This window comes from Eulemur rufifrons, chromosome 2 (assembly GCF_041146395.1).
Source record: "Eulemur rufifrons isolate Redbay chromosome 2, OSU_ERuf_1, whole genome shotgun sequence".
In the NCBI taxonomy this organism is placed as follows: domain Eukaryota; kingdom Metazoa; phylum Chordata; class Mammalia; order Primates; family Lemuridae; genus Eulemur; species Eulemur rufifrons.
The window spans coordinates 126100429-126233009 of NC_090984.1; the positions used below are offsets into that span (position 1 = coordinate 126100429).

The 132581-nt window shown below is 55.1% G+C and overlaps 1 protein-coding gene and 2 gene segments (V, D, J or C); all 3 read right to left on the bottom strand.

Moving 5' to 3' along the window:
- LOC138380927 (immunoglobulin heavy constant gamma 1-like) overlaps nucleotides 1–2058 on the bottom strand; it is a 10949-nt gene extending 8891 nt beyond the window's left edge. The window contains 3 exon segments of the C gene segment in view: nucleotides 290–344; nucleotides 1462–1623; nucleotides 1813–2058. Coding sequence covers nucleotides 290–344; nucleotides 1462–1623; nucleotides 1813–2058 — 463 coding nt within the window.
- Nucleotides 2059–33253: 31195 nt separating this feature from the next.
- Nucleotides 33254–120916, bottom strand: LOC138397063 (immunoglobulin heavy constant mu-like). The segment is given in 9 exon segments: nucleotides 33254–33285; nucleotides 33472–33587; nucleotides 36256–36588; nucleotides 36681–36998; nucleotides 37825–38166; nucleotides 38345–38650; nucleotides 46046–46097; nucleotides 120457–120767; nucleotides 120871–120916. Coding segments are annotated over 9 exon segments (1833 nt in total).
- Nucleotides 85153–87384, bottom strand: LOC138380928 (disintegrin and metalloproteinase domain-containing protein 21-like). The gene has a single exon (XM_069465357.1). It carries the CDS (start codon nucleotides 87382–87384, stop codon nucleotides 85153–85155), a length of 2232 nt encoding a protein of 743 aa, XP_069321458.1.
- Nucleotides 120917–132581: the final 11665 nt, after the last annotated feature.

Below are 132581 nucleotides of genomic sequence, written 5' to 3' on the forward strand. Positions count from 1 at the left end.
CCTCCTGCCTCCAACCTTCTCTGCTCACCTGCGGCCGCTCTGTCCTGGTCCCCTGAGCTCCCGGGAGCTGTCCCCTGCTCCTCCAGCCTCCAACCTGCTCTGCTCACCTGCCGCTGCTCTGCCCTGGTCCCCTGAGCTCCCGGGAGCTGTCCCCTGCTCCTCCTGCATCCCACCTGCTCTGCTCACCTGCCGCTGCTCTGTCCTGGTCCCCTGAGCTCCAGGGAGCTGTCCCCTGCTCCTCCAGCCTCCAACCTGCTCTGCTCACCTGCCGCTGCTCTGCCCTGGTCCCCTGAGCTCCAGGGAGCTGCCCCCTGCTCCTCCTGCCTCCAACCTGCTCTGCTCACCTGCGGCCGCTCTGTCCTGGTCCCCTGAGCTCCCGGGAGCTGTCCCCTGCTCCTCCAGCCTCCCACCCGCTCTGCTCACCTGCCGCTGCTCTGTCCTGGTCCCCTGAGCTCCCGGGAGCTGCCCCCTGCTCCTCCTGCCTCCCACCTGCTCTGCCCTGGTCCCCTGAGCTCCAGGGAGCTGCCCCCTGCTCCTCCTGCTTCCCACCTGCTGTGCTCACCTGCCGCTGCTCTGCCCTGGTCCGCTGAGCTGCAGCCCTGCCCCCAGTTCCTGCTGTCTTTCCCAGCGCCCCCTGTGAGGTTGGGCTCCACTCCTGGCTTCATTCCTGTCCTCTTTGGCTTGCTCCTGGACCCACAGGGCCCCACCCTCTCTGCAGAGAGCTCTCCACAGCAAAGCCCCCTGCCCCTGCCCTGGTTCCCTCCCCAGTGGGCTCCCGGACCCGGGGGCTTACCCCTCCTCCACTGCCCGGCTCTGGAAGCCTCTTCTGGACTCTTGCTCCTCCAATCCTGTGGCTCCTCTTGGTCAGCTGCCCCACAGCTGTCAGACCCTCACAGCCTCCGCTCAGCCCCCAGGCCTGGGCTCTCAGCCCCTCCTCTCTGCTGCTGGGCCCCCTTCTCCTGCCTGGCCCTGTCAGCCAGCTCAGAGCCCGGCGCTGGTGCCGCCCCGGCTCCCTGGTCCTGTGCCACTGCCTGCTCAGCCTGGGGCCTCTCCTGCTGCCTTTGGCCCCGGCTGCAGCTGAGGACCCCACGAACACCACCTGTGCCCCTACTTGGGCCGGCTCCTGTGGTTATCTGGTCCTGTCCTCCCCCTCCTCCTCCCCTGTGCTGCATCCTCAGCTCAGGCCTCGCTGCCCACCCCGGCAGCCCTGCACCTGCTCAGCCCCTGCGGCACACCTGGGGCCTGTCCTTCCAGCTTCCCCGGGGCCCGGCCCGGCGGTCCCTGCGGCCTCAGTCAGCCTCCGCGGGTGCGGGACAGCCCTCCTCCGCTGTGCTGGCTCTGCTGTCGGGGCCCGTGTGGGGGCTGCTCTCCCCTCCCTCCGGTGGCCTGTTTGGCAGCTCGGGTCTGGGAGCGCCCACCGCGGCCGGGATCCCAGCCCTCTGCGCCCTGAGACCCACTCACGGAGTCGGGGCTGGTCTTGGGGGCGCCCGAGCCCTTCCTGCTCTGGCCCCGGCCCATGTGGGTCCTCTTGGACCGGTGCTCTGGGGGCTGCTGCCTGGGCTCCCTGGAGATGGCAGCTCTGGTCCCCAGAGGTGTGAACTCCACCCCCACCCCCGCCGCAGACTAAGAACGGGATTGAAACTGGTGGCAGGGTCACTTCCCGAAGTTCCCTTTTCTTCTGTGGGTTTCTGTGTCAGAGGCCCCCTCGTGTGGGTGCCCCCGGTACCCAGGGGAGAAAGTGGGAAGCCCAGGCGCTCCGCCTGCCAGTCCCGGGGGCCGCTGGGCTCAGGCCTCCCAGACCTGGGTGCTCACCCGAGCCCTCCGCCGGCAGCGTGGGGGCTGCTGCTCCCCGGTCCCTCTCTCCGCCTGCTCCGCCTCCGCGCAGGGAGGAGAGTGTGAGCCGCCACCGAGCAGCTGGCCAAGGGCCGCCGGGTGGACAAGGGGGAGACTGGGGACCCAGGGGGCTCCCAGGCAGGGCCTGGCCCGCAGGGCACAGGTGCCGCCGTGGGCAGGACGGTCCTGGGGCTGGGGCCCCCGAGGGAAGAGGACAGGCTGCATTCTCGGGCCGGGGGCATCTGCTCTGCTCCTGGGGTGCGGGGAGGCGGGATGGGAGGGGAGCATGGCAACACAGAGTGGGGGGCACAGAGGGTCCCGCTCGGGGCCTGAGCAGGGGCTGCCAGAGCCTGAGGTGCAGGGAGGGAGGGGACCGCCTGGTGGGGGTCCTCAGCTTCCTGGGAGGCACCTGACCCGCACCGAGGGCCCAGGGCGGCTGGGCCAGCGGCAGAGAGAGAAAAGGGCCTCCCTGGGCCTGGGGTGCTGGCACCAGGTGGGGAGGGGACGGCGAGGGCAGGTGCGAGGCTCTACCTGTGCTGGGGGCGGGGCCTGTGCCGAGCTCAGCAGGGACCCCGCCAGGAGGGAGGCTGTGGAGAGAGGGCGCCCCTGGACAGGCGGCCGGCAAGGCCCTGCGAGGGTCAAGGACGGGGTGCAGGGTGGAGGTGGGAGGGGAGAGGAGCAGGCCAGAGGGTCTCCTAGACCCCGAGGCCCGAGAGCCGTGGTGCAGGAAGCGTCCAGGGTGGCGTCTTGGGGAGGGCGCCTGCGGGGGCCCCAGGAGGCCATTTCAGGTGCTGAAGGGGAGCCTGGCACTTGCTCTGGGCCACCCGTCATGAGGGTGTCCGGGGGCCTCTGGGTGCAAATCGTGTCCCTGCCACTAAATGTGCACTCCACGAGGACAGAGCCCGGCCCACGGCATCCCTGCAGGACGCCCTGGCCTGGAAGAGGGAGTGTCGGGAGGGCGCTGGAGCTGCCAGGCGGCCCTGGTGGAAATGCCCCTCCAGCCCTGGGCTCCCAGCGGGCTCCTCCTGGCTCCTCCAGCTCCACTCAGTTAAACGGAGCTTGTCAGGGGCTCAACCTCCCAGGCTGGGGGCCCTGGAGGAGGGTCCCCCCTCTCACTCAGCTGCCCTGGGCCCCCGGGTCCCCAGGAAAAGAGACTGAGAGCCGGGCCCAGCAGTGAGCCACCCATTCTGGGACCTGCCGTCCACGAGTGACAGCCCACAATGGCCAGGCCAGCTCTCAGGCTGGCCCCACACAGCAGGGCCCTGGGAACAGGCATCGGGGAGAGGAGGGTCCAGTCCCACCAGCTCCTCCAGGCTGCACACGAAGGGTCAGCCACGTGGCCCGTCCACGGGAATGGGACCCACACCCTCCCCCAGGGGCCCAGGGAAGCGCTTTCCTGCCCAGATGGGATGGCAGGGAGACTGGCGGTCCAGGGCCTGGCCAGAGGGCGCGGAAGCCACGGCAGGGAAGACCCCTCCCTCTCAGGGGCCCAGCGAGGGCTGCCCGGCGCTAACTGAGCCGCAGCCCCACAGTGTGAACACGAGGCCTCTGGCCCGTGGGGCGGAGGAGCAGCCCTGTGGATACGGCCTGGGACCCCTGCCCACAGACACGCCTGCCCTGGGCCCCCGGAGCCGCCAGCCTCTGGCCCCTGGGCCTGTCTTCCAGCATCGCCCAGGCTCCGGCGTGCTGCCCAGCACCTCGAGGTGAGACGCCCAGAGAACAGCCGTGGTCCCGCCCGCTTGGCAGCTGGGTCCTAGCCAGAGCTGGTGCGGGTGGCCGGGCTCTCGGGCGCAGGACCAGAGCAAAGGGCCTTCCCGGCCCGCGAGAGCGCAGGGCTGCACGCTAAGCGGGGCGCGGGCTGTCAGCAGGGGCAGAGCGGGTGAGCTGGACAGAAAGAGCGTGGCTCCCTGCCCCCACTCCAGGGTGGCTCTCAGGCTCAGATGAGGGGCCGGGACCCGCTGTGGCACGTCCCAGGCAGCCCCTGCCCAGACAGCTGGTCACGGTGCCCTCAGCTGGGCCTGAACCTGCTCCTGCTCTGCAGGTGCAGAAACGCAGAGGCCCTGGGCTCGGGTGGGCTGACCCGAGGCAGGATTGCCGGGGACCCGAGGGAGAGGCCGGTTCTTCTGATGAGATTGGGGGGCAGCTGCTGCCCGGCCCGGTGCATGGACTGGTGTCTCTTCAGCCTGTCCCCGGGGAGCAGAGCCTCCCAGCAGCAAAGCCAGCAGAGGACACTGGCACCTGCCCGGCGCCAGCCACACCGGCAGCCCCGTCCGCGGGTGGAGGCCCACACCTGGCAGCACTGCCGGAGACCACCGTGCGCTCTCTCTCTGACCGGCCTCTGCTCCAGCACCCGGACTCTCGCAGCAACATGGCTGTTCCACCACTGCACACAGGCCAGGCCTCCTCTCTGGGGCCTGGTGGTCTTCTAGATTTAACAGGGCCCTTCCTGGGGCCATGCCCGCGACTGCTGAGCTCAGGGGCTAAGCGCTCGGGCCAGGCCTGCACTGCCCCACCTGGGTGCCGGAACTGACCCGGACGCTGCCAGGGCCATGGCTCAGCAGAGCGTGAGCCGCCAGCACGTGCGGTCCAGGAGCTGTGCTGGGTGGCCCAGAAATGTCTGCACGGTTCCAGAGGGGTGGAGGAGGAGGAAGAGGAGGAGGAGCAGGAGGAGGAGGAAGAGGAGGGGGGGCAAGAGGAGGAGGAGGATGAAGGAAGGAGGAGGAGGTGGAGGAGGAAGAGGAGGATGAAGGAAGGAGGAGGAGGAGGACGAGGAGGAGGAGCAGGAGGAGGAGGAAGAGGAGGAGGAGCAGGAGGAGGAGGAAGAGGAGGAGGAGCAGGAGGAGGAGGAAGAGGAGGAGGAACAGGAGGAGGAGGAAGAGGAGGAGGAGCAGGAGGAGGAGGAAGAGGAGGAGGAGCAGGAGGAGGAGGAAGAGGAGGAGGAGCAGGAGGAGGAGGAAGAGGAGGAGGAGCAGGAGGAGGAGGAAGAGGAGGATGAAGGAAGGAGGAGGAGGTGGAGGAGGATGAAGGAAGGAGGAGGAGGAGGAGGAAGAGGAGGAGGAGGAGGAGGAAGAGGGCAGGAGAAGCAGCAGAAGGAGGAGGGGGAGCAGGAGGGCAGGAGGAGGAGGAAGAGGAGGATGAAGGAAGGAGGAGGAGGAAGAGGAGGATGAAGGCAGGAGGAGGAGGAAGAGGAGGAGGAGGAAGAGGAGGAGGAGCAGGAGTGAGAAGACCAGAAGAGGGAGGAGGAGGAGAAAGATCCGGGAAGCGGAGGAAGCGGAGTTCTACGCAATCTCTATGAAACCGTCAGCGACATCCTTCACAGAAATAGAAAAAGCATCCTAAGGTCAGATGGCGCCGCAGAGGATCCCAAATAGCCAAAGCAGTTTTGAGCCGAAAGAGCGAAGCACGAGGCCCTTGCGACGCGGCTGGAACAGGCGAGGCCGCTGGCGTCAGCACCGCGCCACAGCCACAGCCACACGGACCCAAGGAGCAGAGCGCGAGCCCAGAAATAAACGCACACGTCGGCCGTCAATCCAGTTTCGACAAGGGCACCAGGAACACACGCTGGGGAAAGGACAGCCGCCGGGAAAACTGGACAATCACGTGCAGAAGGTGACACTAGGCCCGGCTCTCGCCGTATACGGAAGTGAAGATGGAGCAGACCGGGATGCAAGGAATGAAAATGTCAAACTGCGGGGAGGGGACACGGGGAGCCGCGTGACGTCAGTGTGGGCGATGGTGTTTGCACACGACACCACCAGCTCCTGCAACGGGCACAAAACACACAAATGGGAGGGATTTCATCAAACTAAAAATCTCACAGCAATCAACAGAGCGAAGAGACAGCCTGTGGGTTAGAGGAAAATATCTGCAAACCTACATCTGAGAAGGACAATATAGAAGGAAGTTGAGTCAATAGCAAGAAAACAGACAACCCAGCGAAAAATGGGTACAGGGTCTGATCAGATTAACACATTGCTCAAGAGAAGACGTGAACGTGGCCAGCAGGCAGGAAACAGTGCTCGACATCACTGAGCTGCAGACAAATGCAGACGAAGGCCGCAGGAGGTGCCACCTGACTCTGAAAGAACGGTGGCATCACAAAGACAAAAGATGGCAAGTGTCGGTGGGGACGAGGAGGGCAGGCGGCCCGCACACCGTGGGGAGGTTGTCAGTAGCACAGCCACTGTGGGAACCGCGTGGCAGTCCCTCGGAAAGTTATAAATAGCACTGCCGCGCGGTCCCACCGCTGGGTGTGCCCACAGGGGGAGAAATGGCCATTTGGGAGGGGTGCCTGCAGTCCCAGGGTCCGCAGCACACGGCCACTAGCCAGGGTGCACAGCCAGCCTCCGTGCCCACCAGCAGACAGACGGACAAGGAAGTGTGGCACGGGTGCACAACGGAATACTACTCAGCCTTGAAAAAGAACAGAATCCTGTCATTTGCAAAAATATACACGAACCTGAAGGACATTTACGCTAAGTGAAATAGGCCAGTCACAGGCAGGGAAACACTGTGTGTTCTCACCTACAGGTCAGACTCCCGGGCAGGGAGCTGCGGGTCCAAGGGTGTGCAACCTCGGTTAGACAGCAGGGACGCGTGCAGGGAGCCACTGCGCTTCATGGTGGCCGCGGTTCACGACCGCGTGCTGTATTCTTGGGAGCTGCTGGATTAGGAAGTGTTCTCACGGCCTCGCAGCGGGGCACGAGCTCGCTGTAGCCATTCCGGAACGTGTGCATACTTCAAAACACCGTGCTGTACGTGATACATACATGCAATTTCTTGTCAATTAAAAAATTTTGAAAAGGAGAGCAGAAAAGAAGGAAGAGGAGGAGGATGAGGAGAAGGAAGAGGAGGAAGAGGAGGAGGAGGAGGAGCCAGAAACCCATGATTTTTGCTGACCCCTGGTCTGCCCCAAATCTATGGCCCAATGACTTAGTGGTGGTTCATACCTGAAACTATAGAGCTGATCATTGTGTGGAAGGTCCCGGAACACTCAGAAACTTGTGACTACTCAGGGGTCCCAAGAGGAGAGTCAGGGCCCCTCCAGACCAGAAGGTCTTGGGGGAGCATGGGACGGAGTCACTACAGGCTGGGGGCGGGGGCTGCGGGAGGGTCCCGGGCTGCAGGAGCGGTGGCAGCGTCTGTGCCCCCAGGACTGGCCACACCAGCCAAAGTCCAGTGGATGGGTCAGGCCCTCGGGGCAGCGGGAGGAGAAGGGGTAGGGGCGCTGGAGGCCCCCCGTAGCCAGAGCTCTGGACACTCTGGGGACAGCCATGCGGCCGGACAGAGGCCAAGCGCGGCACGACGGCCTTTGCTCATGGAGCCCGGGGCTCCGGAGGCACCGTCCGTCCCGCAGCCCAGCGAGGCCGCCCAGCCGCTGGCTGCTCCGCGGGTCCAGCCGTCCTGCTCTGGGCGCTCCCCCCTGCAGCGTCCGAGCCATGGCCCCTCCCGGTGTCCCCCTGCCGCCCCCACCCCAGGACCCTGTGTTCTACCCCAGCCTGGGAACGCCAAGTTCGGGACCCGGAGCATCCTGTGTCCCAGCCTCCCCCAGGGCACCCCTGCAGTGTGCTGTGTGGCCAGAGGCTGCCCTGACCTGCTCAAGCCAGGGGGAGCCTGGACCAGGGGTGAGTTCCACCTGGACGCAGGGCTGGGAGGAGGACACGCACCCTGGGAAGCCGCCTGTGGCTGTTCTGTCCCAGGTGGGGCCTGGGTGCTCTGCACCCCACTCTCTGTCTCCTGGGACCCCCAGCCCCATGGATGTAGCACTATACCCCACTTCTTATCTCCCGGGAATCCCTAGCCCCATGGATAGAGCCCTGCACCCCTGCTTCTGTCTCCCCTTCTTCTGCGCCCCTTGGGTGCCAGCCCCATCTGACCCAGGGGCTCCCTTGCAGGGGAAGCAGCGCCCAGAGAGCAGACACCCCGCGACCACAGGGAAGGGAAGCCGGGCCTCTGTGCCCCGTCCACGGCTGCCAGACAGCAGTAGGAGCCTCCCTGGGCTCCGCTCTCTGCAGGGAGGTGCTGCAGGCCCGGCTACCCCTGCCCACCACAGAGGCCAGCCTTCCAGAGCTGGACACCCACCACACCGCGGGCCACAGAGCACGCCTGCCCTGGCCCTGCCCTCTGCCTTCCTGTGCTTCCCCTAGAGCCAGCCCGTCCTGACTGCAGCCCACCAGCCCCCACACGTGCTTTTGTTCATTCCACCTTCCTCCTGTTGCTTTGTCCCGGTGGGCTGGATTCACCCCAGGTCAAAGGACACGGAGGCTGGGGGCAAACCGTGAGAGAGTTCACACACAGAAGGGCTGGGTGCCAGCAGTGACAGGAATGCAGCAGCCAGCTGTCACAGCGGGGAAAGCTGAACAGAGACTCTGCTCTGAAGTTACTGGGCTGAGAGACCTTCCTCCCACAACACACACACACATGCAATGCACACATGCACAGCTCACCCACAGGCATGCACGCACACACACGGTACACACATGCACAGCTCACACACAGGCATGCACACACACACACGGTACACACATGCACAGCTCACACACAGGCATGCACACACACACAATGCACACATGCACAGCTCACACACAGGCATGCACACACACACAATGCACACATGCACAGCTCACACACAGGCATGCACGCACACACAATGCACACATGCACAGCTCACCCACAGGCATGCACGCACACACACGGTACACACATGCACAGCTCACACACAGGCATGCACGCACACACGTGCAATGCACACATGCACAGCTCACACACAGGCATGCATGCACACACACAGTACACACATGCACAGCTCACCCACAGGCATGCACGCACACACACGGTACACACATGCACAGCTCACACACAGGCATGCACACACACACACGGTACACACATGCACAGCTCACACACAGGCATGCACACACACACAATGCACACATGCACAGCTCACACACAGGCATGCACACACACACCATGTACACATGCACAGCTCACACACAGGCATGCACACACACACCATGCACGCATGCACAGCTCACCCACACGCATGCGCACACACACACGCAATCCACACCATGCACAGCTCACACACAGGCATGCACACACACACACAGTACACACATGCACAGCTCACCCACAGGCATGCACGCATATACGTGCAATGCACACATGCATAGCTCACACACAGGCATGCACACACACACGCAATGCACACATGCACAGCTCATACACAGGCATGCACACACACAATGCACACATGCACAGCTCACACACAGGCATGCACACACACACACCATGCACATATGCACAGCTCACACACAGGCATGCACACACACACCATGCACACATGCACAGCTCACACACAGGCATGCATGCACACACACCATGCACACATGCACAGCTCACCCACACGCATGCACACACACACACACACACAATCCACACCATGCACAGCTCACACACAGGCATGCACACACACAGTGCACACATGCACAGCTCACACACAGGCATGCACACACACAGTGCACACATGCACAGCTCACACACAGGCATCCATGCACACACACAGTGCACACATGCACAGCTCACACACAAGCATGCATGCACACACACGCAATGCACACATGCACTGCTCACACACAGGCATGCACGCACACACACACAATGCAAACATGCAACTGCACACCCCCTCACAGTACACACATGTGTGCAAACAAGGACAGACCCACAGGCATGTACACATATGCACACAGGCATGCCTGTGCCAATCTGCAGACACACACATCTACATGCGCACAGAGAGACTTGCAAAGACACATACACTCATGTACCTACACATACAGACACACACATGCACACACAGGGACTTGCACCTGTGCACACAGGCAGACACAGAGCACACAAGGACACATATGCTCACGCACCTACACAAACACCCCCACATACTCACATGCACATACACCGTGAAAGGACGGCGTTAGGTGGTGGGAGTGGGAACAAGGCCCCACGTGGGCCCCTTCCGTGTGCGTCTCACTCCACCGCTCACTGTCTGCAAGACCCTGGGCAAGACCCTGAGCCCCCCATGCCTCTGCTTCCTCCATCAGAACAGGGGTGAAAACACACCCTCACGTGGAGTGGGGTGCCCAGTGAAGTCACCCCTGAAAGGGGCTCCGAGGACCCTGGTACTGGTCAGCACTCAGCGAATGTCAGCTGTGGGCCAGACATTTGTGTCCCCTCGAAATACATGCCTAGAAGTCCTCACCTCCAGGGCAGTGGCATCAGCAGATGGGGCCCTCGGGAGGTGATGGGGCCATGAGGGTGCCGTCCCCATGAATGGGGTGAGTGCCCTCATGAAAGGGGCCCCCTGGAGCCCCTCAGCCTTTTGCCACGAGAGGACACAGCGAGAAGGCACCAGCTGTGAACCAGGATGTCGGCCTCACCGGACGCCGAGTGTGCTGGAGCCCTGGACTCGTGGCCTCCAGAACCGCGAGACATAGATTTACGTGGCTCGTGAGCCCGTCTGTGGAATGTGAAAGTGCCAGAATCAAAATGCAGTCACGTGGGTTTACAAACGAAACAAAAGAACAGAACGCTGACAAACAGAGCCAGGGAAAGAGAAGAGAAGGGTTCTCACATTTAAATGCCTGATGACAAACACTGTCATAAAGGAGTCTGCAAAAGCCACAACCTTGCACAAAGGCCACCTCAGCCTCGTGCAGAAAGCACGTCTGTGTGCTCACCTGCCCAGCTGCTGCCTGTCAAGCCCAGGCTGAAGGACCCTTGTTGATCCTTGTGGCCAAAGAAGGTGATCTCAAAACAATGACATCACCCGCCCCATTTTGTCTTTAAAAACGTCCACCTTACTTCCCCGCCCTGGACACCTACGTGGTTTACTGTGGCATGTGCGTCCATTGCGGCACTCTAGTCCCACGTAAATGCGACCCGACCCTCTCTCTGCTTGTCACTGAGGTTGATGGCATTTTCGCAAAGCAGCCCAAAGACCAAGGGCCTGGATCTGCCCCCGGCCTGCCGGACACGCTCTTTGCTCGCTGCGCCACAGGAGGAAACAGGAGGGAGGTGGAGGGGCCTGGCAGACCCCTGCCTGGGGGCTGGTGCCAAGCAGGTCCTCGCTGCTCCTCCCGCCCCAGGGACCAGAGGCGGAGGAGGACGCCCAGGGCCAGCCTCCCCTGCCCTGCCCCTGCGCGCATTGGCTCCGCGGTGCCACCCTGGGGTCTCCTCGCCCGTCCAGCTCAGTGTCCTCCAGCAGCGTCCAGCGTCCTGCCCCAACGGCACCTGTGCAGACTTGGAGCCCCAGATGTGCACCTGTGCTCGCGAGTCCGCGCTGGAGGCCAAGGGCGCGGCCGGCACTCCAGACGCCCAAACCGGGAGTGCGGCTGCTGGGTCGGCCCCAAGGCGGCCTCGCCCTGGCCCCCAGCCTGTGACTCCGCCACCTCACCTGGCGAAAGTGACTTCCGCACTTGACAATGATCTTGAGAGGAGGTGACCTGGATGACGTGGGCGGGCCCTAATGTGCCCCCGTGTTATGAGACGGAGGCAGAGAAGAGGCCACGAGGCCGCGCTGCCAGTGTGAGGAGGGAGAAGGGCGGCAGGCTGGGAATGCGGGGAGACGCGGGGCACCGGGCAGGGCGGGGAAGGTGGGGCAGGCAGGGAAATGCGGGGAAGGTGCGCAAGGCCCGGGAATGAGGGGAAGGCAGGGAAGCGGGAAGGGCGGGGAAGGGAGGGGAATGCGGGGAAGGGCGTGGCAGGCAGGGAAGGGCGGGGAAGAGGGGAATGTGGGGCGGGGCGGGAAGGGAATGCGGGGAATGCTGGGCAGGTGGGGAAGGCGGGGAACAGTAGGGAAAAGCGGGAAATGCGGGGAAGGTGCGGAAGGCCCGGGAATGAGGGGAAGGCTGGGAATGCGGGGGAATGCTGGGAAGGGCGAGGAAGGGCGTGGCAGGCGTGGCAGGCGGGCAATGCGGGAAGGGTGCGGAATGCGGAGAGCAGGGAAGGGAGAGGCAGGAGGGGAATGCGGGGAAGGGCAGGGAATGCGGGGAAGTGCAAGGAAGGGAGGGGCAGGCGTGGAAAGAAGGGGAATGGAGGGGCGGGTGGGCAATGCGGGTAATGCAGGGCAGGTGGGGAAGGCGGGGAACAGAGGGGAAATGCGGGGCAGGCGGGCAGGGCTGTCGGGAAGGCGGGAAAGGATTCTCCCGGAGCCGCAGAGGGAGCCAGGCCCTTGGCCTCAAGGTCTTGGCCCAGGGAAGCCCCCTGCAGGCCCCCGACGCCGGCACTGAGAGAGATGGTCTGGGCAAGTCGTGGTCGTCCTCACGGCAGCCACAGAGACTCACACAGACCCCCCAAGCCTGAGGCGCCCTGTCTTTCCAGAGGCCAAGGCCCCGAGGAGCCCTGACCCCTCTGTCCCCACCCAGGTCGTCTGTCAGCGCACCCGCTGGCTCTGCCTTCACAGTGCACCCCGAAAGCCGCCACTTCCGCACTGCCTGGCCCGCCACCGGCCTGAGCCCCCAGACCGCGGGACAGCTTCCCCAGGGTCCCCCGCCCAGCTGCCCTCCGCAGCCTCCCAGCAGCGCCTGGGATCCGGACTGGGCTCGAACAGCCCAGAGGACCCCCTGGGCTCAGACCCAGGGCCTCGGCCGCCCAGCCCTGCCCACCCCCCGCAGTTCCACGCCCCACCCCTGCACATAGGACCTGGGGGGGTGTGGGGACCCGGTATGGCTGCGACCCTTCCCTGGCTAGTGCAGCCACTCCCTCGGCCCCCTCCAGCCTGTGCTCGAAGCCCACCCCACCTGCCCTAACTGAAAGGGCCACCAGCCCCTGTCTCTCCCCGCCCATGGCAGGTCCCTCCAGGCAGGTCCTGTGGCACAGTCGCAGGTGACATCAGGCGGCCAGTGCCTGTCTCCTGCCCTGCAAAGGGAGCTCCCGGGGCACGGGATTTCTTCTGTGTCCCCGTGGCCCCCGGCGCTGAGCTGTGCTGGACCAACCTCCAACGCACGCCCGTCACTGCCGCCTCCGCACGGAAGCCCCCGGGTCTGCCTCCGCGCGCTTTCACGCAGCCTGATTCGGACACCTCCAGTGTAGTTTCCCAGCGTGATTTCCCTCCTGCAGCCCACCCCGCCCAGCCTGCCCACCCGCCAGCGCCACCGCTCAAACCACCCCTGCGACCCCATCACACGGAGAGCAAAATCAAGACTCTTTCAGGCCTGACCCTGCTGACCCGCCCTGCCTGGAGCCTTGGACCCGCCGACCCCGCGGCGGCCCGGCGCCTGAGCCCGGTCCAGCCTCGCTTGCGGTGGCTGAGCAGGGAGGTGTGCGCGGGGCCTCTGACCTCAGCCGCACCTCCAGGTCGCCTCCGGGAGAAGCCCTCCCTCTGCAGGCCCCAGGGAGGCAGGAAGGGTGTCCGGCTCTGAAGCCGGGACCCAGGGTCTCCCTTGAGGATGGCGGGAGCTGTTTGGTCCAGAGGGTCTGCATTTGACCTTTTTTTCTGTCTGGGAAACGTATTTATTTATAAAATGCCCTAAAACACACGATCTGATGTCCCTTGTCCCCAAAAGACTCCTCACTGGGACCTCTTTCTAGTGCCCGGCCAGGCAGGCACAGCTGGTGTATTTGCCCAAAAGTCTGCAAGCCTGCCTGTGTCGGCCTTGCTGCCTGCGCCGGCCCGGCTGCCTGCGCCCGCCCTGCTGCCTGTGTCGGCCTTGCTGCCTGCGCCGGCCCTGCTGCCTGTGTCCGCCTTCCTGCCTGTGTCCGCCCTGCTGCCTGTGTCCGCCTTCCTGCCTGTGTCCGCCCTGCTGCCTGTGTCCGCCTTCCTGCCTGTGTCCGCCCTGCTGCCTGTGTCCGCCTTCCTGCCTGTGTCCGCCCGGCTGCCTGTGTCGGCCTTGCTGCCTGCGTCTCCCACCCATCCTCCCCCATTTCTTCAGCAGAAAAGTCCGGGGAGCTGCACTCTGGTGTGACTTCCCCTTTTCTGCTACACAAATGACAGTTAATTCCTCCCCCAGGGCACAACACACCGCTGCAGGCATGTGATGCCCCAGGGCCCAGGGCCCTTCACGTGACTGCGTGTTTGTGCCTCTCCCAGCACCCAGACACAGGCCGTAACTCAGCTCCCGTGACATGTGGCCAGGACCCTCTGCCTGCGCTCCGCAGCTCACCCGTGTCACTGCAGCCACAGCACCTCTGGGCAGAAACATCTGTTTCCAGCTGGCTACAAACAGGACACAGGCCGTCCCACACCTAAATCAGGAGCCTGACAAGCCTGGTGTGACCTTGTGGGATTCAGCACCAGCCCTGCCAGGGGCCCGAGGTCCCCTCTCGCTTGGGGTTTTTGCCCCAGACACGTGGACTGAAGCCTCCCAGGACCTGGACATGGGCAGGAGTCAGGCCAGTCTCCCACCCCGCAGGCTGTCCTGGGCGCGGCTGGGTCTGCACTTGCCAAGTTCACTCTGAAAGGCACATTGGTCGGGACAAGACCTCAAAGAGAACTGGGGGTGTGAAAAAGGAAAGGGACAGATTTCTGCTATCATTGTAAGGAACAAAAGCAAATTAAGGCCCAGCATTGATGCAACTAAATAACCAGACAAGAAGAAATTATGGGAAAATATTTACATTCTCTTGGGGTGAATAAGTGTTTTTCTGACAATGACGCCAAGGCCAGGAACATTAAAAAGTAGAATTGATAGATTTGCCCAAAGGGGAACAAAATGAAATTTCTCTAAGGACAAAACCAAAAAAAAAAAAAAAAAAAAAAAAAAAAAAAATTAACACCATAGGAAAGAGAACAACCAAAGAATCTAACACCAAAAAGAGTTTGTTTAGTCAGGGTTCTCCTGAGAAACAGAACCAATAGGATATACAGGAAGGCACAGATGTGAACGTAGATATAGACGTAGATACAGAGGTTCATGTAGATGCAGATACAGATGTAGATGCAGAGGTTCATGTAGATGCAGATACAGATGTAGATGCAGATGCGGATGTAGATGCAGAGGTGGATGTAGACGCAGATGCGGATGTAGATGCAGAGGCGGATGTAGACGCAGAGGCGGATGTAGACGTACATGTAGATACATATGCACATTACATGTCGAGGTTGATGCAGACAGAGAGGGTGATGTAGAGACAGGGATATGGATACGGACAGAAATAGAGATGAGAGAGAGTTTCAGGAGTTGGCTCACACAGTCACGGAGATGAAAATTCAAAGTCTGAAGAGCAAGCAGACAGGCTGGAGACCCAGATTAGAGCTGATGTTGCCACGCCAGTCCAAAGTTTATTCTCCTGGCAGAGTTTCCTCTTGCCTGGGGAACCACAGTCTGTTTTCTCTTAAGACCTTCAACTGATGGGACGAGGCCCACCCCCATGACGGAGGGGGATCTGCCCTACCCAAAGTCTACTGATTTGAAGGTCAAGCACCCCGCAAAATATCTTCACTGTGTATTCCAGTGTTTGGCCAAATATCTATGTACCATGACTTCTCCAAGTTAACACCTAAAATAAACCATCACAGAGTCCAAGCAAATGAACGTTGGAGAAACACCATGGACGAGAAAAACCTGACGTTGAAGGAGAAGGTTTCAGTGGAAGGTGGGGAAGAGTCGATCATTTCCAGTGAGCTGGGAACACAAATAACCAGTAAAAGCATGAAAATTGTTAAACGCCACAGATCATCATGAAAAGCAGCTTCCAAAGCTGACCATTCATGGCGGTGGCAAATACTCACCGAGCACCTCCCGTGTGCCGAGCAGGTGTGAAGGTGACACACGCAGTGCTGGGCAGAGTGCACTGTGTCCTGACGGGGAAGGGATGGGACAACTGAAAACAGACCAGTACTCTCTAGAGGACGGCAGAGGCAGACGAGGCGCGGGCCTCCGCGCCAGGCGTCAGGATGTTTCCGGAGGAGGTCATTTGTGGGGAAGGACGGGGTGCGCTCCAGGCCGAAGGAACGGGTGGTGGAAAGGTCCTGGGGCAGAAACGTGCTTCACAGCCCGAGGAGCAGCGGGAAGGCCAGGGGGCCATGTGAACAGGTGGGGGCGTGGGAAGGAGGAGGCTGGGGAGACAGGCCAGGGGCCACACCACATGGGGCCAGGCCAGCCCTGATTCCAGCTTCGGACTTTACTCTGAGGTGGGGGGCAGCCCCTCACGGTATCTGGGGAGAGGTCAGGGTTTTCCAGTCCTGCACTGGGTAGCAAAGAAGAGAGGGAACTGTGCTGGCGCAAGGGAGGAAGCCAAAGTGCCCACCAGTGTCCGTGCAGAAGTAGACCTTTTTGAGTTGTATCTATTTGGGGGTCTCTTAGCCTCCTGTATGTGGGTGACTGAATCTCTTGGTAGATGTGGGAAGTCTCCAACTATTGTTCTGTTCAATAGGTTTTCTTTGTCTTTGGTCTTCCCTCCCTCTTCTGGGGCACCCAGGATGAGTATTTGCTTGCTTTCTGGCGTCTCCATGGGTTGCACAGGCTTTGTTCATTCTTTTTTATTCTTTTTTGGTTTTGTCTGAGTGGGTTTTTTCAAAAGACATGTCTTCAAGTTCTGAAATTCTTTTTTCTGCTTAATCTAGTCTATTATTGAAGCTCTCGGTTGTGTTTTTTATTTAATTTATTGACTTATTCTATTCCAGGATTTCTGTTTGGTTCTTTTTTATGACAGCTATCACTTGATGAATTTCTCATTCATATCCTGAATAATATTTCCAATTTCTTTGTACTGTTTATCTGTGGTTCTCTTGCATCTTACTGTGCTACTTTAATATCATTATGTTGGATTCTTTTTCTAGCGTTTCATAAATTTCTTTTTCAGTGGCTCTGTTGCTGGAGAATTATTGCCTTTGGAAGTGTCCTATTTCCTTGTTTTTTCGTGTTTCTCGCGTCTTTACATTAATATCTGTGCATCTGGTGTAACAGCTGCTTCTTCCAATTTCTTGGATTGGCTTCCACTGGGGAAGATTTTTCCTGAAAACGCGTCTCTGGTGCTGGCGGGGGCAGGCAGTTTGGCTCCGGTGCTGGGCATGTGCAGTTAGTCTCCGTGTGGTTTCCCCAGCGTAAACAGCGCCAGCGTCGTCTGTGATTTCCTCAGTAGCTTCCGTTGTCTGTAGAGGCCGTGGTGAGGTTTTTCTGGGGACAGGGACCTCAGGTGGGCCAGTGCTCGGTGCCAGTGGTGGCAGCGGTGGGCTGCGCCTGTCTGTCCTCAGGCCCCACGCAGCCTGTGCAGGCCCGGGCGCCAGCGGGTCCCAGCGGGTCCCAGCGGGCTGATTCTTGGGCCTCCCGGCAGCTTGGTCAGCGGCCGGCGATGGCAGCAGTGCGCCAGGGGGCGGTGGGTCTTCGGGCCCCTGCGGAGCGCGCGTGGCATGGGTGACGGCAGCGGTGGTAGCAGGTCACACTCAGGCTGCCATGAGACACAAGCTGATGTCAGCGGTGGCTGGAAAGGTCCTCGGCCACGCGTGTGGCGCATGTGGGGCGCTTGCTGTGGTGCAGGCCGGGCAGGGTGGGAGCGGTGCCCATGCCAGCCACGGGAGATGGGCTGGGTGATCCCCAGCCTCCCAGGGGCTTGGGCACTGGGGGCAGTGCCAGGCCGGGCAGGCGTGTCCCCGTCCCTCGGCAGTGCGGCGTGGATGCCGTGGAGTGCGGGGAGAGCCCGTCCCCAGGGCGCACGGAGGGCGCTGCCGCCCCGCGGCTGGTGGGTGCGGCGGTGTCGGTAGCAGCAGCCCCAGGCAGGCAGGTTCGGGTCCTCGGGGCCACGTGCTTTGGCTTCCTTTGTCCCTTTGTCCGGGGGGCAGCCTCCCCAGTGTGTTGCACCGTGCGCTCCCCTGGGACCCCAGGGCCCCACCGGGTCCACCCAGAGTCATGCCAGGAGGACAGGGGCTTGTCCGTGGCTGCCGGGACGTGGAGATTAACTAGTTTTTCCACAAAAGAGAAGAAGGAGGCGGAGCGAGACTCGGCCGTGTGGGAGAGCCGCAGAGCGCCCCGGTTGCGCGGATGTCCTTCCGCGTCCCAGAGGCGAGCAGACCACACCCGCCACCCGCCTGGTCTCTGTGCGAGGTCCCCACGGTCCCGCCTGCGGTGGCCACACGCCAGTGTGGAGCTCGGGCAGGAAAAGAGACGGCCGGGAACTAAAGCTGTGCAGCTTCCCCGGCAAGGCGGGGAGCTCCCACGTCCGAGAAATGGCCGCATTCCCGAGGGACAGTCGGGGGCCACAACATGAGTGACACTGAGGCCCTTTCTCCCCCTGGTGTTTGGAGTGTCAATCCACGCAGTGCTTCGGCGGGAAGCTGACCCGGCAACCTCACTGCTGGGAATCGACCTGCAGACATTCTCGCGCGGGTCCGCCTGCGGCCGAGTGACAGACGGAAAGGAAAGACCCCCGCAGCTCATGGGAACAGCGGTGGGCCCCCCCCGCCCCCCCCCCCGGAACCGCCAGGCCACGTTTCAGAAGCACGAGATCACCGTGCAGGGGCTGGCCCGGAAAGACCCCGCATCACCACCGTGGGTCGGAAGGCAGGTCGCAGGACGATCTCTGCAGCCACTGTGTCCTGAGCGGACGGGGCCAGCCCAGGAGGCGGCTCCTCTGCGTGGAGCCCCCTGCCCGTCTCCCGCCCCCGACCCCGCGACGGGCGAGGCCAGACCTGCGTGGGCCCGCCCAGCCCGGCCACAGCGCACCGGAGCCGCCGCGCATCACGCGGGCAGTGCAGACTGCGTCAGGACCAAACCCCAAACTCCTCACCCACCGGGGGTGAGTCTGGCTCGGGGGTCGCCCCTGCAGGACCCTGAGCCGCCCTCCCACAGGCTTCCCCGCTGTGGCTGTGGGTCTGCACCTCCAGCCGCGTCCGAGGAGGACGTCGTGGAGGCCACTGGCTGGCACAGGCACCGGCTGGGGGAGACCCGGGACACGAGGCGTCCAGCGCTGACACCGCCGCGTGGGGCAGCTTTGGCAGGAGAATTACTTTGCGCTGAAGACGCTTAAACAGAAGCAGATGCAGGAAAACCTCTCTGCCCCCCCCACCCCCGCTTTCTCCCAGGAGGGCAGAGGGCTCTCCAGCCCAGAGACAGCTGGACGCCTTGCTGGCCCGGAGGCGGCACCAGAGGGCTGTGCACAACAAACTCGCGCGCTAGCCCTCACCTTCTAGTAGCTTCTCCCATCCTTACCTTCCCACGATCTGCCCCCTTGGGAGCTCAAAGTCCCTTGCCTAAGTCTCGTCACTTCCCGCGGAACAACAGTCTGTTTGCTGAGATGCTCTACAAGCTCCAGTACAAAGCACCCCTGAGAGTCACTCCTCTCTGACCCGCACCCTGACCCTCAGGTAGGCAGGATACAGGGGTCGCAAAGGTGTTTGTTTTGCCTTGTGGACCTGTCTTTTGTTGGTCTGACGTATAGGGCCCGGCCGATGAACCCGTGTGTAGAGGGGAGACGCTTCCCTCTGCAAGAGCCTCCCCCACACGGGACAAAGGGAGGGAGGAGTCCTGACACCTGCAGGGACAGAGGCTCCTCCAGGAGCCACGTGTTGAGGGAGGGCACAAGCCCGGGCAACCCCGTGGGGAGACAGCCAGGGTCGCTCCCTCAGCACCCGTCCCTCGGAGCCGCGGACCCACCTGGCGTCGGGCAGAGAGGCGGGTCAGAGCCTGCTCCAGGGCAGGGGCAGCAGGCGGGCAGGGAGCCGGCCAGGCCATTCACGGCACCCACGGCCCGAGAGGGACACCGAGGGCCGGGCCTGCCAGAGCCCACAAGGGAGCAGAGGTGGCAAAGGGCATGTGCGTAAGCCGTAGGGCTTCTCCTCGCTGCTGACAGCACGATGCCAGGGACAGACGGAGCACAGAGGACCCACACGCCGCAGGTGGGACGGCGCTCGGCCTGCCCGGTGTGCTCTGGAAACCGCACGGTGCGCCGGGACAGCTCCTCGCTGAGAGAGGAGATGCCCACTCGGGGGTCCGGCCAACCGCCCAGGAGGAGCCGGGAGTGGGATGAGGTTTCCCAGGAAACATCCGTGCAGGACTCTCCCGTGTGACGGCGTGGACCTGGCGACTTCCACGGCGGCGGGCGAGGCCTTTGAGAGGGGGCTCTGCGAGCACAGGCGTGTGCGGCTTAGGGGCAGGAGGGCGGTGGGCAGCAAGGAGCACGGCCTGTGAGGTCGGAGCCGCAGACGGGGAGGCTGTCGGGGCTGTGGCCACAGACCCGGGGACAAGCGCTCGGCCCAGGAGGTCATTCTGGAGCCCATGACTAGTGCAGCTTTCCCTGCTGGGTTTGGACTTGCTTGGGACCCACAACTCCTTTGGGAACGGGAACGTGTGTCCCTCGCCTGTCCCTCGCCTGTCCCGCTGCTGTGCGCTGGAGCAGACACCGTGTTGTCTGGTTTCCCAGGTCCACAGGTGGAGAGGAGTTTTCCAGAAGGAGTCATACCCCTAATCTCACCCATACCTGATTTAGGTGACGTTTAGATGAGATTTTGGACTTCGAGTTGGTGTGGAATGGGTTAGGGATCTTTGGGTTGTTGATTCGGGATGAAGGTATTTTGCATGTGGGGAGGACTTGAGTTTGGAAGGGCCACAGGGTGGACTGTTAGAGGTTGAATTGTGTCCCCTGCAAAGTCCGATGTTGAAGTCCTACCCCCCAGGACTTTGGTGTGTGACCTCATTGGAAATCCAGGCTTTGCAGACGAGATCACGTTCCGATGAGCCACACGGGAGCAGGGCGGGCCCTGGTCCAACGTCACCGGTGTCTTTATAAGAAGGGAAATTTGCACACGAACGTGGGGAGAAGCCGCGTGGGGAGGAAGGCACAGACCGGGTGCTGCGTCCACGAGCCAAGGGGCACAAAGATTGGCACAGACACCAAAGCTGGGCCAGGCCTGGTCAGGATCCCTGGCGACACGGAGGAGCCAGCCCGGCCGACACCTGCACTCCCAGCCAGGACCTGCCGTTTGAGCCCCAGGGTCTGTGCTGCTGAGTTACAGCGGCCGCAGGTGTCGCAGGTGTCCCAGGTGTCCCAGGTGCCGCAGGTGCCACAGGTGTCCCAGGTGTCCCAGGTGCCGCAGGTGCCGCAGGTGTCGCAGGTGCCGCAGGTGCCGCAGGTGTCCCAGGTGTCCCAGGTGCCGCAGGTGCCACAGGTGTCCCAGGTGTCCCAGGTGCCGCAGGTGCCGCAGGTGTCCCAGGTGTCCCAGGTGCCGCAGGTGCCGCAGGTGTCGCAGGTGCCGCAGGTGCCGCAGGTGTCCCAGGTGTCCCAGGTGTCCCAGGTGCCGCAGGTGTCGCAGGTGTCCCAGGTGCCGCAGGTGTCGCAGGTGCCGCAGGTGTCCCAGGTGTCCCAGGTGTCCCAGGTGCCGCAGGTGTCCCAGGTGCCGCAGGTGCCGCAGGTGTCCCAGGTGTCCCAGGTGTCCCAGGTGCCGCAGGTGCCGCAGGTGTCGCAGGTGTCCCAGGTGTCCCAGGTGCCGCAGGTGTCCCAGGTGTCCCAGGTGCCGCAGGTGTCCCAGGTGTCCCAGGTGTCCCAGGTGCCGCAGGTGCCGCAGGTGTCCCAGGTGTCCCAGGTGTCCCAGGTGTCGCAGGTGTCCCAGGTGTCCCAGGTGTCCCAGGTGTCGCAGGTGCCGCAGGTGTCGCAGGTGCAGCAGGTGTCCCAGGTGCCGCAGGTGTCCCAGGTGTCCCAGGTGTCCCAGGTGTCCCAGGTGTCGCAGGTGCCGCAGGTGTCCCAGGTGTCCCAGGTGTCCCAGGTGCCGCAGGTGCCGCAGGTGTCGCAGGTGTCCCAGGTGTCCCAGGTGCCGCAGGTGTCCCAGGTGTCCCAGGTGTCCCAGGTGTCCCAGGTGCCGCAGGTGCCGCAGGTGCCGCAGGTGTCCCAGGTGTCCCAGGTGTCCCAGGTGTCCCAGGTGTCGCAGGTGTCCCAGGTGTCGCAGGTGTCGCAGGTGTCCCAGGTGTCCCAGGTGTCCCAGGTGCTGCAGGTGTCGCAGGTGCAGCAGGTGTCCCAGGTGCCGCAGGTGTCCCAGGTGTCCCAGGTGTCGCAGGTGTCCCAGGTGTCCCAGGTGTCCCAGGTGTCGCAGGTGCTGCAGGTGTCCCAGGTGTCCCAGGTGTCCCAGGTGTCGCAGGTGTCGCAGGTGTCCCAGGTGTCCCAGGTGTCCCAGGTGCCGCAGGTGCAGCAGGTGTCCCAGGTGTCGCAGGAGTCCCAGGTGTCCCAGGTGTCCCAGGTGTCGCAGGTGTCCCAGGTGTCCCAGGTGTCGCAGGTGTCCCAGGTGTCCCAGGTGTCCCAGGTGCCGCAGGTGTCCCAGGTGTCCCAGGTGCCGCAGGTGTCCCAGGTGTCCCAGGTGTCCCAGGTGCCGCAGGTGCCGCAGGTGTCCCAGGTGTCCCAGGTGTCCCAGGTGCCGCAGGTGCCGCAGGTGTCCCAGGTGTCCCAGGTGTCGCAGGTGTCGCAGGTGTCCCAGGTGTCCCAGGTGTCGCAGGTGTCCCAGGTGTCCCAGGTGTCCCAGGTGTCGCAGGTGTCCCAGGTGTCCCAGGTGTCCCAGGTGTCGCAGGTGTCGCAGGTGTCCCAGGTGTCCCAGGTGCCGCAGGTGTCCCAGGTGTCCCAGGTGTCGCAGGTGTCCCAGGTGTCCCAGGTGTCCCAGGTGCCGCAGGTGTCCCAGGTGTCCCAGGTGTCCCAGGTGCCGCAGGTGCCGCAGGTGTCCCAGGTGTCCCAGGTGCCGCAGGTGCCGCAGGTGTCCCAGGTGTCCCAGGTGTCCCAGGTGTCGCAGGTGTCCCAGGTGTCCCAGGTGTCCCAGGTGTCGCAGGTGTCCCAGGTGCCGCAGGTGTCCCAGGTGCCGCAGGTGTCCCAGGTGTCCCAGGTGCCGCAGGTGTCCCAGGTGCCGCAGGTGTCGCAGGTGTCCCAGGTGTCCCAGGTGTCGCAGGTGTCCCAGGTGTCGCAGGTGTCCCAGGTGTCCCAGGTGTCGCAGGTGTCCCAGGTGCCGCAGGTGTCCCAGGTGCCGCAGGTGTCCCAGGTGTCCCAGGTGTCGCAGGTGTCCCAGGTGCCGCAGGTGTCCCAGGTGCCGCAGGTGTCGCAGGTGTCCCAGGTGTCCCAGGTGCCGCAGGTGTCCCAGGTGCCGCAGGTGTCCCAGGTGTCCCAGGTGTCCCAGGTGTCCCAGGTGCCACAGGTGTCCCAGGTGCCGCAGGTGTCCCAGGTGTCCCAGGTGTCCCAGGTGTCCCAGGTGCCGCAGGTGTCCCAGGTGTCCCAGGTGTCCCAGGTGCCGCAGGTGTCCCAGGGGCCGCAGGTGTCCCAGGTGTCCCAGGTGCCGCAGGTGTCCCAGGTGTCCCAGGTGTCGCAGGTGTCCCAGGTGTCCCAGGTGTCGCAGGTGTCCCAGGTGTCCCAGGTGTCCCAGGTGTCCCAGGTGCCGCAGGTGTCCCAGGTGTCCCAGGTGTCGCAGGTGTCCCAGGTGCCGCAGGTGTCCCAGGTGTCCCAGGTGTCCCAGGTGCCGCAGGTGTCCCAGGTGTCCCAGGTGTCCCAGGTGTCCCAGGTGCCGCAGGTGTCCCAGGTGTCCCAGGTGCCGCAGGTGTCCCAGGTGCCACAGGTGTCCCAGGTGCCGCAGGTGTCCCAGGTGTCCCAGGTGTCGCAGGTGTCCCAGGTGCCGCAGGTGTCCCAGGTGTCGCAGGTGTCCCAGGTGCCACAGGTGTCCCAGGTGTCCCAGGTGTCCCAGGTGCCGCAGGTGCCACAGGTGTCCCAGGTTGTAGGGACCGTCCCTGGGCAAGAATTGGCTTGAGCCCAGAGTCAGGGAAGCTGGACGTGCTTCTTGGGTCCAAAGGTCAATAGGTCCAGAACGCTCCTTGCGGCCAGAAGTCAATAGGTCTGGACACGGACACAGCCTGTTGACTGCTGAATGCTCCTTGGAGCTAAAGGTCAATGGTCTATTGAATAGACACACTGTTCCCTATGGCAAATAGCCAAGGGCCTTAGGTCTTGCACACAAGCCAAGGCGTGTCTCATTGTCCTGCACGGGTAATGAGGTCCAAAGGTTAAGATGCAAACGTCTGCCTTCCTTGAGCAATTTCCATAAGAAATGGAACATGTCGCCTCAGGGCTCTAAAGATAGTCACGTACCAGGAAGGAGCTGCTGGACAAAAGGAGTATAAAAATAAAGCGACTGGTGCTCTCGGGGCTGCAGTCTTGTACCGTCTTTGTGTGTCTGTGTGTGTCTTTGTGTGTCTGTGTGTGTCTTTGTGTGTCTGTGTGTTTCCTTATGTGTTCATCCCCCGTTCTGTAATCGGGCCGCAACAACTGGCGCAGCGAGCAGGGTCTGTGTCGTTCAGGGTGGAGGGACCGAAGAGTCACCCCTTTGGCCATAGGTAAGCAGCATCCAACAGGGGACTTTTGGGATAAGATGGGGAATTGCCCCTCAGCACCAGAGCGTAAATATCGAAAGCTAATTCAGGGACTTTTGCACTCTGTAGGAGTCAAAGTGAAGGAAAGTACAAATAAAACAATTATTTGCTCTGGCACAGAAACATTGTTATTGGTTTCAATGTCAGTCAGAAGTGCAGCTAAATCTTCAGAGTTGGCAGCAAGTAGTTAAGGCCTTTCGTGTCGCCCATCAGCAAGGTGAAACTATTGATTTAAAAGTTTAAGGCCGGGCGCGGTGGCTCACGCCTGTAATCCTAGCACTCTGGGAGGCCGAGGCGGGTGGATCGCTCAAGGTCAGGAGTTCTAGACCAGCCTGAGCAAGAGTGAGACCCCGTCTCTACTAAAAATAGAAAGAAATTATATGGACAGCTAAAATATATATAGAAAAAATTAGCCGGGCATGGTGGCGCGTGCCTGTAGTCCCAGCTACTCGGGAGGCTGAGGCAGGAGGATCGCTTGAGCCCAGGAGTTTGAGGTTGCTGTGAGCTAGGCTGACGCCACGGCACTCACTCTAGCCAGGGCAACAAAGCGACACTCTGTCTCAAAAAAAAAAAAAAAAGTTTGGACCGTCTGCAGCGCAATCACTTAGGCATTAACGCTTGCTGCAGACAGAATCAGAAAAAGCTTATGCGGGTGAAGAACCCGCAAAGGAGCCCTTGCCATCCCGGGACCCTTCCCCCGAAGAGTTCGGGGATGGGGAGGAGCCACCAGATAAGGATCCTCCCGATAAATTGCCCACTCGTGCAGATACACGAGAATTAATTTCTTTGCTTAAAAAGAATAAGGTGACTCCGGGCCCTTCACCTTCTTTTTCAGCTTATCCAGTTCTGCCTTCTGCCCCTTTAATGGGACGAAATTTTAGAATTCCTTTTACTCAAGGGCCAGATGATGATTTCCCCCTTCCCCCTGACTTTGATGATCATCCTCTGAAACCAGATCCTAACGTTATTATTCCCCGATCATTTGCATTTCCCATTATTCGTCAAGAGTTGCCTCCCGGCCAAGATCGTACTCTCCCTAATGGAGGATGGAATGTATGATATCAGGCTTTGCAATACAAATTTTTAAAGGAACTTAAACAGGCTGTTCAAACATATGGACCTCAGTCGCCTTTTGTTACTGGCGATTGATGCTTATTCTGCTGCTAATATTTTGTTGCCTATAGATTGGGAACAGCTGGGGACAACAGTTCTGGAAAGTCCACAGTGGCTACAATTACGTAGCTGGTGGACAGAAGGGGCCAGAGTACAGGCTCGCCTCAACGCGCAGCAGCAGCCTCCGGGGCCCACGGAGGAGCAGCTCGCTGGGACAGGACAGTGTGCTACCTCAGAAGCCCAGGCAGCCTTGGGTGATCCAGCCATAACTCAGATTAAATTGATTTTTTTTAAAGGCTTGGAGAAAAATTGAGACCTCTGGCTCTTTAGCCCCATCCTTTGCTAAAACTATGCAAGGACCCGCTGAACCTTATACTGATTTCTTGTCTCGGCTGAAAGATGCTGTTCAGCGCAGTGTCAGCTCCACCGAGGCAGCTTCTCTTATAATTCAGTCCTTGGCTGTAGAAATTGCCAATCCAGATTGTCAGAAAATTTTACTCCCTTTAAAGGCTAGTGGGGCTTCCTTAGACGAATGTGTCCGCGCTTGTGCCGGTGCTGGTGGCGCTGCTTGTCACGCGGCCTTGCTGGTGGGAGCTATTCAGAAAGGGAACAGTAAACCCACCTGCTTTAACTGTGGAAAGGTTGGGCATATAAAGAAAGAATGCAGGCAGGGAGGACATCATAATTCTGGTCCTCGCCCACGAGCCCCTTAAACCGCAGCCTTCACAGCTGTGTGGCAGATCTGGAAAAGGACATCACTGGACTAGTGAATGTCGCTCAAAATTTGATAAGGATGGCACTCTGCTCCCTCCCATTACTGGGACAAGCGGCGGCATGCAGTCGGGAAACTCCCCGAGGGGCCCCCGGCCTCAGGGCCCCAACAGCAACAATATGAGACCACAGTTCCAACAATACCCAGTGAGCGATGGGACCGCCCGTCAACTGAGCCATCTTTAAAAGGAACTCAGTTGTATGCTGCCACGCCTGGTAGTGCAGCTGCGGATCTTTCTGTTGCACAAACCTATACTCTAACCCCTGCTGGTGGCGTTCATAAGTTGTCTACACAAGTCTTCGGGCCTTTGCCTGAGGGAGAAGTTGGATTGGTCATTGGGCGGAGCAGCTGCACGGTAAAGGGACTATTTGTTCATTTAGGAGTCACTGATTCGGATTATACTGGCGAGATCCAGATCATGGTCTCTGTTTCCCATACTACTCAGGTTTTTGCTGGCACTCGTATAGCCCAACTTTTGCTGCTCCCAGATGTCTCCTTCCCTACTCGTGACATGGAGCGAAAAGGGGGTTTCGGCAGTACCAGAACTAAAGTTTTTTGAGGGACTCTTTTTTTTTTTTTTTGAGACAGAGTCTCACTCTGTTGCCCAGGCTAGAGTGAGTGCCGTGGCGTCAGCCCAGCTCACAGCAACCTCAAACTCCTGAGCTCAAGCAATCCTCCTGTCTCAGCCTCCCGAGTAGCTGGGACTACAGGCATGCACCACCATGCCCGGCTAATTTTTTCTATATATATTTAGCTGTCTATATAATTTGTTTCTATTTTTAGTAGAGATGGGGTCTCGCTCTTGCTCAGGCTGGTCTCGAACTTTTGGGGGACTCTTATTCAAGATTCTTGACCTGTTCTCTCTCTCACCATTGGTGGTCGTACTTTTGAGGGCTTAGTGGATACGGGCGCTGATGTTTCCATCATTTGTCTTGCTCAGTGGCCCCCTGACTGGCCCAAAGTTGCAGTTCCTACTGTGCTGTCTGGGTTGGGACAGGCTCCATGCGTGTTCCGCAGTTAATATGTTTGTGATTGTTTAGGACCTGAAGGCCAACAAGCTTCTTTGCAGTTTTATATTACTGATATTGCTGTGAATTTGTGGGGTCGAGATCTGTTACATCAGTTTGGAGCATTTGTGACTATCCCTCACTTATCACCTCATGTTAAAAATATGATGCTAAAGATGCGTTACAACCCCGTCCAACATCCTGATGCACAGGATTCTTTAAACTAATCGCCACTGCTCAAGAAATTCCTCAAGCCCTCCCCCTGCGGTGGAATACAGATAAGCCTGTGTGGGTTGAGCAGTGGCCTCTTACAAAAGAAAAGCTCGAGGCGCTAAAGTCTTCAGTAGCTGAGCCGCTTGCTGCCGGTCACCTCTCCTTGGAATTCTCCTGTTTTTGTTATCAAAAAGAAATCTGGAAAATGGTGATTTCTCACAGATCTTCGGGAAATTAACAAATGTATCCAACCTATGGGCCATTTACAGCCCGGTTTGCCTCTGCCCTCTATGATTCCCACTGGCTGGTCTTTGGTGGTCATTGATGTTAAGGATTGTTTTTTCACCATTCCTTTGCAATCTTCAGATTGTGAGCGCTTTGCTTTTACCATCCCAGAATATAACAATGGCCGCCCCACTGAGCGTTATCAGTGGAGGATGCTTCCTCAGGGGATGTTAAACAGTCCTATGCTATGTCAGGAATTTGTTGATCGTGCCGTTAATCCCGTTCGTGCGCGGCACCCACAAATTGTACTCTATCATTATATGGATGATGTTCTCCTTGCAGCACCCTCTCGAGAGATGCGGGATGCAGCCTTTGTAGATCTTAAGGAGAGTCTCAAACTCTATAGTTTAATAATCGCCCCTGAGAAGGTTCAGGATACTCCACCTTTCAATTACTTAGGATATTGTCTTTCAGAATCCCAAATACGGCCACAAAAGTTACAGAGAGAGAATTTAAAAACGCTAAATGACTTTCAAAAACTGTTAGGAGATATTAATTGGCTTCGGCCCTCACTTGGTATACCCACTTATGCTTTACAACATTTGTTTGCTATTTCAGAAGGCGATTCTGCTCTCGACAGCCCTCGTTGTCTCAATCCTCAGGCTGAAGCTGAGTTGCAGTTTGTGGAGCAACGCTTGAGCTCTGGTTTCCTTACATTTCTTAAACCTTCTCTTCCCATAACTCTTTTTCTTTTCCATACGTTTCACTCCCCTTCAGGTTGTTTCGGGCAGTCTCATGGAATTCTTGAGTGGATATTTCTCCCTAACCAACAAAACAAAAGACTTTTGCTTTATGTGGACAAACTAGCACAATTAATCACTCGAGGACGTCGGCACTGTCGTCAACTCTCAGGAATGGACCCCTGCCGAATTGTTACTAGTTTGAGTTCTGAAGATATTCAAACTAACTTTGAGTTTTCCACTGCGTGGCAGGTGGCCTGTGCAGATTACGTTGGGACTTTTGACAATCATTACCCCCCACATAAGTTGTATTGTTTTTTGCAAACTCACTCCGTTCTTCCTCTTTCTCCCATTGTTTCTAGCCCTCTACAAGGAACCACCTTTTTTACTGATGCTTCCAGTTCTCCTAAGGCCGGTTATTGGAGCATAATAGTGGCAGGTTGTTATCTCTCCTTTTCCGGCAGTGCAACAGAGTGAGCTGTATGCTATCTGCCTTGTTCTACAAGATTTTTCTGCTAAACCCATTAACATTGTTAGTGACTCACAGTTTGCTGTTTATGTTACTTCTCATCTTCCTACCGCCTCACTGCCTCCTAATCCCCAAACTACATTGCAGCATTTGTTTACCCACTTACAGGCACTCGTTCGTATGTGTTATCATCCTGTTTTTATTGTCCACAGTGGATCACATTCCGGACTCCCTGGGCCATTGTCCAAGGGCAACGACAACATTGACTCTTTACTCATAGCCTCTACTCAGCAGGCGTCACAAGAACATGACCTCCATCACACTAATGCAAAAGGACTTCAACACCGTTTTTCTCTTACGCGTAAACAAGCTCATGCTATTGTGCATTCTTGTGCTTCTTGTGCGCCCTTAACCCTCCCTTCTTTACCGCCAGGTTGTAATCCACGAGGCTTGAGAGGTAATCATATTTGGCAGATGGATGTTACTCATGTTACATTTTTTGGCCGTCTTCGTTATGTTCACCATACTGTTGATACTCATTCTCACTCTCAGTGGGCCACTGCTCAAAGCTCTGAAAAGGCTGATGCTGTTATCACTCACCTATATTCCTGTTTTGCAGTGATGGGCCTTCCGGCTGTACTCAAAACGGACAATGCCCCGCCTACACTTCTAATAAACTTGCTTCCTTCCTTCAGCTATATTCCATACGCCATATCACAGGCCTTCCCTTTAACAGTCAGGGTCAAGCCATCATTGAACGGGCCAATCGCACCCTAAAGCTTCAGTTCCAAAAACAAAAAGGCGAGTCCCTGAGTCTCCTCATCGTCACCTATTAAGAGCACTCTTTATCCTTAATTTTTTGAGTCATTGGCAGACTTTGAATTCCTCTGCAGCAGAACATATTTCACGGCCTCATCCTCTCCCCCACCTAACGTTTGTGATCCCGTGTACGTGTCACCGAATGGAGAATGGAAGGAGGAAGAGGTTCTACAATGGGGTCGGGGCTATGCTTATGTCTCCACAGGACAGGGCTGTGAGTGGGTCCCCACTCGTCGTGTTAAGTGGCAGTATGGCAAAGAGGATCAGGACCGAGGACTTCCTCAAGGAATTCGAGAATCTGACTGTGCAAGCCAGGAGACCGATGCCGGGAACGACACGCGCGGTTCCGCCGACTAATGTCTCGCGGCCTTTATTGGCTTGTGTGCCCTATCCTTATTTGCTACTGCTAGGTTCTGTTCAGCGGAATGAGTCCACAGGAAATATCTCCTGTCTTAATAACTGCTCTTTATATACCTGCCTTAACCGCACTTCATGGGCTGACTTCAGTGCTACTTCACAAAGTTTACATGTCTTAAGGGCTAGGAGAGAGCTTTGGATTCCAGTTAATTTATCCCAGCCTTGGAGTGAATCTGCCTTAATTACCACCTTTTTAAACAAAATAACTTCCTTGAGCCACCGAGTTAAGAGAGCTATCGGTCTTATAATCGCCGTTGTGGCAGGATTACTATCTATAGCTGCCACGCCCGCTGCAGCAGGAGTAGCGTTACAACAGTCTGTTCAAACCGCTGACCTCATCCGTCAGTGGCATGAAGACTCCCACCGACTGTGGCAACACCAACAGGAAATTGATAGCTGTTTAGGAGGAGAAATCTTGCACTTACAAAGTACTGTCCAATGGCTGGAAGATCAAATTCAAGTCCTAACCACTCTGTCATTTTTGCGTTGCGATTGGAATTCTTCCAGGTTTTGTGTTACGCCTATGCCTTTTAACAGCAGCAAACACTGGCGAGTTCTAGCCAACTGCTAGCTGGAGGGCGTAACCTGACGGCTGATTTACAAAGCCTAGAACAAGAAATAACCAGTACCTTCCAGGAGAATTTGCCAGAATTTAATGAACAAGATTTCTTTCAAGGTTTGGCAAATGGCCTGTCACAAGCTAATCCTTTAACAACTTTTAAATCTTTCCTTAATAACATAGGAACTAATGCCGGAATTTTAATTGTCTTTATTCTTTGCCTGTTTTCAGTCTACAGATGCTGACGCTACCGAAAAATAAAAATCAACCAACATAATCAAAATATCATGACGGTCTTTGAGCATATTCGATCTCAAACTTAAAAGAAGAGGGGGAGATGTAGGGATCCTCCCTGAGTAAGAATTGGCTTGAGCCCAGAGTCAGCGAAGCTGGACGTGCTTCTTGGGTCCAAAGGTCAATAGGTCCAGAACGCCCCTTGAGGCCAGAAGTCAATAGGTCTGGACACAGACACGGCCTGTTGACTGCTGAATGCTCCTTGGAGCTAAAGGTCAATGGTCTATTGAATAGACACACTGTTCCCTATGGCAAATAGCCAAGGGCCTTAGGTCTTGCACACAAGCCAAGGCGTGTCTCATTGTCCTGCACGGGTAATGAGGTCCAAAGGTTAAGATGCAAACGTCTGCCTTCCTTGAGCAATTTCCATAAGAAATGGAACATGTCGCCTCAGGGCTCTAAAGATAGTCACGTACCAGGAAGGAGCTGCTGGACAAAAGGAGTATAAAAATAAAGCGACTGGTGCTTTCGGGGCTGCAGTCTTGTACCGTCTTTGTGTGTCTGTGTGTGTCTTTGTGTGTCTGTGTGTGTCTTTGTGTGTCTGTGTGTTTCCTTATGTGTTCATCCCCCATTCTGTAATCGGGCTGCAACACCAGTGCCACAGGTATCCCAGGTGTCCCAGGTGCAGCAGGTGTCCCAGGTGCCGCAGGTGTCCCAGGTGTCCCAGGTGTCGCAGGTGTCCCAGGTGTCCCAGGTGCCGCAGGTGTCCCAGGTGTCCCAGGTGCCGCAGGTGTCCCAGGTGTCCCAGGTGCCGCAGGTGTCCCAGGTGCAGCAGGTGTCCCAGGTGCCGCAGGTGTCCCAGGTGTCCCAGGTGTCCCAGGTGTCCCAGGTGCCGCAGGTGTCCCAGGTGTGGCAGGTGTCACCCTGAGCCTGCAGCCCGCGGCCTGCCGAGGCCTCCCCACTGGCTGTCTCGTCAGCCCTCACCCTGCACCCTGGGCCGTGGAAATGCCCCCCCAGCCTGGGAGGTTGAGCCCCTGACGAGCTCCATTTAACCTGAGGAGCTGGAGGAGCCAGGAGGAGCCCGCTGGGAGCCCAGGGCTGGAGGGGCATTTCCACCAGGGCCGCCTGGCAGCTCCAGCTGCCACTCCCTCTTCCAGTCCAGGGCGTCCAGCAGGGATGCCGTGGGCCGGGCCCTGTCCTCGTGGAGTGCACATTTAGTGGCAGGGACACGATTTGCACCCAGAGGCCCCCAGACACCCTCATGACGGGTGGCCCAGAGCGAGCGCCAGGCTCCCCTTCAGCACCTGAAATGGCCTCCTGGGGCCCCCGCAGGCGCCCTCCCCAAGACGCCACCCTGGACGCTTCCTGCACCACGGCTCTCGGGCCTCGGGCTCTGGGAGACCCTCTGGCCTGCTCCTCTCCCCTCCCACCTCCACCCTGCACCCCGTCCTTGCAGCTCCAGCTGGCCGGGCCTTGCCCTTGGCCTGTGCGCCTCCTGCCCATCCACACCATGGCCAGCGAGCCCCCGACATGTGCCCCCGATGTCTTGTGCCTGCCTCGTGACCCAGCTCCCCCGATGGCAGCTGTGGACTGCGTGCTTGTGCCCCCAAAGTCACACGTGGGGGTCCTCACCCACGGATGGCGCTGGGTGCTGGCCCCTGGGAGGTGTTGGGGTCCGAGGAGGAGCCCTGGCGAGTGGAATTGGAGCTGTTATAAAAGGGGCCCCAGAGAGCGCGCTCACCCTCTGTCCTCACGGGAGGATGCAGCCAGGAGGCGCCGTGTCCCAACCAGGAAGGGGACCTTGCCGGGCACAGAATCCGCTGGCACCTTTATCTGAGACCTGCCCCCTGCAGAGCCTGAGAAGTAAATGCCTGTTGTTCAAGGCCCCGCCGCCCCCACCGGTCTACCGTGCTTTCCTGTAGATGCTGGAACTACTCAGACGCTGGCTGGCTCACCCGGAACTTCCGCTCCAACTTCCACTCTCCCATGCTTGGCCGCTGCGGCAGCCGCCTGGCCCCTGAGCTCCTGCAGAGCGCGACACCCCTCACGCTGCACACACGGGGCGCACGAGCTCCCTGGGGGGTCAGCCTGCACCTCCTGAGCCCTGGCAGCGTACGCCCACACCCGTGAAGACTTGGGCCTGTGGACGTGGCCCTTTCCCGAGAGCATCGTCCCACCGGCCTGTGCGGAGACAGCCCCTCTCCCATGGCTCCCTCTGCAGTTAGGGTCTCCTCGAGATGCCCAAGCAGCACGAACGGTTTGAAAAAGAAAGAAACAACCTCCACGAGAAAGCAGTTTCGCAAGATAAAATACACATTTATTGTAGGGCAACAAGCGCGCACGGCAAAGCAGTGCTTGGGCAGACCCCAGGCCGCAGCCCCGCACCCGTGGGCGTCCAGCTGGTTAGAGAGAAGCCTGCGTGTAGGGCTCACAGCTGCAGGCGGCGTGGCGGGAGTTCAGCACAAGCCAATGGGACACGCAGGCCGGGCGGCCCCGGCTCGGAGGCGGTGCCCCTCTGGTTCCGTGTCTTTGGTCTCCGACGTTCTTGCATTGTGGGGGTCATTTCACCTGCAGGCGACAGAGGCAGTGGATGGCTTTTCCCACTGTTGGGATGGGAGTTGGGGATGACCTGGCCAGGTTGGCGAGGTGGGATCCCTGGGCCCCCGGGACGGACGTCCAGCCCAGGCGGCGCTCCATGCCGCCATGTTCCCTGCAGGCGCCCTCCTCCAGCCCCGCGGCCCCGGGCTGCTCTACCTTGAACAAGGTGACAGTGGTGCTGTAGAAGAGGCTCAGGAGGAAGAGGACGATGAAGGTGGAGGCAGTGGTCCACAAGCTCTCGAAGCCCTCCTCCTCAGCACTCACCTCGCCCTCTGCAAGGGGACAGAGACAGAGGGAGAGGGTTAGGCTCCAGTGGGTGCCCATGGCCGGGCCTGTGGCAGTGACGGCCCCAGCAAAGCAGCCCCCCAGGGCCTGAGCAGGAGGAGTAACTGTTCTCGCTTGGCCTCTTAGCCGTGCGGCACTCAGAGTGGTGGGTTGCGGGCAGTGGAAGGGAGGGGCAGAAAAAGGGGATGATTAGAGCACTGCATGCACGGCGTGGGTGCTGTGTGCATGGTGTGGGTGCTGTGTGCACGGTGTGGGTGCTGTGTGCATGGCGTGGGTGCTGTGTGCACGGTGTGGGTGCTGTGTGCATGGCGTGGGTGCTGTGTGCTCAGTGCGGGCGCTATGTGCACGGTGTGGGCATCATGTGTGTGGTGTGGGTGCTGTGTGCATGGTGTGGGTGCTGTGTGCACGGCGTGGGTGCTGTGTGCACGGCGTGGGTGCTGTGTGCATGCTGTGGGTGCTGTGTGCATGGCGTGGGTGCTGTGTGCTCAGTGCGGGCGCTATGTGCACGGTGTGGGCATCATGTGTGTGGTGTGGGCATCGTGTGTGTGGTGTGGGTGCTGTGTGCATGGTGTGGGCATCGTGTGCATGGTGTGGGCCTCGTGTGCATGGTGGGGGTGCTGTGTGCATGGTGTGGGTGCTGTGTTCATGGTGTGGGCATCGTGTGTGTGGTGTGGGTGCTGTGTGCATGGTGTGGGCATCGTGTGTGTGGTGTGGGTGCTGTGTGCATGGTGTGGGCATCGTGTGTGTGGTGTGGGCCTCATGTGCATGGTGTGGGTGCTGTGTGCATGGTGTGGGCCTCCTGTGCATGGTGTGGGCCTCGTGTGCATGGTGTGGGTGCTGTGTGCTCGGTGTGGGCATCGTGTGTGTGGTGTGGGTGCTGTGTGCATGGTGTGGGCATCGTGTGCGTGGTGTGCGTGAGCTCCTGCTGCTGTCTGCCTTTGGGGCCAGGAGTTCCAGGGCTCGGTCTGTAAGAGTCTGGGGCCAGCATGGGCAGGGTCCCCAATAGCCTGGTGCAGGGCTGGGCTCGGGCCAAGGCTGAGCAGGGCTGTGACCCTGAAGTCTTGTCCCAGGAGCCCTGGGTGGCAGAGCAAGCGCGAGAGATGCAGCACACGGACACAGGGGGGAGGGGAGCAGGGTTGGGACCCAGAAGAGGCAGCCAGTGTGTCCTGGGCTCTCCTGGCGGAGGAGGCAGCACAGCCAGGGCTGCCTTGAGCTGAAGCAGGAAACGAGGCCGCCCACCCTGTGGCTTGGGGGGGGCAAGTGGGGTGCCTGGGCCTGAGAGGTGCCCTCTCCTCACTTCCTCCCCTCCCCTGGGGGCCGAGTCCAGTGGGGCTGTCTCAGGATGGCCCTCGGGACTGAGGCTGACCGACACCTGTGCTTCGCCGTGGGGTGAGGGCATTTGGGGGTCTGCAGTCCTGCACAGATGGGCTCGTGGGGGCACCTGGAGCTTAGGCCCCCACAGGGCCAAGAGCGTGGGGAGGGTCCCGGGGACAACCCAGCGGGGGTGAGTGCTGTCTGTTGGGTGTGGAGACCTTGCTTGGGCCCTGCCTTCCCTGCCCGGGGCGTGGCCTTCCCCAGCAGCTGCCCCTGCCCTGGGCTGGGAACAGGGGGGTTGCAGGGAAGCCTCACTCACCCTCCTCTCCTGGGGCCCCTGGTGACAGGAGCGGGGGGCCCACTGCCCGCTGGGGCTCATGCTCGGACACTACCTGCTCCGTGAGGACACGGCAGGGACCCTGGCTGTGTTCACAGGCAGTGCTGGGCGGCTGCTGCCTCCCGCAAGGGCCTGGACCAGGAGGCCACCCCACGCAGCACAGGCCTGGGCCTCCCTGGGCAGCTGCAGCCGGCCCGGCCCAGTGAGGCTCTCTGAGCCCTTGCCCTGGGCCTGGGCATGGAGGCCCTGGCCAGAGCCCAGGCGGGGCCCGCCGGTGGGAGCTTCTCCAGGCTGAGACAGGACAAGCAGAGCCTTGGGCACGAAGCCATGGAGACAGCGCGGAGCAGGGAGCAGGACACGGGAGCATGGAGCTGCGGGCAGAGGCCCTGCGTGACAGAGGGGTGTGAGGCTGGCCTGTGCGTGCGTGGCTGCCTGCATGTGTGCACACATGCACATGCGTGGTGCCTGTGTGCATGCGTTCATGTTTGCATGCATGCTCATGTCTGTGTCTGTGGCATGCACGTGTGTAGGTGCACGTGAGTCCATGTACGTATGTGTGTGCGTGTCCACCCGTGTGCAAGTGTGCTGTCTGTGCCCGTGTGGCCCTGCTGTCAGCTGTCCTTCTGGAAGCAGCAGGAGGAACGGCGTGCCTGGGCTCTGCCAGGCGTGCAGGGCTTCCCGAGGCTGCTCAGAGGCGCCAGGGGGCGAGGCAGGGTGGGGCTGTGGTGGAGGGTGGTGTGCGGGGGCGGGGGCCGGGGGGGCGCAGCGCAGCCCCAGCCCTGACAGGCGAGAGGGTCGTGCACTCAGGACCAGTGTCTTTTGAAAGGATCTTTTTATTGCTAATTTTTATAAGATGCACGCCTCACCCTGTTGACATGGCTAGTTTGCACACACAGAGCGACCGGCAGCCCAGAGCCGGGGCTGGCGGGCAGGCCAGTGTGGTCAGTAGCAGGTGCTGGCCGTGTCGGACAGGATCAAGGACACGTTGTACAGGGTGGGTTTACCGGTGGACTTGTCCACGGTCCTCTCGGTGACCCTGTTGGGCAGGGCCTCGTGGGCCACGACGCAGGTGAAGGCCTCCCCCGAGTTCCAGTCCTCCTCGGGCACGGTCAGGAAGCTGTGGGCGAAGTAGAGGCCCGGGGTGTGGGGCTCGGGCATCGAGGCGCTGGTCACGTACTTGTCCGAGGACACGGGCTGCCCCCTCTGCATCCACTGCACGTGCACGTCCGCGGGGGAGTAGCCCTTCACCAGGCAGGTGATGGTGGCCGACTCCCGCAGGTTCAGCTGCTCCCGGGCCGGCGGCAGCAGGTAGACGTCCGGCTTGTGCAGGGCCAGGCCTGTGAGCAGAGGCGGTGTGAGGGCGGGGGGCGGGGGCAGGTGCGGGGGAGGCGGAGGGGGAGGGGCGCGGTGGGGGCGGGCGGGGGCCTACCCTGGGGCTTGGAGATGCTCTGCTTTAGCGGTGAGGGCAGGTCCGTGTGGGTCACGGTGCAGGTGAACCTCTCCCCGGAGTCCCACTCGTCCTCGCAGATGCTGGCCTCGCCCAGGGCGCTGAAGGTGGCGTTGGGGTAGCTCTCAGAGATGTTGGTGTGGGTTTTCAGGACCTCACCGTTCTGGCGGGTCCAGGAGATGCTCAGGCTGTCGTAGGTGGCCAGGTCGGTGACCAGGCAGGACAGCTTGGTGGACTTGGTGAGGAAGATGCTGGCAAACGAGGGGGGGATGGTGAAGACGCGGATGCCCGTGGAGGGACCTGGGATGAGAGAGCGCTGGTCTCAGGGACTGGCGGGTGTGGGTCCAGGTGAGGGAGCAGCCGCCCCTGTCCCGGGGTCCCACTGCAGGCCCCGCCCGCCCTGCCCTGGGGAAGCAAAGGTCAGAGAGCAGATGGCGTGTCGGATGGCATCTGCCAGACCCGAGAGGACCCGAGTGTGCATGTGTGTGTGTGTGTGTGTGTGTATGAGTGCGTGCATGCCTGTGTGCATGTGTATGTGTGTGTGTGCATGCCTGTGTGTATGCGTGAGTGCGTGTATGTGTGCGTCCATGCATGTGTGCATGTATGTGTGTGCATGCATGTGTGTGTGCATGTGTGTGCATGTGTGCGTGCATGCCTGTGTGTATGCCTGTGTGTATGCGTGAGTACGTGCATGTCTGTGTGCATGCTTGTGTGCATGTGTATGTGTGTGTGCATGCCTGTGTGCATGTGTATGCCTGTGTGCATGCGTATGTGCATGTGTGCGTGCATGCCTGTGTGCATGTCTGTGTGCGTGCATGTGTGTATGCGTGAGTGTGTGCATGTCTGTGTGCATGCCTGTGTGTATGCATGAGTGTGTGCATGTCTGTGTGCATGCCTGTGTGTATGCGTGAGTACGTGCATGTCTGTGTGCATGCTTGTGTGCATGTGTATGCCTGTGTGCATGCGTATGTGCATGTATGTGCGTGCATGCCTGTGTGCATGCCTGTGTGTATGCGTCAGTGTGTGCATGTCTGTGTGCGTGCATGTGTGCGTGCATGTGTGCGCGTGTATGGGGGTGTGTCTGTGAAGCGAGGGGGGATGCTGCCCTGGGGGACAGGCCACTCACTGGCACCACACATGGAGGACACGTTCTTCAGGAAGGTCAGGCCCCTGTGATCCACGCGGCAGGTGAACACGCTCTGGCTAAGCCAGTCGTTCTCCCGGATGGTCAGCATGCTGGTGACCCTGAAGGTCGAGGGCCCAGACCCTTTGGCCTCAGCCTCCACCGGGCCCGTGGTGAAGCCGGACGCCAGCGGCTTCCCCTCGTGCAGCCAGGACACGGTGATCTGCCGGGGGCGGAAGTCTGCGGCCTGGCAGATGAGCTTGGCCGTGCGGGTGCTGGTGCCGGAGAAGGCGTCTCGGGGTGGCATGAACACGCTCACAGTGGGGGGCTGATCATCCAGCACTGCTGGGAGGGGACAAGGCAGTCAGCCCGGCGGGCCCCCACGCCGCTCCTCCCGCCCTGGCTGGCCCCCACGCCGCTCCTCCCGCCCTGGCTGGCCCCCACGCCGCTCCTCCCGCCCTGGCTGGCCCGGGGTCCGGCCACGCCCACCGGCCTCTGGGAGGGTGGGGCGACCCGCTCTCACCTGGCAGCGGCACGCTGAGGTCCTTGTTGCCGTTGCTGTGCCGCACCTTGCACACCACGTGGTCGTCTGAGCCCTGCAGGACGTCCTTGGAGGGCAGCAGCGCCTGCGAGGTGGCCATGTACCTGCCCTCCCTCAGGACGGACGGGAAGGTCCTGACGCTCCTGACAGCGGATGAGTTCTTGTAGTTCCAGGAGAAGGACACGGAGTCGGGCAGGAAGTCCCGGGCCAGGCAGCCCACCACCACCGTGTCCAGCACGGCATTGTCGCAGGACACCAGGGGGAACAGCGACGGGGGCGTCGAGCTCCCTGAGGACGCGGGGGGACAGAAGGGGACGGGTGAGGAGCTGTGCCCTCGGGCCCGGCCAGGCAGGGGTCTCTCTCTGCGCCCGCCCCCCCACGGCTGCCCCTCAGAGGCCCGGGTGACGGGGCAGACAGTGTCTGCGGCCCGGGGTCCTCGTACTCGGCTGCTGGGGGGCGGGGAGCCCCCACCTGCTGCAGAGCACAGCTCCGAGTGCCCGGGCAGGCCTGGGGGGTTGGGAGCAGGCGGACGGAGCCCGCCTGTCCCCACCGATCTGGCTGCCGTCCTGCTGGGCCCGCGCCGGCTCCGCCTTCCCTCCACGGCGGCGTTGGAGCCGCGGTGTTGGCACGCTCAGCCCCGAGCACATGGAGGGCCAGGCTCCGTGTCCTGACATGAAGCTGGGAGCCACACGAGGCGGCCAACGTGGAGGGGAGCCCTCCCCCAGCCAGGCTGCACCAGCCCAGTCTCACTGCAGCCCCCCGGAGTCCTCTGACCAGGCACCTCAGGCCCCTGTGAGGTCAGAGGGAGGCTGGGCGTGGTGGGGAGCCCTGTGCAGACGTAGCCAACCCGGGCAGCCCAGTCCAGCCAGATCACCAAGAACAGCACAGCATAGTGTCGGCCAAGACACTCCAGCACAGCTCCCTAAGCCCAGCCTAGTTCAGCCCAGTCCAGCTCAGCCCAGCCCAGCTCAGCCCATCTCAGCTAAGCCCAGCTCCCCTCAATTCAGCCCAATTTAGCCCATTTCAGCCCAGTTAAGCCCAGTCCAGTTCAGCTTAGCCCAATTCAGTCCAGGTAAGCCCAGCCCGGCCCAGCCCAGCTCAGCCCTGCCCGGACAAGCCCAGCTGAGCCCAGCCCAGCTTGGCCCAGCTCGGTTCAGCCCAGCCCAGCTCAGCCCAGCTCGGCTCAGCCCGGCTCAGCCCTGCCTAGCCCAGCCCGGCTTAGCCCAGCTCAGCCCTCCCCGGCTTAGCCCAGCTTAGCCCAGCTCAGTCCAGCCCAGCTCAGCCCTGCCCAGCCCAGCCTGGCCCAGCCCAGCTCAGCCCAGCCTGGCTCAGCCCTGCCCAGCCCAGCTCAGTCCAGCTCAGCCCAGCCTGGCTCAGCCCTGCCCGGCCCAGCTTAGCCCAGCTCAGCCCAGCCCGGCTCAGCCCTGCCCAGCTCAGCCCAGCTCAGTCCAGCTCGGCCCAGCCCGGCCCAGCCCAGCTCAGCCCAGCCCAGCTTAGCCCAGCTCAGCCCAGCCCAGCTCAGCCCAGCCCAGCTCAGCCCTGCCCAGCTCAGCCCAGCTCAGTCCAGCTCGGCCCAGCCCGGCCCAGCCCAGCTCAGCCCTGCCCAGCTTAGCCCAGCTCAGCCCAGCCCAGCTCAGCCCTGCCCGGCTGAGCCTGGCCCAGCCCAGCTCGGCCCAGCTCGGCCCAGCTCGGCCCAGCCCGGCCCAGCCAGCCCAGCCCGGCTCAGCTCAGCCCTGCCCAGCTGAGCCCTGCCCAGCTCGGCCCAGCTCGGCCCAGCTCAGCTCAGCTCAGCCCAACCCAGCCCTGCCTGGCTCAGCTCGGCCCAGCTCAGCTCAGCCCAGCCCAACCCAGCCCTGCCTGGCTCAGCCCGGCTCAGCCCAGCTCAGCTCAGCCCAGCCCAACCCAGCCCTGCCTGGCTCAGCCTGGCTCAGCCCAGCCCAGCTCAGCCCTGCCCGGCTTAGCCCAGCTTAGCCCAGCTCGGCCCAGCCCGGCCCAGCCCAGCTCAGCCCTGCCCGGCTTAGCCCAGCTTAGCCCAGCTCAGCCTGGCCCAGCCCAGCTCAGCCCAGCCTGGCTCAGCCCTGCGCAGTCCAGCTCAGTCCAGCTCAGCCCAGCCCGGCCCAGCCCTGCCCAGCTCAGCTCAGCTCAGCCCTGCCCAGCTCAGCCCTGCCCAGCTCAGCCCCGCTCAGCTCAGCCCAGCTCAGCTCAGCCCGGCCCGGCTCAGCCCAGCTCAGCTCAGCCCTGCCCTGCCCTGCCCTGCCCTGCCCGGCTCAGCCCTGCCCGGCCCAGCTCAGCCGAGCTCGGCCCAGCTCAGCCCAGCTCGGCCCAGCTCAGCTCAGCCCAGCCCAACCCAGCCCTGCCCGGCTCAGCCTGGCTCAGCCCAGCTCAGCTCAGCCCTGCCCTGCTCTGCTCGGCTCAGCCCAGCTCAGTCCGGCTCTGCCCGGCCCAGCCTGGCTCAGCCCTGCCCAGCCCAGCTCAGTCCAGCTCAGCCCAGCCCGGCTTAGCCAGGCCCAGCCCAGCTCAGCCCTGCCCAGCTCAGCCCCGCTCAGCTCGGCCCAGCTCAGCTCAGCCCGGCCCAGCCCGGCCCAGCCCGGCTCGGCCCAGCCCGTCTCAGCTCAGCCCTGCCCGGCCCAGCCCAGCTCAGCTCAGCTCAGCCGAGCTCAGCTCAGCCCTGCCCTGCCCGGCTCAGCCCGGCCCTGCTTTGCCCGGCTCAGCCCAGCTCAGTTCGGCTGTGCCCGGCCCAGCTCAGCCTAGTTCAGCTCAGGTCAGCTCAGCCTAGCCCAGCCCTGCCCTGCCCTGCCCGGCTCAGCTCTGCCCAGCCCAGCCCAGCTCAGCCCAGCTCAGCCCGGCTCAGCTTGGCCCAGCTCAGCCTGGCCCAGCTCAGCCTAGCTCAGCTCAGCCCAGCTCGGCTCAGCCCGGCTCAGCCCTGCCTGGCCCAGCTCGGCCCGGCTCAGCCCAGCTCAGCTCAGCCCTGCCCTTCTCTGCCCGGCCCAGCCCAGCTCAGCCCAGCTCAGCCTGCCGGCTCAGCTCGGCTCAGCTCGGCCCAGCTCGGCCCAGCTCGGCCCACCTCAGCCTGGCCCAGCTCAGCCTAGCTCAGCTCAGGTCAGCTCAGCCTAGCCCAGCCCTGCCCTGCCCGGCTCAGCCCAGCTCAGCCCAGCCCAGCTCAACCCGGCTCAGCCCAGCTCAGCCCGGATCAGCCTGGCCCAGCTTGGCCCAGCTCAGCCCAGCTCAGCCTGGCCCAGCTCAGCCTAGCTCAGCTCAGCCCAGCCCAGCTCAACCCGGCTCAGCCCGGCCCAGCTCAGCCCGGCTCAGCCCGGCTCAGCCCGGCTCAGCCCCGCTTGGCTCAGCCCTGCTCGGCTCAGCCCGGCCCAGTCCTGTTTCTTCCAGGTCTACTCAAGCCGGCTTTGCCCACCCTCGTCCTTTCCTGAAAGCAGGTAGAACGGTAGTGGCTGCAGAGCGGCGGCCCGGCAGGCCCCTCTGCCTGAGCTAAAGCCACCTGGTTGCCAGGTTCCTGCCAGGCCCGGCCAGCTGCCGTCCTTCCCGTCTCCCTGCGGTGGGCTCCCGCGTCCCAGGCCCACCCAGCCTGGGCTGCGGTGTCGGCCCCAGAGCAGTTCCCGTCCCTACCGCCCTCCCCTGCTTGGGTAGAATGTTTCCTGGCAACTTTAAAGTCATGAAGACATCTTGAGATTTAAGTTAAGAGTTTGGGAGCCTTTCTTATGATAGAAATGAAAGTTGCTCTTGCCTTAGGGTCGCCCTGCACTGAGACAGGAGAGCGTCGGGGACGTTCTCCCAGGAAGCTGCACCCCCTGTGGCAGGCCCCGGCCAGAACTACCCTCTTCTGAGTCTAAAATAAGCCCCTGGCTTCAAATGATCTCTAGGTAAAAATCAGCACTAGAAATGACCGGCAAAGGCATTTTATCTGAATGCGACAGGCAAAATCGTGCTTGGGAAGGCCGGGCTACCCCGGGGCACCGCGACCGCCTAAAAGCCAAAGCTCACTGCAGCTCAAATAAGGACCACGCGTGTGCCGCCTGCGTGTTTTCAGTCCCCACGAGCCACGCAGTCAGCAGTTCCCAGGCAACACGGCAGCTCCTGCCAAAGTGTCCTTGAAACGCTCGGTGGGAAAAGGGAACCGTGAGGGACCCAGGCCGTGGTCACTCGCAGGACTCACGGGAACAAGCCTCTTTCTCCTCCTCAAGCAGTAGAGACCAACCACTCACGCAGAAACAGAACCTCAAACACAGACTTTTCAGAAAAGCAAACTGGGCAGTGGCGGCTGCCGCTTTCTTACCGCGTCACCGGAGAGTCCTGTGGGGTCTCGGCGCGGAGGAAGCCCTCCTGGTCAGTGAGAAACAGCCGGTTCACGGACAGCCAGTCGGCCCGGTGGCCGGAGCCACCGCCGCAGGCTCCCAGCTCCGCGTGGGCCCCGGAGACCCGAGGCCGAGGCCAGGCCTGGTGGCAGCCTGCTCGGCCCCCGCAGGGGCAGGGCGCGCCGACCGCTCAGAGGCCCAGCATCGCAGGAGCCGCCCTCTAAGCTGCTCCCAAGCCCCTTTCTTTCCGCCATCTGCCCGAGTTGCTGTCACTCCACCAGCTGACGGGTCTAACTGAAACAGCGCCGGACAGCCACACACGGCTCGCCTGACGTTTATCCTACAGCGGTTACTTGAAAACTGGTCTTGAAAAAGACTGAAATGCAGGCAACTGTCTCAGAACGTCACCGTGTTTCTTCTAAATCACAGAGAGGAGGTTGATAAACCTAAAAACTGCGAACTCAGCCACTGTGAAAAGAATGCCTCAATGTGGGCAACTGCTGTGTGCCCATAATAACTAAAAAGAAAAATCAAAGTAAAAGAATGCTTTGGGGTATTCGAAAGAGGTCTGCGACTAATTGTTATGTGAAGGAATAACACAGTAATTTAAAAAGTTTTATGAATACATCAATAAATTTCCCCCAAGACTGTTTAATTTCTTAAACATCTCACTCTAAAAATGAACACAATTTAGAAGCTGAGAAGCTCAATCTGAACAAACTGGAAGTTGATAAGTTAAGATTAAAAAATTCAATTCAAGTAGTCAAAAAGGGAAGCTTTCCAGTTTCTGCCAGCCTTGCCTTATTTTAGAAATGCAAAGGAGCCAGGTGTTGTTTTGCCCAGAGGAACACTTTCAGATCTGTGGGCTGGGCAAAGCCTTCGCAAACCACTTCTTCAAAACCGTAAGCTATAAATTTACCAATTGTGTTTTCTTGCTTCCTAAAATAGACTCTCGGTGTGACCTGCTTCCTGCCACCTGCTGCAGGTGTCCCAGCCCGCAGGCGGCGTCCTGACTGTCATGCTCCATCTGTCCCCAGCCTCACTCAGTCCATCTAAAAAATGAACCTGACTTGTTATTGTCAAAACTCAGTCCCGCGCCGGGGACCACAGCACGGCGTTGCTGTTTCTCGGCTAAGCCCGCAGCAGCCTCGGCCAGAAAGACATGGATCACCCTTGTCAATTCAGTGATGATAAGAATTTTAAATACTTTGACATTTAACAAGAGTATTTATACTTGAAAAGTCACAATTTTCTCAGCCCTTTTCTCGGGAGCCCCTGCCAAGATCACAGGTCTCTAACATTCAGCGTGCGTGCCCCTGCGGGACAAGGCTTTCCTCTTGGAAGCCGTCCCCCAGCACTGAGCTCCGGGCCCCGAGTCCCCACCAGGTCTGCAGCCGCCCTCTCGGGGGCTCCTTGAGCGCCCCCCACTCTGGCTGAGACCAAGACCCTCCCCGCTGGGCTCACGCACTCAGACAGTCCTCCAAGCACTAAAGAATCTGAGATGCAACCAAGCAGCACTTTAAAGAAAATGTTCCGCCATGCATTCCACACGCCAGGTCTTGTGGCTGCAAACACCACTGTCGGGAGACGCTTCTCCACCGCCTCTCGCGCCAACAACTCAGCATCGCCGCCGTGGCCGGGCTGCCCGCCAGCCCGGAGTCCTGGCCTTGCTAGCACCTCCCGACATGTCACCCCCGTCCCCGGCCCCTCTTCCAGGGGCTCAGTCCCTCCGCCAGACATGCCCATGTGACTCCCACTTTCCAAAGGCCTCGGAAAATCCATGGAGGCTTCCGAAGTCCCCGGGTCCCCGTTCCTCCTGGCCGGCCCACCCAGGTCCCCTCGGGGACAGGTCCCAAGGACCAGCCCCAGATGCTCAGAAAACCCCCCAGGCAAGAGGAGAAAGTGAAAGCCGTGGAGTGGCCGTTCTTACCTGAGGAGACGGTGACCAGGGTCCCTTTGCCCCAGTAACCCATACTGTAGTAGTCACAATGGCGGAATCCCCATTGTCACCCCACAAAAACCTCTGGCGCCCTGCCTGGCATCTCCCCGGCTGCCCAGAGACCTGCAGGTCTCCTTTCCCAACCTCCAGAATGCCTTGGTGACTGACCCCACGACCCTGAACCCCGAGTGTCCCGAGGGCTCACCTGACGAGACAGTGACCGGGGTGCCCTGGCCCCAGAAGTCAAGCCAGGAGTCACATTGTGACGATTGTGCCAGGCACTTGGCAAAAACCAGTGCCGGCTGAGTCCTTGGGACCCCTTGGTGGGGCGTGGGGAAGGGCCGCAGAGACCCCTGGCTGCTGAGTCCAGGGGGAGGGTCTGGAGCCTCTGCCCTGTGCCCCGAGAGCCACCGGCCCCTCGGTGGCCCTTCCTGAGCCCCCAGACTGTCCCCAGTCCTTCTTGGCCCGAGACCAAGACACACTTATTTTCCCCCAAAATGCAGCAAAAACCCCTCAGAGTTGAGTGGGAGAGAAGGAAGGGAGGACTCACCTGAGGAGACGGTGACCAGGGTCCCTTTGCCCCAGTAGTCCATACCATAGTAGTCACAATGGCGGAATCCCCATTGTCACCCCACAAAAACCTCTGGCGCCCTGCCTGGCATCTCCCCGGCCGCCCAGAGACCTGCAGGTCTCCGGGCACCACACGGAAGCCAACTGCCCGAGTCACGGTCTCCTCGGCTGTTGCCCACGTCACTCCCTGCCTGGGCCAGAGGGTCCTGGGACCCCCTCCTGGGCCACCCTCGCAGCCGGGCCCCTGCCGGCCCGGGGAGTCTGACGCTGACACACGGGCCTGAGTGGCCCCGGGAGGCCGGTGCTTCACGGTGGGCAGCAGCCTTGCCGCCCTACCCCCGCAGAGCAGAGAGCGGTCACCCCGGACCACCCAAAGATACCTGGGCCGGACTTGGGGACAGAGAGGTTCCCTCTCCAGCCCCCGTTTGTGGGGGCCCCTGTCCTCAGCCCCCTTTCCCAACCTCCAGAATGCCTTGGTGACTGACCCCACGACCCTGAACCCCGAGTGTCCCGAGGGCTCACCTGACGAGACAGTGACCGGGGTGCCCTGGCCCCAGAAGTCAAGCCAGGAGTCACATTGTGACGATTGTGCCAGGCACTTGGCAAAAACCGGTGCCGGCTGAGTCCTTGGGACCCCTTGGTGGGGCGTGAGGAGGGGCCGCAGAGACCCCTGGCTGCCGAGTCCAGGGGGAGGGTCTGGAGCCTCTGCCCTGTGCCCCGAGAGCCACCGGCCCCTCGGTGGCCCTTCCTGAGCCCCTAGACTGTCCCCAGTCCTTCTTGGCCCGAGACCAAGACACACTTATTTTCCCCCAAAATGCGGCAAAAACCCCTCAGAGTTGAGTGGGAGAGAAGGAAGGGAGGACTCACCTGAGGAGACGGTGACCAGGGTCCCTTTGCCCCAGTACTCAAAGTAGTCACACTGCCAGGGGCCCCGCTAGGGGGTGTACAAAAACCCCACCCTCCTGCCCGCCAGCTGCAGGCCCTGTTCCTGAGGCCCCCGCGTCCCCAGACATGGGCAGGGCTCTGTCCACCCTCACCCTGCCGTGGAGACCCCCCCTGCAGAACACCCCACCCCGAACCCTGGCTCCACAGAACAAGGAACCCGTGGAAAAGCCTTTCCCAGCTCCAGGACAGAGGCGGCGGGAAGAAAGCCATCTCACCTGAGGACACGGTGACCAGGGTTCCTTTGCCCCAGAGATCCAAGGCATCGCACAGGGACCCAGCCCCCGTTCCCGCCCAGACATGAACCTGCACCTGTGTGGGCCGCTGCGCCAGCCGGGCCGAGTCCTGCACCCAGCACGGCCCCAGGGCTGGGGGGGCGGGCAGGTGACGGTGACTGGGGGCCGGGCTCCAGCTCTGCCCACAACTTCTCCTTCCTGCCAGGCCCTGTCCCTGCGGCTTCTCTCCCCGCTAGAGGCTGGGTCACCACTCAGGGCAGGGCCCTGATGGGGCAAACCCAGCCTGACCCCGGGGCTAAGGGCCCCAGGGATGGCGGAGACCCCAGGGGTGGTGGCTGTGGACCCTGGGGACTTGGCCTGCTGCCGGGCGGAGAGGCTGGCAGGGGCCGTAGGGCACTCACCCGAGGGACGGTGACCACGGTGCCCTGGCCCCACTGACCGAAGATCCAGTAGCACAGCCTCTGCCCTCCTGCTTCTTCTGCACAAAAACGCTTCCTCCCCTCCCTCCCTGACCTCCTGTCCCCAGCTGGCCTGGCTCAGCTCACCTGGCTGCCCACTGTGCGCTGAAGACCGGGTGCCCTGGTGCCAGCCCTCCAGGTGAGCGTAGGTGCAGCCAGCCCTGAGCTGGGGCGCAGAAACCTGCGCAGGGAGCCCAGGCCAAGCAGGGGTGGGTGAGGTGCTTTGTACACTTGTCAATCACCGTGGCCAAAACCCCAGCACAAAGGGAGCCTGTGGGCGGGGTTGAGCGCACAGCCAGGGCCCCAGGGTGGTGGGTGCGGGCCACCCTCGAGGGGCCGCCCCCTAAGGCAGGTGATTCCCCATGGTGCCCCTCCGGCCGAGTCTCTCTCTCTGCTCCTGTCTGCGGAGCCGGGCAGGCCTGATTGGATCCCACCTGTTCACTGTCCGACCCACAGGGTGGTCCTGGCGAGCAGGGGTCTCGCCCAGCACAGCAGCCCGGCCTGGCTCTCCACGCGCCCAGGAGCGCTGGGCCGCCTCCCGGGCCCTCAGAGCTTCTAGTCCTGGCCGGGGGTCTCAGCTGTGCCCTTGATGGGTGCAGGGGGAGGGGCAGGGTGGCCCCGAAACAGCCTCTCACACAAATCAGTAACGGTGCGCAGGGCGAGAGCTGTGGCACAGGCCTGGCTCGAAGTGACGGTGACACTTAGCCACGGTTTGCTTGTCTGTGACTGCCACTCTGTAGCCACACGGCTGGTGCCATGAAGCGTCTCACCTTTTGGAAACCCAGGGGTAGTTTCTGAGATTTCTTCCAGGCCCCGCCTGGGCCAGCGGCCCGCACCGAGGAACCCACTCAGCTGGAACTGCCACCCAGGGACCGAACAACGCAAGAAGGCTTCTACACCCCGAAAATTTTGCCCCAGTTAATGAACCTCATTGCCTAATCCCTCTCCTACCAAACTATCCCTAAAAAGCCCGTGTGCAGAACCTCAGGGAGGCCGAGCTGAGAGTCTCTCCCGTCTCCCCGTCTCCCCGCGCTGTGCAGAGAAGAGGCCTTTCTCCACGGCACCCAGCTGGCTCTGCACCGCGGCAGATGGTCCTGGCGGGGCAGCAGCAGTGGAAGGGGGAGGACCCCCACCTGCAGGCCGCCCTCCGCCCCAGCCGGCTCCCCTGTGGGGTGTCTGCACTCACCCCTCTGGGAATCCCCGGGCCTGGGCCTCCCCAGGAGGCTGGGGGCCTGGAGTCCTGCTGGGGGAGGGGCGCAAGACCTGTGGGGGGGGAGGTGCAGCTGCAGGCAGGGGAACAGCCCCAGGGGCTCCCGAGGGAGAACAGCAGGCAGGTCCATGTGGCTGCAGCCACATGTGGCCAAGTGCCCTCGGAGGCGCTGGAGGATGTGGGGGGCTTGTTTAGAGTTTCACTCTAGAAGGTTCCCTCTGGCACAACGTGAGCTGGGGCCGGGGAGTCTGGGGGAAGCCTGGCTGTGGAGAGAGGGTTAGGGACTCCCGAGGGGTGTGGCAAGACAGGGACACCCAAAGTGACAGGTGGGTGGGGGCAGGGAGGCTCTGCAGGCTTGGCCAGTCACCTGCAGGCGGGCGGTACCTGCCCCAGGTGAGAGGAGGTGGTGGGCGGGGCTGAGGACCCTGTGGCTGAGGCTCCCTGGGGAGGGGCTGAGAGAGGAGGGTGGTCTGGGTCTGACCTGTGTGGAGTGGGCGGGGGAGGCGGCTGGGCTTGGGGCCCTGGGGTGGGGAGGGGTCCACCACCCCCTCCTCCTGGGCTGGGGTCCTGCTGTCTGGGGGAGCACTGCTGTCCGCCGGCCCTCAGACTCGCCGGGGTGCACAGCTCAGGGGGCTCCTCGAGTCCAGCCCCTTTCCAAGGCTTTTCTTCCTACGGTCTCAGCCCTGGGGCCTCCCCTGTCCTTGCTCGGGGAAGGAGGTGGGGGACGCACAGACCCCAGGAAGCACCTGCTCCTGCCCCTGGTCCCCGACTGTGGGGGGCGGGCACCCGCCCTGCCTGCCTGGCCCCAGCCTCAGCCCGGCCTCTCCTCCCACTTCCGAGGACCAGCCGGGCTGCAGAGGGTCCTGCTCGGCTCTCGCCGGCCAGCGCGTCCTACCAGGCCCGCCTGGGACTGGACCTGGCCTTCGCAGAGCTGTCCCCGCCTTTCAGGGACAGCTGGCCTCTCAGTGTCGTCCTGCACCGCTGTGTGGGTGGCACGGACCAGGGTCCCCCATGTGTGGCCGGCTCTGCTGTGCCCCTGCTGGGCTCCCTCCGCGGCAGCCCCCGCCCACCCCAGGAGCAGACACCGGGAGCGCACACGGGTGTCACGGGCCCGCGGCTAGATGGGGGCCGCGGGGAGTCGGGGTTCGCTGGCACAGAAGGGCCTGTGCATGCCGTTTGCGTCTGTCGGTCTGCGTCGCCTTGCGCATTTGTGCCAGGGCTTTCCCGTTTCTGCCCTGAGGCTGCCCGCACCTGGCCGCTGAGCTTCTGCCCCCTCTGACTCCGCCCGCTGCTCCCATGGCTCCTTGGCCACAACTTTCCAGCGGATGGAGACGGGCAGGGAGCAGCGCAGACGGCCCGGGCCCCTGGCAGGCCCCTGAGGACCTTGAGCCCCAGAGGGCGCGTTCTCGGGGCGCAGCCTCAGGACGGGCCAGAACTGGGCGCACGGCTCCCTCAGGTCCCAGAGCAGGAAGAATCCCGCTGCAGAGACATGCGGGGTGCCGGCCCCCACGGGACACGCGCTGCCCACGAGGGCAGCGGCTTTGCCGTGGGCAGCGCTGAGCCCGCTCTGCCGCGCCAGCTCCCTGGGGCACCCGCAGCAGGCGGGCCTGGTCTGCTCCCCTTGGAGTCGCGGGAAGGCCGGGGCTCTGGGGTCTGCAGAACCGCGGCCAAGCCCAGCTCCCCTTCTACTGCAGTGACCTCGGAAAGGGTACTCACGTGCTCTGAGCCTCCAGTCCCCGCGACTGCAAATGACAGACAACAGCACCTTCCCTCAGAGAGTCTCCTAGAATCCAGAGAGACAGCGGACAAGGGGCGACCCCGAAACGCTCCTGGGGAACGCTGACAGCCTTCCCTCCCCCCCTCGGCCCCTCCTAAGAGGACTGGGACAGTGGGGAGGGGATCCCGGAGAACCGTCTGTCCCCGGCCCGGAGCCTGAATGTCATCACAGAGGGAGAGTTGAGCTTGCCTGCCCCAGATTTTGCTCAAGCTTTTTTGCCTTTTCTCATTTTACGTGCAATACTCAGGAGCTACGTAGAATCGGTTTTGTTTTGTGATCCAGTCTGAAAGTCTCTTCCTTTTAACAGGCAAGTCAGGACCACTCACGTTTATTGTTACGATAGATCCGTTTGGTCTACCAATTTTTATGTTAGTACTTCCAAGAAAGTTCCCGTCTTGTTGTTGTCGTTGCCATGTTCTGTGTGTAGTGGGTCCCCTTATGCTTACAACTTTCCACAGCATCTCTGTGCTGCTTCAGACGACATGCTTCACCCTTACCTTGTACGAGCATGAAATCCGCAGGCTCCCTGCCCTTCCCGGGCCCCGTGTCTCCGCCGCCCTGCGGTGTGGTCAGCAACGCCATTTCCCGGGATTTGTCTGGACCGTCCACCGCGCTTGGTCTGGCTCCGGGAGGTCCCCTGCGGCCAGCTGCGAGGACTGAGGCAGAATTCAGACGCGCTCGGACCCAGGTCCGCCTCCCGCTCTGCTTCTTGCTGCTTGTAAAATGTCCACGTAGGTAAGCTGAGGGTTCCTAACGCACACTTTCTATGTTGGCCCTGGCTTAAGGGACACCTAATACACCTTGCTGGTGGCCGAGGCTTCGCTGTGGCAGTTTCACCACGAGGTGTGGACGTTCGAGCGTCTGGAGCCGTTTCTCAGCCGCCTTCGTCACGGAAGCGCAGGTCGGCTGCGGGGAGACGCTGGGTCACCTGCCGCTGGGTCACCTGCCGCTCCTCCCTCCCGGGGGTCCCGTGGTGGTGGCTTTCCCGCTAGCGGTAAGACACGGAGACCAGTCTGTCTGCCCCCAGACGACTGGCTAGTTTTGAATGCTGCCCAAATCAATCCGCTCCAAAAGTAATTGCCAAAGTACTAGGCTAGGAAGAGCGTTTTAAAATACAATTCAAAAACCCCATCCCAAAATAACTGGAGACTGTCTACGTGTCAGTCGGCACCGAGAGCCAGAGACGTTGGCCCTGCGGGGCGGCTCCGGGACGAGTGCTGGGGGTGCACCGGGCTCCGTCTGCCGGGGACCCTGGGGACAAGATGCTGTCCCTTCCCGGCCCTCCTGCTCCGCCCGTCCCTGCGGCTCTGAGAGTCCCCCCTGCTCTGGGGTGCCTCTCGGCTCTCCCCAGCTCCCGCCCTGCCTTCCCCGGTGTCCGGCTTTCCTCCTGCTCTTTCCACTCGTCACCAGACAGGGTCTTATTTCCAATGTCCTTTGTCACTGGCCAGACCGGTCCACCTCCTTCGCCTTGTCCTGCTCACTTGCTGTCTTCCCTCAGCACTGGCACCTGAGCCTCCAGTTTGCGTAAATCCCATTGCTGCTTTTTGCATTCGCCAAGACGGGGACGGGCTTGGCTGAAGTCTCCGTCCTCTCCTTCGCCGCGTTGTCCTGCCCAGCGAATACATTCTGCTGCTGTCCGTCCCACAGCATCCGTGGTCCCAGCGCGTCCCCCTGGCTGACGGCGGGAGTCAGACCCCCTGGGCTGCGTTTGCAGGGGTCTCGTGGGCGGGAGAAGCGCAGCCCTGGGAGCCCCGCGCCCGAGGCTTCCGCACTCTCTGCCGCAGAGACAAGCGTCCAGCCAAGGCGACTGTTGGTGCAGCGGTGCCTTCCGCGTCTCCGAGCTGAGCCAGACCCGGGGCTCCCGCGAGGCTGTCCTCCCTCGCGCCCCTGTCCTGTCGTTGCACGTGCGGGATGAAGCTCTGAACTGAGACCAGGTTCTGGTTTTCAGAGAGCGTGTGCGCCCCCGCGGAGTCGCCGCCCAGGGTCTGCTCCTCGGGCCCACCTCCTCCCGCCTCACCTCCTCCCGTGTCACCCCCTCCCGCGTCACCTCCGGCCCTCCTCAGCATGTCTGTGTTTTGGATTCCGTGGGTTACATGTGTTTGCCTAGTTTCACTAACAAAAATGCAAGTTACCAAGTTACCATTGTCAACAGAAAAAAAGCCAAACTCGGTAAAATAATTTTAAAGAGATTTATTCTGAGCCAAATTTGAGGACTGTGACCCCGAGCCACGCCCAGGAGGCGTTGAGCAAGTGGACTCCCTGTGGCTGGGTCACAGTTTGGTTTCATACATTTCAGGGAGACAGGGGTGACAGGTAAAGTCCTAAATCAATACGTGGGACTCATACATTGGTTTGGCCTGAAAAGGTGGGCCATCTTGAAGTGGAGGCTTGTAGGTTATAGGTGGGTTTAAAGATTCTCTGGCTTGTAATTGGTTAAAGACATGAAGCTTTGTCTAAAGGCTTGGAATGTTTTAACATAAGGAGGTGTTTCTCAGAGATGAGCCACTGGACATAGATTTGTTGTGTAAATTGAGGGCCTGTGGGTTTGTCTTGCAAACCTTAGGCCTGTTAATGGGTTATAAAGGATGTCCCCAAGAAGGGAGTGGGGCATGGTGAGGCAGGTCTCACCTCCCTCCTCCTGGCAGGCAATTTAGTTCTAGGATGTTTCTTTGGCCACGACAGGGTCCATTCAGTCAGCCAGTGAAGGGTGAGCCTTAAAATCTTATTTTAGTTCACAATTGCACCCTTTTGGCCAAGATATGTCAGAGACAGCATCTATGGCCAAACTCTTATTTTGTCCCATCCGTTGCCAGGGTGGTGTGGGTACCTGCCCTGGGTCCATCCAGTCCCTCGGTGGGACCCTTGTGGCGGAGAGGACTGAAGAGCCAAAAGGCGGCTTACAGCCAGTTAAATATTTTAGGCCAAACAGGGCTGGAGGGGGACAGGCGCTCGTCAACATTTTAAAACCCTCTAGGTGACATAAGAGTAAAATCCAAAATGTCAAAGGCAAGGCTACAAAAGTAATTTATCTATAAGCGTTGAACTACTGTATTTTTGGGCTTAGTGGTAGACTTCTAGCAAATGTAAGTAGTATTAACATTTAAGGTGAGGGAATTTAGGACTTATTGTGTCACAATATTTTAGTCTCTTTAGTAATTTATATTAAGGTGGCTGATAAATTACTCATTATATTTCCTTTTGTGTAAAGCTATAACTGAGAGAAATTATACTCAGGAAGTTCTAAGTCTATGACTTTAGGCTTCTGTGTGCCCCTCCTTGATCTGGAGGGTCTAAGCTAATTCTATCCCTCAGAATCGGCCCTTACAATCTCACACGCCCCCCCCCCCTTCCCTAATAGTCCCTGGGCCTAGAGGGAGGATATTTGAACAGGACTTTGGCAGATTCCATGGTTTTAAGGTCCCAGAGATTAGGGAAACTTGTTATTTACTTAAAATTTGTCAGGACTCTGGAAAATAAAAGAATTAGTAATATTTAAATAAAGAGTCTCTTTGTGAAAATTAGTTCGGTCTCATAAGTTTGAGTTAGCTATACTCGTGGTCATATCAGTTTTTTAACTAAAATTAAAGTCCTAGAAGTTTGTTTTGTTTTAGTCCAATGGCGTATAATCTCCTAAATTATCAGAAACCAGTACTCAAGTGGATCTATCAGTCCTTTCCATGATTTTACTGGAAGAAGCCACCTTTGGACTTGGCCAGAAAGAACCACTTTTTGAGATGAATTAAAGTAAAATACCGATTTTCTAATGATAGAACTTGGACTAGCCATGGTTAGCGACAATTGATAAGCCAAATTGGTTATTTTTGTGGCATATAGCAACTTACATAATAATCATAGTTATTACCAATACACACACCAAGGCACGTCAATATTTTACTATACTGGAATATAGATTGATAACACAGCCCAAAGAAAGTTAAACGCCATTTCATGTTTGACAATGTTTCCTGTATGGTTTTGACATACTAAATAAATCTAATCTGTCTTAGACTTTTAGTGGCCCTAATATATAAAAAGCTAGTTTAAGCTCAAAAGGCTGGATTTAGAATTTCAGTTTTGGAAAGGTTGTCAAATATCAAAGATTTCAAACATTTGTTCATATATAATCACAAACCACCATAAAATAAGGGTCATTTATTTAACCAAGAGATAGTCATCAAAAGATTTTAAAGGTGATAAAGTTATATGGGTGTAAATCTTAACCCTTTTAAAGTTTAGTTTTTCAAACTAGAGAGAGCATAGGAATTGTCTGACAAAGCATAAAATCTTTGTTCCTTTAAGGTTAATTACCAAAATTAAAGAAAAACCTTTTGTAGCGTGTTATTTTTTAAAATTAAAAGGGAAACATGTTATAGAATCAAAATGAGTACATCATGTCATTTCATTAAGAGCAAATTATTAACAGAAATCTTTGTTTTCGTCAAAATTTTTTAATAAGTTTTATTCCAATCTGTACGTACCATACACTTATCTACAAAATATGTCCAAAAACTTTCTATTTTGTTCTAACATTCCCTTTTTCTAAATAGCTATTTTAGGACAAAAAAAAAAAAAATTCCATGTAAGATCCTTTCTTTACATTATTTTTTCTGTTTAATCTGTCTTATCAAAAAAATATATTTCTATGTTCATTGTCTTTTTACATCTTTTTCTTACTTACAAGCAGAATTGTTTTTATTTTTTTTCTAAATTTATTTTGATTTAACCTTTAAATAACCTCTGAATTAGACAAAGTTATACATATTTTAATAGGAATACATTCTGTTTTTTAAATAATTTTTCTTATTAAAGATGTTTGGTTTACCTTATATATATAATTACATGCATTGAGTAGAATTCTTATTTTTAGTAACTTTAAATTTTAGTGAAAGCTAAAAAGCAGGAAGTCATGAATTGTACATCATAAGGCACTTGCCGTCATGAAGTAAGATTGTAGGTTACTATAAAATTATAGCCAAACTGATAAGTAAAATTTTTTTTTTTTGAGACAGAGTCTTGCTCCGTCGCCTGGGCTAGAGTGCCGTGGCGTCTGTCTAGCTCACAGCAACCTCGAACCCCTGGGCTCAAGCGATCCTCCTGCCTCAGCCTCCCGAGTAGCTGGGACTACAGGCATGCGCCACCATGCCCGGCTAATTTTTTTCTATATATATTTTTAGTTGGCCAGATAATTTCTTTCTATTTTTAGTAGAGACGGGGTCTCGCTCTTGCTCAGGCTGATCTCGAACTCCTGACCTCGAGTGATCCACCCACCTCGGCCTCCCAGAGTGCTAGGATTACAGGCGTGAGCCACCTCGCCCGGCCAAATATATATATATATTTTTTTAAATGCAAAAATCCTATTCTTTGAGAGAGAGGAAACTCAGTTTCTCAAATAAGTATAAGACCCAATAGACAGACTGAAGGACAAGTTGATAAAGAGGCTGAATCTGTGTCTTTCTTTTCTTCCCTTTCTTTTTGTAGTTTATTAAAAGATGAAAAATCTTGTTATTATTTTTATTAATGTCATATGAAAATCTAGTTTAAAAGAGAAAACCAAATTTCATTATATTAGTGTAATGATAACATTAATTTTAATAAAATCTTATAAACAAATCCATCTAATTTTAACCAACTTGACTGTAAGTTAAGACTTTTATAAACCTTTTATAACCTTTAACTTTTATATCCATTTAATTTTTAATGACCATTTACATATTGAATTTTAAAGTAGTTTCAAAAATCAATAAATTAGACAAAATTATCTTTTGACAAAATACTTATAATATTTTTATTAAAAATTTTTGTATAGAATTATTTTCCTTTCATCTAGAAGTTTTAATTACATATATGGATGATAATATCAACTCTTAGAAAAACCTAGGAAGTTAAAGTAACTTTGAATTGTTAGTCAATTTTAGTAGCATTCCTGAATAGAAAGATAACAAGGTATAAGCTTAAACTTATGTTTAAGAACTAATGTAGGCCAGTGTGGTGGCTCACGCCTGTAATCCCAGCACTCTGGGAGGCCGAGGCGGGTGGATCGCTCGAGGTCAGGAGTTCGAGACCAGCCTGAGCAAGAGCAAGACCCCGTCTCTACTAAAAATAGAAAGAAATGATCTGGCCAACTAAAAATATATATAGAAAAAATTAGCCGGGCATGGTGGCACATGCCTGTAGTCCCAGCTACTCGGGAGGCTGAGGCAGGAGGATCGCTTGAGCTCAGGAGTTTGAGGTTGCTGTGAGCTAGGCTGACGCCATGGCACTCACTCTAGCCCGGGCAACAGAGCAAGACTCTGTCTCAAAAAAAAAAAAAAAAAAAAAGAACTAATGTTGTAGTATTTTATCTTATGAATGATCTAAATATTTTGTGATTATCCTTTTTAACCTAACATAATGACTTTAAGATTTTAAATTATATGAAAATTTCATTTTATTTTCATTTATATTTACTTACTTTATCTTATTTATTCATTTATCTTAGCAGTTTACTTAGATTCCAGCTGTTAGTTTAAGTTACTTTTCTGTTTGCCATTTTAATACCCTATAAATTAGATATGTAACACAGAACAGGGATTAAAATATAGTTTAAGTTATTGGTTTTTTAATCTTAAACTCATAAATCTTATCGAGAAAAGTATTTTCATAAGACTTATTAAACAAATAACATCACTTTAAAATTTTATAAACATAGTAGACAGTTTAGAATATCCCATTTAAAGGTATTAGTTAATTAGATCCTTCCAAAACATCACATCCCAAAGCAAAATCTATTGACATCGTAGGGATCAAAGTGTCCCTGGCCCCCCAAAGTTTGGGAGTAAAAGCCACTGTTTCCATAAAGACCTGATGAAAATTTACTGACATGAAGATTAATAGGAGAAAGAATTAAAACTTACATATGGACACCTTCAGAATGAACACTCAAAGGTGCAGGTGAAATTGTCCATTTATTTATGTTTAAAGTATGGACAGTCCAGTAGAAATATGATTGGACAGAAAGGGTGTGAGCTAATTCTCACAGGCTGAGTGGCAGAGCCAGCAAGGCTTTTACATTTAGATTCTGCTTGGCCTCTCTCTTGCCTTCCTCCCTTCTGGGTGCAAGGCCCTTTCTGGTAAGGGTTTTACAGTAAAACAAAGCGAAACCAAAATAGGTCAGATAATTACTGCATGGCCATTTTGCATAGAATTTTAGGTTTTATGGCTAGCTTTCAGAAAAAAGGGGTTCTGGGCTGTACGACCTGCCTTGGGTACAGGGATTCTGGTTTTCATGGCTGGCTTCAGGGAAGGATTGGTACAAGACGCAGGCAGACAAGGCAAGGTCAGAACATTTTTTGTTTCTGAAGCCTTTAAGTTAGTTTTCTGAACCCCATCAACATAAGATCACCTGACTGTAGACTGAGAGAAAAAACCTTCAGCTGCAGATCCTCAGCACCTCAAACAATGATACAAAGTAGTAACATGTTTTTTTCCTGAGGATCAAGATTAAGCTGTTTTGAAAATAATCTAAATAGCCTCAATACAACTTTTTTGGTGGGGGGGGGCGGGGGGTGTAAACTTGAGTACATGTAATATTTATAAAGAGTAGGACTGTTTTGAGATTCTCTGGATTGTAACCATCATTCACTTTTTATCTTAAAATAAATTACTACACAAAAATTAATAATTTAGAAACTTTTTCCCTAGGCACAAACTTTGTTACAGCAACATAATGTACACGTGACCAGCTGGCTTGTAAAGAGTAGGACAAAAATGGACAAGACCAAGGGGAAAACTGAAGCTTCTAATTTAAGCTCTTTTAACTACAACTTCTAGGACAACATTGAGTCCCTAACAGTACTGCTAATATTAGATGACAGTGAGTTAGAAACACCTTCTGGGTACCTCTCTACAGACAGTGAATCAGTGGAAGTAAACTATATCTGCAGCTAGGGTTAAAAGACCAAAACAACAATATTTTCATACACTTTTGACCATAAGTTTTTTTTTTTTTTTTTGCTCTATTTCCTGTTTATTCTAATTTGCTGACACTTAGGCACATTTGCATTTTTACCTTAAAGTTAAACACATAGGTATTTTTGTTGGTAACTCAGATTTAGTGACTATCATTAGGCCAAATATTAAATTTGCTTTACTTATCAAAAATCACACATTATTTTGTCTTTGGCTGAGTTTATATTTTTATAACCTTTATGTCAAATCTTGACACCTCAAGAACATAACAATGTCCAGTAAAACCCAGGCAAAATCAAATGTATGTTGACAATTTGAAAGTATTTTTACTATTACTTTACTAATAACACCTTTTTTTTTTTTAATAATAACCCGGCTTATTTACCAAAGATTACTAAATTTACAGGAACTATTTGGGTTTAATTTATGAGTGCTCCCTTGTATTTGAGCCAGTCCGGAACCATGTAAGCACAAACATGTAACATATGGACAGACACAAAACATACGTAAACATTTACACTCTCACACACGCATGCACGCACACAAAGTTCTAACAGATTTTAGCCTAGAACTCTACCCATGAGACGGTAACACAAACGCACCAGTCAGTAAAAGACAGCTGGGTCCAAACTTCCTCTGACGAAACTGGAACTTGCTCACGTGGCAAACTGTGGCTGCCCTGACAGGTGACCTAATTAGGCCTGGGGAGCAAAGTTCTGGGTAGAGCAGTTTCCATGGCAGTTTGATTTTTAAAAAACGTTTACCCTTTTTTCCCCCCTTCAGTTCAAAATGAGTTTTTAATGTTTGTATTTTAGCTAGAACTGGCTGCAGGGGGGGGGCCATTTAGTCAGCTGGTGGGGGGGTGAGCCTTAAAATTTTATTTTAGTTCACACCATTAAAAGAACAAAATGAAACTCTCCATTTTGATCCCGCCATCCCAGGCTGGGCCTCGTCCAGAGGACGTGAAGTCGGCCGTGGAGGGGACCCTGCCTGTGTGTGCCCTGCAGCCTCTTCACGGGGCCTGGCCGTGGGGTGGGCCCGGGGGGGGGGGTGGCAAGGGCGGAGAGCGGGAAGGAAACCAGTGCCGTGCTCAGGGGTGGCCATGGGCCCAGAGCAGAGGGAGGTGCTGTCACCTGGGACAACGAGGATGTGCCTGGGGGCAGGAGGACAGACGCCACGTGTTCTCACGCACCGTGGCAGCGGAGGGTGGACGGTGGATGCCAGGGGCTGGGGGCGCCCACGTCTGTCCAGGGGAGCGGAACCTCAGTGGACGGGAGGGCCGAGTTCAGGAGCCACTGTGCTTTTGGGGACTGCTGGGAGGTGGCTGCATGTTCTCACCACAAACATGACGCCACGTGAGGCCGTGTGTGGGTCAGTGAGCTCAATTTAGCCATTGCACAATGCATATGTATTTTATTTTTTTTAATTTATTTTTATTTTTTTATTTCATCTTATTATTATGGGGGATACAGAATTTCAGGTTACATATGTTGCCCATGTACTGCCTGTCCCCCCAAGTCAGAGCTCCAGGCGTGTCTGTTACCCAGATAGTGCGCGTTGCACCCATCATGTAGGTATATATCCCTCCCTTCCCCACCCCCCCTTCCCGAGTCAGCACCTTCCAGCGTGACCATTCCCCAAACGATGCGCAATGCACCCATTGTGTAGGCATACCCCCATCCCCTCCCCCACCCCCCACCTCAGTCTGATATCCGATTGGTGTCGTTCTCAGATGTGTATTTAGGTGATGATCAGGGAAACCAATTTTCTGGTGAGTACATGTGATGCTTGTTTTTCCATTCTTGGGATACTTCACTTAATATAATGGGTTCCAACTCTCTCCAGGAGAACCATAGAGACGTCGTATCTTCATTATTCCTTATAGCTGAGTAATATTCCATGGTATACATATACCACAGCTTACTAATCCAATCATGTATTGATGGGCGCTTGGGTTGTTTCCACATCTTTGCTATTGTGAATTGTGCTGCTATAAACATTCGGGTACATGTGTCTTTGTTATAGAATGACCTTTTTTCCTTTGGGTATATGCCCAGTAATGGGATTGCTGGGTCAAACGGCAGGTCTACTTGAATCTGTTTAAGATACCTCCATAATGCTTTCCACAAGGGTTGCACTAATTTGCAGTCCCACCAGCAGTGTATGAGTGTTCCTGTCTCTCCACATCCATGGAGAGCCAACATGTGTTGTTTTGGGATTTTTTGATAAAGGCCATTCTCACTGGGGTTTTGATTTGCATTTCCCTGATGATTAGGGAGCATTTTTTCATATGTTTGTTAGCCATTCTTATATCTTCTTTTGAGAAATTTCTATTCATGTCATTTACCCACTTTTTGATAGGGTTGTTTGATTTTTTCTTGCTGATTTTCCTGAGTTCTAAATAGATTCTTGTTATCAGTCCTTTATCTGATGTGTAGTATGCAAAAATTTTTTCCCATTCTGTAGGTGGTCTGTTTATTCTCGTGACTGTTTCTTTGGCTGTGCAGAAGCTTTTTAATTTAATCATGTCCCATTCATTTATTTTTGTTGTTGCTGTGATTGCCTTGGGGGTCTTCTTCATAAATTCTTTGCCTACGCCAATGTCTGTAAGAGTCTTTCCTACATTTTCTTCTAGAATTCTAATAGTTTCACGCCTAAGGTTTAAGTCTGTTATCCACCGTGATTTGATTTTTGTGAGAGGTGAAAGCTGTGGGTCCTGTTTCAGTCTTCTACATGTGGCTAACCAATTCTCCCAGCACCATTTATTGAATAGGGATTCTTGTCCCCAGAGTATGTTCTTTCCTGCTTTGTCAAAAATTAGGTGTCTATATAAGGATGGTTTTATATTTGGATTTTCTGTTGTGTTCCACTGGTCTGTGTCCCTGCACTTGTGCCAGTACCAGGCTGTTTTAAGAACCACAGCCTTGTAGTATAGTTTGAAGTCTGGCAAATTAATACCTCCCATTTTGTTTTTATTGCTTAAAATTGCTTTTGCTATATGGGGTCTTCTCTGATTCCATACAAAGTGTATAATTATTTTCTCTACGTCTGTGAAGAATGATGTTGGTAGTTTAATAGGGATTGCATTGAATCTGTAAATCACTTTGGGTAGTATAGACATTTTAACAATGTTGATTCTTCCAATCCATGAGCATGGTATAGTTTTCCATCTATTTGCAAGTTCTGCTATTTCTTTTCTCAGTGTTTCATAGTTTCCTTATAGAGGTTCTTTATCTCTTTAGTTAGGCATATACCTAGATATTTTATTATCTTTGTTGCTATTTTGAAGGGTATTGAGTCTTTAATTTGGTTTTCCGATTGACTGTTATTGGCATATATAAATGCCTCTGATTTGTGTATATTAATTTTGTAGCCTGAGACTTTGCTATATTCGTTAATCAATTCGAGGAGTCTCATGGTTGCATCCTGGGTGTTTTCCAGATATAACATCATATCATCAGCAAACAGTGAGAGTTTGATCTCTTCTTTCCCTATTTGGATTCCCTTGATTTTACTCTCTTGCCTGATAGCTCTCGCAAGGACTTCCAATACTATGTTGAAAAGTAATGGGGACAGTGGGCAGCCCTGTCTGGTTCCAGTTCTAAGTGGGAAGGCTTTCAATTTTTCCCCATTCAGAATGATGTTGGCTGTGAGTTTGTCATATATGGCTTGTATCATTTTTAGGTAGGTTCCATCAATGCCTATTTTGTTAAGCGTTTTTTATCATAAAAGGGTGTTGAATTTTGTGAAATGCTTTTTCTGCATCTATTGAGAGGATCATATGGTTTTTGTTTTTGCTTCTATTTATGTGGTGAATTACATTTATAGATTTACGTATGTTGAACCACCCCTGCATCTCTGGGATGAAGCCCACTTGGTCATGTTGGATTATGTTTTTGATAAGTACTTGGATTCAATTAGATGGAAATCGATATTTTAAGCAAATGGTAACCAAAAGAAAGCTGGTGTGGCAGTCTTAATTTCCAATAACTTAGCTTTCAAACCAACAAAAATAATAAAAGACAAAGATGGTTACTACATACTGGTTAACGGCACAATTCAACAAGAAGACATGACTATAGTCAATATATATGCACCCAACCTAGGTGCACCTAGATTCATAAAGCAAACCCTACTAGATCTGAACCAAATGATAGATAACAATACTGTAATAGCTGGAGACTTTAACACCCCACTGACAGTACAGGACAGATCCTCTAAACAGAAAATAAACAAAGACATAATGGACCTAAATAGAATGCTAGAACAAATGGGCATGGCTGACATCTATAGGACATTCCACCCAAAGTCCACAGAATATACATTCTTCTCATCAGCTCACAGGACATTCTCTAAGATTGACCATATCCTAGGACATAGAGCATGTCTTAAAAAATTCAAAAAAATAGAAATTATACCATGCATCTTCTCAGATCACAGCGGAATAAAAGTAACAATGAACCCAAACAGAAACCCTCATTCCTACTCAAAGTCATGGAAGCTAAACAACTTTCTCCTGAATAATTATTCTATAAAGGAAGAAATCAAGATGGAAATCAAAATTTCTTTGAATTAAATGACAATGGAGATACAACTTATCAAAATCTATGGGACACAGCTAAAGCAGTCCTGAGAGGAAAATTCCTATCCATAAATGCCTATATCAAAAAGACAGAAAACTTGCAAATAGACAACCTAACGAATAGACTCAAAGAGCTGGAGAAAGAAGAACAGAACGACCCCAAACCCAGCAGAAGGCGAGAAATTACTAAGATCAAATCAGAATTAAATGAAAAGGACAACAAAGAAACTATAAGGGAAATTAATAAAACAAAAAGTTGATTCTTTGAAAAGATAAACAAAATAGACACACCTCTGGCTAGACTAACCAAGAGCACAAAAGTAAAATCTCTAATAACCTCCATTAGGAACATGAAAGGAGAAATCACAACCGATGCCACAGAGATACACGATATCATATATGAATTCTACAAAAATCTTTATGCACACAAACTGGAGAATGCAGAGGAAATGGACAAATTTTTAGAAACACATAGTCTTCCCAGGCTCAACCAGGAAGAAATAGAGTACCTGAACAGACCAATATCAAGAACTGAAATCGAAACAGCAATACAAAACCTTCCCAAAAAGAAAAGCCCTGGTCCAGATGGGTTCACACCCGAATTTTACCATACATACAAAGAAGAACTGGTGCCCATCCTACGTAAACTATTCTCCAATATTGAGAAGGATGGAATTCTCCCCAACACGTTCTACCAAGCCAATATAACATTGATACCAAAACCAGGAAAGGACGCAACAAAAATAGAGAACTACAGACCAATTTCTCTCATGAATATAGATGCAAAAATTCTCAATAAAATGCTTGCATATGTATTTTAAAATGTGCATGCTTGTACAACTTTATTTGTCAAATAAAAGTTAATTTAAAAAAGAAAGAAAACCTTTATGTTTTGCTTTGTGCAAATTCTGGGGAGACAAGGGGAATCTCATGTGGGGATGTGTCCTGAGGCCTAAGTGAGCACTGGAAGTCGCCCCGGCCCACTCCCAGGTGTCGGGGACTCGACCCGCTTCCTCACCTGTCCCCATGGCTTCTCTCCCTGGGGGCAGGCTGCGTGCAGCGACCAGGACCCTGAGGACCAAGGCCAGGGCCCAAGCTGGCCCCGCCCACCATGCTCCTGTGCAGGTGTGGCTCCAGGGACCGGCTGTCCACGGCCTCCAAGTCCACGGACCCCGGGCCACGTGCCCGAGCGCCCACAGCGCCTGCTCTGACGTCACTGTGCAGGTCATGTCTTTCCTGTTTGAGGATTTGCACTTTTATCTCAGTTGGGTGACATTTGCATTCATTCAAAATTTTTTTATTTGTCAATATTCTATATCATATGGAATACATAAAAAGTAATCTATAAAAATATGCATGTGAATTTATGACTATGCGACACACTATGTGCGACTCATTCAGCGAGGGTAGGATTCAAGGGGACAAAGTGCCCCGAGTTTTGCGTGTGGAACGTGTGTTTGCCGGGTCTGCTGGGCATAAGACTCGTGGGTCGTCCGTGCTTCCAGCAGGGCTTTCCAGGCAGTGATAAACACTTTTCTGAGAAATCTGGGGCTAGGTTGGCCCCCTGCTTACCCCATAGGTGAGCTGCTGTTCTTGCTTCGGGGCTCATTTTACTTATTTTGAATTCTGGCAACTTTAATAAAATGTGTTACTGACTGTTCTGGGTTTTTCTGGGCATTTAGAGAAATTTCTGGAACATTTGTTTGAGACATATCTGCGAGGTTCGCTCTGGATTTGAGGCCAACACTCGCTTCTGTGGTCCTGGGCAGTGGTGGGGACGAAGCTGGCGGTGTCCCCGCACCCGGCGCACCGAGGCTGCGCTCAGGTGTGAGCAGGGGACCCGGTGCTCAGGGCTGACCTGCCCCAGGTGTCTGCACAGCCCCCTGACCGAGAGAGGGGGAGGGGCAGCGGGGCTATGCACACCATGGGACAAACGTCCTCTCACCCGGGAGCCCAGGCAGAAGGGGCTGCAGAAGGCCCTGCGGGGCGTTGGCGAAGCCCCCACCTGCTGAGCTGCGTTGGAACACCCCCCCGCCCTGTGGGTAACTGGGGGTGGGGACCGGGGACAGGAAGGTGTGGCAGGAAGGGGCCTCCTGGCTGTGAGACTCGGGCTGGCCTGGGGCTTATCTGCTTCCTGTGAGCCGCGGTGCCCGCGGGGGGCGGCGTCCGGCTGGCCCTGGACCCTGGTCTAGCCCAGCCCAGGCCCCCATGGGGAGGAGGGCGCCAGGGCCGCAGGAGCCTGGGTCCGGGTCGGGGCTGCCCTGCGGCCCACTGCCCCTACCTGGTCCCAGCGCTGGCCCCGGGGACCGGGGGTGCGGTCCCTTCACTCAGGAAGAGGTGAGTGAGACCCTGGGCCCCCTGGGTGAGGGGGGCTGTGCAGGCCGTGGGGGGAGCCAGGCACAGCCCACACTCACCTGCTCCGCTCCAGCAAGGGCTCGGCCGCCACGGTCCTGCCGTGGACTCGGTGGGGTGGCAGGGCCCTGGCCGCCTGGCCTGGCAGAGGTGGCCGAGTCCCCAGAGCCGGGACTGAGGCCCCAGAGAGGACTGGGGAGGGCTGGGGTGGGGTCCATGGGGTGGAGGCCAGTAGCTGGGTGCAGATGGGGGGACGTGGCTGGGGCCTCTTGGGGGTCTCCACGGTGCCGCCTCAGCCTGGGGGCTCAGTGCTCGGGGGCCTGGCAGACGTCTGTCCCCCTCCTCGCTGCCAAGGTCTGTGTGGCCCCCCGGCACCTTCTGGCGGGGCCAGGCGCGGCTGAGCTGGGCCGCGGTGCGGCCTCCAGACCCCGAGTCTGCTCCCGAGCGCTGGCCCCCGCCGGCCCTGAGCGAGAGCCAGGGGCGGGGACTCTGGTCCTGGTGGACGCGTGGCCAATTCCAGTGGGAACCGCCAGGCTCTGGGGCTCCCGTCCGTGCTCCTGGCGTCGGCTCTGGACCTGTGGGGTCACCCTGTGGCCCCCTGGGGCCCCAGAGCCAAGACAGAGGGCAGGACGGTGCCCCGACCCTCCCTGTCCCACCGTCAACGGGGACACCAAGAGGGGTGCGGCCACTGGGCGCGACTCGGGAGCCGGGCTGGGCGTGGGTGGGGGGTGCTGCTCCCCTGTCTGCTGGGCCTCGCGGGGCGGCCTCAGTCGGTTTTGGGCTCAGCTTTTCTCACAGTGGTGGTCCCCCCAGTTCCCACAGTGACTCAGGGCTGCTCAGAATCCGCCCAGGTGTCTTTGTGGGGGATGGGGGCCGCTGGCCGGGCTCTTGGGGCGGGCAGGCTGGTCCAGCAGCCGTGGGCCCCTGGTCTGAGCCTGCCTGGGCTCTGGCGGCTGCAGGGCAAGTTTTAGGTGTGGCTTGTGGCACTGTGAGTACCAGCTACCGTAATACCCACGGTAGCTGAGGCCTGCACAAATTCCACTGTGGGCTGCGGGGTTGGCTCAGTCCCCTCCTGGCCAGGCCCCCCAGCGCCCTCAGGCTCTCCGAGCAGGGTGGCCTCGATGGGGTGACTGCTGGGGTCCCACCTGGCTCTGTCTCGGCTGGGGCAGGACCCGTGTCCTGGCCCAGCACCTGCTCCGGCTGCCCCTGTCCCCCGGGGAACTTGGGACAGGCCGCCCTGGTGGGAGGTGTCTGCTGGCCTTGGCAGCAGGTGCTGCCCCTGAGACCTGAACGCGGCGTCCTTGCTCCCAGCCCCCACTCCTGGCGCTGCGTGGCAGAGGGGGTTTCTGGCCTGGCGAATTTCGCTGTGGGCCCATCCGCTACTATACACTGTGACACAGACACCACCAGAAACCTTGTCTGTCCGCATCGTCCCTGTTGCTGGGCTCAGCGTCCCCCTCGGTCCTGCCTGGCCTTGCTGGGGGCATGGACCATCCCAGGCTCCTCTCTCCTGGGCTCTGCGGGGGCTGCCGTGTCCCGCCTGCCCCCCGGCCCGGGCTCCGCGGCTGAGGCCCGCTGCCTCGCAGCCTGCCCGGGCAGGAGAGGGTCTTCCCTGCCAGGCTGGGAGCGCGGGGTCGGGGCCTGCGTCCTGTCCTGCTGCTTCTGGTCTGGGCCTCCAGGAGCGGGGTCTGTGCTGTCCCGGGGGTGGGGGGGGCCTGGCGCCCAGGCAGGTACCACAGAGGGGGCTCGCAGAGGGGTTTGGGGTCTGGCCTGAGCCACCATGGGGGTGTTGCACTGTGAGGGGCCCAGGCGGCATCTCCTCTGCTGCTGCCCCTCCCAGAGCGGGGGGTCTGCAGGCCCCGCAGGGGGATCTTGGGCCCAGGGACAGAGACGGGGCCCCCTCAAGTGTGCCCTCCCCACCCCTCCTGGCCACTCCCTTGCCCCGAATCTCTGTCTACACCTGCCCTGCCGGCTGCAGTGGAGACGGGACTTGACACTGGTGTGGACAGCGCGAGGCCAGGATGGTGCCAGCAGGACAGTGACAGGGGGAGCCGGGCAGTCATGGTCCCGGGGTCCGCCCTGCGAGGACAGCCGCCGCCCAGGGAGCGAAACATGCTGCAGGTAGCACCTTCAGGGAAGCCAGCGCGTCCACAGCCTCCCGTGAGGGGGCCTCCCAGCAAATGCCCGGCCGCCCACCTCCTCCCTGCCCTCCCCGCTGTGTCCTGGCCATTCCCCATGGAGGGGACATCAGGAGAGGCCCCAGGGCCACCGGGGCTAGGGCTGGGCCCTGGGAAGGGGCGCTCGGGGTGGGGTCCAGCAGGAGGTGGGCTCAGTCCTGTCCTTCGGGGCCACGGGGCAGGGCCAGGCAGGGCTTCGGGGTGTGGGGGTGACCGGCAGGCTGTCACTGGGTTCTCACCTGGTCCTGCCCAGGAAACGTGCCCTGGACATTGGCAGGAGGTGTGTGGCCTCAGCCTGCAGCGTTCTGGGGCTGCCCTGGGCAGGAGCTGGGGACAGGAGCCGTCTGGGAGGTCGGGAGGACGGCCGGGGGCCCAAGGCAGCCCGAGGATGTCCTGGAAGAAGGTGTCCCCCGGTTGGCAGACAACGATTTCTGTGAGGCTCCTGGTCTCTGAGTGTGTGACCCGGGTCCTCGGTGGGCTTCCCCCGGTGAGGTCGGGACACGGGCAAGACGCACAGGACCACTGGGTGGTGGCAGCCATGGTCCAGCCCTGGCTCAAAACCAGGAGCATCTTCCGTCTTGGAAACGACCCCGGGACACACAGACAGGTGCCCCGCCCCCTCCACACCCTACGAAGGGTCCATCCTGGGGTCAGGAGGGCGTGGCCCCTCGGGCGAGGTCTGGTGACCAGCGGGGGTGCCTTGCCCTGATTCCCGATCCCTGATCCACTGTGGGCTTAGCGGGCAGGAGCCGCTGTCTGGCGACCCCGGCCCTGTCGGGGAGCGGTGGGGAGGGCTCCTGTTCTCTGCTGCGGCTGCTGCTCCTGCACTTTGGTGACGGCTGCCCTGCCCAGCAGCCGCCACACACCTGGTGCTGCGGCCCCGCTCAGAATCCTGGGCTGGCGCCGGCGGGAAGGGCTGTGGCCCAGCCTGCCAGGCGGAGGTTTCTGATGGGCTCTGTGACGCTGTGGTATAACCATATCTCCCACTATATACCACAGTGACACAGCCCCTGCCCCAATCCCACCCTGCAAGCCTGGGCCGTCCAGGGCTGCCCTGGTGGGAGGCAGAGCCCCAGGGGAGGCTGCGGGTCCAGTTCTCTCGGGGCTCCTGCAGGGAGCACTCGGGCCGCCTCTCCTTGCAGAGGGACGGTGGCCTTGCCCGGCCCCGTCCTCAGGCTCCAGCTCAGGCTGGTGTCTTTCCTTTCTGTGGAGCCCTCCCATCACCACGGCCCTGTGGGTTCAGCAGTGTCCCAAACAGGAGGGGTCACTCTGGGGCTTTTTGTCCTCCGGGAGCCAGTAGGTGCCTCTGCCCAGGAAGGGGCAGGTGGGGAGAGTTCAGGAGACGTTCCTCGACTCTGGATGTGGCCCTACAGCCTCAGAGCCACCCTGGAGCAGGTGCAGGTGAGATCCAGGTAGAGCTGAGGTTCAGGTGCAAGTGAGGCCTCAGTGCAGGTGAGGTTCAAGTGCAGGTGAGGCCCAGGTATGGTGAGATCCAGGTACTAGTGAGGACCATGTCTAGATGAGGTCCAGGTACTAGTGAGGCCCAGGTATAGGTGAGGTCCAAGTACTAGTGAGGCCCAGGTATAGGTGAGGTCCAGGTACTGGTGAGGCCCAGGTATGGTGAGGTCCAGGTACTAGTGAGGCCCAGGTATAGGTGAGGTCCAGGTACTGGTGAGGCCCAGGTATAGGTGAGGTCCAGGTACTAGTGAGGCCCAGGTACAGGTGAGGTCCAGGTACTAGAGAGGCCCAGGTATAGGTGAGATCCAGGTACTAGAGAGGCCCAGGTACAGGTGAGGTCCAGGTACTAGTGAGGCCCAGGTATAGGTGAGGTCCAAGTACTAGTGAGGCCCAGGTATAGGTGAGGTCCAGGTACTAGTGAGGCCCAGGTATAGGTGAGGTCCAGGTACCAGTGAGGCCCAGGTACAGGTGAGGTCCAGGTACGATGTCCAGGTACTAGGCCCAGGTATGGTGAGGTCCAGGTACTAGGCCCAGGTACAGGTGAGATCCAGGTACTAGGCCCAGGTACAGGTGAGGTCCAGGTACTCAGGGGAGTCCGCAGGTCTAGAAAGGGCGTGGGGGCTGCCAGCTGCCGGCCTCCGGTCTGGGCCGTGGGCCCCGTTCCCTGCACCTGCTGGATGTGACTGGGGTGTCCAGGGCCTGCTCGGGTCCCGTCGTTCCACCGCCTGTTCTGGGTGGCGGCTGCTGCCTTATGAGCAGAGGCCCCGGGACCACTCTGGGCGTCCGGAGCACAGGCCCTGCCTGCCCTGTGGTGTCGGTCACGGACCCCTCGTCTCTGGAGTTGGCCCCAGACCCGCCGGAGGGGTCCCCAGTGGTAAACGAGCTGGGCGTTGGTTGAGGGGAGCACACGGGCTGGTCAGGAACTGCTGACGGCAGCAGGAGGCTGTGAGCTGCGTTCCGACTGTGGGGAGATGACCGACCTGTCACTGGGGTTGGGGGGAAACGTCCGCTCACACGGATGCCAGGGGCGTCCACACTCGGGGTCCCCGAAGGGCCCAGGTTTGGAAGGGAAAGAGTCGGCTGGACCCCGTTAGTAACGGTGGTGCCAGGGCAGACCGTTGGACCGCGAGCGGGCCAGGGGGACGCTGGGACGGGAGGACACAGGCGGATGAGACAGGAGGGGTGGGCATCAGCAACGCGGCCGCAGGGGTGAGGACATGAGGCGTGGGGGCTGCAGGGGTGAGCGCGGGGGCGGTGCAGGCTGGACCAGCTGAGGTCCTGGGGGAAGCAGGCGGGGAGCCCCCGGGGTGGCCGGGGACGGAGTCTGAGGGAGGGAAGGACCCTCGGGCCCAGCCAGCGTGGGGCTCCAGGACAGGGACCCCGGGGCCATCCACGGGGTGGCAATGACGGTGGGGAGAAGAGGCAGCCGGCTCAGTCCCCAAGGATTGGGCGGGAGCAGAGGCCTGTGTGTCCTGACCCATCGGGGACGGGGGGAGGGGCAGCAATGAGGGGCTGGGCCCGGGAGCCCAGGCAGAAGGGGCTGCAGAGGGCCCTGCGGGGCGTTGGCGAAGCCCCCACCTGCTGAGCTGCGTTGGAACACTCCCCGCCCTGTGGTAACTGGGGGTGGGGACCGGGGACAGGAAGGTGTGGCAGGAAGGGGCCTCCTGGCTGTGAGACTCGGGCTGGCCTGGGGCTTATCTGCTTCCTGTGAGCCGCGGTGCCCGCGGGGGGCTGCGTCCGGCTGGCCCTGGACCCTGGTCTAGCCCAGCCCAGGCCCCCATGGGGAGGAGGGTGCCAGGGCCGCAGGAGCCTGGGTCCAGGTCGGGGCTGCCCTGTGGCCCACTTCCCCCACCTGGGCCCAGCGCTGGCCCCGGGGACCGGGGGTGCGGCCCCTTCACTCAGGAAGAGGTGAGTGAGACCCTGGGCCCCCTGGGTGAGGGGGGCTGTGCAGGCCATGGGGGGAGCCGGGCACAGCCCACACTCACCTGCTCCGCTCCAGCAAGGGCTCGGCCGCCACGGTCCCGCCGTGGACTCGGTGGGGTGGCAGGGCCCTGGCCGCCTGGCCTGGCAGAGGTGGCCGAGTCCCCAGAGCCGGGACTGAGGCCCCAGGGAGGACTGGGGAGGGCTGGGGTGGGGTCCATGGGGTGGAGGCCAGTAGCTGGGTGCAGATGGGGGGACGTGGCTGGGGCCTCCTGGGGGTCTCCACGTTGCCGCCTCAGCCTGGGGGCTCAGTGCTCGGGGGCCTGGCAGACGTCTGTCCCCCTCCTCGCTGCCAAGGTCTGTGTGGCCCCCCGGCACCTTCTGGCGGGGCCGGGCGCGGCTGAGCTGGGCCGCGGTGCGGCCTCCAGACCCCGAGTCTGCTCCCGAGCGCTGGCCCCCGCCGGTACTGAGCGAGAGCCAGGGGCGGGGACTCTGGTCCTGGTGGACGCGTGGCCAATTCCAGTGGGAACCGCCAGGCTCTGGGGCTCCCGTCCGTGCTCCTGGCGTCGGCTCTGGACCTGTGGGGTCACCCTGTGGCCCCCTGGGGCCCCAGAGCCAAGACAGAGGGTCAGGACGGTGCCCCGACCCTCCCTATCCCACCGTCAACGGGGACACCAAGAGGGGTGCGGCCACTGGGCGCGACTCGGGAGCCGGGCAGGGCGTGGGTGGGGGGTGCTGCTCCCCTGTCTGCTGAGCCTCACGGGGCGGCCCCTGTCGGTTTTGGGCGCCGCTTTTCTCACCGTGGTGGTTCCCCCAGTTCCCACAGTGACTCGGGGCTGCTCAGAATCCTCCCAGGCGTCCTTGTGGGGGGTGGGGGCCGCTGGCCGGGCGTCTTGGGGCGGGCAGGCTGGTCCAGCAGCCGTGGGCCCCTGGTCTGACTGTCTGAGCTCTGGCGGCTGCAGGGCAAGTTTTAGGTGTGGCCTGTGGCACTGTGAGTACCAGCTGCTATAATACCCACGGTAGCTGAGGCCTGCACAAATTCCACTGTGGGCTGCGGGGTTGGCTCAGTCCCCTCCTGGCCAGGCCCCCCGGCGCCCTCAGGCTCTCGAGCAGGGTGCAGCCAGCCCTGACCACACGCCCACGCCGAGGGCGGGTATTTGCTTCGCGGCCTGCCACTGTGGGTGCTGATAGTCATCCCTAGGTCGTAGTCATATTCAGTCTCAACCACTGTGGTGGAGCCTCCTACCAAATCCCCTGCCGCCCACCTCCTCCCTGCCCTCCCCGCTGTGTCCTGGTCATTCCCCATGGAGGGGACACCAGGAGAGGCCCCAGGGCCACCGGGGCCAGGGCTGGGACCTGGGAAGGGGCGCTCGGGCTGGGGTCCAACAGGAGGTGGGCTCAGTCCTGTCCTTCGGGCCTCGGGGCAGGGCCAGGCAGGGCTTCGGGGTGTGGGGGTGACCGGCAGGCTGTCACTGGGTTCTCACCCTGTCCTGCCCAGGGAACGTGCCCTGGACGTTGGCAAGAGGTGTGTGGCCTCAGCCTGCAGCGTCCTGGGGCTGCCCTGGGCAGGAGCTGGGGACAGGAGCCGTCTGGGAGGTGGAGAGGACGGCCAGAGGGCCGGGAAGTTTTGAGCAAGTGCCACGTCACCGTGGGAGCTGCTAGTCCAGTAGACACAGTGATAGGGGCCCCAACAACAAGGCCTGTCCCCAGGGCCCGGCTGCCCCCCCTCAGCCAGGCCCAGCCCCAGCCTTCCTGGGAGGGGGGAGCCCTGGGAAGCCGAGCTGCCCGCGGGGCTGGGAGGAGGACATTCCTGGGCACAGGGGACAGGGCTGCGTCAGGTGGGGCCGGGCTCTGCAGGCTGGTGGCTCAGCACCAGGCACATCTGGGATCGTCCCAGCAGCCTGGTGCAGGCAAGACGCTGCTGCCCACCGGGTCTGCTCCGTACCTCAGTGTCCCCACTGTGCAGGGAGGCTGGTGCAGCCCGTGGGAGGGCTGCCGGGAGGACGGTGACCTCCCGCTGGCAAGGCCCTTGGGGCACAACATGGGCGCTTTTGTGCCTGCTGCCCGCCTGGGCTGTGGCCTGGGTGCGCTTCCCCCTCCAGGCCGGGCCACCCTCACGCTGGTGCCGGGCTCTGGCTGAGCCTGTGGCCGGCGCCGTCTGGGTTCCTGCCCCCACCCAGCACGGCCCCTCCAGCCATGCCCGGATGCTGCCCGTCCTCACCAGCCTTTGAGTTCAGTCTCCGTCATCCCTGCCCCAGAGCACAGACCTCCACCTGGGGGGAGCACGGCCCCAGAGGTCAGGGAGCAACGGCCTCCCCGGCTCCAGATCGGCGGGGTGAATGCTGGGCCTGGGGCCACAGAGCGCGGCCGTCAGCTCTGCCCAGGTTCCTGCTATGGGCGGCATCACTGTGGTCCCCGTAGCTATATGGACCACAGCCTGCGGCCCCGTGACAATAACTGCACCCGGGCTAGAGCGCGGGCAGCAGGGGGAGCTTCTTGGGGGTCAGGGAGGTCCAGACAGTCACATGGGGCCCCCAGCCCTGGGGAGGCGTGGCTGCCCAGGGCCTCCGGCCTCCTTGGGCTCGGGGCCGGGTGGGGACCGGACCCACCGCAGGGCAGTGCCAGGCGGGGAGGCGCTGCCACCTCCCGTGAACTCCACTGTCTTTCTCCTGGGCGAGCTCCTATGCAGCTGAGTGCCGGCCCAGCTCCCGCATCCGCTCCTGTGGGCCTCCCCGAGGGTCCCGGGCAGAACTGGGCCTGGGTCCTCCTCCTTGAGAGATGGGGGGGATGCCTTGTAAGGCTGCAGGTGGGGCTGGGGACTCGATGAAGACATCTTTGCCTTGGGGGTGTCGGGGGGCGGGTGTCTTGAGCAGGCGTCTCCTGAGTGGCGGCTGAGGGGGGCTGCGGCTGAGGCCCGGCCCTGCATGTCACAGTGGTCTCTCAGAGGGGAGGGTCTCTAGCGGTCCTGCCTGTTGGGAGCTTGGGGGACGCTGTCTCCTTGATCCCAGCCGAGAGGGGCAGCCAGGCCCGTGGCGGGCGGAGTCGGGAGCCAGGATGCTCCTGCCGGCAGTGCTGGCTGTGGTCGAGGGCTGCTGGGGCAGCGGCTGGGTGGCCGTGGGGTCAGTGTGGTCACCACAGAGCCCTTTTAAGCCCCCGGTTGGGGCAGATGCTGTGCGGGGCTCCAGCCCATGGACACAGGTGGCTGGTCTGGGCACAGACTTCCTGGTCACGCGGACTCCCGCTGAGGGGTGCAGGGCGCCGGGGGTGCGCAGCCGGGAGTTTGCCGGGCCGCTCGCCGTGGCCGCAGCCGTGAGGACCCAGCAGGAAGGCCCGTCACAGAACGCCCCTGGGCGTGCGGGGAGGTCTCTCCCACGCTGGCCGGGCCTGGCGTCCGGGGCCACTGACCGCGGTGCTGGTCTCAGCAGCCGTGCGTCTGCCCGCGGACAGCACGGATGCCGGGCTGTGACACGCTCGCCCTGGTGGCACCTCGGGAAGGGCCTCGTGACGTTCTTCTGCAGCGGCAAGGGTCAGGCCTCCCTCGACTGCTCGCCCTGGGGGCAGGTGCGGGGCAGGGGCAACCTGAGGACGCCTCTCCACAGTCCGGGAAGAGCCGGTCTGTGGGGCGGCCTTGGGAGGCCGTACTTGTCTACCGTGGCTGCCCTGAGGCAGGCTCGGATGACCCGCTGGGATCCACATGAGGGCTGATCAGAAGGCAAGACAGATAGGGTTTCTGGAAGGTTCTTTGTCTTGGTGTGACCCTGGGTCCTCGGTGGGCGTCCCCTGGTGAGGTCGGAATACAGGCAAGACGCACAGGACCACAGGGTGGTGGCAGCCATGGTCCAGCCCTGGCTCAAAACCAGGAGCATCTTCCGTCTTGGAAACGACCCCGGGACACACAGACAGGCGCCCCACCCCCTCCTCACCCTACGAAGGGTCCAGCCTGGGGTCAGCAGGGGTGTGGCCCCTCGGGCGAGGTCTGGTGACCAGCGGGGGTGCCTTGCCCCGATTGCCGATCCCCGATCCACTGTGGGCTTAGCGGGCAGGAGCCGCTGTCTGGCGACCCTGGCCCTGTCGGGGAGCGGTGGGGAGGGCTCCTGTTCTCTGCTGCGGCTGCTGCTCCTGCACTTTGGTGACGGCTGCCCTGCCCAGCAGCCGCCACACACCTGGTGCAGCGGCCCCGCTCAGAATCCTGGGCTGGCGCCGGCGGGAAGGGCTGTGGCCCAGCCTGCCAGGCGGAGGTTTCTGATGGGCTCTGTGACGCTGTGGTATAACCGTATCTCCCACTATATACCACAGTGACACAGCCCCTGCCCCAATCCCACCCTGCAAGCCCGGGCCGTCCAGGGCTGCCCTGGTGGGAGGCAGAGCCCCAGGGGAGGCTGCGGGTCCAGTTCTCTCGGGGCTCCTGCAGGGAGCACTCGGGCCGCCTCTCCTTGCAGGGGGACGGTGGCCTTGCCCGGCCCCGTCCTCAGGCTCCAGCTCAGGCTGGTGTCTTTCCTTTCTGTGGAGCCCTCCCATCACCACGGCCCTGTGGGTTCAGCAGTGTCCCAAACAGGGAGGGGTCACGCTGGGGCTTTTTGTCCTCCAGGAGCCAGTAGGTGCCTCTGCCCAGGAAGGGGCAGGTGGGCACAGGTGTCACTGAAGTGACGATCTGTCAGAGCAGCGCTGAGCCTCCTCCGTGTGTCTGTCCACGGACACCCTCGGGGCTCCCCCGCGGCCTCGCACCCCCGTGGGCGGGTGCCCTGCACACAGAGCCGCGCGGCCCAGGGCCCGGCTCTGCCTCCGCCTCCTTCCGCCTTCAGGCGCGCCAGGCTCCGTGCGGGGCCCGGGAAGCGCCGGGCTCACCCGTCCTCCTCTGCCTGCCCAGAGCCGCTCAGGTCCTGGGCCGAGAGTCGGTGCGCTTTGCACGTCCCCGATGACGCCCGCAGCCCCTCAGCCCTGGGTGTGCTTTGCGGTGGGGTTTTGGGTCCGGGCTGAGTCACTGTGGCCGTTGTAGATACCATCACTATGGTATCCACACAGTGACACGCACCCCCTCAAAATCCCCCTGCCCGGCGTGTCCCTGTCCACCCTTGCTGGCTCAGGGCGGCTCCCTGGTGGGAATTCTGCACTTCAGTGGGAGTTTTTCGTCTGAGACCCAGGGTGAGTCTGGACGACTGTGGCTCCAGCCTGTGCACTGCGGCTGTCCTGGGCCCGGGTGGGCCGGGTGGGCATGTCCTTGGTCCAGGCGGGGACCCGTTTGGGAGGGAGACATCCCCTCCTCTGCATTGGGGGAGCCCCCTGCTGAGTGTCCCCCTGGTGTCCCGCGGGCTTGGTGGGCAGCGGTTTTGCGGGGACATCTGTGCTGGCCCATGGGGGGGGGGCGCTTTGGGTCTCTCCTGTTTCTGTGCTGTGCCACAAAGCCCTCTTGGAGTTTCCTGGTCCCTGGCGTGGCCAGCGAGGGTCTGGCTCCCCCGACCCCCACTGCATGCATTCCTGGCTGTTGCTGGGGGTCACTTGTGTCCAAACCTGAGACGTCTGCAATAGCCTGGACCCGGGGCACCCGGCCTGGGGACGGCTGGAAAATCCCGAGACACCGTCTCTCCTCCTCCCCTCCCTGCATGGACTCTTCTGCGGGGCAGACAGTCACACGGCCGCCCCCTCCCAGTCCCGCCCGGCAGGTGTGGGCAGGAGGGGACTCCTGGCCCGGGAACCCCACGTGTGTCCGAGTCCTGGGCTGCCGTGGAGACACCTTCATTCCTGGCCCCAGGGAGGGCAGGACTCCCTCCTCAGGGACTCCTGTCTGGCCCCGTGCCGGCCCACGGTCCCTGTGTGCTCAGCGGGCTTCAGCCTTCGTCCCGGGAGCTCCGGCCCCGGCTGCCCGTTGCCCACAGCGCTGTCACCCAGAGTGGCCACGTGAGAGTGGCTGGCAGAGGCCGGGTGCCCCTTCGGACAGGACTCCAGAACCCCAGACCGCGGATGTCAGGGTGGGCAAGCTTCTGGGCTGGTCCCACCCGGGACCTGGGGGTGAGCACTCGGGGCAGTCAGCAGGCCTGGGCTGCCCCTGGGGGCTCGGGGCCCCCGACTGCCGGCCCCCAGTCTGGGCCGTGGGGCTCCCGTTCCCTGCACCTGCTCCGACGTGACTCGGGGCGTGTCCAGGGCCTGCTCGGGTCTCGTTGTTAGACTGCCTGTTCTGGGCGGCTGCCGTTGTCTTTGGAATCAGCCCCAGACCTGCTGGAGGTGTCCCCAGTGATAAACACAGCCTAGGTTGGGAGGTTCCTTCAGGTGGTGCAAACCTTGTTTTAGCAACGCGTGGGGGGAGGAGCTGAGCTCACCTGCCCTCTGTGCAGAGCTCACAGGCTCCCAGGGGAGGCAGGCAGGGCAGGGTGCGGGTGCGGTGGGGTCAGGGAGCGGAGCGGACACCCCGGCTGGCCCTGTCCGTGCGAGGGGCCGCTGCGTCGGGGGCGGCCTCCGCTGAGTCTGGGTTCTGCCCTGCCAGAGCCTGGACACCCAGGCGGCCCGTCCTTCCTGACGGGACATCTGACGGGAACGGCCCTCAGGTCCTGGAGAGACACTCCTGGCTGCAGGACACACAGACATCCACGGTTTGCAAACAGCGCATGGGAATAAAGCTTCTCTTCTCCAAATCACTTTTCAGAGAACTTTTGTTCACGTAACTTTCACACTGTCTTCAAGCACGACCACGTGGCTGGTGATCAAAGACAGTTTTATTTTTTCCTTTCTACACATCACGTCTTCATTCTCGCCCCATTGCACACACTAGCTTCCCAGCGCAGGGCTGGCTGCAGGAGAAAGCTGCCCGCGTCCCAGCGCCAGCGTGGCAATGGCCGTGAGACTCTTACGTGCCTCTGCAAGGCGCGGGAACTTCGTTTCCGAGCTTATTTAGCTGGGAAGTCTCGTAAAAAGGTGCTCCGCTTTTTCTGGTCCTGCATCTACCAAGCGGGCCATACAGCTTTCTTCTTTATTCTGCGAACGTGCCGAATTATACCAGCTGATTGTTTTGTGGAGGCAAACGCCACACGGTATTGGATTCGCCGTTTTAGAGCAGAACTGGCAGTGCTGTGCAGGCGTCGCGCTAACCTGTCGCTCTGGCAACGACCCCAGTCTGTCATGTAGGTTACGTACAGCGAGCGTCTTACAATGTATCATCATCTCCCATCTGCCAAGTTGTTTGGGGTTTTCCCCTGACGTTCATGAGAAACAAAGTTGCTGATGCCAGGATGGAGTCAGTCCTGCCAGGGCCTGACCAGGAGGAGCTGGGGGCGGGGAAGGAGGGTCTCAGGCTGGACGCCAGAGGGAGGAACGACCACAGGGCTTCCCACAAACCCACGAGGACTTCCTTCACGTCCGACACGCCTTGCGCGCTTTGCTGGTTCTCCCGGCAGCAGGCGTTTCTGTGGCGGAGCCCCGTCTTGCAGCCTGCAGCCGCAGACAGACCAGCCCCAGAAACTGGCCCAGCAGCGGCTGCCTCTGCCCCGGCCGCACCAGCCCCCGCAGAGCTCTGCGGCCAGCATTGCCGCCCAGACGCCCGCCTCGACTTCCCCTTTGCTTGCGGATGTTTCCCCTCCCCCGGCCTCTCCGGGTGCAGCTGGGATTCCTCCCGGCCTGCGTGTCCCAACTGCAGCCCCCTGTCATTCATTCCTGAGCAAGTTCATTTGTTCCTCGGGCAGTCGCTCTGCTGTGGAGGTATTGGCCTACAATTTTATGCCTTGTAAAACCTAAAACCAGTATAACTGTTTCAGCATTGATTATACTGGCTGCACACGACTAGCTGGGCTCTCTGATTTTCCATTCTAAGAGTTTGTGTAAAATGATATTTGTTCTTAAATATTCTGGATCAGGAGACCAAAGATTGTAAAGGCGCCAATTTCGCAGAGTAAGCTGTACGTGCAGTGCAGTCCCAATCGAAACCTCAGGATTTTCTTTTTTGGGGGGGGTTTGGTTGCTGCTGACAGTTACAACCAGACACCCAATGTTTGTGACAGGAAAAAGGGCCGAGAAGTAGCCAAGGCAAACTGAAGTTAAACAAGTTTTAGGATTTGAGCTCCCCGAGGCCCGTCCTCCCCACACACGCCAGGCCTCTCTTCTAGGCAAACACTGTTGCTAGACGCAGCGTCCCCCGAGGTGGCACGGGGAAGGGAGAGGGTCTGCAGGGGCGTCACCAGTCCTGGACCCGACTCCCGCAGCGGCACCTGCGACAGGACCGTGGGGACAAGGAGCAAAGCCAGAGTCACAGACAGACACCACAGCCCACGGCCGCCTTTCTGAGATCTTGGAGGCTCACGTGGGGCGCAGACGTCAGCAGGGACAACACGCAGATCTCCTGTTCTTCTCAGCGGTGGGCGCGACTTTCCCAGGGGCCTCCCCGGGCAGAGTGGGCAGAGTGACTGGCTCTCCAGCCCTGGCTGCCGTGCCCTGGGTCCCTGGAAGGGGCTGTGCCTTTGCACTGTGTCTGCGGCCACTGCTGTGACTCAGGTGGGACCCTCTCCCTCCAGGTCCTGGCCCCCTGCCAGCCCTGCCGTGGAGGAAGCAGACTGGGCACTGCTTTGGGGAGCACGCGGGGGCACGGAGTGAGGCGGGGCAGAGGCAGCCCCGGAAGGGAGTCCCAGCTCTGCAGGGCAAGGGAGGCCTGCGGGAGGGCTCGGGGCTGTTTCCTCCACTCTGCTGGCGGTGGATAAAGGGTCTGGGAATCTCGGTAAGCCTCACACACCCCAAGCCTGGGGGACACTCAGGGGAGCCGTCTCATCAGCCCAGGAGAAGGCTCACATCCTCGTGCCTCAGCAGAGAAGCTGCAGGGACTTCGGGCGTCTCCCCGACCAGGACGCGCTGCGGTGCAGCTGCCGTCTGTCCCAGGAACCTCCAGGCAGCTTCTTCTCGGTGCCTCCGTGACATCAAAGGAAGTGAGCGCCGCCTCGGTGCCATCTGAAGTCATCACTGGAAAGGCCAAAACAATTTTTATTGACAAGAGATACAGGCAATTGATACATTCATTGTCTGACTATTTTTCACCTTAAGGGGGAAAAAAAAACTATTAAGAACATACTTGTGTGTACATCGTACCTAATTACGAGTAAACCAGTAAAAAAAATAAACGTTAGGAACTGCAGGCAACTTCCACGTGTTCAGAGAATGCCGTGGGAAGCAGTCACACAGCACTGGAGACGGGACATGTCGCCACGTGCAGGGACCGTCAGCCAGCAGCCACAGCCTGCCCGCGGGGGCTTCCCAGGTGGGCTTCCCAGGTGGGCTCCCGCAGGTGGAACCAACCTGGGCCCCACGGCTGCAGCTGCCCCTGCCCTGGGACCCCTGTGCTCAGACGCAGCCTTCGTGTCCGAACCTCTGAGACGCACGCATCTCGGAGGAGCCACCCGCGAAGCAGGAGGAGCCAGAGTGCTTCCTGCTGCTGCCCCGGAGGCCCACGACTCCCGGAGAGTATTTCCCCGCGTGAGCAGGAGCAAGGACTCAAGCAAACGGCTGCTGTGGCTTCGTCTGGTTGCCCGAGTGGGGTCTGCGCGTGGGAGGTGACTCTGAACGTGAAGGCGCGAAGGGCGGCCTGTGTCCGGGCTCGCCGTGGGGGAGGAGGCAGGCTGTGCCCCGGGGGGGAGGACAGGGGCCCTCCGGGAGGTCCCCGCTCACCCAGCCTGTGTCCGTTTCCTCCACGCCGGGAAATGTGCTGATCGAGCTGGTCAGGAAGCTGCAGGTGGCCGAGGGTCAAGGGTGGCTTTGGGAGGACCGCCGGTGCCACCGCTCCCAGGATGCATGTCCACGTGCCACGGACCCCCACGGCCAGGCCCTCCGGAGTGCTGCCCACCCAGCGCAGTGCTTTTCCATTCTCTGTGAATCCGTACTGAAGTTCCGGGATATCTGAGAGCCTTAAGGCACCAGCTAGATGGGATAACGACGCTGAATTCCGGTAAAGCAGGGTACGGTCCGATGTCTGCGGTGACTCTACAGCAGCTTCACTGGCTCGGCTAACCTGGGAGACCGTGTTCCACCTGAAATAACCACACGCTTCCGAGTGCGGCTGTGAATTTGAAGCCGTTCCTGGCCCCCGGTCACGAGGTTTGTCTGTGGAGCAAGGCGAGCATTCGTGCCGAGGAGCTGAGCCTTCCCCGCGTGGTCCACAGAGCGTCAGCCCCCCGCCCCCCGCCGCTCACCTGCACGAACACGAGTGTCTGCAAAATTCCCTCGCACTGGGGCCCTCACCTGGAGGGGGACCATTGGGGAAGGCAAAGTCCACTCGGGGCCACAAGCAGAGGCGGCAGCGGGAGCTCCTCTGCCAGCCGGCGAGCTGGCCCCGTGCCCTGGTGTTCAGGTGCAAGCGGACCACACTGCAGTGCCCATGTCTCGCTCTCTGGGTCCCCTGCACGGGATTTTCCACATTTCACAACATTAAGGGGGACAAGTTTTGTGTTCCGGGGATTAACTGCATATACTGAAGTCGGGGCTCTTAGTGGCCCTGAATTTCGACCACAGAGAAATGGTTCCCACTTCTGTGGTGGCGAGAACACACCTGGGCCTGGTCACAGAAGAGCACAGGGCTCGGCTGGCAGACGGGAGGACGTCCCGTGACCAGCGGGAAGCCCCCCGCTCCAGGAAGTGGATCCCTTAGCCAATCCAGCGGAGACCTGCCCTGGGGGTCCCTGTGTCCCTGAGCCCTGCTGCCGCTGCTGACAGGGCGTGAGCGAGCCGTGGAGGAGACCCCAGCACAGCCCCACCCGCCCCCGAATAGCCCCGGACTTGTGACCTCACCGTGTGACCGCCAGTCTGAAAGCGCATAAATTGGGGATCGACTTGAGCCAGGGGTGCAGGGCTGCTCGCGGCTGTCACCGCTGGTGTCAGTGTCCGCTTCCCCGGGAGCCAGAGAGGACCGAGTGAGCCTCGTCTCTCATACACAAAGGACACCTGCCGTCGTTCTGCTTCTGACGGGTCACACCGCTGAGCCGTGCCCGGCTCCCCCGTGGGTCCTCAGCCCTCACTGGCTGACTTGGGTCCAGCGTCCCGTGAAGGGCCCTTTCCTCCGTGTCCCTGAGCGGACAGAGCCTCGAATGCAGACAGGAAACCCAGCTGCCCAGGACAGCCGTCGGGAGAACGACGTCGTGAGGAGTCCGGGTGCGGGAGCAGAGGCTCAGCAGGGGGGGATGAGCCAGAGTAGCTGCTGGACCTGAGTCGCCGGCTGCGGCGGGGACGGAGGCTGGCCCGCTGCGGGTCAGGGAGGGGAAGGACAGCACCCCCGTCCAGCTCGGCGCGTGGGGGTCCCAGGCGTCCCGTAGCCCTGCGGGGACGCAGATGTGCGTGTCCTGGACTCAGGGAGCTCACGGAGCAGCAGGGACACGGGGATGAATTCTTGGTTGGAGAAGAGCGTGTGCGACAGGCGTGTGCGACAGGCGTGTGTGGTGGGAGCGCAGTGCTAGGAAACGCTCGTCCCCGGGAGAGAGAGAATTCGGTCTCCAGGGTTAAAAGGAGCTTGTGGATATTCCTTGCGATGATTATTCTCACTGTTTTAGACATAATTAAGGAGACTCTGGCTGGAGCCTTGGCCGGGCTGTAACGCTGTGGAGAAGAACGTGGCGGTGAGGCAGCTGTGACGGAGCAAAGAGAACTGCTGAAGATCGAAGTGAGATGTTTCGCGGGTTGCCCGTGATGAACACGCCAAGGAGCACCGAGCGTCGTGGTCCGGGGGGAGAAAAGAGACAGTGTCGAGCTCTTGCTGAGGGGCTGGGGGGCGGGGGGTCCTTCGTCCTCCCTGCCCCCACCAAGAGCAGAGAATGTGCAGTGAGAGCAGAGCAGGAATTCGGGGCAAATGGCGGCAAAAGTCAGAGGAAAAAGGGACGTTGCTTACTGGAGTCATCGTGGACACGTCAGTGTGAACCGTCTGTGGGTGACGTCCAGGCCGTGGGGTTTGATGGTGCCGGACGGACGTGCGGGGCCTGGTGGTCCCCCATTTCTGTTCTCCAGACCCCGCCGCGCACCCCGCGTTGGCACGGAGGGGCCATTCACAGTGGGGACTTTTCAGACCAAAAAACAGCAGAGGATTTAAGGGTAATTGAGATTTGGTGATGGAAATACTGTTATTGGAAATCTTGATGACAAGATCCTAATGTAGAATAACAGAGAATGTCAGAAATCACTGCGGATCCCACGGCATCATTTCCCTCCCACGGTGATGACAAAACCGCTCAATATGTAAATAAAAACCCACATTAGACCTGAGTCAGAAAGGGCCCCCTCCGCACTGCAGTCTCCTTTCCCCGGCAGGTGTGTGTGTCTCCGGGGACAGGTGCTCCGCCTCGTCTCTGCGGGGGAGAGAGAGCCCGTCGGGACTCCCCTGGCTCTTCAGAGAAGAACGGCAGGAGAGGAAAACAGAGAGCGGGAGGCACCCACGGCCGGCCGGGCCCTGAGCTGTAAATCGCTGAGCACGAAACGAAACATTTACAGTGAAGAAAACAGCCACATGACGGAATATCGGAATCCCTACGATAGAGATCCGATGGGACACCAGAATGTAAGTCACAGCAGGTGGCTTCACAGTAGACCAGGCAAAGCAGAAGAGGGGGTGGCTGACCTGGAAGGTCGGGGCTCGGGGAGACGCAGGGGGTGCAGGGAAGGCAGCAGGAGGACTTGGGGTCTGCAGGCGCTGGGGCTGGGCATGTGGGGGGGGGGCAGGGGAGGGAGCTGCAATATTTGAAGCCACCAGTGGAGAACCAGGACGACCCCTCCAGCCGGTCGCCCCGGGGGGCCTTGAGCCTCATGCCCTGGGCGGTCGGGTCATTCCCAGGCCAGGCCCCAGCTCAGAGCCCAGACCCCCCGCGGCTGCCCCTCGCTCCCCTCCACGCCCCAGGGAACCTGTCCCGTGCACTCCTGCCCTCCCACGCGTGGGAGTTTACACCTGCTCAGGGTGGCCGCAGCGCCCACACCAGCACCCTGGGAACAGCCGTCCTGCCCCAGCCCCTCAGGCTGAGAAACCCCGCGCAGCTTCTGATCTGCCCAAAGGTGCTCACCCAGCGTCCAGGAATGGCTGGGGGGCAGGAGGACAGTTCTAATAGCTGGTGTCACAGTGCGCAGACGTCAGGGACGAGAATGTGGATGTCCTTGAAAGGCTGTTTCCCGGAGATGAATGGGGGGTGGTTTGCTTGGGTGAAGTGCTGACTTGTGTTTTTGGTATTTTGGTTTTCTGCATTGTGTTTACCTGACTTCAATGTGGATTTCATTAGTTCTGCTTTGTTAAAATAAGCATCATCCTAAAAGTTTACACAGCGTGAGCTATTTATGCTCAAACCACCTGTAACATTTCTTCAACAGAATCCATCTTTGCCTCCCTTCCCTCCGCACCTCGGCCCCACCCCTGAGCAGTGTCCCTGCGGGTCCAGCCTATGTGAGGTGTGGGGAAGGGACCCTGACACAGACTGTGGCATGGGGTGGGGACAGCTGTGCTCTGGGGCTGCCGTGGGGGCAGGGGAGCAGGCGGGCCGGAATCCCAGAGGCAGCTGCCTCCGGCCCCTCTTGAGGGCTGCTGGGTGCGGGGAAGGTGTGCACAGGCGGGAGGGGGGTCGCTGTGTAAACAGAGCCACGACCCCCCCGCCAGGACAGGGCAGGGCAGGGCTGGGCACTTTATTCCCTCCGCTCACTTTTAAGCGTCCCATTTGCATTCTCTCAGGAAGGGAGGAAATAGGCTGAGAGAGGCACAGCAGGGGACCAGCAGCATCTGAAATGTGGCCTGGATGGGGCTTAGGAGAAGGGTCAGAGACGGGACAGCAGGATGCGTTTGGAGACGGGGTGGGAGGTCTCTGGACAGCGTGTATCACAGAAGTACAGTGTTCACTGCGCGTGTGTTTAGAGAAATGCTGACGTCAGTATTACTGTAGACCGAGTCGTTTTCTGTGCAGGGAGTGGGAAGTGTCGTTTCTTAGCTTTGTGGGCTTCGTCTTGTAAACTTTTAATGATGTGCCTTCATTGCAATGGGAAAAACAGATATCATTTACAATTTTAATATAAAAATACTTTATGTGCTGATGCAATTATTTTCTTAAATTGCACTTTATTTTATGAAATAATATTTATTTAATTTATTTGGATACCCGGGGCATCTGCCTGCTCTTCGGAAAGCCTGGCTTCTGTTATTCGCTGCAACAGACTCAGTTTACCTACATCCTCACGTCCTTGAAACGGGGTGTGAGGAAGGGAGGGAGGAAGTGACGTTCACCCAGCTCCCGCTCAATGCCGGAGACCTTGCTGGGCATTTTGGCCTATTTACTTTTCTGATTGACGTTCCCTGGATGCAGGGTTCAACCCCACAGCCTCAGTTTCCCGCCAGGAGGATGTGGGCTCCAGGCAGCATAGCTCGTGCTCAGCGGGGTGTCTGGACCCATGTCCCTCGCACCCCAAAGCCCACAGCCACCCCGTGAGGAACAGGCAGCTTTGGCAGCAGCGGCCCCGGATTGCCCTAAAGCCACTGTGGGTTTTGAGAAGGGCAGATCACCTGGAGAACAAGGAAAACCTCGTTGCTCAGGAGCACACTTTGGAGAAATGCCACGAATGTGCCCTTAACGGAGCCGGTGGCAACTGCGACTGATTCCGGGACCAGTGACCTGAGGTCAGGACCCAGCAGTGGACTCAGGTCACCTCTCCTGGTCAGGGGCTCAGGCTCAGTCTGGGCTGCGAATGGCCCATAAAAAGATGTCGAAGACACCAACACCTGGTTTTGAAGATTTATTTCGGAGTGAGCATCGGGGACCCAAAAAGAGAACCTGCGACAGAAACCAGCGCTTCGCATTCTCCCGTGATGTGAGGGGACCCCTGAGCCTCCTGGAGACTTTAAGAAACGTGGACTTGAGCTTGGCCATCTCTCCTGCCGATTCCTTTTCCTAGATGTTCCAACTGTATTCCCTACCTTTTTACGGGGGTGCGGCTGGTGACTATTGTCCTTTGGGCCCAGGGTACGTCTTTTCCTGAGCTGTGGTCGTCTTAATAACTCGTACATTTGTGGCCACCCCAAAGAGCAGTGCCACTATCAAGGCATACATACGAGCAAAGGCCACTCTCAAATAGAGCACTGATTCCTCACTTGGTGTCACTAACCGCATTCTCTTTGGAGGGGCTCCGCTGTCTACACTCCCCCCGGAACCTGCTTTCAGGCACAGAGGAGGGTCCCAGCCTACGTGGCAGTGGCAGTTCCTCTTGTTGTTGCAAAGCCCTCGGCGACTGCACTTCTGAGGGTCACAGTCATAGTTCAGGTCCTTCACGGTCCCGCTGCAGCGATAGTTCAGACAGAACTTCCCAGGAGCGCAGGGCGTGCCGTTCCGCACGCGCCCAACATCCGTCGTACCCATCGATCGGTGCTCGTCCAGCCCAAAGCAGGGGAAGCCCGAGATGATGGACTGATGGAAGGAAACGTGTTCGTGGAGCCTGGGAAGGTGGGTGACATTGGCGCACTGCAGCCGCCCACAGAACTTGTCCTGCTTAGAACAAGCACTGAAATACATCAGCTGGTTTTGCCTGGCACAGTGTCCAAACCGGCTCTTGCCCAGGTTTAGGTTGTAGCAGACCTCGTTAGCGTTCTCCGCGCTGGACCCAAAGATCTCCTTGCAGTGCATGCTGGGGTCCGTGCAGTTGCCTGTGTAGCAGTAGCCCTCCTGGGTGCAGGGGGTTCCGTCCTGCATGTACATGTTTGGGGGGCAGCTCGTGGTGAACCCGCTACAGTACTCTGGAAGATCACATATATTCTGGATGGGTCTGCAGAGAGTCCCGGCAGCGGAGAAGGTGCAGTTGGTGCAGCAGGACCCCATGTGACAGGTGCTCTGGGGTGTCAGCTTGCAGTCGCTCTTGCAGCACTGGCTGCTGTAGCACTGCTTCAGGGAGCCGCAGTCACACTGCTCCTCTGGGTCCACCACGGAGTTGCCGCAACGAGCCTCCACCAGGCTTCTATTTAGAGAGGATATAGGCAAGTAGAAGATACAGTCCCCTTGGCCGCTGACAACTACGTTTTGGAAACTCACAATGGAGCAGTTGCTGTACGCATCTGTCAGCCCGGGGAATTTCCACATTATGCACTGAGTTCTCCTGAGGCAATAGCACTGTGGCCCGTCATAAGACATCCCGAAATTCCTCATAACGCGATTGTTGACTACGATAGCTAGCATCAGATAGTGTCTACCTAGATAACCAACATGGTGCAGGTTAGAACCAAAGCACAAGGCCCGTACTGGTGGGTCCACCTGATCATCAGTTGGCGCTTCTTTAATGATCAGCAGAGATGATACAATGACCATCCACCGCGAAAAGGTTTGTCTGTAATAGTTAAACATCTCACTTCCTGGGACCCTGTAGTCATTCATGGGGGCTGGATCCCTCTGGGTATATAGGGTTACAAGTAAAAGAAAGAAACTCGAATGAAGACCGTGAAGGAGGGTGTCAGTTACACTGTACAGTCTTATTATAAACTGGATACAAGCTGAGAAATTTGCGAACACATCATACATGGATTTGGAAATTTGAGCTTGGCTTCTGAAGCTGGACTGATGCGAAGCAAATTTCATAAGAGAGGTCCTGGGAGCCGCACTGGGGTTCACCTTGGAGAACAGGGTGTCCGCATCCTCCTTGCGTTCCAGTTTGTACATAGGTCCTATCGCGTTGTGGTCGGCCACTATCTGGGAAACGACATGTTCGAAGCTGTGGGAGTCCTTGAGGGGCTTGATCTCATAGGCAAGGTCGTCCAGCTTCATGACTCCGTCCAGGCCCCCGTAGCACGTGTCAACGGTGACCATGGACAGAGGAATCTCCTCCAGGTAGCCGAGGTAGTGACAGTCTGCAGGGACGTAGGGATAGTCCATCTGCAAGGCTCCTTGGTCATTCTGGGTCGTCACCAGCAGATGTTTGGGCATAAGAAGCTTCTTGGGCCGCAGATGGATGACGTGCCTCTGGCCCCCAAACCGCAGGCTGTAGGCGAGCCAGCCTGGCACCTGGAAGCCTTTGCCGCGGTGCGTCTCCTTCCGAGGAATCACCACCTCGGAGGACACATAGCGCCAGGAGGGACGGCCCTGAGAGCCCTGGGCCGAAGCCAGGAGTGCCCAGAGCCCAAGCAGCACCAGGGGGGCCCTGAGGGCACCTGTCCCCCTGCCAGCCTCGCGGCCTAGCTCGGGGCTGTTCATCCAGAGAGAGGGGTGACAGGGAGCGTCCTCGGGGAGGCCAGCTGAACCGGCTGCTGGGGCCACTTCCCCCAGGGAGACCGGCAGGGAACAAAGGGCCTGCTCAGGCCCCAGCCTCCCAGCCTGCGTGGTTACCTGGACGACCCAGGGACAGCAACAGTCACAGGGCGTGGCAGTGGGGGGGCCCGGACATCAAGTCGGCTGGGTGAGGTGGGAGGGGGACGGGGTCTTCTCTGTGAGGGCTCCCCTGGAAGGGGGACGGGGACGGGAGCAGGTGTGTCTCCACTCAGCACGGCTGGTCTTTTCTCTCGTTTCTGAACACACAACGCGCGGCCATCACAGCGTCAGTTACATCGTCTGCAAATTCTACTGCCCGAGTAGCAACACCTTCTTGGCCGGTTTCTGCAGGTTAATATTCCCCTCAGCATGGGTCACCCCTCCTGCTGCCCTGGCATGTGGAGGTAGACCGTGCATTTCACCCGTCCGGGTGTTGAATGTTTTTACTCTTACACATGCACGTCTTACTTGGGCTGCCAGGTAAAGTATTTGGAAACAGTTTTAACCTTTGGTCTTGGACTGAGGTTTGGTTCAGAGTTACCAGCGCCGCGTTGGGAGCAGGGCTACTCTCTCCCCACTGCTACACCACAGGCTCCTGGGAACACTCTGTGAGGACCCGTGATTACGGGGGCACCGCGTGTTCCCACCTGCCACGGGAGTGGCGGGAGTTCCCGACCCGAGCGGGCGCCGCACGTTGCCCCCACCGACCCTCCCTGTGGCCCCTCGGCCGGTCCCTCAGCTACGTGCACGGGTCCGTCCTCAGCAGAAGACACCAGGGCACCCTGTCCTTGTACCCAATGTCTGAGAACAAATGTTTCACACACTTTTTCTAATTTCATAGTTGTTTATGGAGGCAGAAAAAAATTCATTGCCAGGTAACGATCAGAAGCAAAAATTTCAACGCTCCACACTGTGAACTCTTCTTTTGCATCTTGCACGTGCAGTCTCTCTGCCTAGACTTCCGTGGCCACAGCAGCGTTGCTGTGGCTGGTCCGTGTCACTCTTTGTCTTCCGGGCCCAGCCATCCCGCAGTGGCCTTTCCTGTCCCACCATTCTGGGGCTGCAGCGTCCTCATAGATTCTGCTAATCTCTCCTCTAACACTGTGACAGTTGGACACTTTCCCTTCCCTCTACTGCTTTCTCCTGACCCATCAACATTTAACGATGTTTGCTTTAGCTTTTGTTGAATGCAGTGTAAGGACATCGTTGTACATGACTGTAATTTGCCTTTCTCTCTACCTAGGGTTCAATGGACAATATTTGGGAGATGGGCACACTTATAGCCAGGACTCAAGCATTACAAAAGCAATCCTGGGCCGGGCATGGTGGTGGCGCCTGCACTCCCAGCTACTCGGGAGGCTGAGGCAGGAGGATCACTTGAGCCCAGGAGTCTGAGGTTGCTGTGAGCGAGGCTGACGCCACGGCACTCTAGCCTAGGCAACAGAGTTAGACTGTATCTAAACAAACAAACAAACAAAACCCTCAAAAACATTTGCACCCCCCTTAATATTTTGAAATTTAAAAAAACTAAGATTGTAATTTGGAAATAATTTATAGAGAGATGGCAGATAAAATCAGAAAGTTATTTAAGTATTTATGAAATACCTACCAAGTTCCAACGCCGGAGATGAAATGGGAAATAAGATACACGTGATTCTTGCTGCTTAGGAGGAGAGACAGACAGACACACAGAAAGGTGAATACATAAGTATTGGAGGGACGAGGTGGAGAGACAGGTCCTCGCCCGGTGACCTTTGTGGCCACCAATGCCGTCTGACGCTGAAGTTCAGTGTGGAGGGAGCTGGGCAGCGAGCTTCCTGGTAATTAGTACCATCAATGGGGTCCAGAAAACCTTGGAGCTTCTTGAAAGTATGTCTGCTCATTTCTCTGGTAAACAGCATAGTTCTTCTTCAACATGTAAAGTTGGGGAAAGAACAGAGAAGCTAAATTCCTCACTGTAGAAAACAGCCTATTCCCACGTGCTAAGGAAGAGTCTCTCCCTGGGTTCGCTTCAGTGGTCTCTCTCTCGTCCCAGGTTTTGAGGCGCCACGGCGGAGCGGGGCGCGGTGTGGCTGCTCTAACCGGGTTATCTGCAGCCGGCGACCTGCTCCCTGCCTCTGTTTCTCTGATGAGCTGGGGAACCTCACGGTAAGCCAGACGGGTGTTTCCACACTGCTGAAGAGCACTGTCTACGAAATAATTTGAATAATTCGGCTTCTGCTCCTCTTTTGAGCTGGTCTTGTGGATGCGGACGGCCGGCTGATGGCTCCGGAGAAAGGTGCCCGTCCTCCCGCTTGCCCTGGGGGGCTGGGCAGGGCCAGCGGGCGTCTGCTCTGCCCACGTGGCCTCCGGCAACAGCCCAAGGGCGCAAGTTAGTCCGTGGCTGTTCCCCCCTCCATTATAATTTATACCCAATTGATATGAAGTGTAATAATGATTATGCAAATAAAAAAGAATTTTGTTGTTTATTACGGACAAAGACGTTTGGCTGCTCCAGAAATGACCGCAGAGCTGGTGGCGGCTGTGGCGTGAAGTCTGTGCCTCCTCCGAGCCTCGCGTTGGGACTAGTCCCCAGGCGGCGTTTGGGAGGGGACTGAGCTCAGGCTCCCGAATGGGTTGGAGCCTCAGCAAAAGGCTCAGAGGCTCAAGCGCACCCCGGTGTCCCCTCCAGATGAGGACGCAGCCTCCGTCTCTGCAGGCGGCAGCCCCAGGGCACCGTGGTGGAAGCAGAGACGACGGGTCCCCACCAGACGCTGAACCCGCCTGCACTTTGCTCGGGGACTTCCAGCCCCCCAAAGTGTGGGCAGTAAGTTCACGTTCACTAGAATGGCCCGGGCGCAGGCGTTCCGTGCAGCAGCCAGACACGCTGAGGCAGACGAGGATGCCAGGAAGTGCCGCTGCCGCCGCGGATCCCTGGGAACGTGGAGCAGCTTTGGAACCGGGCGATGGGCAAAGGCTGGGAGAACGCAGGTCCCTTCTAGAAAGCCTGGACAGCCGTGGGCGGGGCATTGGGGCAATTCTGACGAGTGCTGGGACCAAGCGCAGCCTCGGCCCCTGCCTCAGTGCTTTGGCCGGAACCTCGGTAGCAGCGCGGCCGCGAGGGCCGCTCCGAGGGGTGCGAAGACACGACACCGGGCACCCGGGCAGGGGCCGCCCGCCTGAGACAGCGAGCGGCAGGAGCTTGGCTGAGCTGGGTCTGTGTCCTGGTGTTCTGGTGAAGGCAGAACTTCAGAGCGAGGAACTAGGGTATCAGGTGAAGGAAATCTCTAAGCAAAGTGTTCAGGGTGCTCTCGCTTCTCTTGACAGCTTATGGTAAAACGTGAGAAGAGCGTGAATTAAAGAGGAAATTTACCATCAAACGGGAAAAAGAACTTAAAGATTTAGGAAATTCCCAGCCTGGCCATGTTGTAAAAAATAAAAAAGTGTGTGCACCAGAGAACGCCACGAGTGTTCTAGAAGGAGGGGCACCCCTCACCTACTGGGTGACTGTGGAGCTCACACAGGGACACGCACAGCTGCCAGCGCCGCCTCCCTAGTCACCAGCTCAAGACAGGGAGGAACCCAGTGGGGAGAGACAGAGAGACTTAGAGACAGGGAGAGATAGACAGAGAGACACACAGAGACAGAGATAGGAGACAAAAAGAGAGAGATAAAGACAGAGCAAGAGACACAGAGACACATAGCCAGACAGAGATAGAGAAACAAAGATACAGACAGAGAGAGACGCAGGTGGAGACAGAGAGAGACCAAGCAACAGAGACAGAGAGAGACGCAGAGACGCAGAAGGGCAGAGAGCTCAGGAGAGAAGACGGCCGGGACAGCCGCACGGACGTGGCTGACAGAGGGGGAGGCAGCAGAGGGTGGGGACCCTGCCGGCGGGAGACAGACCTCAGTTCAGGCAGGGACGTTTGCTCGAGGGCAGAGGCCAAGGCAGGCAGGGACGGGCAGGCGAGAAGGGGACGGAGGGAGAGATGGCGCTGGGGGCTCAGGTGGAGACGGGGCAAGGACAGAGCTGGGCGGGGGCACAGGCGGGGGCCCCAGTGCCTGTCACCGTGCGGCCTCAGGCCTCCTCCCTGCCCTGCTGAGCCCCAGCATCCTGTCTGCGGGGGACCCCAGGCCCCGAGGGTGGGGAGCTGGGGCCTGGCCAGGGCAGGTAGGCACTTCACGGTGGGCCAGTGCCTGGGCATCCCGGGGCCATCTCTGCTCAGCCTTCTGGGGTCCCTGGGGGCTGGTGAGGGCCCTGTGACCCTGAGCCCACTCCTCCTTCCACTGCCCTATGGCCACCAGCATGGGGCTGTGCCCTCTGTGCCAGCCTGGGGCTGCCCCGGGGCCCCGGCTCCCCACCACGGAAACAGCTGGGAACCACTGAATTCAATACACTGTCATTTGCAGGGTGGCCACCGTGTCGCTGACCCTAGGTGGGCCTGCTCTGGGGGCCAGCCTGGCTGTGCCGGGGGGCAGTGGCTGCAACTGCAGGTGGGGAACCAAGCACACTATTTCTGGAAACAGGCTCAGAGGCTGAGAAACATGATTTTCGGTGTGGAACAAACAGCTATTTGCATGTGCCCCTGAGGGCCAAGTTTGCCCAAAATGAGTAACTCCAGGAGAAACTGAGACCAGAACCCTCACACCTGCCTTGGGGGAGGGGTTTGGGAGTGGGCCCAGAGACCCCGAAAATGCAGCCCCAGAACACAGTGGAAGTGGCTCCCCTGGGCCCAGCCGGCCCCCCCACAGGCCGGGCCCACAGGACCCCCTTGGGAAGACCCCTGCAGCCCTCTGGGCAGGCCCCACCGTGCAGAGGCCGCGGGGCACCCTGGGCCAGCTGGGACGTGGGGGAGGGGGAGCAGCACACACCAGGGCGAGGGCTCAAGCTGCCCTTGGGAGGGCGCAGCCACCGTGGGCCCAGGAGGGGCCGCTGGTTCTTGGCCTGGGCGGGGCACACAGTCCCCACGATGGTCCTTTAGGCTGTGCCTCTGCTTTGAGGCACTTCCTGTAAGTGTGCCTGGGGCTGCTGGACCGGGGGCTCGGGGGACTCACAGGGTGACCGTGTGCTCCCAGCCAGAGACAGGAGCAGACACAGCCCCGCAGGCGCCTGCAGGCGGGAAGGCCTGAGGGGGCTCCAGGGCTTCCGCGGTCCCAGGACGCTCTCAGGGGCGCACCTGTCACAGAAGCGGGAGCCCCCACTGGCCCCCCAGACCTCCACCTGGACGCTCTGCGGCCCCCACAGCCCAGGGCTTCTGCCACCCCCAGACAGGGACGGGGGCAGCTTCTCAGCACCCCCATCCCCGCCCCCAGGCTCCTACCTGCACCCCCAACCCCGGAGGAGCCCAGGACAGGAAAGGTGACCTGCGGCGGGGGTGGGGGTTGGGGTGTGGGTAGGGAGGGAAAGGACCCAGGCCTGAGTCCCCAGCGCCCCATCCAGGCCAGGACACGTGATCTCAGGGTCCCCTTGTCCTGCGTCCCCAGCGCCCGGTCTCAGTGTCCAGGGCCCCGCGCACCCAGAGGTTCCAAACGCGGCCGTCGTGGGGACGTGACCACAGGCACAGCCGCCCCCGCTGTGCTCTGCTGCCCCCGCGCGGCCGCAGGCGGCATCGCACCTCGCCGCGCCGGCAGCCTCTGCCTGGCCCTGGCACCCTGGTCAGCTTAGGGGGGTGGCCCTGCCCTCCCGCAGGTGGGCGCTGGGTGCCCCTGCCGGTCTGGGCGCCTGGGCTGGGGTGTCACGTGCCCTGGGCGCCCTGGTCAGCTTGGGGGGTGCCCTGCCTTCCCGCAAGTGGGCGCTGGGTGCCCCTGCCGGTCTAGGCGCCTGGGGTGGGGTGTCACGTGCCCTGGGCGCCCTGGTCTGCTTGGGGGGTGGCCCTGCCCTCCCGCAGGTGGGCGCTGGGTGCCCCTGCCGGTCTGGGCGCCTGGGCTGGGGTGTCACGTGCCCTGGGCGCCCTGGTCTGCTTGGGGGGTGGCCCTGCCCTCCCGCAGGTGGGCGCTGGGTGCCCCTGCCGGTCTGGGCGCCTGGGCTGGGGTGTCACGTGCCCTGGGCGCCCTGGTCAGCTTGGGGGGTGCCCTGCCTTCCCGCAAGTGGGCGCTGGGTGCCCCTGCCGGTCTAGGCGCCTGGGGTGGGGTGTCACGTGCCCTGGGCGCCCTGGTCTGCTTGGGGGGTGGCCCTGCCCTCCCGCAGGTGGGCGCTGGGTGCCCCTGCCGGTCTGGGCGCCTGGGCTGGGGTGTCACGTGCCCTGGGCGCCCTGGTCAGCTTGGGGGATGCCCCTGCCCTCCCGCAGGTGGGCGCTGGGTGCCCCTGCCGGTCAGGGCGCCTGGGCTGGGGTGTTACGTGCCCTGGGCGCCCTGGTCAGCTTAGGGGGGTGCCCCTGCCCTCCCGCAGGTGGGCGCTGGGTGCCCCTGCCGGTCAGGGCCGCTGTGGTGGGGTGTCACGTGCCCTGGGCGCCCTGGTCAGGCTGGGGGTGCCCTTCCCTCCCGCAGGTGGGCGCGGGTTCCCCGAGCCTGCCGGCCCCAACCCCACTCCGGGCCGGGCACTGACGGGACAGGGCAGCGAAGCCGTCGGGGCTGCCGGGCTGCGTGGGGCTCTGGCCCGCGGGCAGGTGCACCTGGGCCGCCCGGGCCCCTCCACCCCGCCGGACCACAGCGCCGGCCTCGGGCGCTCCCTGGCGGCCACCCCGCGCCACTGCACGCTGCGCAGCCCCAGTCCCGCCAGGTGGCGGGTCTCAGGTAGGGTAAGCAGGCACAGGTATATGTACGTGCGAATCTGCCCACCTACAGTTTCCACCCCCGCCCGCTGAGGGCCCCGAGGGGCAACCGCGCATACCTCCATATGACGGGGTGGCAGGTCGAATAGACACAAATGTTCACGCTCGTGGAATCAAGGTGAGGAGCTTAGGAGTTCGGGAACGTTCTTACAGCCTCACTGCCGACGATTCTTCGCTTGACCAAACACGAGCCGGACTCCTGAACCTTGTCCGAGGCCCGTCTGTGCGCGTCCTGGTGAAATCAGTCTTAGCAAGAAGCCCCCCCTGAGTACCTGGTCACGTCGGTGTCTGACCGGGTTCCTCCTGCTCCACCCCCAGGGGGTCCGGCCCCCGCCCCCGGCTGCCTTCAGCAGAGTCACCGACCCCCGAGCTCCTCTTCGCAACTGGCTCTCCAGCCTCTGCCCGGCGGCTCCCTGCAAACCCCACGTGCCCCCGCCGTGCTCAGAGCCGAGCCGGTCTCCGCCCCCGCAAAGCCCATGGCCCACTCTCTGTGCCCGCTGGGATGGTCCTGAACAGAGTCGGCCTCACTGTGCTCTGACACTGTCACCGTAGAACTCTTTCGTCACCACTGTGAATTTGCAGTGGTCTCAGAATGGACACACATGGGCTGTCATTCCTCATGGCCCCTCCTTGGGAGCCGGCATTCTCGAATTGACTGGTGTCAGGATGACAACAAGGAGCCCATTGGCATGGGGTCACAGACGGCCCAGCAAGAGGTGGCGACTTTCCTTCCCCTGGACCAGGCCTGGCCTGTGACAACTCTCCCCACCCGAGGACAGCTGTGAGAGGCGGTGCCCGGGCCTGAGCTGCTGCAGGCCATGTGCAGCTCCTGGCCGGAGAGACCAGGAGGAGGGAGGCCACCTGAGCCCACCCAGGGGCGGGAGGGGAGCCACCCAGGAGGAGCACAGCAGCCCAGCCACCAGTAGACACGTTTCGATGGCCCAGACAATGCCACAGGAGCCCGGGAATCCCCAGCTCGGCCCTGCGTGAGACGTGACAAAGGGCCATCGCCGCAGGCACTAGTGAGGGGCTGTTTGTCATGCAGCCCCTCAGAACAGGCCTGTGTCGCCAGCCTCAGTGGGGACTCCATGGGGGGTGGGAGGGCCCTGCTTTTCCTGGATGCAAACCTGTGAGACTCACCGTCGGCCGTGATACCAGTTGTAAAGGATATCATTGCCCTGGCTCGGTGGCTCCCACCTGTAAACCCAGCACTCTAGGAGGCCGAGGTGGGGGAGTCACTTGAGGCCAGGAGTTCTGGAGACCAGCCTGAGGAGGAGTGAGACCCCATCTCTACACAGAATAGAAAAGTCAGCTGGGCAGGAGGCACACACCTGTAGTCCCAGCTACTCGGGAGGCTGAGGTAGGAGGATGATTGAGGCCAGGAGTTGGAGGTTACAGTGAGCTATGATGAAGCCACTGCACTGCAGCCGGCATGACAGAGGGAGATTCTGTCTCAAAAAATAAACGAATGAACAAATAAACAAACACAGGCTTTTATTACTGTTGTTCTAAAAGCCATGGAAAAATTCTTTACCTCAAGTTGTTGGCCTCCTGGGCACCCAATCCGGCAGGCGTCTGCAGGCGGGAAGGCCTGAGGGGGCCTCCAGGGCTTCCACAGTCCCTGCACCCTGCGGGGGTTCACCTGTCACAGAAGAGCTGCCCCTCCTGGCCCCCCAGACCCTCCACCTGGACACCCGGCGGCCCCCACGGCCCCAGGCTTCCGCCACCCCAGGCAGGGACAGAGACGGCTTCTCCCTCCGGCTCCAACACACATCCCCCACTGCAGAGGAGCCCAGGCCAGGAAAGGCGACCTGGGGGAAAGGGGTCCCCATCACCCCATAGAGGCCAGGAAAGGTGACCTTAAGGGGCTCTTGGGCCTGTGTCCCCAGCCCCCCATCCAGGCCAGGAAAGGCGACCTGGGGGAAGGGGGGTCCCCATCACCCCATAGAGGCCAGCAAAGGTGATCTTAAGGGGCTCTTGAGCCTGCGTCCCCAGCGCCCCGTCTCGGTGTCCGGCCCGGCGCACCCAGAGGTTTCCAAACGCGGCCCTCGTGGGACGTGACCACAGGCACAGCCGCCTCTGCCCGACGCCAAAGCCCTGGGCGGTCTCTGCTGCCCCCGCGCGGCCGCAGGCGGCATCGCACCTCGCCGCCCCCGGGAGCCTCTGCCTGGCCCTGGCGCCCTGGTCAGCTTGGGGGGGTGGCCCTGCCCTCCCGCAGGTGGGCGCTGGGTGCCCCTGCCGGTCAGGGTCCCTGGGGTGGGGTGTCGGGAGCTCCCGGGCGCCCTGGTCAGGTTGTGGGGGGGTTGCTGTATTCGTGCTGGCCACTGCGGGAGGACACCCCCAAGGCCCGTGTCCCCGCGCGGGGACCCCAGGCTCCGCGCATTCGCGTCCACGGCAACCCGCACCCAGGCCTCCAGAACCTTCTGCGGGGCGCTGGGTTCTTCTGAGCCCGGCCGGGAGCCCCGCAGCCCCAGCGTCCGGGAAAGGCCCCCGCTCGGGCAGGACGCGCGGGGACAGTTTCAGGCCGAGGAGGGACAGCTGAGCGCAGCCCGCGCCCTGCAGCGACGGTGCGTTTGCAAACAGGGAAACCAGCCCCGGAAAGGCCTGCGGTGCCAGGAGGGGGCGACAATCCGGCCAGCGCTGAGCTCAGCACTGCGACAGGGGGCGGGTGGCGACACTCTGTGAGACTCGTGTCTGGATGGACCCAGGGCAGGGAAAGACGCGTCAGGTTTTGCCGTGAATGTTCCCAGGTGACCCAGGAACAGCTGAGGTCCCCGCCGGGGGGGACGCGGCGTCCCGGGAGCTTCCTGCGCTCTCTGCCGCGCGCGGCCGGGCGTCGGGCACCCGTCGGGGCTGGGCCGGCCGGGGGCGTCAGCCGGGCCCGGGGCTGCCGCGCTCCGAGGGTCGCAGTCCCCGGCAGGTCCCCTGCGCGGCCACCGCCCCTCCCGCCCGGCGCGCCCCGCAGGGACGAGGAGCCGGCTCGGCCGCCCCCTGGTGGCCGTCCTGCGCCACCGCACGCTCCCCGGCCGGGTCCCGGCGGCTCCGTCCTGCCCCAGGGCCGGGGGTCTCAGGCAGGTGAGCTTTGTGGACCCCACCCGCCGGGAATACGTGTCCCCTTCTGCCCTCCCAGCCGTCCTTGCTCATGGTCAAGTCCCAGCGTAAGGTCGCTTGCTGGGGAGGCCTCCCCTGACCCAAGGCCCCCTGGCGGGTCCCTCCGTGTGCACCTGCGTGACACCTGCCTCCCTGCAGGTGGGAGCCTCTCCTCTGTGAGCTAAAATACAATCTTGAGCCCCCAGCTGACTGAATGGACCCCTTCTTGGCCAAGGAGCCCCCAGAATACCCTAAAGCTGAGCTGCCGGCCATGAGAAGGGAGGTCGGACCTGTCCTGCCCCCTCCCCTCTTGCAGATGTCCCGGCCCCTCCCCTCTTGCAGGTGTCCTCTGTGACCCAGGGACAGGCCTAAGCCATGCAAGCCAGAGCCTGAACCGCACCTGCAGGTCCCCAACTTACTTAACAGGTCGCTGGAGCCCGGCTTCACGTCCTGAGGCTTGTCTGTGATTAGCAGACGTCCTTATCTTAACTAAAAACATTCCAGGCCTTTAGACAAAGCTTCATGTCTTTAACCGATTACAAGCCAAAAGACTTTAAACCCACCCATAACCTGTAAGCACCTGCTTTGAGGTGTTCCACCTTTTGGGGCCAAACCAGTGTACCCTTCCATGTATTGATTTATGACTTTATGTGTAATTCCTGTCTCCCGGAAATGTAGGAAACCAAACTGTGACCCAGCCATGGCCAGTCCACTTGCTCAAGGCCCTTGGGGTGGCTCCGGGCCATGGTCCTCACGCTTGGCTCTGAATAAACCTCTTTTAATTATTTTACAGAGTTTGGGTTCTTTCCCATTGACACCTCCTAGGAAGTGGAGAAGGGGCTCAGGTGAGTCCTAGACAGGCCTGGGGCACGTCCCGCACAGTTTCCAAACACGAGCCCCACGGCATGCAACAAAGTTCAGCTGAACAGGATGAATAAAAATCCAGCCCACTTGTCAATTCTTTCAATAAATGTGAATGGCTTCAATGGCCCACTGAAGAGATATAGGCTTACCAAATCAATAAATAAATATACACAAGTCAAGTATTTGCTGTCTTCTGAAAATACATCTAACTCACAAGAATTCATTCAGACTCAAGGCGAAGAGATGGAAAACACTATTCCATGCAAATGTACACCAAAAGACAGCTGGTATAGCAGTTCTCATTTCAGATAACTTAGTCTTCAAAGCAACAAAAGTAATGAAAGACAAGGATGGTCATTATATAATGGTAAAGGGAGCAATTCAACAAGGAGATGTAACAATTCTAAGTATTTATGGAGCTAACTAATGTGCACCCAGATTCATAAAGCAAATCCTACTTGATTGAAACAAAGTCATAGCACTGTAATAGCCAGGGACTTCAACCCCCTCTGATAGAACAGGACAGATCCTTCAAACAGAAAATAAACAAAGAAACAATTGACATAAACAGAACTCTAGAACAAATGGGTCTGCAGACACTTACAGAATATTCCACACAAAGCCACTGAATATATGTTTTTCTTATCAGCTCATAGAACATTCTCTAATATCTTGGCTACAAAACATGTCTCAACAAATTAAAAAAAAATAGAAATTATACCATGTATCTCCTAAGATCACAGTGGAATAAAATTAGAAATCAACTCCAACAGAAACACTGCTCTCTACACAAAGTCTTGGAACTAAACAATCTACTGCTGAATGATTATAGGGTCAAGGAATAAATTAAGATGGAAATCAAATGAGTCTTTGAACTAAATGATAAGAGGACACAAGCTATCAAAATCTGTGAGACACAGCTAAGGCACCCCTGAGAGGAAAATTTATAGCCACAAATGTTTGTATCCCAAAGTAAGAAAGATCACAAATCAACAAACTAATGCATGTGTTAAAGACCTGGAAAAGGATGAGCTAACCAATCCCATACCCAGCAGAAGAAAAGAAATAACCAAGGTCAGAGCAGAACTAAATGAAATAAATAACAAAGAATTATATGAAAGATTAATAAAACAAAAAAGCTGGTACTTTGAAAAGATGAAATTGACATGTCTATTGCTAGATTATCTAGGAGCAGAAAAGAACTATAGTAAACTCAATCAGGAATGAAAAAGGAGAAATTAAAACTGATATCACAAAACTACAAAATATCATCTCTAAATATTATAAAAATATCTAGAAACGTGGAGGAAATAGACAAATTCCTAGAAACACACAGCCTCCCTAAGGTCAATCAAGAAGAAGTAGAACTCTTAAATAGACCAATATCAAGTACCAAAATTGAAGCAGCAATAAAAAACCTTCCCCCCCCAAAAGTTCTGGACCAAATGGCTTCATGCCTGAATTCTACCAGACCTACAAAGAAGAACTGGTGACTATCCTGTAGAAATTATTCTACAACATCGAGAAGGAATGAGTACTCCCCAACACATTTTACGAAAAAAACATCACCTTAAAACCAAAGCCAGGAAAGGGCTTAACAAAAAGTGGAAACCACAGACCAATATCCTGCATGAATATAGATGCAAAAATTCTCAATAAAATCCTAGCAAACTAAATTCAGGTGCTTATAAAAAAAAATCCATCATGACCAACTGGGCTTCATTCCAGAGATGCAGGCAGGATTCAACGTACATAAATCTATAAATGTAATTCACCAAATAAATAGAAGTGACAACAAAGACCATATGATCCTCTCAATAGATGTAGAAAAAGCATTCCACAAAATTCAGCACCCTTTTATGGTAAGAATGTTTCACAAAACAGGCATAGATGGGACTAAACTCAAAATTATAAAAGCCATATGTGACAAACCCACAGCCAACATCATTCAATACAGGGAAAAATTAAAAGCATTCCTGTTTAGAACTGGATTCTAAGACAAGGTTGCCCTCTATCACCACTTCTACTCAACATAGTGCTGGAAGTCCTAGCCAGAGCAATCAGACAAGAGAAGGAAACAAAGGGCATCCAAATGGGGGCAGAGAATGTCAAACTATTGCTTTTCACTGAAGATATGATTTTATATCTAGAAAAGCCCAAAGATTCTGTAAAGGGACTATGGGAATTGATAAACAAATTCATCAAAGTCTCAGGATACAAAATCAATGTACACAAATCAGTAGCATTCATATACACCAAAAATAGTCAAAGTGAGAACCAAGTCAAAGCCTCGATACCTTTCACAATGGCAACAAGGAAAGTAAAATACCTAGGGATATATTTAACTAAGTAGGTGAAAGACCTCTACAGGGAGGACTATGAAACACAGGAATGAAATAGCACAGCACACAAACAGATGGAAAAAAGATACCATGCTCATGTTGTGGCAGAATCAACATTGTTAAAATGTGTATACTACCTAAAGTGATCTACAGATTCAATGCAATCCCTTTTAAAATACCAATGTCATTTTTCATAGATCTAGAAAAATTTATTCTATGCTTTGTATGGAACTAGACAAAACCTTGTATAGCAAAAGCAACCCTAAGCAAAAAGAACAAGTTGGGAGGCATCAGTTTACCAGACTTCAAGGTATACTACAAGGCCATAGTAACCAAAACAGCATGGAGCTGGCACAAGAACAGAGACATAGACCAATGGAATAGAACTGAGAACTCAGATATAAAACCATCCTTGTATAGCCATCAGATGTTTGACAAAGCAGACAAAAACATAAACTGGAGAAAAGAATCCTTATCCAATAAGTGGTGATGGGAAAGTTGGATAGCCACATGTAGAAGACTGGAACAGAATCCGCACCTCTCATCTCTCACAAAAATCAACTCATGATGGATAACAGACTTAAAGCTAAGGCTTGAAACTATAAGAATTCGAGAATGCAAACTACATGCATAGAAACTTTTCAAAAGAAGACAGCATAACGGCCAAAAAACATATGAAAAAATGCTCAACATCTCTAATCATCGGGGAAATGCAAATCAAAACCACAATGGGATATCACTTAACTCCAGTGACAATGGCTTTTATCAAAAAGTCCCAAAACATCAAATGTTGGTGTGGATGTGGAGAGTTGCGAATACTCTTACACTGTTGGTGGGACTGCAAACTAGTACAACCTCTATGCAAACATGGAGATACCTCAGAGAACTAAAAGTAGAACTACCATTTGAGCCATCAATTACACTACTGGGTATTTACTCAAAGGAAAAAAAGACACTTCATAAAAAAGACATTTGGACTCAGATGTTCATAGGAGCACAACTTACAATTGCAAGGACTTGGAAAATATCCACGTGTCCATCAATACTTGAATGGATTAATAAAATTTTGTATATGTATATCATGGAGTACTTCTCAGCCATAAAAAATATGAATTAATACCCCTTGTACTATCCTGGATAGAACTGGAACCAATTCTTCTAAGTAAAGTATCACAAGAATGGAAAAACAAGCACCACATGTACTAACCATTAAACTGATCCTTATTGACCAACACTTATGTGCACATATGGAAGTAACATTCATAGGATGGTGGGCAGGTGTGAGTGGGGAGGAGAATTATAAATTCACACCTAATGGGAACTTTGCATGATGTCTGGCTTGGGCGATGCAAAGGCAATATATGTAGTAGCCAAAGCATTTGCAATCCTGTGATATTCTGAAATAAAAAAATACACAAGCTTTCAAAAACTATTGGATATATCAAAAGCATTCCTAAGGGGAATGATATAGCCCTAAATACCTACATCAAAAGGCAGAAAGATCACAAATGAACAATCTAATGACACACCTCAAGGAAGTAGATAAGGAAGAGCAAACCAAAGCCAAATGCAGCAGAAGAAAAGAAATATCTATGGTCAGAACAGAACTTAATAAAATTGAAAATAAGAAAGTTACACAGAAGACCGATGAAACAAAAATTCGGTTCTTTGAATAAACACACAAAATTCATATATTTTTGGTAGGTTAACCAGGAATAGAAGAGAAAAGACTCAAATAAACTCCATCAGAGGCCGGGCGCGGTGGCTCACGCCTGTAATCCTAGCACTCTGGGAGGCCGAGGTGGGTGGATCGTTTGAGCTCAGGAGTTCGAGACCAGCCTGAGCAAGAGCGAGACCCCATCTCTACTAAAAAATAGAAAGAAATTATATGGACAGCTAAAAATATATAGAAAAAATTAGCCGGGCATGGTGGCACATGCCTGTAGTCCCAGCTACTTGGGAGGCTGAGGCAGGAGGATCGCTTGAGCCCAGGAGTCTGAGGTTGCTGTGAGCCAAGCTGATGCCACGGCACTCACTCTAGCCTGGGCAACAAAGTGAGACTCTGTCTCAAAAAAAAAAAAAAAAAAAAAAAAAAAAAAACTCCATCAGAAATGAAAAAGGAGCTATTACAGCTGATACCATAGAAATAAAAAATATCATCTGTGAATACTATGATAATCTCTATGCACATATACTAAAAAACATACAGGAAATGGACAAATTTCTAGAAACACACAACCTTCCAAGACTCAAAGAGGACGAAATAGAATTTTAACAGACCAACAATGAACAAAGACATTGAAGGTGCAATAAAATATTTCCAATAATGACAACAACAAATAAATCCCCAGCCAGATGGATTCACAGCTAAATTTTACCACCTATGAAGAAGAATTGATACACATTCTGCAGAAATTATTCCATAACATCTAGAAGGAGGGAATCTTTCCCCAAACTCATTCTGCAAACCCAGCATCATCTTAATACAAAATCCAGGAAAAGACACAGATACAGTAACAAAAAATACATACCAATATCCCTTATGAATATAGATCCAAAAATCCTCAATAAAATGCTTGTGAACTGAATTCAACAGCATTTCCAAAAAAAAAAAAAAAAAAAAATTCACCATGACCAAGTGGGCTTCATCCAAGGGATACAAGGATGTTTCAAAATATGTAAATCAAGAAATGTTATTCATCACATAAACAGAAGCAAAATCTATGATCATCTCCATTAAAAAAATCCAGTACCCTTTTACAATTGAAAACCACCAAAAAACTAGGCATAGAAGGAACATATCAAGATTATAAAAGCCATATATCACAAACCCACAGCCAGCATTATACTCAATGGGAAAAAGTTGAAAGCATTTCACTAAGAACTGGAAAAATGCAAGGATTCCCATGGTCACCACTTCTATTCCACATAGTGCTGGAAGATCTAACCAGAGCAATCAGGCAAGAGAACAAAATAAAAGGTTTTCAAATCAAGAAAAAGAAGGTCAAAATATCACTTTTTGTGATAATATGATCTTATATCTAGAAAACCCTAAAGACTTCACCAAGAGACTCCTCCTACAACTGATAAATTAATTCAGCAAAGTCTCAGGTTACAAAATCAATATACACAAACCAGTAGCATTCCAATATCAGTACACCAGTAACAGTCAAGCTTACAGTCAAATCAAGTACTTAATACCATTAACAATAGCCACAAAGGAAACAAAATACCTAGAAATATACTTGACCGAGGAAGTGAATGATCTCTACAAACAGAACAATGAAACACTGAACAAAGAAATTGCAGATGATACAAACAAATGTAAAAACATATCATGATCTTGGATTGGTAAAATCAACTTTGTTAACATGTTCATAGTACCCAAAGTGATTTACAGAGTAAATGCAATCCCCATTAAAATACCAACATCATAATTCTTAGATCTAAAAACAATAATTCTATGCTTCATTTTGTACCACTTAAAGAGCCTGAATAGCCAAAGCAATCTTTAGCAAAAAAGAACAAATCTGGAGACATCACCTTCCCAGACTTCAAATTATACTACAAGGCTACAGTAACAAAAACAAGACAGCATTGGCACAAAAATAGAGACATAGACCAATGGAACAGAACAAGGAACCCAGATATAAAACTATGTACGTACCGCCAACTGATGTTTGACAAAGCAGACAACAATATACACTGGGAATACACCATATTCAATAAATGGTGCTGGGAAAATTGGATAGCCACATGCAGAAAAATGAAACAAGGTGCATATCTCTCACTACTCACAAAAATTAATTCAAGGTACATAAAGACCTAAATGTAAGGCATGAAACCATAATAATTCTAGAAGAAAATGTTGGAAAAACTCTTATAGATATTAGCCTAGGAAAAGAATTTGTGAAGAAGACCCCAATACCAAGTACAGCACAACAAAAATAAAAAAATAAATACATAGGACTTGATTAAATTAAAAAAGCTTCTGCAGAGTTAGGGAAATAATCAATAGAGCAAATAAATAGCAACGTACAGTATGGGAGAAAACATTTGCAAGCTATACATGCAACAAAGTACAAATAACTGGAATCTACAGAAAACTCAAGCAAGTCAGCAAAGAAAAGACAAGTAACCTCATTTAAAAAGTGGGCAAAAGACATGAATATAAACTTTGCAAAAGAAAATAGAAAAATGTCCAATAAACCTGAAAAAAATACTCAATGTTACTAATTATCAATGAAATGCAAATTAAAACCACCATGAGATATCACTTTACCCCAGTTTAAATAGCTTTTATTAAACATCCAAAAAGAACAGATGGTGGTGTCGGTGCAGAGATTAAGGAGTGCCTCTACACTGTTGGTGGGACTTCAAATTAATACAACCTCTATGGAAAATAGTATGGAGACTCCTCAAAGAACTAAAGTAGACCTACCATTTGATCCAGCAATCCCACTACTGGGTATATCCCCAAAGGAAAAGAGGTCATTTTATCAAAAAGACACTTGAACTTGAATGTTTATTGCAGCAAAATTCACAATTGCAAAGATATGGAAACAACTCAAGTGCCCATCAATTCATGAGGGGATTAACAAAATGTGGTATATGTATACTACGGAGTACTACTCAGCCATGAAGAAGGATAAATGAAGGCCTTTCCACCAATTTGGATAGAACTGGAGACCATTATCCTACATGAAGTATCTAAAGACTGGAAACACAAATATCACAAATACTCACTATTAAACTGGAACTAACTGATAAGCACACGTGTGCACAGAGGGAAGTAAAACTCACTGGAAATCAAACAGCGGGGAGAGAGGGAGAGGGGATGCATGAAATCCTACCCTATGTGTACAATGAACACTATCTGAGTGATAGTCACACTTATAACCCTGGTTCAAGCATAACAAAATTGATACATGTAAACAAAAACAAGCCCCATAATATGTTGAAATAAAAAATAAGTAAATTTTTCAGAAATTCTTGATATTCCATATCCAAAGATACTCCACAAGCACTTATGGCATTATGGCCACTCCCTGAACAACACAAACATAAGCACTCTACAATTTGGTAATTAAAAGGACCTTTACTGTCTGATTCTGTAGCCATCTCATTGGCAGGGCCCATAGAATACTGGAAAGTCTCTCATGCGCTTAATGTTTTACTACTTGAAATGAAGAAGCATCTGTATCTCCAAGTAGACACGGAAATTACTCAAGCATGGAAATCTCTTCATAAGATGGGTGGTGCACCTCATTTTCCACAAGAATCTCTCATGATGAAACACTACATTTTGGAAGAAATATTTTCTGAATCCTGTGTGTTTTAGAAACAAATCCTTGTTCGATACATGAAACTGGTTCCTTCTTGATAACGGTGGGTATGAAAGTAAAAACAGGGAATGATTTTGCTCTCCATAGGAAGGAGGAGAACATAGGAGAGGGCAGTCAGGAGGAGCAGAGGGGGGAGGATGAGGAGGCTCTTGGACAAAGGACCATCTGCGGCAGACACTTCACACAGGAGGGAATCGACTGCAGGTTGCTGTGTCATCATGCTGGGGCCACAAAGACACCACTCACAAGGACCTGGATGCCACCATAGAGCACTCATCACACTGAGGTTCCCACCTGCAGGTCTCCCAATGCCACAGGTGAGGAAGGTGACTCTGTGAGAGTCCCAGTGGACACATCCTACTTTGACCAATCAATCTCATTCTCTCAGCTACTAATGACCACTTGCATTTCCAACGTGAGTCCAGGCCCAGGTGACAGCAGGAGGGTCCCAGCAATGGTGGGTGACACAGTCCCATCAATCTTTCCCAGGTCCCACAAGAGCCACAGCCTGGGCCACACCTGAGCTCCAGGTAAAGGGCCTGAGCCCCGGGATTTAGACACAGAGACCACACCCTCCATTTTCTGGGGGGAAGAAGATGCAGATGTGAAAATAGAACCTAGGGAGGAAAAAAACGGACTTGCACAAACAATGGAACGTATCTGCATCAGAAATGTACAGTTTTAAATGAGTAGAGTAAAATTTGAAACCGTTAGGTTTTATGAGACACTGACCCTGCCCAGGTCCCTACATGTCCCAACCTGAATCCCAAAGACTGTCCCACTCAGGGAGTCCCACTGAGGTCTGTGCGCTGAGTCTGGTAGGAAAATGCTCAGCAGGTTCCCCTGGGCTTCCTTCCTCAGGACTCTGACCCCTGTGGTAACAGCAGGGTCATTTCTGTCCAGGTGAGTGACGCTCTGCCTTGTGTTCAGGTGAGAGTGTGTTCATTTACTACAACAAGGCGCTTCTAATTCAGACACTACAGTGATGAGCACAGAGCCACGAAAGAAGGAAGGCCTCAGGATGAAATTTCCAGAGAGGAAGCCCCAAAGTCTGACAGGAAATGAACCATTATTGTCACTTGCACCTGGCCTGGGCTGACTCTGCTCCTTGTGTCCCTCGCGCCCCCTGGTGGCCCCGCGTTGCCCCCGCAGAAGGTTTGTGTCTGGGCTCACACTGATGTCCCCTCACTGTGTCACTGGCACAGTAGTACAGGGCCGTGTCCTCGGCTCTCAGACTGTTCATTTGCAGAGACAGCGTGTTCTTGCTGTTGTCTCTGGAGATGGTGAATCGGCCCTTCACGGCGTCTGCATAATATTGCTTACTTCCATCATACCATATAACCGCCGCCCACTCCAGCCCCTTCCCTGGAGCCTGGCGGACCCAGCTCATCCCATAGCTGCTGAAGGTGAATCCGGAGGCTGCACAGGAGAGTCTCAGGGACCCCCCAGGCTGGACCAAGCCTCCCCCAGACTCCACCAGCTGCACCTCACACTGGACACCTGCAAACACAGACACAGCCTGGTCAGAAACTGCCACACACACCCCTGTTTCTCTCACTCACATCCACTCCCACACCCAATATCTCTAGTTCTCCATGAATTACCTTGTAACAGAGCAACAAGGAAAACCCAGCGCAGCCCAGACGCCATGGTGAGTGTCTGTGTTCAGTTCTGATCACCGAATGGGGACACCTGGGAATGCCGGGGCTGGGGCTCCTGTCCCAGAGCTGCAGGGTGAGGGCTGGGCTGGTTTTCATCAGCAGAGGGAGGGCCCTATTTGCATGTCCCCTGCTCTATAGCAAGCCCTGGGTGGGGCAGCTGAGGGAGATCAGTGTCCAGATCACAAGTGAGTGTCTGGGGCAGGTGTATGACAATTGTAATATTTTATTATACATTATAAGCTCTTCTTATGTGATTTCAATGTGATAAATACTGAGCATCCATCATCATATTTCCTATTGGCACATGGACATGGATCGTGTGCTGTAAGTGTCCATGTCTGTTCCATGTTACAAATGTGAGAGTCACCCCAGGGCATCGAGGGCCTGTGTAATGTGTCAGGAGCTCACGTCTGGGGAGAGTGAGTTCTGGGATCTGAGCCTGTGCTCCTCAGCACTGCACACGCCTGACCTATGAACCATCTCCCGCACAGAGTGAACATGCCTAGTGCGGGTTCAAGAACTCTGTCATGAGAACATGTGTGGTTTTCCACACCTGGACTTTACCCCAACATAGGCAGAGGCCAAGGTGGCTGCTGCTGAATTTTCAGGGTGCTTGGACAGGTAACATATTATCTTTGCAAGACTTCTTACCAATAGTATTTTTATTATTTATGTGATATAAGTTTAATGAGTTATAATTGACATGGGGAGAACATCATATATTTAAAGTGTGCAATTGACAAATATTGACAATTGACAGTGAGCAAATCAATTCTCCGTAATGTTTCCATCTCTTCTTCTGTCGTCCCTTCTGTCTGCTAACCTTCTTCCACCATCCCCTGGGCAGACGTTGATCTTGTTAAACTACTTTAGCTTTCATTTTCTAGAATATGTAAAAATGGAATAATGTAATCTGTACTCTTATTAACTCAGTGTAAAGGTGAGTAACAGCGGTGCCGTGGTGTGTATCATACATTCATAGATGATAACAAGGCATAGTATTCCAATGAACACAGTTACAGTATTTTTTCTGTTAAGATATTGATCGATATATATTACTTACATTTTCGGGTCTTAAAATAAATCTTCTATTCAGCTTGAAGGTGTACACAAGTGAGAAACATATTTTATTATTTTATTCTTAGAACAACTTTGACAACAACAGATAAACTGCAGTAGTTGCAATTTTGCAAACATTATTTAATAATTCAGATAATTGATGCTATGAGACTAAAAACTAACCCGAGGAGGGCAGAGATGAGTTTTGCAGGAAGTGACAGAGCCAGGGAGCTCACTGCTCCAGGGCAGGGGCTGCCATATACAATGCAGGCTACGGCCGGATGCAGCTGCCAGCGTGCACTGGACTGTTGGAGGCTGAGCATGGTGAAGGCGTCCTGCTGGGAAATGCTCAGGGGCCTGTGTTTAAGGGGATTCCCCTCCCCTTGTCTCTGTCCTCTGTAACAGGGACAGTCACAAACTCTCCCTCTTGCGAAGGTGCTCTCTGGGAGAGAGGGATGCACACACTTCGGAAGTGCATCCAGACCCACCCCCATCACCACTGTGGAACTGAGAATTAATCTCCCACAAAACCCACAAAACTGGCATCCTGGGGGCACAGATGGACCCTGTAGGACCTGGGAGGGAACAGAGGTCCCCACCAAGGTTAGGTCCAGAGCCACCTCCCCATTCCCTGTGGAATAAAAGCCTCGATCTGCAGGGAAGGGCAGCACACCTGGAAGGTAAGGACACTGAGGGAGAACCCCTGCAGCTGGGAGAGAGAACAATGAGGGACAACCAGGGACACTGTACCCCAGGAGGACGGGCAAGATGCTGGACCATCAGCTCCTCTGCGGCAGAGACGGGGACACCTGGAGGCAGCAGCCAGACCCAGGGCCCCCAGCCCACTAGAAATACAGCTCTGCCGAAGGGCAGACAATCCCACCTCAGCCCACCCCGTCCATCCATTGACAAATGTCAGGGGGACATTTGTCACAGGGGACCGCGTGTGGCAGAGCTGACACAGACAGACCTCTGCAGGACAGCACAAGGTGCAAACATACAGCCAAGCAGGAAACAGAAACCGGGGTCACTGGAGGAATCTGAAGCCTCTGGTGGACGTAGAAGGAACAGCCTTCAACTGTGGTAGCCACTGCAGAAACTGATTCCAAATGTGGTCCTGAGGAGATGGTCAGAAACCTCCACAAGAAAGGCCTAGTCACGGTAGGGTATGAGAAACTGCAGGGAGAAGATGCATAAATACAGCATAGGTCATGAGGCCCCACCAACTGTCCAGTGCAATGTGTCTGGCTACCCACAAAAATTAGAAAACATTTCCAAGAGGAAGACAAAAGTCATAATGGACAAATGATCAGAATGTGATTTTGAAATGACACCATATTAGAATGATCTAAATCAACAGAATATTTAAAACAACTAGAGTTAATACACAAAAATCTCTAAGGGAAAATATGGGCAGACTATAGGATCAGACAGGTGCCTGCTGCTGACAGATGGAAACATCAAGAATCAAACGTAAAACATGAAATAATCAAACAATGTGCTTGAGAATTGAAGACGCCTTGGGTGCCCTCGTCAGTAGAGTGGGCTCAGCCCAAAAATGAAACGAGAGACTTAAGAAAGTGTCATTGAGAATAACACAAACCAAGTTGCATAGACAAAAAGAGTGAAGAAGACAGAATATCACTATGAAAATTGTAATATGTATGTTTCACATTCCAAAGGAAAATTAAAAACAGACAAAAATAAATATTTGAAGAATTATATAGGCAACAATTTTCCAAATATTATGACAAACCCCAAGTAACATACCCAAAAATCTCTTAGAATTTGAAGGTGCATAAACATACATAGACACACACACACACACACGCACACAACACATCCGCCATGGACGTAGCTCTGTGCACTTGCAAAGGCTCCCACACCTCACACACACACACACACACACACACACACACACACGGGCACTGCCCCAATGTTACTCTTTCCACTTGGTTCAGTTGAAAATATCTGTATTCATGCTATGAAGGAGTTCTCCAAAGTGGAGATTATATTTTTCTATGTGAAAGTGTGTCCATTCCAACCAATATTATAAAATACAATTAAATATATTTTATAAAACTGAATGCATGTATCATTTTTAGGAAATGTACTATTGAAAGGTAAAGTAATATCCATTTTTCAGCTCTGTGTTGGTTTATTTTTACTGTGTGACAATACCATCCTATCTAAATAGAAAGGACTTTTAACATTTTTAAATCTGCTTAATAATTTTAGACTTTTTATATTACATGTATATAAAATGTCTAATGATCAAATCAGGCAAATAGCAAATTTATAATCTGAGACATTTATGATTTCTTTGTGTTTGGAATATGCAAAATGCTCTCTTCCAGCTACTTGAAAGTGTACAGTGCATATTAATTTCTTAACTACAGTCGTCCTGCTCTGCTATAGATGGATGGAGTGTCCCACATATATTTGTTAGGGAAGTTGGTTTAAAATCAAGAAGTCTCCTATATTTTCTTTTTATTTTTCTCTTTTAATGATCTGCCTATTGCTGAAAATGGGGCAATGAAGTCTCCTACTCTGTTGTATTGCAGTCTTTTCATCCCTTCAGCTTTTTACATAATTGCTTTATATATTTCAGTGCCCTGATGAGAGGGGGTATTTATTTACAAAAGGGATATCCTTTTTATGAATTCACAAGTTACAATTACGCAAGGTCCTTCTTTTTCTGTAATTACTACTTCTGAGCTGAAGTCTATTGTGTTTCATGTACGTATTGTTACAGTCTGAGTTTCGCGCCCAAAAATCATTAATCTGCTATTCCGCTTCGGTAAACCTGCTTGCTCCTGCTTGCTACCCCCAACACAGAAATTCCTAAGTGACTACAACACCCATGTTCTGCGTGAAATGATTACAGCCCCCACGTTTTGCGTGAAGCCGTTACAACACTCATGCTTTGCATGAACAAGATACGGCCCAGAGCCCAAACTGTCCAGATCTTGTTACACCAAAGATAACAAAATGATACAATGCTTACTCAAGGCTTTTTGTACACGTGCTTACTCTATCTTAGTAATTGTCCACCCACAAACTTACAGTATAAAAACTTTCTGTTTCACCTTTGGGCGGTACAGAGGGTAGTCGCTGGCCAGATAATAAAGACTCCTGATTTGGCTCAATTCGGTTTTTAGGTGGTCATTTCTCGCATCTCAGACCATAACAGTATAACTATGTGCACTTTATTTTGGTTTTCATTTTCATGAAATTTATTTTTCTATAGCTTCAATTTCTGTCTATGTGTGTTTTTAAAAGTTAGGTGTGTCTCCTGTACCAGAGAAATAGTTGAGTCTTTTTATTCATTCATTTGTTTAACCTTTCCATCATTCTTTCTTTTCATTGATTTAATCCATTTATATTCCTAGTAATTTCAATATGTAGTGACTACTCCTATGTTTTGTTTGCCAGTCGTTTTACAGATGTATCCTTGGTTTCTACTTTTCTTGCTGACTCCTTTGTGGTTTGACAGTTTTCTGTAGTGGTATGCTATGAATACTTTCTATTTTTCTTTTGTGTGCCTAGTATAGATTTTACTTTTGTTGTTAACATGAAGCTTACAGAAAACACCTTACACTTAGAAGTGTCTATTTTCAATTGATAACAACTGAATTGTCATTGCATGTCAAAAACTTTACACTTTTACACACAACCATTACATTTTAGGTTTCTGATGTCAGAGTTTACATAATTTTTAAGAGAGTTGATATTGAAAATTTTATATTTTAACCCTTATAGGAGAATAAAATTGCTTGACACAGCAACATTATAGAGTACTCTTCATATGTCTCTATGTTAATTATACCATTAAGTTTTGTGCTTTCGTAACTTTTATGTTATTCATCAATGGACTTTTTCAGCTAAAAACCCTCCTTTTGGCACTTATAAGGCAGGCCTCCCGGTAATGAACTCCTTTACCTTTTGTTTGTCTGGGATTTTAAAAAAATCTGTTCCTTGTCTTTGAATGAAAAAATATCTGGGAAAAATATTCTTCATTTGCAATTTTTTAAACATTTTCCTCATTACTTTGACTAGATTATCTTCTGTTGTAACATTCAGTGATTCTGATGAAAAATGTTTGCTACTTCTATTGAGAATTGGACCTCTGTGTCGCGTCCTTATGTCTTTCACGCCCTCATAGGAGACCCCCCGGGCAGGTTCCCGTAACTCACTCCACCCCAGACTCTCTCAACATCAGGACTTTTCATCAGATGCCATTTTTCTGGGACAAACCCTGGTGCCCCTGCCTAAGCTCTTGCAGACATAGCCAACAGAATCAACAAGTCCTGGTCTCCCCAGGAGGACACCTGCTTTCTTTGTCACCTCGTCCCTGTTCCTGGGCTACATGCTGAGTGAACACTTCCCTCTGTCCCCCACAGGGGCACAGACAGCTTCCTGCAGCATCGTATCCACTCACCAACACCTGAGCCGGGAAGCTTTCCTGGGCTTTACATAAATATAGTATGTTTTTACTCCCTAGGAATTTTGAAGAAAAAAAATACTGTAAACTATCGGGGGTCCATGAAGCCCATGATATGACCGGTTCCCGGGGAACTGTGGGCTGGAAAGATGGGAGAGACAAAGACACGGACAGAAAAAGTAAGGTGAAAGGGTGCAGGGAAGTCAGGGGCCACCAGCATTCCCGTGAGCCAGGTGGCACTGGCTGAAATCTAGCACCTGTGTTTATTCCCTTTTTCATCCTATACATTACAATGAGTTCACGTGAAAAGCTCATGGGTTATAATGTGTAGAAGTTTCAAGTCTCCCCTAAAAGTCACAAGATGCCTTAGCTAATTACTCTTGTCTATAGAAGCAGGAACACATAGCTCGTTACTAAGCACAACTACGCCTTAAGCTATGTACAGATAGTATCTCTGAACTCAGCAGCTGTGGCTCGTTCGATTGAGGAACAAAGAGATTAGTACTTCTTACAGGGAGGTTAGCTCCCCATCAACTGAGGCATTTTACTGAGAAAGGGGAGGGAGGGAGCTCAACCTGGTGTGTTTTAAGAGTTGGAGTCTGGGGTCCGTTTTCCAGGGCTGACATTTTGCAATCTTCCTTCATAGCCATGTGTGGTTTTCATGTCAAGCCACTCCGTGGCTTTTTAGGCATGAGGCCCCTCAGGCTTTAAGGTGGGAGTCTGCTTTGCTGTGCTCCCAGATCACTGGAATGTCCCCCAATTAGGCAGTTAACTTCTGCCCTTATGTCCGGCTCCTGCTCAGGCAGCATCCCTTCACCTCCTGTCCTCCCACGGCCTCAGAAATGGGGTCCCTAAGCCTCGGTGGTCTTCTCCCCATCAGTAACTAAAGAAAAAAAACTGCAAAGCAGAGCACTCCCCTTTACCCTGGCAGTCTTCTCCCTTCCTCCACACTCCACGAAACACACTGTCATGTTCTCACCCTTCACTGTCTTGCTCTGAAGCCATGGCAGAGGCAAGGCCCATAGAATGCCGCAAAGGCTCTCGTGCTATTAATTCCTTCTCTACTTGCAATGAGGATGCATCTGTGTCTCCAGATAGACATAAAAATTTCTCAAGCATGGAGATCTCTTGGTAAGATTGATGGTGCCCCTCATTTTCCACAAGTGTCTCCCATGATGACACACCACACTGTGGAAGAAATCTTTTGTGAATCTCATGTGGTTTAGGCACAAATCCTTGTTCAGTACATGACACTGGTTCCTTCTTGATGACGATGGGTATGAGAGTAAAAACAAGCAACGATTTTGCTCTCCATAAGAAGGAGGAGAACATAGGAGAGGGCAGTCAGGAAGAGCAGAGCAGGGAGGATAAGGAGGCTCTTGGACAAAGGACCATCTAGGACAGACACTTCACACAGGAGGAACTGAACTGCAGGGTGGGGTGTGATAATGTGGAGCCAAAGGACACCACTCACAAGGATCTGGAGGCCACCAGAGAGTGCTCAGCACACTGAGGTTTCCATCTGCAGGTCTCCCAATGCCACAGATGTTGAAGATGACTCTGTGAGAGTCTCAGTGGACACATCCCACTTTGACCAATCACACTTATTCTCTCAGCTACTAATGGCCACTTACATTTCCAATGTGAGTCCATTCCCAGGTGACAGAAGGAGGGTCCCAGGAATGGTGGGTGAGACAGTCCCATCAATCTTTCCCAGGTCCCACAGGAGCCACAGCCTGGGCCACACTTGAGCTCGACTTAAAGGGCCTGAGCCCTGGGATTTAGACACAGAGACCATACCCTCCATTTTGTGCGGGAAGAAGAAGAAGAGTAAGTTTTGAAAATGGAACCCAGGGAGAAAGAAAACAGACTTGCAAAGAAAAATATAACTGATTCAGTTCTGCATCAGGGATGCACAGGTTTAAATGAGGAGAGAACAACTTGAAACTGTTAGGTTTTATGGGACACTGACCCTGGCCAGGTCCCTACATGTCCCAACCTGAATCCCAAAGACTGTCCCACTCAGGGAGTCCCACTGAGGTCTGTGCGCTCAGTCTGGTTGGAAAATGCTCAGCAGGTTCCCCTGGGCTTCCTTCCTCAGGACTCTGACCCCTGTGGTAACACCAGGGTCATTTCTGCCCACGTGAGTGACGTTCTGCCTTGTGTGCAGGTGAGAGTGTGTTCATTTACTACAAAAACATGTTTCTAATTCAGACATTACTGTGATGAGCAAAGAGGCACAAAGGAATATAGGTCCCAGGATAAAATTTGTAGAGGAGACGCCCCAAACTCTGACAGGAAATGAACTATTATTCTCCTCTACACCTTTCCTGGGCTGACTCTGGTCTTTGGGTCTTGGGCGCCTCCTGGTGGCACCGCGCGCCCCGCAGGAGGTTTGTGTCTGGGCTCACACTGATGTCCCCTCACTGTGTCTCTGGCACAGTAGTACAGGGCCGTGTCCTCGGCTCTCAGACTGTTCATTTGCAGAGACAGCGTGTTCTTGCTGCTGTCTGTGGAGATGGTGAACCAGCCCTTCACGGCGTCTGCGTGGTATGTGCTACCACCATTACCATTAATGGCTGAGACCCACTCCAGCCCCTTCCCTGGAGCCTGGTGGACCCAGCTCATGTAGTAGTCACTGAAGGTGAATCCGGAGGCTGCACAGGAGAGTCTCAAGGACCCTCCAGGCTGGACCAAGCCTCCCCCAGACTCCACCAGCTGCACCTCACACTGGACACCTGCAAACACAGAGACATCCTGATCAGAAATTGCCACCCAGACCTGCTGTTTCTCTCACTCACATCCACTTACAAACTCAAAGTCTCTAGCTCTCCATGAATTACCTTTTAGCAGAGCAACAAGGAAAAGCCAGCTGAGCCCAGACTCCATGGTGAGTGCCTGTGTTCAGTCCTGATAACCGAATGGGGACACCTGGGAATGCCGGGGCTGGGGCTCCTGTCCCAGAGCTGCAGGGTGAGGGCTGGGCTGGTTTTCATCAGCAGAGGGAGGGCCCTATTTGCATGTCCCCTGCTATATAGCAAGCCCTGCGATGGGATGCCTGAGGGAGGGCAGGGCCCAGAGAAGAGGTGAGACTCCTGGGGGAGCTTATGGGTCATGATATTTTAAAGATGACATTGTAAAAAGAGAAGCATAGAAGAGTTGTGCAATGTGTGCAAGAGCAAGCACGTATCCAGTAAGACGTACCTGCAGTATCTGGCCTGTGCTCCCCATCACTAGACCCTACTGCTCCCCTGAACCAACTCCAGGATCAATGTGAACGTGCCTCATAGGGTTTGCAAAATCCCCTTTGTGTAACGAGAACACGATGGCAGTTAGCTGTATTCTAATGTTGCAACTTCAAGGCTGTATCAAACTTTGGGCCACAGAACCCACACAGCCCTTGACACTGTTTTGCATTAACTGTGACATGAGCCTCACTCAGCTGAGGGGATTCAGGTTCTCACGAAGTGTAATACAAGTGCTGCTTCCTCTGTGTTGTGCCCAGGCCTCATGAGTGGGGCCAAGAAGGAATCCACTGAAGTTTGTCCTTATATTTCCCTTTCCAGGAGGGCTACACAGGCCCACTTTCAGTCCATGGGGCTACCAGAGTCAAGGGACAGTAGCCAGCTCTCATCATTGTGGAAGTCACATTGTGAGTGTGAGTGTTCAGGCTCCACTGTCCACTGCTGCAGGTGGCCCTGTGGTCATACTTGACATTCACTAGTGTCCCCTCCCACCTCCACTCTGGATCCCTCTAACACAAGGCAGCACTTTGCAGTGAGAGTTGCTGCGTGTTGTTCACTGCTGTAGTGACTCAGGCCTGAGAACTGCAGAGCCATTGTCCTTGGTCCCTCGGCCACCCGCAGGCATGTGGTGGATGCACTTGACCTCCCCAGTGTGGGATGCAGAGGAGAAACCACAGAATCTGCCTAGGCCTGAGGGACGGCCCTGCCTCCATGGGTACACGAGCTTAGCCTCCAAAGCAGAGTGAGTGTCTGTCAGTGGGAGAGGGCCTGTCGTTGTTGACTGGTCCACAGTCATGAGGACTCCAATTGAGGGGCATCAGACCAGGTCTCAGATTCAGGGGAGCACATTGTGCCCCCAGTAGGAGTGATCGTACCTGGGAACAACGATTTCTAACCAGCCACAGTCTACCATTGTAGCAGTAAGAAGACAGATTTCAGAAGTTGTCACCATAGTTGTCACAGGGCTCCTAAACTGAGTCAAGGATTCACTTGATGGCAAATTCACTAAGACCTTTGACTCTGGAAGGTGCAGCAACTCACCTTGCCTGGATCCAGTGCACGTGTGTGTCTTTCCAAACCCAAGGCCTCACTCAGGACCACCAGCCATGTGATTACCGTGCACCCAATTCAATTCATGGTGGCAGCCTGACACTTCCTGGGGCAAGGACGCCACCGCCCAGTAAAAGACACTCAGCATGGGGTTCACTGGAAGGTGGGTTGACTGAGAGGTTCACCTGCGTCAGTAATTTGGTGTGGCACGTCCATGGCCATTACCTCAAGTGCACTGGGGCTTCCTCTATGCATGTGCATAGTTCCCTTCACTGCTGGGAAGGGCTGCAATCTAGCAGGATGCAGATGTATCTGCGGCTATGGACATTTCACGGGAATAGCAGGAGCAGGAGTAGGAATAGCACCAGCCCCTCCCTTTATCTGGCTTCACTCCCAGTGTCCCATCTGAGGAACACGTGGTGCTGCCCAACACATTCAAGCTTCTCATACAAAAGCTTAGCAGAAAAGGAAACAGTCACAGTCTTTGCAAGGGCAGTGACTACAGCATTAGGGTGTGGCTACGTTTACACAGTGAGTAAGGGAGGAATACGTTTAGATTCCAGTAATTCCACTGGAGTATTCTTTGGAACTCCCAGGTTTGACAACATGTACACAGATGCAACTTAAATGCATAATTGGCTCAACGATAATGAAACACATTAGTATAGGACCTCAGTCGCTGCGATAAGCGAGTATGCGTTGGCATCCCCACTGCACTCAGGGCAGTGACCGTGCACCAGGCTGTCAGAAGACACAATCACAATTGCCCCACTTCTGCGTATCACCACCTTAATCCCAGATGATCAGAAGCTGCGATCATCCATCGTTTCTAACCAGATTCCAAATTTTATTTCAAAATAGATGTCACTTCTGCACATCTACCTGAGCTTTCCTCAACTGGCCAACATCATCTTCATAGCACATAACCCACTATCGTGGGATTCTGGGCAATCAGAGACATGACATCACCCCAGGACATTTGCTCCATCAGACAAATGTCGCCCTCCCATAGCCTGGAGACGCTGGGATGTGTGTGCAGTGGGGGACAGTCTGTGGGTGGACATTCTCATCTTCCCCACGTAGGTGAGCATGAGGGTCTGAGGACAAAGTATGCACCTGGAGAAAGAGACCGGCAGCTGCATGTCTTGTAAGGTGGATTTAGTGGAAACATGGATACTGGTGCCCACCCCGTATTACTCTTTCTAATGTTAAGAAAAAAGAACCAAAATATTCACACCATACTTTCTGTCACTGAACGTTGTAGATGCCCAGAAGCCATGAAAGAGCAGCTGGAGCTGCTGGAGAGGTCTGTACATTTTCACAGCAAGGACCAGTTTGCATATGATCTGCATATAGACATGGATGGAAACACTTAAAGTATATAAAATGTGTGGCATGTGAGTCTTTCCTCCCGTTCTGTAGGCTGTCTGTTTGCTTTCCTGATAGGGTCCTTGGCTGTGCAGAAGCTCTTTAATTTCATCAGGCCCCATTTACTTCTTCTTGTTGTTGCTGTGATTGCCTTTGGGGTCTAGGGGATGGACACGCTTGAAGCTCTGACTCAGGGGATGGTGGGGCAAGGGAAATATGCACGCATAGTATGCTGAAATAAAAAAAACTAAAATGAACAAAGTTACCCCAAAGGAGCAGTGGTCACATCTGTCCTGCTGGTCCTGTCCCTTCCTCCACACTCCCTGATTTGCACTGTGGTGTTCCCACCTTCCTGTCTGACTGTAGCCATTTCATAGGCAGGGACTGTACAAGGTGGCAAAGCCTCTCACACAATTAACTGTTTCCTACTTTCAATGAGGACACAACTGTGTCTACAGATAGGCATGTAGATAACTCAAGAATGGAAATTTCTTCATATGATGGATGGTGCACCTCATTTTCCACGAGACTCTCTCATGATGACACACTACATTTTGAAACAAATCGTTTCCAAAGCCCATGTTGTCTAGAGACAAATTCTTGTTGAATACATGACACTGGTTCCTTCTTGATGACGATGGGTGTGAGAGTAAAAACAAGGAATGATTTTACTCTTCATAGGGAGGAGGAGAACATAGGAGAGGGCAGTCAGGAGGAGCAGAGGGGGGAGGATGAGGAGGCTCTTGGACAAAGGACCATCTGCGGCAGACACTTCACACAGGAGGGCCTCGACTCCAGGGTGCTGTGTCTTGATGTGGAGGGACAAGGACACCATTCACAAGGACCTGGATGCCACCGCAGACTGCTCAGAACACTGAGGTTTCCATCTGCAGGTCTCCCTGATGCCACAGGTGTTGAAGGTGACTCTGTGAGAGTCCCAGTGGACACATCCCACTTTGACCAATCAATCTCATTCTCTCAACTACTAATGGCCACTTGCATTTCCAACTTGAGTCCAGGCCCAGGTGACAGCAGGAGGGTCCCAGCAATGGTGGGTGACACAGTCCCATCAATCTTTCCCAGGTCCCACAGGAGACACAGCCTGGGCCACACCTGAGCTCCAGGTAAAGTGCCTGAGCCCTGGGATTTAGACACAGAGACCGCACCCTCCATTTTCTCGGGGTAGAAGGAGAAGATGAAGATGGGAAAATACAACCTAGGGAGAAACAAAACCGACTCCCTGGAAAAAAAATTAGAACTAAATCATTTCTGCATCAGAAATGTACAGGTTTAAATGAGGAGAGAACAACTTGAAACTCTTAGGTTTTATGAGACACTGACCCTGCCCAGGTCCCTACATGTCCCAACCTGAATCCCAAAGACTGTCCCACTCGGGGAGTCCCACTGAGGTCTGTGCGCTGAGTCTGGTTGGAAAATGCCCAGCAGGTTCCCCTGGGCTTCCTTCCTCAGGACTCTGACCCCTGTGGTAACAGCAGGGTCATTTCTGTCCAGGTGAGTGACGTTCTGCCTTGTGTGCAGGTGAGAGTGTGTTCATTTACTACAACAAGACGCTTCTAATTCAGATACTACAGTCACGAGCACAGAGCCACGAAAGAAGGAAGGTCTCAGGATGAAATTTCGAGAGAGGAAGCCCCAAAGTCTGACAGAAAATGAACCATTATTGTCACTTGCACATGCCCTGGGCTGACTCTGCTCCTTGTGTCCCTCGCGCCCCCTGGTGGCCCCGCTCTGCCCCCGCAGGAGGTTTGTGTCTGGGCTCACACTGATGTCCCCTCACTGTGTCACTGGCACAGTAGTACAGCGCCGTGTCCTCGGCTCTCAGACTGTTCATTTGCAGAGACAGCGTGTTCTTGCTGTTGTCTCTGGAGATGGTGAATCGGCCCTTCACGGCGTCTGCGTAGCTTGTGCTGCCACCATTACCATTAATGGTTGAGACCCACTCCAGCCCCTTCCCTGGAGCCTGGCGGACCCAGCTCATTGCATAGCTGCTGAAGGTGAATCCAGAGGCTGCACAGGAGAGTCTCAGGGACCCCCCAGGCTGGACCAAGCCTCCCCCAGACTCCACCAGCTGCACCTCACACTGGACACCTGCAAACACAGACACAGCCTGGTCAGAAACTGCCACACACACCCCTGTTTCTCTCACTCACATCCATGACACACCCAATATCTCCAGTTCTCCATGAATTACCTTGTAACAGAGCCACAAGGAAAACCCAGCACAGCCCAGACTCCATGGTGAGTGTCTGTGTTCAGTCCTGATCACTGGATGGGGACACCTGGGAATGCTGGGTCTGGGGCTCCTGTCCCAGAGCTGCAGGGTGAGGGCTGGGCTGGTTTTCACCAGCAGAGGGAGGGCCCTATTTGCATGTCCCCTGCTATATAGCAAGCCCTGGGGTGGGACAGCTGAGGGAGGTCAGGGTCCAGATCACAACTCAGTGTCTAGGGGAGGTGTATGACAATTGTAATACTTTATTATACATTATAAGCTCTTCTTATGTGATTTCAATGTGATAAATACTGAGCATCCATCATCATATTTCCTATTGTCACAAGGACATGGATCATGTGCTGTAAGTGTCCATGTCTGTTCCATGTTACAAATGTGAGAGTCACCCCAGAGCATCGAGGGCCTGTGTAATGTGTCAGGAGCTCACGTCTGGTGAGAGTGAGTTCTGGGATCTGAGCCTGTGCTCCTCAGCACTGCACACGCCTGACCCATGAACCATCTCCCGCACAGAGCTGAGCATGTCTAGTGCGGGTTCTAGAACTCTGTCATGAAAACATGTGTGGTTTTCCACACCTGGACTTTACCCCAACAGAGGCAGATGCCAAGGTAGATGCTGCTGAATTTTCAGGGTGCTTCGACAGGTAACATATTATCTTTGTAAGACTTCTTACCAATAGTATTTTTATTATTTATGTGAAATAAGTTTAATGAGTTATAATTTACATGGGTAGAACTTCATATATTTAAAGTGTGCAATTGTTAAGATATTGATCGATATACATTACTTACATTTTCTGGGTCTTACAAATAAACCTGCTACTGAGCTTGAAGGTGTACACAAGTGAGAAACACATTTTATTATTTTATTCTTAGAACAACTTTGACAACAACAGATAAACTGCAGTAGTTGCAATTTTGCAAACATTACTTAAAAATTCAGATAATTCATGCTGTAAGACTAAAAACTAACTCAAGGTGGGGAGAGATGAGTTTTGCAGGAAGTGACAGAGCCAGGGAGCTCGCTGCTCTGGGGCAGGGGCTGCCATATACAATGCAGGCTACGGCCGGATGCAGCTGCCAGCGTGCACTGGACTGCTGGAGGCTGAGCATGGTGAAGACATCCTGCTGGGAAACACTCAGGGGCCACGTGTTTAAAGGGATTCCCCTCCTCTTGTCTCTGTCCTCTATAACAGGGACAGTCACAAACTCTCTCTGTCATGAAGGTGCTCTCTGGGAGAGAGGGATGCACACACTTCGGAAGTGCATCCAGACCCATCCCCATCACCACTGTGGAACTGAGAATTGATCTGCCTCATAACCCACAAAATTGGCATCCTGGGGGCACAGATGGACCCTGTAGGACCTGGGAGGGAACAGAGGTCCCCACCAAGGTTAGGCCCAGAGCCACCTCCCTGTTCCCTGTGGAATAAAAGCCTCGATCTGCAGGGAACGGCAGCACATCTGGAAGGTAAGGACACCAAGGGAGAACCCCTGCAGCTGGGAGAGAGAACAATGAGGGACAACCAGGGACACTGTACCCCAGGAGGACGGGCAAAATGCTGGACCATCAGCTCCTCTGGGGCAGAGACAGGGACACCTGGAGGCAGCACCCAGACCCAGGGCCCCCAGCCCACTAGAAATACAGCTCTGCCAAAGGGCAGACAATCCCACCTCAGCCCACCCCATCCATGAATCGACAATTGTCAGGGGGACATCACAGGGGACTGCATGTGGCAGAGCTGACACAGACAGACCTTTGCAGGACAGCACAAGGTGCAAACATACAGCCAAGCAGGAAACAGAAACCGGGGTCACTGGAGGAATCTGAAGCCTCTTGTGGATGAAGAAGGAACAGATTTCAACTGTGGTAGCCACGGCAGAAACTGATTCCAAATGTGCCCCCAAGGAGATTGTCAGAAACCTCTCCAAGAAAGGCCTAGTCAAGGTAGGGTATGAGAAACTACAGGGAGAAAATGCCTTTTAATGTTCCTGGACAAAATGATACAGATGTTTCAGTTGGTAAATCCACTTTATGTTGTGTGTCCAGCCTGTGGTTTGCCAAGTGGGTAAAGCACACCTATTACTGGAATCATTAGAAAACACATCTGCGATGCAGTGCCCTCACTCAAACACTCCACTCATATTACCTCCCGTGATCTTCTACACATTGAAAAGATGACAAAAATTTTTAGAAGCCATTAAACTCCTTGGCCAAATGTACTGACACTAGGCCTTGTGGCATTACGGTCCACTCCCTCAGGGACACGTCAGTTAGTGCCTTCTGACCTGGTCACTGGAAGGGCGATGCATTTAGACATGTGCCCTCCAACACTGGCCTCTCCCCTATTGCATCCAGATGTGGCAAAACATCAAAAGTGATTCACGTATTGTGTCCTCTGCTATCACTGACAGATAGGATTTCCGTGTCACTACATATTTTGTAACAGCCTCTTAGTCTTTCACCATGAAAATTTATCAAGTGGAAGAAATATGAGAGGGAATCTGCTCTCAAATCATCGGAAGGAATATCATCGGATATTTTTTATCCACATATTCATGAAACTCCAGGGAACCAATCCTTGGGTCCAGGAAGAAAATCAGAATTTCACAGTATTGGAGGCCTATGCTAATAGAAGAAATTTGACACTACTTAATTAACACACCTGTCATCACTAGGAGACATTCTCCTGTGGGATACCAAACATAATCAGATCTCTGTAATCTGAAGACCTTTACTCAATAGACTTTTTTCTAGACAGACCTTACTACAAAAAGACATTTTGTGTACCTGTGCGTGAGTAATCTGGGCAAGGCATTGTTGTTTTAACCTAATTTCCTGGTTAACATGGTACTTTTCAGTTACCGTAGCCTCACACTTCACTGGTTGTACTGTCACCTTTGTGATGGGCAATATCGGTCTCTGAGAATCATGTCCATGCTTTGAGTGAGCAAGTTTTAGAATTCACTTGACTTCCTGGCTCCTCACTCATACATAAAGTTCCAGGACTGAAAACAGAACACTTATATCACGCTGATTCTTCTCTTTACATCTCTCTCTCTCTCTCTACCTTGCTCCCTCATTGCTGTCCACTGCTCCATCATCCTGACATCTACCAATGGCCTTAATCTTGCAACTTGCCAAGTTCCAGGCTCAAAGAGAATAAGGGGCAAACTCATGATTGTTCTAACAAGGAAAGAAAGTTTTCTGGACTTCCATAAGATTTATCAAAGATTCCCATGGAGAACTATGATCAAATGTCATCCATTTGGGGATTGTAACTCAAAACTGAAAGTAATTTCCATACTGGTTTTGCCAATCTATATTCCCACCATTATGGAAAGCAGTTTTGAGGCTCCTAAATAAATTAAAAATAGAACTACGGTATGACCCAGCAGTCCATTTTCTGAGTATCTTCCCAAGGAAGGTGAAACTGCCATGTCATAAGGATACCTGCACGCCCACATTCACTGCAGCATTATTTGCAATAGCTACCATAGGGACACGACTAAGTGTGTATCGATGTACAACCAGAGAAAATGTGGTGTGTACACAAATAGAATATCATTCAGCCTTATTAAAAGGAGATCCTGCCATTTGCCACAACACGGATAGGCCTGGAGTGGATTTGCTGCATGAATCCCTGCAGTCAGTGGAAGAAGCCAGACACAGAAATAAAAATAGAGCACAATCTCACTTATATGTGGAATATAAAAAAAATTAAAAAGGTCAAGTGTATAGAGATAGAGAATAAAATAGCACGTACAAGGAACAAAGTGGGGTACTGGAAATGGAGAAGTGTAGGTCAAAAATATGCAAAGTAGCACATATGTAGGAAGAATAAATCCAAAGGTGTCATGTGCAACATGAGGACTATAGTTAATAAAACTCCATTATCAAAAAAAAAGTGGAAATAGTGGGCAAACTTGCCTGGTTCCAGCTCTAAGTAAGAATGCTTTCAATTTTCCCCCATTCAGCTTGATATTGGCTATGGGTTTATCACACATGGCCTTAACAATTTTAAGGTATGTCCCATCTATGCCTATTTTGTTAAGAGTTTTTATCACGAAAGTATGCTGGATTTTATCAAATGCTTTTTCTGTATCTATTGAGAGAATCATATGGTTTTTGTTTTTGCTTTTATTTATATGGTGAATTGCATTTATAGATTTACATAGGTTGATCCAACTTTGCATCTCTGGGATAAAGCCCACCTGGTCATGATGCATTATTTTTTTGATGTTCTGTTGGCTTTGGTTTGTCAAGATGTTGTTGAGGATTTTTGCATCTATATTCATGAGGGATATTGGTCTGTAGTTTTCTTTTCTTTTCTTTTTCTTCTTTTTCTTCTTTTTTTTTTTTTTTGTTGTGTCCTTTCCTGGCTTTGGTATCAAGGTGATATTGGTTTCATAGAATGAGCTGGGGAGGACACCATCATTCTCAATGTTGTAGAATAATTTCTGCAGTACAGGTATAATTTCAACTTTGTAGGTTTGGTAAAACTCAAGTGTGAACCCATCTGATGTGAGACTTTTTTCTGTTGGAAGATTTTTAATTGCTGCTTCAATTTCTATGATTGTTATTGGTCTGTTCAGGAATTTTATTTCTTCCTGATTGAGTGTAGGAAGGTTGTGTGTTTCTAAGTACTTGCCCATTTCCATCACATTTTGTAGTTTTGGGGCATAGAGATTTTTATTGTATTCAAAGACAATGTTTTGTATTTCCATGATGTCTGTAGTGACCTCTCCTTTTTCATTTCTAATTGAGTTTATTGGAGTTCTTTCCTTTCTAGTTCTCTCAATCTAGGATGAGCGTTCTCAATGTTGTTTATCTTTTCAAAAAACCAAATTTGGTTTATTAATCTTCTGTATAGTTCTTTTGTTCTCAATTTCATTTAGGGTTAAGGTCAGGATTGGAACATAAGAGAGGGGAATTAAGTGTGTCCAAATGGGGGAAGAAGAGGTCAGAATTTGGTAAAGTTTCAGGATACAAAAATCAATGCTCACAAATCAGCAGCATGCATATATGCCAATAACAATCAAGCCTAAAATCAAATCAAAGATGCAACACCTTTCACAATAGCATGAAAGAAAATTAAATATATAGGAATATATTTAATGAAGGAGGTGAGAGATCTATACAGGAAGAACTATGAAACACTGAGAAAAGAAATTGTAGAAGATGTAAACAGATGGAAAGCCCTATCATCCTCATGAAGTGACAGAATTAATATTGTTAAAATTTACATACTACCTAAATGATCTACAGAATTAATGAAATCCCTAACAAAATTCCATCATCATTCTTTACAGATCTAGAAAAAGTATTTCGATCCTTCGTATGAAACTGGAGAAGACCTTGTATAGCCAAAGCAATGTTAAGCAAAATGAACAAATTGGGAAGCATCAGTCTACCAGACTTCAGGCATTACTACAAAGCTACAGTAACCAAAACAGCATGGTACTGGCACAAGAACAGAGACATAGACCTTTGGAACAGGACAGAGAACGCAGATACAAAATCATCCTCATATTGTCATCTAGTCTTTGACAAAGCAGACAAAAATATACATTGTGGAAAAGAATCTCTATTTACTAAAGAGTTCTGGGAAAACTGGGTAGCCACATGCAGAAGATTGAAACTGGATCCCTACCTCTCATCTCTCACAAAAATCAACTGATGATGAATAACAGACTTAAACCTAAGGCATGAAACCTTAAGAATTCCAGAAGAAAATGTTGGGAAAACTCTTAGACACATCAGCCATGGTAAAGAATTTATGAAGAACCCATTCTACTAAGTGAAGTATCCCAAGAATGGAAAAATAAGCACCATATGTACTCACCATCAAATTGGTTTCACTGATCAACACCTAAGTGCACATACAGGAATAACATTTATCAGGCACCGGGCAGATGGGAGGGGGGAGGAGGGGATGGGTATATACATACATAATGAGTGTGATGCGCACCATCTGGGGGATGGACATGCTTGAAGCTCTGACTCAGGGTGGAGGGGGGCAAGGGTAATATATGTAACCTAAACATTTGTACCCCCATAATAAGCTTAAAAAAAGAGAGTTTATGAAGAACACACCCAAAGCAATCACAGCAGCAAGAAAAATAAATAAATAGGAGCTGATCAAATTAAAAAGCTTCTGCACAGCCAAGGAAACTATCATCAGAGCAAATAGACAACCTACAGAATGGGAGAAAATATTTGCATGCTACACGTCCAGTAAAGGGCTGATAACAAGAATCTATACAGACCTTAACACAATTAACAAGAAAAAAATGAAGTAACCCCATGGAAAAATGGCCAAAGGACATGAACCAAAACTTTTCAAAAGAAGACAGACTAATGGCCTGCAAACATAAAAAAGTGCTCAACATCTCTACTCATCAGGGAGGGAAATGCAAATCAAAACCGCAGTGAGATATCACCTAACTCAAGTGAGAATGGCCTCTATCAAAAAGTCCCAAAACAACAAATGCTGCCATGGACATGGAGAGATCGAAACACTCTTACACTTCTGCAAATTAGTACAACTTCTGTGGAAAGCAATTTGGAGATATCTCAAAGAGCTAAAAGTAGAATTACTATTTGATCCAGCAATCCCACTACTAGAGATCTACCCAAAGGAAAAAATGACATTCTATAATAAGGACATATGCACTCGAATGTTTATGGTAGCACAATTCACAATTGCAAAGATGTGAAAACAACCCAAGTTCCCATCAGTACCTTAGTGGATTAATAAAATGTGGTATATGTATACCATGGAAACTCAACTACAAAAAACAGTGGTGAACTAGCACCTCTTATATTATCCTGGATAGAGCTTGAGACCATCCTTCAAAGTGAGGTATAACAAGAATGGAATAACAAGCACCACATGTACTCACCATCAAATTGGTACTAACTGATCAACACTAAGATTCTCGCATGGTACTAACACTTATTGGGGCCAGTCAGGTGGGGGAGGCATACTAAGAACTAATGGATGCAGAGCACACTGTGTGGGGGAAGAGCATACTGGTAGCCCTGGCATGGGTCAGGCTAAGGCATTACAGGTAACCAAAATATTTGTACCCCCATAATATTCTGAAATTTAAAAAAAGTTCATCGTTTTAGAGAACTTTGTTAAAAAAGTAGATTTTGGCTGTTCTTTCCAAAAAAAGTAAATACTTGAGATGATAGATTTGTACCTTTGCTTCATTGTAGTAACCACTATGCTATCATATCTGACAATATCATGTTATAACCTCAAATATGTACAATATAAACTTTATTTAAAAATAATAATGTGGCCAGGCATTGTGGCTCATGCTCATAATTCTAGCACAGTGAGAGGCTGAGGTGGGAGGATTACTTGAGGCCAGGAGTTTGAGACCTTCCTGGGCAACATAGCAAGACTCTATCTCTACATGAAAATAAAACAATTATCTGGGTGTGGCAGCACATGCCTGTAGTCCTAGCTACTTGGGAGGCTGAGGCAGGAGGATCTCTTGAGCTGATGAGCTTGCTGTTGCAGTGAAGTATGACAATGCCACTGCACTCTAGCCTGAGCAACAGAGAATGACCTTGTCTCATAAAAAATGCATAAGGAAAATTAAAAAAGAATAAACTTATTGACTTGGAAAAAAAAGTGAAACCAAATGTCATCAGGCAGGATGTACTAATTTAAACTCTCCTGTAAAATAGTTTTATACCTACGGTGAAAAGGGACCCGATGGTAGTGTTTATTGCACTTACTGGAGTTTGTGAGCATCTCACACCAGAGCACACACGTGCACGGACACAAGGTGTGCTCTTGCAGTAGTAAATGAGAATTGGATGCTTTGGAAACAAAGATAGTTTCCCACCTCTGTGAAAAACGCTGTCCAAAACAGAAAAAAAAAAAAAAAAAAAAAAAAAAGGTAAGGAACTTTCAGAGTCAGTCTGACTTCCCAGAGAGCTTGCTATTATAAAGTGGAGGCCTGTACTTAAAGAGATGATATGGAACCCAAACAAAATGCCCTCACAGATCATAATGCCATAATAAGGCAGACTTAAACCAAACTATAATTGTATCTACACTTTGAAGAGATGGGCAAATAATGTCAGCAAGATGGCAAAGTAGGAGATATCATCTTTTTTTCCTTTGCCTGGAGCTTTTGGTTCACTTTAAATATTAATGCATTTGATTGGTGCTGTGATTGGAATGCTTGCCACCTCCAAATCTTACGCTGAAATGTGATTGCCATAGTAACAGAGGAAAAGGTGGGGCATTTACGAGGTGATTGGGCCAGGAGGGACCTGCCCTCATGGATGGGATTGACACTGTTATACACAGTTACTCTGCCCCTTGTGCCTTTCCCGGCCTCTGCATTCCATCCTGTGGTGCTGCAGCAGGAAGGCCCTCAACAGATGCCCGTGTCTTGACCTTGGACTTCCCAGCCTCCAGAACTTTGAGCCAGTACACTTGTGTTCATTTAAAATTATTCAGTCTCAGATCTTTTATAACAACATCACCAAATAGACTAATACAAACTAACACATGGCAAATTTGGACTTTGCAATGCTACTTACACTAGAATATTGACAGATTACTTAATTTCATTAAGAGCCAATAAATTATAAAGTTAAATATCAGTCAGATGTGGAAGAAACCTAAAAAGAACATAACAAGGAAGAAAATATAGGTGTCATAAGAAAATGAACAAGTAAATTCCATACATTGAAATTGACCAGTGAGAACTAAAGGTATAAAGAGCCCATATAGAATGAGACAGGAAAGTTATTGATTATATTTGATATTGAGGATGCTACTTATAGCAGTGAAAGTAGTTTGCAGATTTGATTGAGCAGACCACAAATTAGCTCATGTTAAACAGACAATTAAACTTGTAAGACCAGGAAATATGCAATGTATTCAACTCTTTCAGTTGCTCTATGAAGAACAAATGGGTAGGTTACATCTGGATGGGAAGTGGGATCGGTACTTTTTAAATGTAATTCTCTAGGGAAGGTTGCTAATAAAATCTCTCAGACATGTCTTGATGCAGGATTGTGGAAGTGACGGTGACTTTATCTGTGGTCCCAGGCTGCATAGGCTGCTAAAGGCTGGTGTCTTCCTTTGATGCTTTTTGCCCTCGAAATGCTTTGGGCTGCGACACATTCACCTCTTAATTTCTGGACAGGAGAGAAACAAAGGACAGAGGTGATGAGGAATCCACCACCTGATAAGAACTCATGATGCAGAAGGGAAGTTGAGTACAGGGAAGAGGGAGGGGATGGGGGATCATCTGTCAAAGGGCAAATTCAACATAACAGGCTTCCCCATGAAAGAAGAAACTGAAATCTCACTCAAAACCAGCAGGGGCTAATACAAGGTCATCCTCTGTAATACTGTGCTGTTTACACCTCAGTCAGGATCAGAAATGCTTTTTAAATAAAATCCATAATGTATTAAGATTTCACAGGTTTTTTTTTTTTTAAATATAATAATACTGCACCTCAGCCATCGCCACTGGTAGTGATCTCAGGATGCTCCAAGCTCCTCTGTGATTGCCTGGTGCAGTTCCAAGAGAAAAGGCTTGCATGGGAAATTGAGCCCTCCTCAGGTGAAGTCCTTTAAGGGTGACCCATTATCTTGCCCGCCCTCATCCTTCAGACATTTGTCAAACATACCTAATTTAATGTTCTTTCGGTCACATATGGCATTTGGCAGTGTCTTTCCAAGATAAGGAAACACGTCAGTTTTGTTTATCCCTGAAGGCCCCTGTCTCTTTCTGGAGCACAGGCTACTCATGAATGTACAGTTGTGTTTGGTTACTAGGAGGACGTGTGTATGCATCTTGGTATCTTCCAGAGTGCACCACCATCAGGTGGACCCCACTAACCAAGCAGGTGGAAGTGCTGACCTGCTCGGTGCCAGGAATTATCCATATAAGTGACCCCAGCAGGGCTCCTCATCTTCCAGACTGCGAGCGAAAGCCTCTGCCTAAAGTTCAGCCTTCCAGCAAAGCAGACCAGTGCTCACCCCTAAGAGACCTCCTTCAGGTGCTAACTGGCCACCTGATAGCAGGGCAACCAAGTAGGGTGGATACCTAATGAAAGACCTGATCTCATAAAGGGTGGAGTCAGTCTTTATGCTGATACTGGTTCCCCCTGAGTGTTCTCTGGCTTTCTGACTTTGAGGAAGAAACAATGTATCAGGGATTTGCGATGCCCCCGATGTAACCAGGTCCCTGGCCATGTGCATTGCAAGAGATGGGAGAGACAAAGATACGGACACAAAAAGTAAGGCGAAAGGGTGCAGGGAGGTCAGGGGACAATCAGCATTCCCATGAGCCAGGTGGTACTGACTGAAGTCTAGCACCCGTTTTTATTCTCTTTTTCATGTTATAGATTACAATGATTTCATGTGAAAACCTCATGGGTTAGCAGTAAAGCATATAATATCAACGGCAACAAAGAGACCACGTACTTCTTCCTACTTTATCAAATTCTTCATTAACTGAGACTTGAACTCAGGAGAGAGATAGGAACATTGCCTCAGGCTTAGCATAGCAAACTCTCTTATCTGCTGGGCTGACAGCCTTTGATCATTCTCTCTGCCTTTGGATTACAAGCCCAGGTTCATTTGCAGACATCCAGGCTGTAGCCCTCAGGCTTCAAGGCGGGGTCTGTTTGCAGACATCCCTGATCAGTGGAATGTCCCCCTCTAGCTTGAGCAGCTTTTGCTCAGTGAACTGATGTGTGCACACGTTGCTCTTTGTCAAAGTCCTGTCCCACTCCCGGGGGTTGTCACGCCTTGACCCTAACCCTCAACAAAAATGGACTGAACTGTTGAGACAGTTCCTTCTGCTGCTGCAACACGGACATAATGAGAAGCTCCAGAGGGACCCTTGGGACTGTGCATAGGCTGTGGGTTTTTCACCAGCACCAAGGGCCATTTGTGTATGATCTTCTTAAACAGACATCAATGAAATACAGCAAAGTAATAAAATGAAGAACTGGTCAAACAAAATAAGAATATTTGGGATCATTTAGAATGCTCTTATGTAAAGTTATTCATATATGAAATTAGAATGACTGCACTTCTACATTCTCAGGATTATTGTCATGCTTACTGTGATGAGGCACAGTAATCACTATAGCCCTGTGAGCCACAGTGAAGCCGTCTTGTATGCAGGCTAGTGCAGCCATCTTGTGTACGGACTCACTGTTGTGTAAAGTTAAAAAAGAATACATGAATAACAAAAAAAAATTTATACAGAGATTAACTTGTAAGTGATTGTTTAAAATCATTAGGTGTGTATAGTTACATTATACTACGCTTGCCAGTTCCTTGGAAAAATGTTCCTTGGATGTTCCTCAAGGAAATGTTCCTTGATTTAATGGATGCTATTTGCTTCTGTAAGTTTGCTTACTTATGAATTATTGTAATCAACATGTTCTGAGCCGTATGTGTATTGTTAGTATTGTTAGTGGTGAAGGTATATAACCCCTGTCCACTCTAAGATCGGGGCCATTCTCTGTCTCCGGACTTTCCCAGGACAGGGGTGGTCGCTGGCCAGCTAATAAAGACTCCTAATTTGGCTCAATTCGGTCTTTAGGTGGTCATTGCTCGCATCTAGGCTATAACACTTACATAGGCTAAAGTTACTCCAATAACTGGTCCTTCAGC

What these genes read in the sequence shown, in the direction of transcription:
- LOC138380928 (XM_069465357.1), bottom strand. Translation starts at nt 87,384, where the DNA reads ATGAACAGCCCCGAGCTAGGCCGCGAGGCTGGCAGGGGGACAGGTGCC.